We start from the raw sequence: 144,179 nt of genomic DNA, 5'->3' as shown, positions 1-144,179 counted from the left end.
GTGCAGTGCCAAGTTTGACATTGTTTGGATGAGAAATGCAAAAGATATCGTTAAATATATCATTTTTAGAAGGTTGTGGTTTAAAAATAAACATTCTGACATTAGAGAGTTGTATCGGTCAAAGAAGCCCCAAGAAGGCTGTGGTTTAAAAATAAACATTCTGACATAAACACTCAGTCAGCTACACTGTTTACTTCTGAATATTATAGTTTGGTTCCCGAACGTGATAAATCCATCTATCTATAAATTACAGAAACGTCCGTCTGTCTGTCTGTGTGTTATTCGCATATCTCTCAAATGTGAGATAACCACTAAATGTGTGAAAACCACTATTTTCTGTTTCAAACTTTCACATAGCATCTTTAGGTTATAACAACATTGAAAATCAAAATCTGGATTTGAATTTTTTTAAGATTTATTATAAAAACGGATTATTTTTTCCCAAAAATGCAATAAATTCATGACTTTTTTTTTTCAAAATGCTATTAATCCATTGAATCAATATAAAGTTATTTTTGATCATATTGCCATCGCAAGAAATATCTCCTGAACTTTTTTGACGGCGATCAGCTCACAAAAACTGATTTTGCACGGGCACTTTGCACTGCTCCCTGAATCGAGGTGCTTATTCATTTGTGGATGTAAACTGAATCTGTAAGTCAGCTATGCTGTTAGTGTTTACTTCTGAATATTATATTTCATTCTGGTGCGCTTAACGTTGTCGCTACTGTGTAATAGTAGCCTATGCTATTCACCAACTAAACATATCCTATTCAATGCGTTCACAGTCTCTTTCACGGGCATCATTTGTAGTTGCCTATTCACAAACTGTTTGCTCAAGCATAGCGTTTTCTCGGAGTTCACTGTGTGCTTTTTACCATGCACAAATAAAAATATCACTGAACTTTTGCTGTGTAATTGTAACAATGAGCACACACCAAACCAACAATTACTAAAAACACACACAAAAACTGATTTTGCACGGGCATTTTTTGCACTAGTTCACCCAATTTCGGCCTTTTGGTGATATATGCAGAGCCGGATTAACGCAAAGGCAAACTAGGCACGTGCCTAGGGCCCGATTGGCGGGATGGGGCCCAGACAGAGGGACAAAAAAAAAAAAAAAAAAAAAAAAAATTAAATGTCCTATCTACAATTTATTTCAAAATGTAGCCTATTAATCAACTAAAAATAGTGACGATGTTTATCTTAACTATAGACTGTTACATTACGTCACATTAACGCCAGCCCATGACTGTAGAGGCGCCAGCCAGTTTAGTCCGAGGGGACGTCAGAGGCGATCAGAGGCGGTCAACGAACGCATCCATCAGGTGCTGAGTGCGAAGCAAAAGCAGAAATAGGCACGCAAAGAAGCACAGCTCGTAATGCAGGTCATCGATTTTGGTGTGATTGCAATGTATTTTAAATATAAACTTGTGGGCTACTGTAGATCAGCGTCATTTCTGGAAAAACCATTCACCGCTTTATGAGTTTAAAAGAGCGCGCGAGCGTCATTAACGTGCCCAGACGCGACGCTTTGAATTTGCGCGTACAATCAATGAATAACATCGCGTCCAGAGCTGACTAGTAAAAAAGCTACAAAAGTAAAAGACAAGACGTTTGTATTCAAAGTTAAAAAACCAACACACTGCAACATTTTTAAATGTTTCAAATAAAGGATCTCATATCTATGGGTCTATCTTCTATATTCTGATGCTGATGATTAGATAATACCCTGACATCATAGCCTATAGGAATATTAGTTTAGATTTTTTTTCCTGCTCAGTAGCGATCGTGTCTTTCTCTTCCACTTGATTTGTGTATAGCATATTTAAGGTAGCAATGCAATACATAATAACATATTACTGATATTAATAATATGACAATATCTGCAGTCAATATTGATTAAATGGGAGGGAAAAATCCTGCCCATAACGCAGAAAAATGATAAAAGCACGTTCATGATGTTCATCTACTGAAGTGGTATTCTGGAACTGTGAATAAACTGAATAAAACAGCAAAATAACAACAATAACAATAACATCTTCATTAAACAAAAAAAGAGATTAGCTTAGATAAAGTTTGATAGGCTACCAGTAAAAAGTCTGGACCCATTACTATTTTTAATGTTTTTGAAAGAAGTTTATTATTATGCTACAAGCCTGCATTTATTTGATCAAAAATACAGAAAAAAAAACAGGAATATTCAGCAAGGATGTGTTAAATTTATAAAAGTGATATTGAAGACTTTTTTAAAACAACTTTTTAATAATCAAAGAATCATGAAAAAAGTATCACATGTTATAAAATAAATATTAAGCACCATTTCTAACATTTGATAATAAATCAGAATATTATAAAGTTTTCTGAAGGATCACGTGACACTAAATTCAGCTTTGCATCACAGAAATATATTTTAAAGTATAGCCTAGTAAAATAGAAAACCATTATTTTAAATTGTAATAATATTTCACTATATTATTTTTCTGTATTTTTGATCAAATAAATCCAGGCTTGATGAGCATAAGAGACTTCTTTCAAAAACATTACAAATAGTAATTTGTCCAAACTTATGTACTGTGTAAGTAAAAATATACTAAATTTAAAATTAAATGTTGTATAAATAAAAAGGTTAGGAATCATATTTGTTTCAAGTGTGTTTTATTGGGGGTGGGGGGCCTCCAACATGAATTTTGCCTAGGGCCTCCAAATGTCTAGATCCGGCCCTGGATATATGCATGATCAGATAAGTTCAATATTAATGTTGCTTGCAGTTCTGATGTTGCTAGGCAACCACAGACAGCCTGCAGTAACTCAGGCATACAATTTTCAATCTGCCCCAAACTTCACATGTTTGATAAGAGTCCTGTCCTGAACACATGCCAATGCTCATTATGATTATAGCAATAGCGCCACCTGCTGGTAGCAGGAAGTGTGGCAAATACAAAACGTGCTCGAAAAATCATGAAACTTTGCACACGCTTCAGAAGTGGTGACAATTTACGTGTGATGTGGTTTTAAAAATTGGATGGGGCAAAATGGCTTACTTATTGCCCCTACATTTTACCCCGGCTCAACGTTTCACGTACAGGTATGAAATTTGGTACACACATGTAAGGACCCAATACCTACAAAAAAGTCTCTTGGAGCATAGCCCTAAACACAACAGGAAGTCAGTTATTTTGAACTTCCTGTCAGATTTTGGGCAGTTTTTGCCATTTCCTGATGTTGTACTTTAACAAACTCCTCCTACAGTTTTGATCTGATCCTCTTCAAATTTGGTGAGTGTAATCTTAAGGCCTTTCCTAAAGGTGCCGGGTGGCGGTGGCAGGGGTGCGAGGGCCCTTTTCATCGCTGCTTGCAGCTTTAATTCTTCTTCTTCTTCTTCTCCAAAGTGAATCGCTTTTTAGAGGGCCTAAACACGCTCGAAAACTCATGAAACTTTGCACACGCTTCAGAAGTGGTGAAAATTTACGTGTGATATGGTTTTCAGAATTGGGGGTGGCAAATTCGTTAAATTATTGCCCCCACATTTTGCCCCGGCTCCTGGTTTCACGTACAGGTATGAAATTTGGTACATACATGTAATGACCCAATACCTACAGAAAAGTCTCTTGGAGCATAGCCCTAAACACAACAGGAAGTCAACTATTTTGAACTTCCTCCTGGATTTTGGGCATTTTTCGTAATTTCCTGATGTTGTACTTTAACGAACTCCTCCTACAGATTTGATCTGATCCTCTTCAAATTTGGTGAGTGTAATCTTAAGGCCTTTGTGACGTTAAATTGCGAAGATCTAGAGTTTTCGTCGAAGGGTGTGCCCTCGGCGGCCTGACAAACATCTATCTATAAATTACAGGAACGTCTGTCTGTCTGTCTGTCTGTGTGTGTGTGTGTCTGTTCCTCGCATATCTCTCGAACCGTTAGTCCGATTAATTTCAAACTCGACAGGTGTCTTGCCACGGGCACGAGTAAGTGCAGTGCCAAGTTTGACATTGTTTGGATGAGAAATGCAAAAGATATCGTTAAATATATCATTTTTAGAAGGTTGTGGTTTAAAAATAAACATTCTGACATTATAGAGTTGTATCGGTCAAAGAAGCCCCAAGAAGGTTGTGGTTTAAAAATAAACATTCTGACATAAACACTCAGTCAGCTACACTGTTTACTTCTGAATATTATAGTTTGGTTCCCGAACGTGATAAATCCATCTATCTATAAATTACAGAAACGTCCGTCTGTCTGTCTGTGTGTTATTCGCATATCTCTCAAATGTGAGATAACCACTAAATGTGTGAAAACCACTATTTTCTGTTTCAAACTTTCACATAGCATCTTTAGGTTATAACAACATTGAAAATCAAAATCTGGATTTGAATTTTTTTAAGATTTATTATAAAAACGGATTATTTTTTCCCAAAAATGCAATAAATTCATGACTTTTTTTTTTTCAAAATGCTATTAATCCATTGAATCAATATAAAGTTATTTTTGATCATATTGCCATCGCAAGAAATATCTCCTGAACTTTTTTGACGGCGATCAGCTCACAAAAACTGATTTTGCACGGGCACTTTGCACTGCTCCCTGAATCGAGGTGCTTATTCATTTGTGGATGTAAACTGAATCTGTAAGTCAGCTATGCTGTTAGTGTTTACTTCTGAATATTATATTTCATTCTGGTGCGCTTAACGTTGTCGCTACTGTGTAATAGTAGCCTATGCTATTCACCAACTAAACATATCCTATTCAATGCGTTCACAGTCTCTTTCACGGGCATCATTTGTAGTTGCCTATTCACAAACTGTTTGCTCAAGCATAGCGTTTTCTCGGAGTTCACTGTGTGCTTTTTACCATGCACAAATAAAAATATCACTGAACTTTTGCTGTGTAATTGTAACAATGAGCACACACCAAACCAACAATTACTAAAAACACACACAAAAACTGATTTTGCACGGGCATTTTTTGCACTAGTTCACCCAATTTCGGCCTTTTGGTGATATATGCATGATCAGATAAGTTCAATATTAATGTTGCTTGCAGTTCTGATGTTGCTAGGCAACCACAGACAGCCTGCAGTAACTCAGGCATACAATTTTCAATCTGCCCCAAACTTCACATGTTTGATAAGAGTCCTGTCCTGAACACATGCCAATGCTCATTATGATTATAGCAATAGCGCCACCTGCTGGTAGCAGGAAGTGTGGCAAATACAAAACGTGCTCGAAAAATCATGAAACTTTGCACACGCTTCAGAACTGGTGACAATTTACGTGTGATGTGGTTTTAAAAATTGGATGGGGCAAAATGGCTTACTTATTGCCCCTACATTTTACCCCGGCTCGACGTTTCACGTACAGGTATGAAATTTGGTACACACATGTAAGGACCCAATACCTACAAAAAAGTCTCTTGGAGCATAGCCCTAAACACAACAGGAAGTCAGCTATTTTGAACTTCCTGTCAGATTTTGGGCAGTTTTTGCCATTTCCTGATGTTGTACTTTAACAAACTCCTCCTACAGTTTTGATCTGATCCTCTTCAAATTTGGTGAGTGTAATCTTAAGGCCTTTCCTAAAGGTGCCGGGTGGCGGTGGCAGGGGTGCGAGGGCCCTTTTCATCGCTGCTTGCAGCTTTAATTGTATATTATATTTCATGTCATAAACCAGTATACATTTAATTAAAATATCAGTTTTTGTTCTCAATATTGTGTATGTATGGTTGATGATCTAACATGCCCATGACTTTTTTTGAATCAGTATTTTAAAATAAAAATGGATATATCTGTGTGAGATGAGCGTGTCTGGGGTCCTGTAACTGGTCACAAACAGATGTTTTTATTTTTCTTGCTATTTTTTATTAGCATTTTGTCTTCACTAATTAATTTCAGACGAACCTGTGGTGTGACAAGTGAATGAAAGTATACATAGATATTAGAAAGATATTATTTTGTATGAATCTGTTCGTTCTAAAGTACTTATCTTTGTTTGGGTGCAACCCCCTGCTTTTATTTTCTTGCATCCCAATATGGGTCAACCCCCTTGGATAAAAAAAATTGGTCAAATTTTGATTACAAATATTGTAAAATCTAGGATTCCCTTTGATGAATGAAGGGATGTGAGACTACATGGTTTTAAGCTGATTATCAAGCCCCATGACAATAATTTATTAGGGAGTTGTTTGTACTTTAGACTAGTAGGTTTACAATTAGCTACCTTCATTGCTAAACTGACTGCAAAAAGAACCAAACAAGCCATTGTAGTAAAACAGACCATTTTAATTTGGCAAAAAGGGTATGCACTGCCAAGTCATTTGACACTATTAAAATGCATTCAGTATGAACAGTGCAACAGAAATGTGCTTAACTGAATCTTTCTGTGCTCCCGAATGTGATGTGCTATTATCTATCATACATTCAAAAAGTGTGTTCTCTCTTCTCTGCTAGGTGTGCACACTCACTGAAGAGATGGGGGAAAAAATCATGGCAAAGCCTTTTAGAATAACCTTTTCTAGTGGCTTCCTGACAAATCAAGTTGCAAATCAAGCATTTCAGGCCCATTTACGTCTGTTAATAAAAAAAAAAAATAAATAAAAAAAAAATCACACGAACCTAGCTTTAATAATTCTTCAAGTATGGTTCATCTCTTTAAAAAACAATGTTGAATATAAATATGTCATTATGTACATAACTTATAGGCTTAGATTTAAAACGGGTCAATTTCAGATGGAGATTATATAGGATATGTTAATATATATAACATAAATACGACCCACAGCTTGTTTTTCTTTTAAAATAAAACAAACACAGCAGTGATAATGGGCATTTTACAGATAAAACCTTCACATTTTACCTGTACATTTGTCATTCACTCTATTGCATTATGATTGCATTTTCAAGGGTCTCTGATGATAATGAAATAAGTGTTTAAAAACAGTAAAGTGCTCCATGCAGTCAATACAAAGTGTTTCTTTAAGAGTAGAGCTATATTTTCATCAGACACTCAAGTAAACAAACCTTGCGACTGAATGATTCTACTTTGTACTCACAGACAGAATATATCCGCTTCATGACCGCTGCGAGTGTTATTACATGTACAAATGTATAACAAAGTTAGCTGGAATTGAATCTGAACTCCACAAACCCCTGCACGGTATTATCTGCTATTATTATAAACTAGGCACACCCAAAATTACATTGAATATATCAGAATGTAGACAAAGCACAAACATGCATGGTATACAAATACTGCCTAGTTGTTCCAGTTAACTTGCCATTGCAGTTTAAGATCAGTTTGCAAAGTCTCTAACCGTATTCAATGTGAATAAAAATACATAAACCCTAAATTATCTCAACTTCACAGACAAAATTAGTAAATAAAAAAACATTAAAAAAATTTGTGAGGGAGATGAATACTTGGTTCTGTTGCATTAAAATGGCAAGGAAATACAAATATTAACGGCACCACTTGAAATGAACAAAGCATTAAAAAAAATATGTCAAGAGCTCACTGTACTGTTACTGTACACATCGCTATCCTAAAGTCACATTAAGCTTGAAATAGCTATACTCTAGATTCACCGTCGTCTCCAGTCACTCTATTGCACTGCCTGTGTTTTATCTCTCTCCAGTGAAATATTTATTGCTTCTTATTTTTTAGGAGCATTGTGAGCAGGTTATGCCCCACTCTCTCTCGACGTTCTGCAGTTTGCGTTTCCCTTTACAAATTCAAAGATACGGATGTTTGGTAACTTTTTTGAAAATGGCTTTACTTTTTCACGCTTGCCTTAACCTAATCTATTGAAATATTGAACTCTTTTCCACCTCGTAGATGTTTGAAAGTTGTTTCCGCATGGCCTGTTCCTCTACGGCCCGCTCAAGGCATTGGAACCCATCCCAGTGGCCCCTTGCATACTAAAATACTCGGTGAAGTGGGACGTTAATCTAGGAGGAGGGGGAGAGTGTGCAGAGCTGCGTGGTGGTATTGGAGGAGGAAGAGGGGAGAATGTAGACGACAGGTCTGCCGTTGTGGTGATGATCTTGTGCTCGCAGTTCCTTGGCACTTCCTGTCCTTTCCGAGCCACCGTCTCATCTATCGTCTTTACAGGGTCCTAAATAGAGAAACATGGAATATAAGAAATAGCACGACTGAACACTCCGAAACATAAAGGTTCTTTATTGGCATCTATGGTTCCATTAAGAACCTTTAACCTTTATTTCACAAAAGGTTCTTTATAGTGGAAAAAAGTTCTTTAGATTTAAAAAAAAAAAAATAAATTTCCTTGAGAAATTAAATTTGCCTTGATCTCTTGACATTTAAAGGGATAGTTCACCCAAAATTGAAAATTAGCCCATGATTTACTCACCCTGAAGCCATCCTAGGTGTATATGACATTCTTCTTTCAGACGAATACAATCGGAGTTATATTAAAAAGAATTCTTGGCTCTTACAAGCTTCATAATGTAAGTGAATGGCTGTTTGACTTTGGAAGTACATTAAAGCGCATCTATTCATGATTAAAGTGCTCGACACGGATCTGCGGGGGTTAATAAAGGTCTTCTGAAGTGAATCGATGCGTTCGTGTCAGAAAAATATCCATATTTAAAACTATCGACTAAAATAACTAGCTTCCGGCAGATGGCTGTACGCATCGATTTATGCCAAAAGAGTAACCCTTGACCTTGACGTAAATCATGGGCTAATTTAAATTTTTAGGTGAACTATTAACATTAAACATCCTGCAAGTTTCATAGCTTAAGGGTTAGTTCAACCAAAAATTTTAATTCTGTCAATAGTTACTCACCCTCATGTTGTTCCAAATCTGTAAGACCTCCTTTGGAACACAAATTAAGATATTTTTTATTAAATCCGAGAGCTTTCTTAATTTGTGTTCTGAAGATAAACGGGTCTAACGGGTTTGAAACGACATGAGGGTGAGTAATGACAGAATTAAACATTTTGGGTGAACTAACTCTTTAACATGTCCTCCTGATTATAAACAAAGCATTTATTTAATCAAGCTCCAAAAATGGCTTGTTTGAATATTGTGAGATTTATGACATCATACACACAAATATAGGCCCCTCCCACTGGCATTCAATTGCTTATTGGCTGACATTTGCCTAAACTGGATGTGAGCGTTGCGTCGCGTCAAAAGCAAACAGAACCCATTATAATCACTGACGCTGTCTACACTGGATACAGTATACAGATGCACGTTAAAGGGACAATAAGTAACTTTTTAGGTATTTTATTATCTAAAATCAATATTTTTATTCATAAATATGTCCTCAATGGTGTCCAAATACCTCTGCCAATGATCTGACTTATCCTCGTAAACGAAGAATTTATTATCTTTATATACATGGGACGGGTAGGTCCACGGAGGCTTCCATGTAGTTCCGCCATCTTGAAAAACTATAATAGCAGAGAGGGACAAAAAGTACTAGGCCAACGCGTTTCCACAACGCGTTTTCGTTCAGAGCCCGCGTCAAGTGACTGAAACCAGCAGAAACGGAGCAGAGCAGTGAGAGGCGCTTTTGTCACTGCCCCGGCAAGTTCAAAAGGCTGCACTGCACGGTTAAGTCACAGGATAACGAGTCCTCTTAGTCGAAAAACTCCACAATAAGACCGTAAAGGGAAACGTGATCGGAGATTACAAAAACAAGGGTTATTGGCTATAATGTCGGGATAGCTAATGCAGGAGAAAGCTTTCAAAAGAGACGCTGAAGTTTCCTGCTTTCTTCTCGACAGGTAAGTCAATGTTAAGGTCTTAATTACAGGCTTTTTATTTTTATTTTTTTATTAGCCTATATAGACCAGCGTTTCCCATCGGGGTGACGCGGCACCCTGGGGTGCTTCTGGCGAGAGCAGGGGTGCTGTGTAAAAAAAAAAAACTAATTTTTACCATCAATCTCGGATCGTCGGAAGTCTCTAATAACAACAAATAATGCGCACAAATTTATTATACAAATGCAAATCATAAGTTTTCGGCGTTGAATTGCGGAGGTTGCGCTTGCATGTGATATATTCCCGTGCCTTATTCCCAGTGCGTCCACATAAAGCTGCCTATTTTTGATTGATGCGCTTACAGTCAAATACACACGAAAACATTGTCACAACGTCCGTCTTGCCGCGTATTCACATAAACACATCGGTTATGTCCGTGCTGCTGTCAACTATTTTTCAGTTTAACACGTTAAAAATATTTAACGCAATTAAAGCAGCATTTTTTTTCTGTCATCCTTTGGCTAGCGTTACATTATATAATCACGTTCTTCTTCATGCAAATGCTTCTAACCATGCAAGCGAGAAAATACAAAAGAGAATCCGGTTGCGCTGTCCTGTGATGCTGACACGACGCGCGCCAGACTCGACTTTTCTTTCGCGCTTTCGCTTTGAGTATCCTCATGAGAGCAGTCTTAAATTAGTTAAATAAAGTCTTAAATGAACGTTAAGAGTTGTGAGAAAATGGGACGCGTGTGGGATCCACATGTGACAGTGCAGCAGTGACATCAGAATCAAATAACACTTCATTCATAAAAAGATGCCATTAAACAATTATTTGATATATACTGTCTTTATGATGTTTCTACATTAATTTGGAGATTTACTGTGAAATTATTAGGCTACATAAAATATACTAAAAACAAGCTATCTTGTGCAATTATAACAAAATTATATATTATATAAAATTAAAAATGTTTAATTCATTCATTCATTTGTAACATGCATGAACGAAGAAAAAAAAAAGGAACAGGAAGAAGAAAATCTTATGGTACTGGTAGCCTACCTGTCATTTATTTGTGCACATCAAAAATAAAAAAATAAAAAACCCAGCACATTTCAAAGTATAGTATCAAAGTAGTATCGTGACAACACTAGTGTAGGGTGCCACACATTTTTTTTAAAAAATTTCAAAGGGTGCCTTGACTGAAAAAAAGGTTGGGAAACACTGATAAAGACAGTAGAACATAGTTAAAGTTAAACAGGCTCTTTGATGAATAGCAGCTATTGAGTAAAGTAGAGAAGGTCCTATAAACAAGGTTGTAAGTTTTGTTTGTTCAAAACTGTAACATTCGTTTGTTCGTTGTGTCAAGTTGTAGTTTGTTTGAAATAACAAAGAAGGAAATCTCGACGAGGCGCTATTAGAAGACATCCTGTCAAAGCTTTTTGGTACATATCGCTTACCGTAGATGCAACGCGCATTTGAAAACGCTAGGCGCTGGAAAGCAAAATTAGTTTGATTGCAAAATACAAATTCACCACTAGATGGGAGTAATTCCTACTTACTGCCCCTTTAAGTTTTCCATTTGTCCTGTTGTCGACAGACAAGAGTGAGAGTGAAAGAATGTTCGCTTCAACGCATCCAGTTTAAACAGCACGTTTGTGTCTCTGTAGCATCAGAAACAAGTGGATGGTTTATTTGAATGCCTTGCCAGATTGCATCAAAGGATTATGTTTAGTCAGAGCATTTTGTTTTGTAAAGAGGCAGTTATGTAATGGAGAGTTCGCTAAGAAACTTTGAGATTTATTATTAGTGAACCTCAAGGAACATAATAAAAGAACAAATAAATCCATGTCATGATCCATTTAAGAGTGTAGCTTAATCATTTGAAAAGCTGCCCAGCCTGATTATATTACCATCAAAATAAGTTCATTTATATTCAACTCATATTTAAATCATCTACAACATCCAATACTCACTGAGTGGATGGAGAAGAGCTCTGTGAAGTTTGGCTGAGAGTCTCCTAGGAAGGAGCTATTCCCATAAGCATGATGAGGGAAGCATTCTGCCCCCTTGCCTTTAGGACTGGAGAGAAGGATTCCTATCTGTGACGTCCGCACGTGGTAAGGAAAGTTCTTATTGGCTGCTGACGGACGTGTGATGGCCTAGAATGACAGGATTAGTCACAAGCAGGGGTGTTTTATCATATTATTCGCTTAAATAAAGCAAGCAATAAACAACAATAACATCATACCAGGAAGACGATATGGGCGTAGAGATGGATGCCAAGTTGGATGCCGTTCACAATCTTTTCCCTGGCCCAGCGAGAGATGCCAAAGTTGGCAATTAGAGCCATGACTGGCACAGCAAAAAACCTATGGGTGAAAAAGTAATGGATGAAAAGAGGAACAACAGCTTTTTACTTTCAATCTTCTTCTACAGCTTTACAAAGGCAGTGGAGAATTATAACCCACTAGATTTTGGAGTCAAAATAGAGATGAACAGTTTCAGCCTGGTTCCATGAATATGTATACATTCTTGCAAATGTTGATGTGCTACATTTTACTGTGATTTACATGTGAAATGTCCACTGGGTGACACCAAAAACTATTCAAACTAACGCATTTTATTGCTATTAGGAGTGCTACAGTCAAACAAGAGGTGCGTCCCAATTTGCATACTTGTGCACTATTCTATGCAGTTTTTAGCATCAATAGTGTGAGTAGGGCGTTTATACTGAAAATTCCAAAAATTAAAAGTGCACTTTAAATACCCGGATGATGCACTTAATTAACCGAAAATGAAGCGTGGAATGTTGGACACTACATGCACTTAACTGTCGCAGCTTTCCTTACATAGCAGAGGGGGAGGGGCTATCAGACTGTGATGTTGGATAACAAAATAATCATATAAAATTCATACACTTGATGGTTGTATACATTCCCAGTGTACATAATGTATTTTGGGACACAGCTAAGACTTGAACAAAATATTTTGATTGGAACGGTTCACACCAAAACCAAGATCAGGTTGATGTTTTCGACTGTCGTCAATTTAACTGTATTTCATGTAATGAAAATACTGTACAATAAATTATGTTTAAGACACTATTAAAGTCACAAATAAAACATATATCGAAAAAAAAATGTGTAGGGTGGAACTTGGTTCGATCTATCAGTTGTTGATTGGAAGGAGGCAAACCTGAATGCAAAATTGCAGTGGATTGTAAGAAAGGGACAGTTTAAGTAACTACATGACTGGATAATTTCAGCAAACATGACTAGAGAAGTCTGTCATTTCACCTGAAGATCAAATTTTGACTGAAAATTATGAAATAATAAATAAATAAAACACTGCACAGATAAATCGTTCACAATAAGATCAATAACATAATAGAAAACATATAGGGTAAATTCCCAATCATGTAAAAATAGGAGTGAAATTATTTTTAAAGCCATTGGACGTTGCACTGAAAACTGGGTTAAACAATATCAAATGTTGTTGGTATGTTTGTAACAATTTATGTTTCTTCATCGAGTATATTAAGCACCCCACTGAAAAACTATAATAAAAGGAGCTTCAGGTATATCTACATACACTATATTTTATTCTAATTTATGGCATCTTTATTGCAGAACTCACCACAGAGTGTACGCAGTGAAGAAGGGGATGTAGAAAGGTTGTTTTTCAGGGTAGCGTTTGAGGGACACCAGCACAGCGTAGCAGAACCATACGTACGCAAGCAGCTGCAGCCCCATTAGACCGTACCCTGCAGGGCTGTCATAAGCATACAGCACCTCGCCTGGATCAAAGAACTACAAACACACACGCAGTGGGAGTGGGAACAGGGAAATCACTGCCCCTTGGCATCCCATCTGTATGACTGATGGTGTTAAATCCAACCATGGCACAATCTATAGGCTGCATAAGTGGAAACTGCCGGAACGTTCCTCAAATCCAAACATCTAAAGCTGCATTAGAGCAAAAGGTGACACTGACAGAGGATGCAACAGGAGCTCTTCCATGATACTGCAAGAGCTTATCTGGGTCATTCTCTTTACCTGTCTTTCCCTCGCTCTCTTTATCTGTCTATCTGCCGGGTTCCATTACACCACGCTACAGCAGAACGACATGCTCGTGCTGAGTAACTTCATCTCACAGCTTTACATTATGTATAGAGCAGAGTAGCTCTCGGGTGCAGCATGAGAAACTGCAGTTGATAGTGCTCAAAGATAATGTGTTTTACACATTAGGTAATATGGAAATTAATAGACATTTTGAATACATTTCTGGAATGGCTATTTACAGTATATTATTTGCATGTAACTACAATATATATAATTGTATATATATATATAAATATATCTTGATAAACCTAAATTGTTTTAGCATTAGTTTGATATATACATATTTAAAATGTAAATGAACATTAATATTTTAACAAATTAATTTTCCAATTATAGAGTCATTTAAACTAAATACAAATAGTCATTGAATCGAATTACATTCCACAAATTTTATGCAAAAACTAAAATAGAATAAAAAAAAAACAAGGCATGCTTTCCACACTTTTCTTTCAATAATGAACAAAAATATAAAATTAATTTAATCATCAGAAATACTCTACCGTTCAAAAGTTTGGGGTCAATAGTATTTTTTAACTGGTTTGAAGTTGTTTTATGATCAAAATACAGTAAAACATTTTATTATTACAATTTAAAATAATGGTTTTCTAATTTAATATATTTTAAAATGTAATTTCTTCCTGTGATGACAAAGCTGAATTTTCAGCATAATTACTACAGTCTTCAGTGTCACATGACCCGTCAGAAATGATTCTAATATGATGATTTGCTGTTCAAGAGACATTTCTTCTTATTATCAATGTTGAACACAGTTGTGCTGCTTAATATTTTTTGGAAACCATGATACTTTTTCAGCATTCTTTGATGAATAGACTTTTATTTAAATATAAATCTTTTTTAACGTCGTAATGTTTTTACTGTCACTTGATCAATTTAATGCATCCCTGATGAATAAAATACATTTCTTAAAAAAATAAAAATAAAATGTACTGACCCCAAACTCTTGAACGGTAGTGAACTGTATATTATGAATATCCAGCATATTGACCAGCCTCAGCATATGAAAAAAGAAAAAGATAAAAGGCAAGCAGATCTTACCTCTGCTTCATATATAAAGAGAATGATGTAGGTGATGGTGTACACTGTCATATAAATGGACAGTTTCACAGAGCCACTGTGACTTATTCTTGCCCTGGAAAACAAAAAAAGAAAGAAAGAAAGAAAGAAAGAAAGAAAGAAAGAAAGAAAGAAAGAAAGAAAGAAAGAAAGAAAGAAAGAAAGAAAGAAAGAAAGAAAGAAAGAAAGAAAGAAAGAAAGAAAGAAAGAAAGAAAGAAAGAAAGATCACTACTGCATGTCATTTTCTTTGAAAACATGGCTCAAAAGACCCATTGACAGATATAGCATCACCTCACCTGCATATAAAAAACATCTGTATAAACAGTTAAGAATTACGTTCATCACTTAATTCAGTACATACTCTGAATGGAAATTTGGATACAATATGGGAATTTGGATACAAAATTGTCTTGACATCTGGGTCAAATTTGCATGATTAGCCTTGTAAGTCATTACCTACATTATGTGAGAAGTAAGGCCTCCTACCTTGTGACTGTGAATCCCTTCCCCAAGAGAATCAGCATGAGCAAGAAAATCAGGAAGCTCACAGAAAAGAGTAATTTCCCTGGTGAGAGGGAGAGAGCCACGAAGAGTTGACCACAAGTAGGTTAATAATCAGGTCAGGATTTAAGAATGAATCCAGTCACACGCACACAAATGTGTCATGCTAAAACCAAGTATGTTTTGTTTAGATATTGTATTGTAATCTTGTTTAGCACATTATTTATCTGGAATACTTCATTCTGATTGGTCATTCATGGTTTGATCAAATATTTGTACAAAACCATGTTCCTTAAAACAGGCTTAAATGACTAGACATTCTACTAACTATAAGCAACTTTGCAACTACATCAACTAACAGTAATTAGAATATTAGCAGACTATCTGCTTAATATCTCTACTAATACTCTAATGAGAGTTAGTTGACATAATGACAATAAAATTATGCGTGGAAACGGCTCAAGGGCTGATCATTCAGTACAACAAAACTTATGCCACAATGTGTTTTAGGAGACAGCAAATTTTCCAAACGTTGTTTTGCGCATCAATTTTTCAAGAACAAAACAGTGCAAAAATTGGATGGAAAGTTGGCTAATTAAAACAGCACATTAATATAGAGCGGTGATTAAACTGACCTGAAACTACCTGTGCATTAAATGTTTTTATTGAAAACTTTCCAGCCAATCAGAATCGAGTATTCAGAAAGACCATGGTATAATTTGCGATGATGAGCATGTGTATCATCCTTTACATACAGTGCTTTTCTCACCTAATATCTTGAGGCTGCCATTCCCGACACCATCCCTGGCATAAAGGCCCCAGTAAAAGCAAAAGAAGAGCAGGCTTAAGACTGAGAGGAAGGAATCAGAAAGTGAAAGAAAGGATGCCAGAGATAAGAGATAAGAGATAGAGAGAGAGAGAGAGAGAGAGAGAGAGAGAGAGAGAGAGAGAGAGAGAGAGAGAGAGAGAGAGAGAGAGAGAGAGAGAGAGAGAGAGAGAGAGAGAGAGAGAGAGAGAGAGAGAGAGAGAGAGAGAGAGAGAGAGAGAGAGAGAGAGAGAGAGAGAGAGGTTACAGTAGCAGCAGTGAGAGCGCAGAGGAAGTGGGGAGGAGATAAGGATAAAAGAAATAAGGGATGACACAAGAGATATTGTTATGCATCCAGTGTTGCAAAGCCCAGTGTCATAAAAAAGTGTGTGCTAGTGTTTATCTATATGAGTGTGTTCAGAGGCCTTTCTCACCCTCCACTCCAGCCGCAGTCATAAACATCTTATAGGTCGTATGGAGCAGCTGTCTTCCCTTTAAATGATCTTAAAGGATTACACAGAGGGAGAGAGATTCAAATGAAACTAATTACTTAAACAGAGGGACTAAACAAATAGAAGAACCAATAGTATCTGTATGTTTGTTTATCTGGAAGATGGAGGATTGACTTAAGCATATGTAATTTAAACATATGCACTGAGACCAATGCGTTTGAGATATTTTATACCTCAAGGACATGGAAACTCACAAGCAAAATAACAAGACAGCATAAACACAGTGGCGAATATAACCAAGAACGTGATGTCTGTCTCCAGGATGCCTGAAACAGAACAAAACAAGAATAGCTTTTAGTCACAGTGTAAGTATGATGAATGTCTTAAAGAGATAGTTCACAAAATAACTCATTTTCAGTGTCTTTCAATTTCAGGCTTGGGACACAAAAGGAGAAGTTTAGCAGAATTTTAACACTGCTCTTTTCCAACAACACATATTATTATTATTATGTATTAATTAATGTTTAATTTATTAATTAAGCAAAAAAAAAAAGAAAGGTGTCTTTACACAAAGATGTCATATCACTTCAGAAGACTTGGAATATAGTGCAACATTGTATGGATTAACATTATGGTGCTGTTTTGCACTTTCCTTATAGAAGAAAAATTACACTGGTTTGGAAAGATGATATGTAAATAATATCCTATTCCTTTAAGTCTAAATCTAAGATCACATTTCAGTGATAACTGAACTGGTATTATTCATATTTTCAAGAAATCTATATTGTTTTTCATTCTATCCATCTATCCATCTATCCATCTATCTATCTATCTATCTATCTATCTATCTATCTATCTATCTATCTATCTATCTATCTATCTATCTATCTATCTATCTATCCATCTATCTATCCATCTATCCATCCATCCATCCATCCATCCATCCATCCATCCATCCATCTATACAGCCAATCTTTCACATAATACAAAATAAATCCCTCTCTCTTTCAGCTGTCTCTCACCAAATTCATCTGCAGAGAAATGCTCGGTCCAGAAGGACTGTCCATTGGTTAATGTCATTTCATATTCCAGCTGCAGCCCATCTCCCTGTGTTTCACAGCAAAAGAGAAAAAAGGGGAATTCAGAGGAGGAAAAAGCAGGAGGTGTGTAACTGAGAAAAAAAAAAAAGTGAGCGGGGAGCCATATAAACACTGAGTGCACAAATAGATCTTTGGTCTAGAAAATACTTCAAAGCCGCACAGTTTCTAGCTGTTGAGAGGTTTTCGGCCAGGCTTAATAAAAGAGAAACACTTTGATTTCACTTGGCAGGAAAAACCAATTCCCTTTCCCTCACTCCAAAAAGGTGAGGTGCATATCAAGCTTGCCCTGTCACCAAATCAATGTGGCCAGAGATGGAGAGGCGAGAGAGACTGGGACAAAAATACAGAGCTAGAGAGGGACAGATAAAAGACTGTTATATACAAAGTGAATGAGCATGAAAGAATGAAGTGAGTAATCAAAAACTGTAACAGAAGTTACGAGGTACAGTGGTATTCGGCTGGCCAATGAGAAGGGAAGTATGAGGGAGATGAGAAGAGAAATTGGCAGCAGGCACGGAGAATCTCCCTAAGGGACAGAGCTGAGAGCTTGCTGCTCGGAGATGGTGCTTTACTTCAGTCCAACAGGATTTAGCATTGTGTCCTTCAGCCTGCCTACATCCATGAAACAACCCTTTACATTTTGCCCCATGTGTTTTAATCCGTGTCTTTTATCCACTTTCAACCACTTCTGTCCTGATTTCTTTGAGGGGAGGGCCTATGGCCGGGTAAATGTATGGGCTTTTTCAGATCTTTCTATCTAATGGACGAAACAAGCTCACAAAATTGACATATGAACGCAAAAAGAGACGACAAAAATTATACAGTTTTAAAGGATTATACAGTAAATTCATATTCATAATAAAATTGGAACCTGTAGAAAAAGCATATATTGTAGATTTATCATATAATTTTTCTTCAAGCAAATATTTTAGTAGTAAGAGCCATGTGTCTATCTGTAACTGTTGCAATGTCAAAATGATCTGTTTCTGTATTCAGATGGAATCAAATGTGGTCGGGGCTTCAACTGGAAGTGTGTGAAAACTTTAGAAATAATTCTACTCCATTTGGAGTTTCCATTTAGCAAATAAACCTTCAATAAAAACCTAAAAACCCAAATTTAAAACCTTTGTCTAAAACCCAATTTAGATCCAACTGACTTGACTCATTTCAGACCGGTCTCTCATCTCTCATTTATGTCAACATTTTGTAGAAAAAGTGGTGTTTAATCAACTACATGTTTACTTGGAACAGAATAAGACTGGTGAAGTTTACCAGTCTGGTTTTAAGAAGCATCATTCCACAGAGACTGCCCTTGTAAAAGTGTTTAATGATTTACTGATGACAGTGGATGCTGGTGATTCAGCAGTGTTAGTTTTATTAGACCTAACTGCAGCTTTTGATACAATAGATCACACGGTACTGCTTTTGCGGCTAGAGGAGTATGTGATTCAGGGGAAGGCCTTAAATTGGCTTAAGTCATACCTGACTGCTAGAAGCATGGCAGTAAGATTTGATACATCGAGATCGACATCACTTATATGTGGTGTGCCACAAGGCTCTAACCTGGTCCCAATGCTATTTTCGCTTTATATGCTCCCTTTGGGAGACATTATCAAGAAGTATGACATTGCATTTCATTGCTATGCAGATGACTTGCAAATATATTTACCGTTAATAAACAGAAATAGCTTGGAACCTCTAATGTCCTGCTGTCTGATCTTAAATCATGGCTGGCTTCTAACTTTTTATATCTCAATGAAAATAAGACAGAGGCTGTAGTGTTCGGCCCCAGAGGAACCAGGGGCACAGCAGAGTTACATTTCAGCCCACTGTCATTATATGTTAAAGAACGTGTTAAAAACTTGGGTGTTATACTGATAGCTTCATGAAGTTGAATGCACAGATAAATCATGTGGTAAAGTCAAAATTTTTCATATGAGAAATCTGGCTAAGATGAAATTGTGTCTGACGTATAAGAGTCCTGAAATTGCAATCCATGCTCTTATATCATCAATACTTAATTATTGTCATTTTTTATTAGTGTATTAAGGGTACACTATTCAGGGTAAGGGTATTAGTCAAGCATCTATTCTACGGCTGCAAAAGGTTCAAAACGCTGCAGCAGGATTATCAACAAATATTAAAAAACGTGAACACATCACTCCGTCCTTGGTCTCTTTACATTGGCTCCCTGTACAATATAGGATTGATTTTAATCTTCTTTTATTGGTGAATAAATCTCTTCAAGGTCACCGACTTATTTATCAGATCTGCTAATGGAGTATCAGACAGGAAGACCTTTGAGATCATCAACTCAAAGTTTTGCTGAAAATTCCAAGGACCAAGTTAAGCCAGAAAGGGGATTGTGCATTTGGGGTAGAAGCGCCAAGACTTTGGAATAGCTTACCATTACATGTTAGGGACACTGACTCTGTACATGTCTTTAAAGTACAACTTAAAGGGTTAGTTCACCCAAAAATGAAAATGATGTCATTAATGACTCACCCTCATGTCGTTCCAAGCCCGTAAGACCTCCGTTCATTTTCGGAACACAGTTTAAGATATTTTAGATTTAGTCCGAGAGCTTTCTGTTCCTCCATTGAAAGTCAATGGACAGCATACTGTCCATGTCCAGAAAGGCAATACAGACATCATCAAAGTAGTCCATGTGACATCAATGGCTCAATCTTAAGTATATCAAGCGGCAAGAATACTTTTTGTGCGCAAAAAGTAAACAAAAATAACAACTTTATTCCACTATTCATTTCCTGATGTCACATGGACTACTTTGATGATGTCTGCATTGCCTTTCTGGACATGGACAGTATGCTGTCCATTGACTTTCAATGGAGGAACAGAAAGCTCTCGGACTAAATCTAAAATATCTTAAACTGTGTTCCGAAGATGAACGGAGGTCTTGCGGGCTTGGAACGACATGAGTCATTAATGACATAATTTTCATTTTTGGGTGAACTAACCCTTTAAGACACATTTGTTTGCCATGGCCTATTCATCCTTTTGATAATAATTTTTATTCTTTTTATTCTATTACTATTGTACTATTTTGTCTATCTTACTGAGATGATGTAAAGCACATTGGTCAATACGTGTTGTTTTAATAGTGCTATACAAATAAAAGTGACATTGACATAGTTTGCATTTATCAAATATACCTTCTATAATTCAGAAAATTACTAATTCTTTTTTTATTAAAGCCTTTATGTAAAATAAATAAATGATCAAACTAAAATAAATAGATTGTAACCCCCAAAGTCTTTTTTCAGAGTCTCGCAGTAAAAGGAGACAGCAACACAGCCATCTGTGTTCAGACAATTTCACACCATTCTCCTTTTCATTCACAGGATACCACTTTAGCTATACTGGCTTCACAGACAAATCATTATGTTTTTTTGATATGTTCATTAAAAATATTGCTTTGCCCTTGTTGCATAATCAGTCTAACGTATTATTCAGTATAATTACTTATTCATTGTGAAGTCAGTTATCATGCCTCTGCGAATAAGGTAGTCTGTTCTTAGTCACTACATACTGTTTATTGTATCAGCACTCACCCCACACTTGCTGAGCGCAATGTACCACCATCTTTCTCTGACAGAACGAAAACTTCGACCTCCTACACAACTCAGCATCTCTTCATTACCTTCGCCTTCCACCTGATAGAGGCAGATATAAAGACATAAGATTACAAAAAGAAGCAGTGCTTCACTGCATAATTGTACATCACTGATTTAACAGAGAATGCTTATAATTTGATGCATGTCATTTCTTTCTTGCTCCTATCCAAGTTTACTATGAGACATACTGTAATTAAGACATAAAAAATGTGAAAACACAAATCACTAATGCGTGCATTATGTTTGTTTGAGTTGGCTCAGCCATTGGCAAACAGGCAGTGTGTTTGGGAAACCATTTTTAAAACATTTTTAATTTTCGCAATAGTGTTTGGTTGTGCACACAGACTATGTAAGATTAGCTTTTGTCTTACCATACAGCCAGACCAGGTGTAGTGGGTGGTCAGGTTGATGACTTGGTTATTTTCAGGCCTCAGTACTGACTCTTTCAGGTAGCAATCCTGCAGAGCACATAAACCCTCCATTAACAAACGTGGGATTTAAGACACCCTATAACAACATCAAGAGCTGAAGTACTAAGTAGCAGATTATGACTGATGAAGAGCAGGGACTTCCTACGAGCACTTTTTCAAAGAGTCCCGCAATGCAGATCCTGCCACAGGGAGGGAGAAAATGTGCTGTATTTAAATACGCACATGCACTGACACTCATGTCTTTTTGGAGACTGGATTTGGACTCCTAATCCACAGAGCACTGCTGACATTTCCCCTTTAATTCTCATATACTTCTACTTCTGATGTGTATCACACACATTCAGACTTATGCTCTCTGCTTCTTTACGCACACACATGCAGTCTTGTCATTTCATTCAATATTTTCACACAAACAAACACAAAGTCTGTCAGTGTGTGTCTCACCTTGTCCGGCCTCTTGTACACAGCTGGCCACTGAGAGCTTTCATCAAAGTAGAGCAATATGTTCTGACAGCATCGGGACTTTCAGTGAGCAACAAACATAGAGAGAGGAACAGGAAGACAGGATCGATGGATAGACAGAGAGAGGGGGAGAGTTTATTACTTGGACTGTTTACGCCACCTAGAAACTTAAAAGGATGTAAATGACTGACATATACAGAAAGAAGAAAGGCGCAGCCTGAAAACATAATTTAATGGTTAGGTTTCTCAACTGAAGCCATTCTTTTGTAGATAGTATTAGCATGAAACCAAGTTAAGTAGCATTAAACCCAAAATGATTTCAGAAAAATCTTATAAGAACAGATTTATTTGGAGTCACTTTATGTGAAAACAGGTGTGTACCATTTTAAATAAGCTTTTATTTTTTATTTATAAGCTTTTATTATCTGAAATGTGTCACTTCTGTATTCCGTGGCATTGCATAGGTTGTAATTTTTACATGAAAGGTCTAAAAGTTCTGATATGATGGATCTTTGTTTGCTTTTCTACATCAGAAAAAACAGCTGTTTTAGGAGTGTGTAGACTTTCTCTCCACTGCATCATGCATTTGTGACAGTATTGGAGATTTAGTACAACATCAGTCATGAGTAAAAATTCTAATATAGGTCTTTAATCCTACCTTGGGGTATCGGAACTTAAAGTTCAATCGGCCAAAATCAGTCAGGAAGCAAAACCTTGTGAGGAAAACCCAGTCCTGTGGAGAAGAGGGGAGGGTAAGTATAGGGAAGCAAGTAGTAGCGGCCCTTGTCTGGATGGTAACCCTCATTTTGAGGAGTCTCATAGGATTCACTTCGGGTACTGTTTATTCAGAGTCCCGCAGAAACCGTACCCCTGCTAGAAGCAAACGCGGATCTTGTGAGGCTCACAAAATGGCGTCACCATCTAGACATGACATCATTTAGCAGACAAAGCACCTTACAGTACATTTATTAGAAGGATATTTTCCCTGAAGCTTGCAATGCTCAACAACACATAGTGATTTTGAGGGATCAAACCAGCAATCTTCTTCTGCTTCCAAGCCCTGAGCTTTACACCACATACAGTAAATTCACAAGTTCAATCTTATCTAACAGAAGTCTGATCTAATCCACTGATAACAGTTGAAAGACCTTCATATCACATTATATGGTAATAGTTGAAGGGTTAATTAAGTTCCTGCAGTGTTCAAGACTTTAGTTGGGCTTCATCTCACACTCTCTCGACACGCAGGCAGTCAGTGAAGTGTAAAATGGCACTAAGTGCGCTCTAGCTTTCAGCCCCTTGTCCATATTAACTTCCTCTTCAGTGTCTGCAGTTGGTGGTTTCTATAACAACAGGTTTCCTTGACAATACAGACAGCAGCCCTAAGACTCTCTGACCCAGAACTGAGCCCCAAACAACCATTAAGATCCAGGCATCACATGACCGAGCTTCTGAAAGACCACCTTGTCTCTCTAAAACAGAAGTACACGTAAAAGAGCACCTATGGTCAGTCAGACAGTTAAACAAACACCCACTCAAAAAAAAAAGCCCTCACTAAAACAAATATCAGTACTATTGTCATGGCAACAGACACATACTGCACTTTGCAGCTTCTATAGAAACCGGTAGAGGCCCGACTCTGTCTAAACCCCCTTATAGCAAGAACGACCGTCCTCCAATCCTGGTTTTTAAAACCAAAAGACTTCACAACATTGATTTTCTTTCCTTCTGTCCTTGTTCACATTCCCATCTGTTACATTTCCTATGTGATTGCACAGCCAGAAGCATTCATGCATGTGAGAAATCCTCTTCTGTACCTCATGCGGTAGAGCAATATTCAGGGTTGAGTACAAGATAAGTTCAACTGAGAGAATTTGTGCTGTATTGTTGGTGACCACAAAAAAATATTTTTACTCATTCCTCGTTTTATTGAATTACAGTGAGTAATTGCCATTTAAACTAAATCGATGGATGAGTTCATACTTTTGTGTGAGATTAACATAATGCCACACATGCTTTTGCCGGAGCTTAACTTGTGTTTGAGAAGATTGAGATGATTGTGTATCTGTTTATGTAAACTCACACTTGTATAATGGCTGGCTGCACGACATAATGTGTGTGTTGTGATGCAGAATAGGCAATAAAGTGTCACTAATAATCCCTGCTATCCGTCTTATCCCCCACAGACACTGCATTGTAATACAAAGTCATTGAATCAGGCAAAGGGAGGATGAGAGACACAGCACACAGACCCTACATTAATCAAGCACTATACGCAGATGCAGTATCCGGTCACTTCACCGAATCAGTGGTGGCCTCACCTCTCACTGTCTTTCCGGATCTCTGTCCGACCGCTAAGCCTCATTAACAATTAATTACCAATCAACTAGTCATGTCACCCCGGGTCCACTGGGCTTTTAAATGATTCATTACTTTAGTTACACAACGGAGCAACACATAAATACACTCACATGTGCTGACACACATATACAATAACACACACAAGACGTCGACCTGAGTGCCCCTGAGTCTTATATGCCTGTGGCAGTGGTAGTTACCCATAGGCAGTTAACGTTACCTGCACAACTCTCTGGCCACACTCAATTCAGAGCAAGGAGCTTTGCTGGAATCTATTAGTACTACACACACACATATATATAATAAAAACAAAGAAAGGACAATGCTGTTTTTTCTCTGTCTCAAATTATGTTTTAATTTAAAGGGGCAAATGCCTTACACAACCAAACAACTTTATAGGGATAGTTTACCCAAAAACGACATTGATCAGCGAACATAAACAGAAGTTCAACTGTACTTGCTTGATGCGCAAGAACAAACCTCATTGGTTCTAGCGGAAGCTTAAATGTGCAGCGTAACACACGAGGATGAACCTCTTTGGTTCTCGCACGTCAAGCAAACATGCCTGAGCTTCCATTTACAACAACTGATGTGTGAGTTGATGAATGTATGTGAATAAAAGCCTATCTGTTTATCATATAAAGCGATTATGTCTCTTCAGAAATTTTTGGACTAAACCGCTCAATTCATTCTGTATGGATTAGTTTTACAATCTCTTTATGAACTTTTTGAAGCATCAAAGTGGTAGTTGATGAACAAACTTCTTATGGGTTTGGAATGACATGAGAGTGAGTAATTAATGAAAGAATTTAAATTTTGGGGTGAACTATCCCTTTAAGGTGATAAAACTTTCCAGTAATTTATGTGTGAGTGTGTGCATGGCAGTGTAAATGAACGACCTTGTAAGGTAATAAACAGAAGTGAGATTAATGGACTGTTTAACAATCTCATACAGAGACCAAAAACAGAGCAGGATCAGCACTTGGATACAGCCAGGTTGTTGTTAAATTACCAGCAGAAAAACCTACTTAATCATGATTTAACTTGCCCGTATATTTACATGTGTAAAAATTGTTTAGCAGTTTAGTAATGTTAAGCAGTTTTTTCTATGCTATAGGTTGTATTATGGATTTTGAAAGGAAATAAATATAATTGCTCCCTCATTTCTCCGTATTTTCTTCATTTATGTTCATTAAATCAATGTGATGAAATAAGTGAGGCAATTACTTTTTGAAGCACTTCAGTCTCACTGTTTGCTTCAGGCCAACATTTTCTTTTTGCACCATGTGTCTATCAGATAATAATAGCCAGTGTTTCCCACAAGGCACACTGCAATCAAATAATTCACCCAACAGCTATTAAAATTAAGAAAATGACGTACGGAAAATATGGACACACTTCCAACAGCAATGACTCAAATCGTCTGTGCCTTATTTCCACATTTGCAGAGTTGTTGTTTGAATTGTGTCTCACAATGCATATCACACGCCTTTATAAGCACAGCTAAGCAACCTAATCAGTTTGGACACAAATATCAGCATGCGATAAATACAATCTAACAATGCTGTAATGACAGACACACACCTGTAAAAGCGGATGGGAGGGTGTAAGTTGGTTGTCGGCAATACGCCGTTTAAAATGTGTTTTTCGTGTCTGAAGGAGGAATTAAGCTTTTATCGGCTCAATAGCGGCGGGTGTAATGATCTTGGCAACGCACAGGCTATTAAAGCTTCACGCTTCCAGATGCGCGCAAATACAGAGGCGTCAACACACACTTGCTATAAGAGCCCATTACTAACAGCAGTCAGGAGATGCGCAGCTGAAGAACGCAGGAAAACTCAGAACCATTACCAGTACAATAGTGATAAAATGTAAACACTATAACGTTACTCACCTCTTTTGTGTTGACGATACCTCTGACATATTTCCCAAAAACCGAGCCGACACATAACATACTGGATACCACGGCGAGTCCTAATACTTTCTCCATCTTCACCTGTCCACCGTAGCGTTTCTGCGCTCTCCTTCCTATATTGTGTGAGCAGATCTGCCTAGTGAGGCTGCCAGACGCGCGTCCACGTTCTTCGCCTCAAATGCATGTATCCCCCAGAATTTTCGCCGGGAGCGCGCCTAAGTATCGCACGCGCTTTGCCAGGGAAGCGTGAAACGCGCGCTGCCGATATTTTATTGCGACATAGCATTACACAAATAGCTATTCCTTATGGGTAATTTTTTATCGTTTTAACCTATTTTCTTACATAATTATTAACCATGTTTTGCGTTCTCTATCCCGTCACAAGATAAACACAGAGATGCAGAGACAATTATTTATTCAAATATAAATCGACACAGGGAAAATACATAGGCTACTGCAGAAAAATAGCTACTCTCATTTATCATCGTAAAATTCCTACAGTCCGCACAAGTCTCAAAATACTCTGTCAAAAAAAAAAAAAAACACTAAAGAGTATAATTAGTCTCTCTATACAATAAATGTCATCTATGCATATACAGTACATTCCAAATACACAGGTTTGCACTTATGGTGTCTTTACATAAGGAAATAATAATAACAAATATTATTGTTATAAATAATATTATTATTAATAGTTATAATAATTAAGAACATATAACAAATCATATAATCATAAAGAAGCTAGCTCTCAGTTCCTGAATGGCTGTGAGGGCACCTGAAAGCTCGCTCACACGCCACCTCAGATGCTGCTATAAACTGAACTATAAAGTTCTTATTAGCTGAGATTGTCCTGAAAACATCAGGTCTGACTGAATGCGAGAAAGTTTGCCTGGGACATACACAGTGCAGTTTGTATCACTCATTGGATTTTACATCCCAGTGAAAACGAGGAGAGAATAGACATCAGCACCCTCGCAAACGATACTGCAGTGGTCATTAGAGCCTGCACTTAAAGTGAGCGACATCATCGTTGGTGGATTTCAAGAGGACAGGAGCTCAAAACACAACGAAACAATGAAACATCCTACTGATTAAAACTCTAAGTCAGAGACAGATTGACTATAAGTCATGAGAGTAGATGTAAAATGCGATGGCACGACTCATGCCTCTGAGGGGAGATGATGCAGCACGGTTTTGGCTGCTTACACCTCAGTGATAAGTGCAGGTATGGTCATTTAAACAGAGGAGTAAATTAACCTGGTGTTTTATATAACACCCTTGAGATGAATGAGTAATCTCTCTCTGAGGGAGGCAGTTTGAGAGTCACACACACAAGGTGGAAATGCTCAAGTGCATTCAAGGTTACATCGTCCTACCAAAAAAAAGAAAAGAAAAAAAGCTTACAGAGACAACTCAACTGGAACGGATAACCAGAGGGCGTCAGAGTGTCTTATCGTTCCTCTCCCAGTTCTGGTTGTTTTAGTCATGGTTCCAAGAAGGGACTACAGACAACGTAGAATCTAAAAGCACAATCTATTGAGAAGCTTTTCCATGCAGAGCGGACACAACTATAACACAAAGTGTGACAAACAAACACAACTTGCATGCACATACAGAACCAAGCTGACCAAAACGGACATCATCTGACAAAAATACCCAGAACAACAATTGACGAGACAAGTTTTACATAAGAACCATAACAAAAAACTGCAGAGTAACCAAGACTTAGTGTTTCAAATCCGTCACTAGAAAGGAGCAGCTTTGACACGGTGAAAAGAGCAAGCAAGCAAATCTTTTTATATATCGTGCCACTCTTGGAAACTGACTCTCAAATGCTGCAATCAGCAGTAGATGGAGCATTGTTTTCTCTCAGCAGATAAAGCCTGACTTCAGCTCTGGCTTAATCCAATCATAGACACACCGATAAAGACCAGGCCTTTGCCGAAGATATATACACAGTCCCAAAAGAAATGTCATGCTGTGCCGCTTGAGCAGAGCGAATCATAAAATGACAGCAACGACCACCGTTGTTTCAATAATAAGGTTGACAATACTTTAAACATGTGCGCTATATAAACACACTGTGGGAGGTCAGGCCACGCTGTGCACACAAAGGTCCAAACCTCCCATACAGCACTAATACATTTTATGGAGTGCCAAAATGTTGGAGAGTTTCTTTCGGAGAGTCAATAGAGTCAATTAGTGCCAGAGAGAGAGGAGACCCGATTCAAATAGAGACACGCTATCACAGCGGTATGTATCACACATGTGCAGGCTAAAAGATTTCATTGGCTCAAGGTTGCTGGGTGTAAAGGGAGTCTGCTTAAAATACCTCTAGGACGGGCTGGGTGAGAATTGAAAAGAGTGCTCAAAATGGGTCAGCATGCACGGGGACAGATGACACGACTGTGAACAAGAGGGAAACAAACTGACTGAAGGAACGAGGGAGATAGAAAAATAATGGAAGCTTGCGCTGACATGCTGACTAAGAGGGAAAGGCAGTGATGAAGAGGTACAGCACATGTTTTTTTTTCTCTCTAAGCTCTTGTCCGGTTTTCAAACCAGTATATATATATTCTTGTCTTTTGACAAGTAATCTAATCTAACAGATAAATAATGTGATTATTATATGATTATAATAAACAAATTATATATGCCATTTCCAAATATAAACGAGTCAAAATCTGCCATTACTTGATGTAATTCATCCAAAAAAAAAGAAGAAAATTCTGGCATCATTTACTCACATTGTGTTGTTCCAAACCTGTATGACATGTATTGTTTTGTTAAGTTAAAAACAGAAGATATTTTGAAAAATGTTTGTGTTTTTTTTCTCGCTCATACAATGAAAGTCAGTTGGGTCCCATGTTGGTTTGTTTTGGACCCCAGTGGCTTTCATTGTTTGAGCAAAAATAGCTGAAACGGTCTCCAAGAAACATTCATACAGGTTTGAAACAACATAAGGGTGAGAAGATGATGACAGAATTTTTATTTTTGGGTGAACTAGCAATTTTAAGTAAACATTTACATACAATAAACACAATTATCTATGCCATTACGAGGATAATACATGACAGTAGCAAAATAGACTATTATCTTCACTATAACAAGACTGGACACTACAGAACACAAGTAACACTATCACAAACTGGGTGAAACTTGAGCTTTCCTTCCACAGAACGCTTGTGGAAATTCAATCATGATTAATTGAATTTAATAATCACTGAACTCTGAGGACAAAGCAGCATCAGAAATCCCATTCAAGCGCTAGTCACACAGGACATCCTCTAGGTGCCAAAAGGCAGGTAGATTAATAAAGGGTGATTAACATACACAGTAATACCATATTATAATTCAGTGTCATAAATATTTCAAAAGCTACTATAAAGAAAAAAATTAAACCATTAATAAATGCTTTCGTCAGTTACCCCCAGGATGCCTAGCAGCAACACGTTCTACGGAGAATAAATTGTAACACACAGGTATAATATTGAATCACAGTTTGTAGACATTTCATTATTGTATAAGAACATTTAGTGCTATAAGGAGTGAGGTTTGGGTTAATACATCCGTTTGTAATAATGACGTTATGTGCTGGGATGTTTTTTTAGAACAAGGCAGGATATTAGTTTTTGTGCTGGTATAACGCACCAAAAGGCAAAGTGGTAATATAGATGTAAAGGGAGTGCATGTGTACGCCATTAGATTTGAATAATAAAGCTAGAGGTGTATTAATTAATTAACTAAATAAATTAATTAAATACTTAAAGGGTAAGTTCGGTATTTTACACTTAAAGCCCTGTTTACAGATCGTTTCTGATGAAATAGAACGGTTAAGATTAAAATTTGGACACATGCTGCTGTCCCAAGAATTTTAGGTTTCTTTCGCTTTCCCCAAAACCTCTAGAATGGGTGTATAGGTGCACTGGAACAATACTTCATAAAACGCATTAAACTTTCGTTTACAAAGACCTGAAACTCACCGAGTGGTCAGGGGTGTCCACTGATATGCTCACACAAAAATCGCTGCAAAAGATGCTTTCCAACAGGTGTTTTACCATTCGTTGTAAAACTGTGGATCTATTTTTCCAAACGTCTCACACCCGTAGATTCTTCCGTTGAGAGCTTGAATAATAGACACTCCAGCCCAGTTGGTGGCGATAATGCACCTTTGCCAATTGCAAGCAAACCGCTGGCATTTCACTGAATACACAAAAGAAGCAGAAGAAGAAGCGGCGGAGTAATACCGTACCTCACACAGCTCACCCAATACAATGAAGTTGGACAAAAACTACGATAAAACCTGTTGGAAAGCATCTTTTGCAGCGATTTTTGTGTGAGCATATCAGTGGACACCTCTGACCACTCGGTGAGTTTCACGTCTTTGTAAACGAAAGTTTAATGCGTTTTATGAAGGATTGTTCCAGTGCACCATTCTAGAGGTTTTGGGGAAAGCGAAATAAACCTAAAATTCTCGGGACAGCAGCATGTGTCCAAATTTTAATCTTAACCGTTCTATTTCATCAGAAACGATCTGTAAACAGAGCTTTAAGTGTAAAATACCGAACTTGTCCTTTAATGTTCTCTTATTTAAGTTATCATTTAATAATTGCTTAATTACTTTATTTTTCTCTATATACTCTTATCCATTATAATCATTCACATAATGTGTTATTCACATAACATGACCTTACTCTGGCCTACGTATCTCTCTTTTGGTATCATTCAGAATGAAACCAGCCCAAAATTCTAAGCTGGAATCTTTTCAGATCCAGATTTAGTGGGAGGGTAAAAGCCAGCAAGTCCCTCCTCATCCACAACAGAAGCTTCTCCCCCAACAGATACCCCCTCCTCCTCCAGCACGGTCACTTGCGAAAGTTGAATGTGATCTATTTTGGCAGAAGAAGTCTTCTGAATGGTCCGTTCCAATTTGCGGTGTTTGCGCATCTCTGGCGGAGGGTCTTTCATGGTGAAGACATCCTTGATTCGCTCCATGCATACATTAGCAGCTTCTCGTGTCTCCCTAGAGAGCTGTGACAGGCTGAGGAAGCCATGAGGAAGGTCATCCACGACACATAGGGTCACTGGCTGACCGACATCTCGCAGCCTTTTGGCAAACATTACAGAGTCGTCTAGCATGGGGTCCAGATGACAGGCCTGAGAAATGGGGGATGAAGAAGAGTCTCAGACATAGGCAAACGGAATAAAAATATCTACAATGTGCTTATGAGGGGAGTGAAAGCATTTAAAATCATTTTCTCATCCTAAAATGAAGTACCAAGCACATCTTCTTAAACTCAGCAATTGTAAAAAGTCTTTGGTCACTCTTACCACTATGTGTATGGGAGGTAGTCCCTTTAGCATGCTGTCTGGAGCCAGAAGGGGGGACATGTAAGGGTTTCTGACGATGGGAGAGCTCTGTACGTTCATTTCTGCTAATTGCTCTGAGCGCAGAGGCTCAAAGCCGTCTGGAAACTCCCGGGGTGTCTCAGAGTCCTCCTCACCAGCAGGGGGCGGAATGGCCACAGCAGAAAAGGATTCTGACACAGAGGGATCCACTTCTTTGCAAAGGAAGAAACTCACATCCTCGGGCTAGGAGAGAGGTGGAGGTAAACGGAGGTCAATAAAATATGAAAGTGAGGCGACAAGGTTCATCCAGGACAGATGAACAAAGTGAAACATCTCCATTATGGCCATACTTGTTTTTTTCCTTTTTCTTTTGTAAAATTATGTTTAAAATGTGGGGTCGGTAAAACTTTTTTATTTGATTACACATACAGAAACAGTAATGTTGTGATATACTATTACAATTTAAAACATTTTTTTCAATTTACATTTGTAATTTATTCTTGTGATGGCAAAGCTGAATTTTCAGCATCATTACTCCAGTCTTCAGTGTCACATGATCCTTCAGAAATCATTCTATGCTGATTTGGTGCTCAAGAAACATTTCTTATTTAGCCTGGCAAGCCAGACCTACATCAAGATGTTAGGTCTGGCAACTCACCATTGGCACAGCTCAATCCGAGGGGCGGGATAAACGGTTGTCTCTCAAAATCCCTCTGCACGCAATAGGACAGCGCTACAACCAATCAGAGCAACGAAGAAGGCTAGTTGGTATAACTAAAACTTTTGCCGTATCCAGTCGGCAAAACTCCGAACACATTTTCCTTTTTTAAAAATGACTTAAGTGCCGTTCTTTGCTCTTTTCTCAAAGAAAAGCTTAACTCCAAGTCCTCCAGAGTCGCAGCCAAAGCCGATTCGAAAGACCGCTGTTCGCCAGCAGCAGCAGCCATTCTTTGTTTTTAAGTAGCAGGGAACCGTTGCAACTCTGTCGTCATTATGTTAAGCCCGCCCCGCCTACTCTATACACGATGTGATTGGCCTGACCTGAGTTTGTTATTTCTAGCTCGAAAGTCAACGGAGAGATGCTAGACCAAACTGGCTGCAAAATAAATTTTGCTGCCGCTAGGGTGCGCCTAGATTTCTAGGCTATTTCTTATTATCATCAATGTTGAAAACAGTCGTGCTGTTTTTATTTGTTGAAACTGTGATGCATTTTTTAAATCTTTTCTTATATAGGTCAGTGGAAATTTATAAGAAACATAGAGGAACAGAGATGGGGAATGGGTTCAAGAGAGGCTGAGATGATTCATTTGAACCAGGCAGTAAAAAATAGCGTTTCAAATCCAGCAATTGACGTCATCGTATCATGGGATTCTCTGTGGGATTTTAACACATGCTTTAACAATGGCATCCAAAAATCCAAGTGACATCATTGCAGCATAATCCTTTGCACTTTCTCAGAGTTGCACAACTACTTAACTCTCAGCACTACCCTTTCTCACTCCACTAAGCCGGACAGAGTGGAATACAGTGAAAGAATTGTGCAGAATCAAAAAAAGCTAAGCGATTTATTTGCACACAGTGTACCAGACTAAAATAACCAGATCAACAATTCACTGCAAGCAATTACAAAACAGGCAGTGTTAAGAGGCCAGTTAATTCTGTGCATTAGACAGCCTGTGTTCTGCCACAGCTCTGACTCTGATGCTAATTGTGGCATAACAAACTCCTGTTTTTCTGCCACCAATGGCAATTTGATACTGTGTGCGAACATCTGTGCTGCACTCCAGCAAACATACCAGATTCTTCCAAATAATGGACTGTCTGTTATTTAAATGTTATGTTTGACTATGATATAAGCAACACTGTTTAATTGTTGAAGGCTAGGTCATTCTCACTCTAGCGCAAATTAATCAGCGCAAATATTGGCATATGTTTCACATACTCATAAAGCCATGAAAAACAGCCTGATGGATGCTGTGTAGCAGAGATTGGCACCCTAGTAGAATGCAAATCAGCTGGATGATTAATATGACTCACTGTTGCAATCTGTAAAAGAGAGACCTTCGACACCACGGGAGCTTTAGGAACACGGTGAAAACAGACATTTTATTAAGCCACTTTAAAGCACAAGATGAGGAACTGTACCTTGCTCTCGGGTGTCAGCGTGATGTCAAGGATGGAGCTGTGGTTGGCTGTAGTGGTGCTAAGGTGGTTGGTGGTCTCGCTGACATTTTTCTGCACGTTGCTGTTAGCATGGGTGCCCAAGTCCTGGCAAGTCTGGCTCTTCATAGACCCTTTCCCATGGGAGCGCTCAGACAGCTTGGCAGACACTGGAGGGTCTGTGTGAGGAGAGGTCAGAGAAGCTTCTGAAACGCTCTTTCTCACAGAGTCTGAAAAGAAAAAAGGAGAGATATTTAGGTTGTTTTTAGAGGTAATAGTAACAATGAATGTCATTTCAAGGACACCCTGGTGATGTGGATGTTTTAAAGTCACATATATTGACTGATGTTGCACATCCCAAATGTGATGGTGGAACAACAAAACTAAGGTAAATCCTGAATTCCCAATGTAATTTCTAAGCTGGAAAAGAGGAAATTCCTCTTCGAAATCTTATAGAGCACATATGCTTCCAGAAACATGTCTCAATGCAAATATGTAGAAAGGCAAAATGAAAAAGTAAATAAATATGTAAAAGGAGTACAAATGGGCAGAGTAGGAATTTTAAGCAACAGGGGTGGGGGATTACAAAGACCCTCATTGGACATTGGTGGAGGCTGTTGGCGAGGAAACAGTTGCCAGGGAGAGAGGTAAGGCATGTGACTGTCTGAAGTGAAGTGCATGTGTGTGGCATTAAACAGACATCCAGGAAAATATTAAGGCCCTCAAACTGCCATACAAACAGACATTAACACACACAACTGACCAGCCACAACACAGCTGTATTGCCCATAGCCATAATCTTGTGGAAAAACTATTCTCAGCTATGCTGGTATAGTGAATAATGAATTCATGGCCATCATGAGGCAATTAGAATGCTTTGTGTTGTGTGTGACACCACACTAATTATGCCTTTTAGCCACACCGCATTGACATCCTGCACAGCCCTACTCTTTCTCTCTCTGTGAGAGCTAATGAACTCAAATGATATGAGATCTAGGGTTGATAGTAGCCCATTTTCAGTTCAGCTGTTTGGCTATGCAATCAAAACCACAATAAAAATAAGACTACAAATGCAGATACAGTCAGAGGTGAGCATTTGGACATAATTTAATTGGAAATGCAAAACATCAGTACCATATCTATTATTGGCAAATATTATCAATATTGCATATTTAACTGTGCTCGCTCATTTAGTGAACCTTTGCTGTTATCTAATAACATCTTCAGCAAATATAAAACATTTTTCATTTTGTAATATTGTGATGCCCAAATTCACCTTTAGCATTTAAAAATACTTTTAGTGCTTAGTGTTTTATTTTTCATTCTCATAGACAAAAAAAGTATAGGATTCTAATATAATAATAACAATTTTAAAATAATTGGTAGCAACCAACTGAAGCAGGGGAGGTGGGGCTGAACTACTGTTGTTGCAATATCATGGGGAAGATCACTGAGGCCAAAGGGGTGCCGAGTAAAACATAATACTGCTGTAGAGAGAAGAGGAAGGAAGGTCCCACTTTATATTAAGTGGCTTAAAGGGATACTCCACCGTTTTTTCATATTAAACTATGTTATTCCCTTAACTAAGACGAGTTGATACATACCTCTCTCGTCTCAGTGCGTGCACTAAATCGCTCTGTCTTGTGGCGAAACTTTGTTAGCACTTAGCTTAGCCCAGTTCATTCAATATGGGCCAAGCAGAGAAGCTACCAAACACCTCTAGGGAAAAACGTTTTCCCTATTTAAATACAGTTACTCGCGTAGTGTAACTCGACCTAGGACGGTGACACAAAACAAAACGTTGCGCTTTTCTAAGCGTGTAAAATGGATAACTATATTGTATGACGGAATACCATAGCAAGTGCTTGGAAGCACTTCGACTTCTGCGCAGTAATATCTTCACTAGAGGGAGTGGGGGCCGGTGAGAGGATTTTTCACGAGTGAAGATATTACTGCGCTGAAGTCGAAGTGCTTCCAAGCACTTGCTATGGTATTCCTTGCTATTGTTTTGTGTCACCGTCCTAGGTCGAGTTACACTACGCGAGTAACTGTATTTAAATAGGGAAAACGTGGAGGTGTTTGGTAGCTTCTCTGCTTGGCCCATATTGAATGAACTGGGCTAAGCTAAGTGCTAACAAAGTTTCGCCGCAAGACAGAGCGATTTAGTGCACGCACTGAGACGAGAGAGGTATGTATCAACTCGTCTTAGTTAAGGGAATAACAGTTTAATATGAAAAAACGGTGGAGTATCCCTTTAAGTACTATGTACTTACATTGAAATTAATAATTTGATACAGTGTACTTATTGTGTAACTACATGTTTTTACACTGTACTTACATTTTAAAAATTCCTGCATGCAATTACAGCTGTAATTAATTTATGTAATTACATTTGTAATTACACAGTTGACCCTTCCCTTACACCTTAACTCACCCTTAAACCTACCCAATCCACCACACCTGTCCCTAACCTTACCTGTATCACACCTCATTAGCAGCAAAGGTGTTTTACAATACAACATGAACACAATAAGTACATTGTACTTATTTTTTGATGTAAGTACATAGTACTTAACGCCACTTAATATAAAATGGGAACCGAAGGAATTGTGGAGTTCTAACACAAAATACAATTGGGTTGTGGGACCATGCATACATTAGCCTTCCAGGTATGCTTTAACAACAGATGACAGATACAGACTGAATCAGGGCCTCCATTCAGCACATGCTCAGAAGGACCACTTTCCACAAAACCATCTGTGGGTCACGCACCACAAGCTGGAGAATGAGTTCAGAAGCTACCACATATAGCTCTGAACAAATGGCTATTATCACCATGGAGCCAATTATGTCAAGCAAAGCAGAGTGCTACGAGGGATTTGTGTGCCTTAATTTAAACCTAATTAAAGCAGATCAAATAATTAGCCAGCTGCACTATTACAAAGGCATCATCATCAGTGTGTGTAGGGATTATTATCATAAAAAGACATATATATAATACAGTTTAGACACACTAGGCACAATGAGTACACTCTAAAACAGAATACGCTCCATTTCAGCCCTATACATGTACCTGCACTTCCTCTATCCAGCAGAGAATGGATCCAGTTGGAGGCCCCCTGTTTGAAGTCTCGGAGCAGCAAGGCAGTATCTCTCCTCACCATGCTCAAAGTGCTCACCTTCTCCACCTGCTTCTCCACCTGTGGATCTGTGCCTACACACACCAGAGGAGGACAAAGGGGGGAAAGCAAATAACATACAGTAGGGATGGAAAAATCAAAATTGAATGTGTAGGATTCAATCAACATATAAACAAACAAATAAACAAAAAAATGTAAATGTAATTTAAAACAATATTAATATACAATATTACATTTTATAATAAAAATATCTCAAAATAAGTCACAAATATCTTGTGGAGCGTTCATAAAAGCAAAAAGGCAAGAAACCAAATGCTAAGACATTCTTATATTATAATCTGTAAAAAAAGGGGTGTAACAATATATCGCAATACAAAAATACAACAATATGTAGAGTGGGTAGTGACAATATGTACTGTGTAAAAAAAATCACACAAAATTAAAATTACTGTGCATGAAAAAATTCAAGTTTTCAGAGTTTTAGTGTCAGTACTACATTAACTACCAATAATGCAATGGGGGAATATGTCCTGATAGTGCCAAATGTCTTATATTACCAGCAAAAAGTGGCTTTAAATATATCTAGTCAGTGAAAGAGTGCAAGCATATTAATCTAAAATAATTTGTTTTTCAGCTCCAGAATCATGAATTTTTATTCTGGTGTCACCATTGTCCAAGCCTATTCATTTACACCCCCAATGTAATTCCAAATTTTGCATTTTAATCAACAGTACATTTTTTGTTAACCTTTTACCATAAATCTTGGAGTATTGCAATATCGTATTGTGAGTTCACTCAGTATCATAATATGTATCGAATCGTGACATGAGAGTATCGTTACACCCCTAGTATCCAGTACTACTATAACAGAAAGAAAACATTGCTACACTTAACCTGCAGAGAAAAGACAATACAAGCCTTGGGCCATTGATTTGACTTTATCATTACTATGATTGAAAACACTACTAATCAAATCATTTATAACAAAATACAAACCTATTAATCATTTCCTGATGTGTGTGGCTTCACTTAACTTTACTTGTTGAAATCATTCATCATCATTAAGGTGTCTGCACTCCCTAAATTGTGAATATGCTACATTTTTACCAGTGATAAATTATGCATCAGCCCTGACCATTCCAGCTTGCTAATAACCCGAGTCACAACACAGCACTATTTGCCATAAAAACCTATTACGGTTCCAGACTGACCTGCGTAAGCACTGAGGCAGCGTGAGAGCACACTGAGGGGTAGCAGAGGGTCAATGAGGGTGAGCAGGCGGGATGGCGAGGCGTACACGGTGAGCAGGGTAGCGGGGTAAGCAGCGACGATGCCATCCGGCATGCGCACGCCGTGAGCAGCGGCCCGCATCGACACGGTCACACACAGGTTTCCTCCTGCGCTGTCACCGGCCAAACACACACGCTCACCGGTCCAACCTGAGAAAGAGAGGGGCACAGAGGATAATTAGAAAGGGGGCGCAAAGCAGAAAATGAAGCAACAAGCAATAGATCAAATAAAATAGATTATTTAGAGAATCAAGAAGATAAATACGCTCCATAATTCTAAAATTAGGTCATATTTTTATCACTGATGTGGTGTGGTTTTCACACCAAAAGAGAATTATTAGAAGTGCAAGACCTGCGTCATGATCCTAAGATACATAGCGGAGGTGAGAAAACACTGAATGATGAATATGTTTACGCTGCTGTTATCAGACCGAGTGTGAGCTGAGTTTCAATAGGCATCTTTATTCCCTGTAGGATCTCGACACCATCACAGTACAACAGTATGACAGATCGTCAAGTCGGCCAATTTCACGTGTCTTGTACCTTAATCAGTTTTCCTAAGGACTAATCAAGTGACTGAATCATACAATGTCAAAAAAAGTTCACATTTAAAAAAAATAAATAAAAAAAAAAATGTAAAAAGCAGTCTGGTAGATGGATGATTCAATTACTATAAATGTTGTATTCAGTTTCATTAAAGTGTTAAATGATTAAAATAAAATATTTCTCTGCAAAATGTGTTCTGACATTCTATAAGAAACAAATTTTTCGCATGTGGGTTGGAATGCAGGTTTTGTACTCATAAAAGCTGAAGGACCACGTAAAAGCTAAATGCCGTTTTATTGGTCGTGAATAAAATCACCTCCGATTGATGTCAACCATGAAAAGACAAAATCATGCTTGACTTGTGCCATCAGCAGTCTGGTGTAATTAAGATTTTTGGGACAAAAAAGGTCGACTGCCGAGTGCCGACTCCACTGAAAATGAACCAGCAACAAATTGTGTACCATAGAAAGGAGGCTTAAAGTGGGCATGCAATGAAAATTCACCCCATCAATTTTCATCATGCACGTTTTGTTTAAAAAAAATGTTTTGACCTCTTAATGTTTAATCAAAATGTCATAAACAGACCTTCTGGTGAAAACAAAAGACTTCTCTCTGCTGACATGTGCAGGACTTCTCTAATCGTTTAGTTTGCTTAAACCCCACTCCTGCAAGCTCACGTTCATCTGCCTCCACTTATCAATGCAACACCGACATCCCAAAATCCAATCAACAAACGATGGATAAAACCAAGTCCCTGTCCAATATTTTTTCATTTTTGATAAGCTCTGTACACTCAGATGTACATTACAAAATGGAAAAAATATCTGTCGCTACTTCCGTTTCATCACAACTTTAAGAAACAAATATGAATCACAATATCATGTGATAAGGAAGTATAAAGAAGGCGCTATTCCTCTTACCTAGCAGGTTGTGGTTCTTGATGGCCCAGCAGTAGGCATAGAAACATTCCTCTAGAGCCCGAGGAAATGGTGCCTCAGGGGCCAGAGAATAGTCCACTGAAAGGATGGGGGCATTCAGGTCTTGAGACCAGCTCCTCAGATATGGCTGGAAAGAAAAAGAGAAAAAAAGAATAAAAAACTGCCACATTTTTAAGGATTAGAAATCATAAACTATGTCGAAAAATTCACACCAGGATTTTCAGGTTTAGTTATTTCTTCCTTTTGTTCTTCGCACTTTACAGGGAATATGGTATTTGTTTGGTTTAATGTAAAAATTGACAATTCTTATTTTTTATGGAATGTTGCAGCATTAATATTAATGATTTTTTCAGTGCACGTTGCTTTAATTCATGTTAACGTTTTTTAAATCAAAAACGTGGTTTCAATCCCTCCCCTCCAGCAACATGTCATTCCACAACAGGTTGCAAACTTGCATTCAGACCTGCCTCCATTTAGTTTGTAACTCCCACTTTCTACAATCCAACCAATCCTGCCCTGCATGTTTCTCATTTCACTCAGAAATACACCAAATCCTCAATACTATACTCACTTATCCGGAGTCTGAATATGGCTACCTACTTACTAGATAGTATGTGAAACGCAACACATCAAATGTGCAGCACGTCTAAATATGCAGGATTCAGTAGGCATACAGTATGTAAAAATATCCAGATTACCTAAATTTTCCACTAAGATTTTAAAGTGTGTATCCAATGGACACAATTATCCCATGAGGCCACATGAGGTGGGTTGTCATATTCATATATATAGCAGGGAACAGTGTCACGGCTGTAATTGATGATAATGCCACTGTCAACATGTCAGATGTAGTATGTTCAAACTGTAATAGAAGCGTACATTATTAATGAACGAGAAGTATGTTTTATTCTGAAATGTAGTACATATGACTATTTATATTATGTCTTTATTTATTTCACTTCTGTCTCAATTAAGTAGTTCTAAATCCTAAACTGCTTACCTAGCTCACACTTCTAATTCCTCTCTGAATCCGGACCTCCTGTAGTTTCCAGCTTTAAGAAAGTGGTTTCAGTGTGACATAACTGCTGAAAAGAGCCTGAAATAGGGTCCTCAACACTAAATGTTCATTTCAAGTAGCTTCTGTCACCCTGAATATCCGTCTAAATATGCCTCACCAAGCATTAAGAGAAAACACTTAGGGAAAGAGCATATTTCTTCTCAGATACTTAGATACAGATACTCAGATACAGATGCTCACACTAAGATTTGTTTAGTAGTTTAAAGGAATGATGCGTGCTGACAGGCGTCACAACATGTTGCTCTGACTGCCAGTTACATTTCATATCAACGTGTCCATTGTTGAGTGGAGCTCGTTCAAGCAGCTAATGCAATGTGTCAAGAATGCAGGCTGCCGATGGTGAGATATTTGTGTGAATTTTGCATGAGTGCAGTGATAATTTGATACTTGATACTTAGTCTTATACTTTTCATGAGACACGGGACACAATCAAATGCAAATTACCAATATCTTAAGTTATACTGCTTGCCAAGTAGCTGCTCTGCATAAAAGAAGAGGCACTATTAAAACCACTAAATGAGTAATCAGACATAGAAGTGGCTACAGTCAATGTCTAAAGACAATAAAATATTCAAAATTCAAATAAATATGCCATGAACAAGTAAGATCACTTAGGATAAATCTAACAGTAAAATATGCTCTGTAGAATCTTGGTATTTCTTTAACTATGGGCACATCTGTGAAAATAAACTTTCTTAAAAACAATTGAATTTGTCCACTAACAATGTCCAACAGTGGACGTACATGAATCACAGGAAAAAATTTAATTCTCACCACAGTGTCATTTCCACAACATCTTAAGTGAAGCTTTGTTTAATTAAATTCTGTGTTGGAAATGGCACTTTAAATAAAACCCTTTTACACTTTTAAACACTTTTATTTTGCTACTGTTAATTTCACAGCTAACATTTTATGCATCCTAAATATTTGTATATTTTTTAATCCTAAATATCATTTGACAAAATTATAGCTTGAAATGACACACAAATATTCTGCTAAGTGACTTTACCTTTGATTTTTCTTCACACATCACTGGTCTCATTTTTCATATCAAAACATTGTCACATTAGTAAATAAAAATTATTAGGGGAAAATTGTTGTGGTGGAAATGACATCAAAACTGGGACTGTCCAATTATTTATTTTAAATCTAATAAGAAATATTGCAATGAGTTATGTTTATTTCATTGTTTATTCCCACCCCAAGGCTCTATGATATTCTGCTTCCTAGATTTAAAGTAAGTCTTTACGATTTTCAGGTGTAAATCATATGCCTGATAACTTAAAAGTAACAGGTCTGCATGATTTAAGGTAGGATGAAAAAGGGGGCATATAGGATGTGTAAGGACAGAAGAGGCGAAGAGATACCTCATGTGATTTGGAAGTCTGAGCCACAAAGCCTCCTCCGTGGAAGTGCAACACCAGCCATGGGGAAGGGGGGTGGCGCTTCGGCTTTAAGCCCAAAGAAAGAGATATCTGGCCCCCTTCCGAGCGACACAGTGCTAGTAATTTCTCACTGTCCTGAAGACAGAAAATAAAAATATAAAATGGACTAGAAGCACCAGAACAATAAAGAGCAACCTATGGAACATCTGAATCTCTTTGAAGCTCTGTGCCCCACACAAAGACAAAAACTCTCATTTAGACAAGAGACGTGTAATTAAATGCATGGTTCTTAAACAAGTTTACGCCTCAGCTGGATCAATAAGAGTTCAAAGGGTGTGAAGAGAAGGCAAGTAGGCTTTTTAAACACCATCACATCTTACTCATCTACATTGCAACCAATTCAAGTCCTCCCATGACACAGAGAGGTATATCAGGAATTATAGGGCTTTAAGTAAAGGATAAAAGGAGATAAAAGGATAAAAGCTTAACCGCTTTATTTAGCTAAGCACACCTCATTATTCATTCCTTGCTTTCTGTCCATAGTTATTTTTTTATTTATTGACAAGAGAAGAGCATGTATAGTGGAAAAATGACTCTCTTTGAAGAACAAAGTAGTCAAATTATGGTTCGAATGAAAAGTTCATGCTTTAGCTTCTGTGAGGAGGAGGAAGAAAAAAATTGAGATGATTATCATTCAAGACTAATTAAGATGGTCAATGACATCAATATGAACTGTATGTACCTGTCCTTCTCTCAGCTCATATGAGATCAACCTCATCTGCACAGGTCCCAGGCCGATATGAGCTGCTGGAGGAGACACGGTCACCGTGTGGGTGGGATCCGCCACCAACGGCAGGTCAAAGGGCATAGGGGGCACAGAAAGAGCTCGATTTACTTTCACGGTTGTGGCCGTTATAGACATCAGACCCTTGAGAGAGAGAGAAAGCGAGATAGAGAGATGAGAGAAAGCTTTTTCTACTATGTGAATTGAACTCTGCATTATGAGAACTTGGACTGGTCATAATCTGATCTGAACAGTTGTAGCAAAAGATTTGAGTATATTAAAAAGACACTGGTGCAAGGAGTTTTATAACTCAAGGGAATATTTGACAAATATTGTCAAAGCAATTTGAACTGTTTGAACAATTGGTATCTCATATTTCTACTGAAAGAGCCAAGATATCAAAACTGAAATGTTTTACCCACAATCTGCTGTCAGTATCCTTTAAATGCGTTTAAAATGTAGAAAGTTTTACATTTCACATTTAGCTGGGGCCCAGTGTTAATTTGCACTCACTTTTTTAACCCCAGTTCAAATATATAATGTAATGTAATATAATTAATATATAATTAGTAATAGCAATACTGAATTATCATTATTATTTTGAAGATTACAATTTTATTATTACAGTGGTAATATGCTTCAGGCAAAATTTCTTTCATTTCAAGCAGCATTTTCAATTTCAATTTCTCTCAATTAATTGTGATGACCTAACTGAAACACACATATGTTTAATACTAACTGATAAAAGTTCAGTCTCTGTAACGTTCCAGAATGTCTTCCAAAAATGAACATCCAGGTTCTGAGTGATGCGTTCATACTCCCGACCTCTCAGTTCAGGGTCAATGGCATACTTCCCAGAGGTGAGGAAAGAACTGGCTGCTACACCTGAGAGAAACACAGACAAATAGACAGTTAGATGAATGCCTGTCTACATAACTAGCATATCACACCAGGGGCATCCTACTTGGACAGTAAAACAGGGGGGAAGAAATGAAAGTGGGTTTTCCGACAAACAGAAACACACAAATAATAGTGACCTCAATCATCTTACCTTGACAAACATGCATGAGCAATTAGTTTAATATTTACAAACATCAATAGACACTTAAAGTGAGAACTGATCTGTAACCACCAGTCTTGCTCTCATGCTGAAGCACAGCATAGGAACTAGGGGTGGGAGGAAAAACTAAGATTATCAGATGCATCACGGTTCTCTTCTCAAACTTCAGAATCGATCCAGAGTTTAGTTTTTCCCCCTGCATATTTATAATGGCACTTGTGAGCGCTAGAGCAGGGATTCTCAACTCTGGCCCTCGAGATCCTCTTTCCTGCAGAGTTTTGCTCCAACCCGAATCAACCACACCTGAACAAGCTATCTAAGCTCCTTAGGATTACTAGTAAGATACAGACAGGTGAGTTTGATCAAGGTTGGAGCTAAACTCTGCAGGAAAGTAGACCTCGAGGGCAAGAGTTGAGAACCCCTGCACAAGAGAGAGCCATATTCTGTTTGCTACCAATCACACACACACACAAAAACATCGAACAATTCTATAAACTTGCATTAAGGTTCATGAGCGAAATACAAGGGGTTGAAGAGAAACACAAGGGCAAACACGGACTTCGTTGCACAGGATATGCGCTGTGAGAAACGCATTTCGGTACACGTATTTTAGGGTTTTCTTTTCCAAATGCTCTACGAAAACATAATATATGCCGTCTAGAATGCAGTATATTCATATATACAAAACCCATTTACCAACAGACAGCTCGTTTTTTAAATACACTTGCATTTCAAAATGTACAAGTACTTGTAATTATATAAGTAATCTGAATATCAAATTTACTTGTGAATTTTTCTTAAAGTCGGTAAAATCAGATTGTGATTCCCAGAATCAGAACCAGACAGGATCGGGAGGTGTCTAAAGATTCCCACCCCTAGTAGGCACAGGCGCTAATCATCTCTAAAGAGGAAAAAGGTAATATACTAGCAGAATAGATGACAGGTTTGGGAAGGACAGAAATTTCTCTCATCCATTCCACCCTCTGTGAGAGCTACTCACCATGTGGTGCAATATCTCCTGCCTCCACTAGAGTGCAGCATTCAGCACAAGAAACAATATTAGAATGCCTCTGCAGGTCAGTGTATACAACTGCACTTTTGTGTCCTAAATTAACACAAGAGGGAAACCTGCTGTGCAGACACTGGCAAAGAGTAGTGTAAAATAGTGACCTGTACCCATAAATCAGGAGGCACATAAAAGAAGGTTTATTAGACTAGGCTGAATGTGACAGCAATACTGACCTATTCCCGACTGATGCTTCTTGTAATTGTCTCCAAAGGCAACCAGGCTAATAGCAATTGACTGCAGGAATGGACGAATGGCAGGAGTAAACTAAAGGAAAGAAAACAAGATATTCATCTTAAAACATGAAAAATATGGCAGAAGAAAATATATATAAAAATAATAATAATACTTGATAGACCAAAGCTGCAATGCACTAAAAATGGTATTGTGAAATATTATTAAAATTAGTGTCATGATCCTTCAGAAATCCCTCTAATATGCTGATGTGGTGCTCAAGAAGCATTTCTTAATAATATCAATGTTGAAAATAGCGGTGCTGCTAAATAATTTTGTGGAAATCTCTTAATTGTGGATTTTTTTCCCCCAGGATCAATAGAAAGTAAAAAAAAAAAACCACCATTTATTTGAAATATAAATCTTTTGTAACATTGTAAATGTCTTTACTGTCACTGTTGATCAATCTAATGCATCCTTTAACGCATCCATTAATTGACTTAAATTTACTGAACCCAAACTTTTGAAAGCCAGTGAACCTTTTTGTGTATGTGTGTATGTGTGTGTGTGTGTGTGTGTGTGTGTGTGTAGTGTAAATATTAAAATGCAAAAGGTAAACAATGTAAAAATGGCTATTTATGATTTTGCTGTTATATTATAGAAACATTTATGGGAAAACCCATCTTAATCATCTTTAAACCGATTTTTTGGTTTTAGTTCTTCCATTAAACTGAATCTTTTTAGCAACAATGGTTTTGTTGAAATTACTTGAGATTCCAACCTTACATTACAGTAGAAACTGTAGAAACGTGATAATCATTTGCCAACGGAATCCTGTGAGTCACAAGCTTATGCGCTCTTGAACAAACACACCTGAAATCCAACACAGCGGCCGTAGAAGCAGCCCTTATGCATGGAGGCGTACTCTCTCAGGAAGCTCTGACTGAGGCCACTTTCCTCCTGGAAGAAGAGGTTGCCGTGACTGTTGTCATGAAGCAGTCTCTGAGCTAGATAGAGAAGTGCCCTGAGCTGACACAGAGCGCTACAGTATGCTTCCATCTCTGCCGCGTTGTGGCTGGCACGGAAAAAGATGCTTCGCCTGTTGGATGTGATATAGCGCCCTTTGTGGATGATGTGGAGGAGGCAACAGCGCACCACCTGAGGAAGAGGATGACAGAGTGAGATGAATTGAGGTGTATGCTGGGAAAAATTCACAAATGCATCATGCAGGAGAAAGGAGGTGCAATGTAAACCTGCTTATTGAGAGAAACAAAGTCATAGAAAAGACAAGCGTGGAAGGACTAAGGAAACATGCCTTTGGCAGAAATGAGCTTAACAAAAGCAGAATATGTAAACAGTTACCTGTGATGACTAACTTCTGATAATGATGCACTTGATGTTGCTATTTACAGCAGGGAGAGGAAAGAGGCAGGTAGGAAAGACTTCTCTTGCCCTTAAGCTAACTCATTAAAATCATTAAACACACAGTCAGAAATGCACCTTAACAAGGGAGCGATATCCATTGGCTGGGATATGAGGGTCAAAGTCAAAATGGTGGTAGATGGCAGCGAATCCAGTGATGACAGGCTCCAGGCACCGGGCATGTTCCTGGATGGTGGTCATGGCGTCCACCAGGCGCTGAGCTGCATCCCCAGCTTGGCCCTTTGTGGCCCCAGAGAAAAAGGCGGCATTTTCTTCACAAACGTCAAACAAGGCAGTGAAAACTGCCTTGGTGTCCATCACTAAAGGGGATCGGATGAGTTGAGGACACAAGAATTACTTCAAATTAGCACACACACTGAAATACTTTAAAGCCAATAAAGAGTGGTTAAGCTCAAGACAAAAGCCAAGAATTTGTGCAGACTGTGGTTATAAACATTTTATAGAGCAAAATGATAAGGTTAAATGGCCTGAGATGGTTGTTTTGTGTGTGTGTGTGTGTGTGTGTGTGTGTGTGTGTGTGTGTGTGTGTGTGTGTGTGTGTGTGTGTGTGTGTGTGTGTGTGCAATTTTTTAAAGTACATTTATTGTTTTAGAGATGTTAAAATGTTTTTACTGTAAAATAATGTTTAAAAAAATAATTTCACTGTCTAGTGTCTATGAAAACATACTTATAGCTTATAGGTCCTACCACTATCACACATACAACAACACGACTAATAGCCTCTATTCAAACATATTACAATACAACACACTCATCTTGAAGACACTACTGTTGCTTGTTTTCTCAACAGGAAAATAAGAAACAGTAAGGGCAGCAAGCTACAGGAAACAGAAGCTGTGGACAAGATCACATGACATAATACTGAGTAACCAGTGACGGATGGCCGTCAGCCAGCCACTGTATACACTCATGCACATTTATCTGATCAAGATTGACATGCCAGATACAGAGACAATACAGGTGACTAGGTCAATCTGTTGCACTCAGCAACCTGACAACCGAGAGAATCACAAGCAACTTCACAACAGCAGGCAATGCAGGAAAAGCAGAACCATAAACAAACCTTCAGCTTTTTATGATTTAATAAAAAACCACAAATGCAAGCAAATGCATCTTGTATTTAAGCAATACATTCATATGTTTTACAATTAAAGATCATATACAGGTGCTGGTCATAAAATTAGAATATCATCAAAAAGTTTATTTATTTCAAGAATTCAACTTAAAGGGATAGTTCACTTTGAAATTCATTTTTGATATGCACACATGTCATTTCATGTTTTTTGAAAACAGCACACGTCCAAATGGTCTGACGGCGCGGGCGAGTATAGATGTATACATAGATGTCGCCTTGGCTACTGCAGTTCATTGGAACGAAACCGTAGCAAAGCGACATCTAGTGTATATATCTATGCGGGTATAGATGTATACACTAGATGTCGCCTTCGCTACTGCAGTTCATTGGAACGAAACCGTAGCCAAGGCGACATCTATGTATACATCTATACTCGCCCGCGCCGTCAGACCATTTGGACGTGTGCTGTTTTCAAGAGCTAAAAACTATATAAATACTGTTCGTTTTCTCACACAAACCGCTCGTTTCGTGTCTTAGGCCATCAATGTGTACTTATGATGGGGAATTGTTTCATTTGGACGATGGGGAATTGTTTTAATTTGGACTCTGTGCTTGTGTTTTGAGACAGTGACCATAGACCTGCATTATATGACTGACAGACAAGAACGGTTTGACCTAAAAATATCAAAATTGAAACTACTGCGGAAACAAAGACACCTACATCTTGGATGCCCTTGAGGTAAGCTAAAACATATCAAAAATTAATGTCAAAGTGAACTATCCCTTTAACAGGTTAAACTAATATAGACTCATTACATGCAAAGTGAGATATTTCAAGCCTTTATTTGTTATAATTTTGATGATTATGGCTTACAGCTTATGAAACCCACGAAATCAAAATCCCAGAAAATTAGAATATTACATGAAATCACACAGTAATTACACAGTGATACCATGGTCATTGAACCAGGTTTTGGTTCTTTTGGCAGTGTGGGCAGGTGCAAATCCTGCTGGGAAATGAAGGAAGCATGAAGTGCTCTCAACATGTCCTGGTAGACGGCTGCGTTGACTCTGGATTTAATAAAGCACAGTGGACCAAAGTCCTCTTTTCTGATGAGAGCAAATTTTGCATCTCATTTGGAAACCAAGGTCCCAGAGTCTGGAGGAAGAATGGAGAGGCACACAAGCCAAGATGCTTGAAGTCCAGTGTGAAGTTTCCACAGTCTGTGTTGGTTTGGGGAGCCATGTCATCGGCTGGTGTTGGTCCACTGTGTTGTCCACTCAACGCAGCCGTCTACCAGGACATGTTCAGAGCACTTCATGCTTCCTTCAGCAGACAAGCTTCATGGAGATGCTGACTTCATTTTCCAGCAGGATTTGCACCGGCCCACACTGCCAAAAGAACCAAAACCTGGTTCAATGACCATGGTATCACTGTGTAATTACTGTGTGATTTCATGTAATATTCACATTTTCTGGGATTTTGATTTCATGGGTTTCATAAGCTGTAAACCATAATCATCAAAATTATAACAAATAAAGACTTAAAATATCTCTCTTTGCATGTAATGAGTCTATATAATATATTAGTTTCACCTGTTAAGTTGAATTCTTGAAATATATCAACTTTTTGATGATATTCTAATTTTATGACCAGCACCTGTATATAATCGTTTATATAATCCAAGATAGGGCATTGCCCCACAACTAAGGGTAATCATAACCTAGGCAACGTTAAAGACAAACGTACAAAAGCTTGTATTAGTTTACTGTACATTGTGGTTGCAAGATATTTTTACAAACCGCAAAAACTATTAGAACTTTGAATGTCTGAATACAAAGTGCTTACTTTGTCAATGCAAAAATAGTTCAGACAATATTTTCTTACATGCATTACATGTCCAGTGTTATTTAGAGCTGAATTCCCAAGATATCCTCTTATCTGCTGCACATATGGGTTTAAAACAGCCTTGGCCCTTTCCTTTCTGCCCTTTACCCCAGATAACCCCACCCATCACATGTCCAGTCATTCTCTTCTCTGACTTTCCAAACTCTCCCTTTTTCAACTGACAAAGTATCCCATGGTGCCTCTTTAACTGGCAGTGATCTCTTCCCTTCATTGTTAAAAACAAACAATAGCCTACATCTTCCTCTCTCAAAAAGGATTGTCGTTTCTTCTCTTCCATTTCTGTACCCTGTCCTTATTCTAAAGGCTGTAGCCAGACCTGAGAGATTAGTGTCCTAATCTGCATGGGAAACCAAGCATGTTACTGTGTCACTGCTCAAACTGCTTCCATTGAGATATAATCAAACAACTATTGTAAAACTAGTTTGGCTCATGTAGTAATGACTTTCACAGCTGTGATGGGTTTCAGTTCAGAAGCTATTAGAGCCCTGACTAAATGAACCTCATGCCCATAGATTATCTACGTTTTTCATTATGGAAACATGTGCAACAAGAGAACCTACCACCCAATCCCTTTAGTCAATGAAAGACTTCCCAGCACCAGTTTACCACAGCAAAGGACACCTAAAAACACGCGACAGAATTCAAGGCTATTGACCCATTTATAAAGGAAAAAGGCAGACAAATCTATAAAAACTCTATTTAATTTAAATTAATCTAATTTGTAAAACAAACCACAAAAGAGTTATTAAAAAAAATCCCCTAACAATGGAAGTCTAAGGGCAATATAGGGTGTGTTGCTCTCATAGAATTTATTTCATGATTCTCTGATGAAAGAACCGCATTTTTTTGAAATATAAATATTTCATAAATGCACTGTCACTTCTGATCAATGAAACTAGCTGAATACAAGTATTAATTTATTTTGCATTGACAATGAATGGCATTTTTTTTCTCCTGAAATGGCTGCAAAAAGTGCAAATATCTGAAAATTTAGTATATTTGCTACTAGTGATGCGTGAGACTAGTCGATTAAACAATATGCTGCTGCTAGACTACTTTTTTGCACATTTAGTCCTAATGTTTCCCTTTATATTTTTACGACGACTACGTTTAAATTACAGTCATGTTATAGTTACATTTTAAAATTAATAAATTATTTTCTTTAAATTGTATCATCCCAACGAAGAGAATACGCTCAAATTATGTATAGTTGTCAGTACACGTCAAGCTTTTCTTGCGATTCTTTTCTTGATTTCCCGGACACTCGAGTGGTTGCAGTGGTAAGAAACAGTTAGACTAGTCGGTTGCAAAATGTCTTTATTTTATGTATTTTTATTTAATTTAAATTAAATGAGTCGTTGAACACGTCCCTATTTGCTACTGCTGGCTAATTCAATTGTTGGACAGAAGATGGTAAGTAGAACATTTATCAATCAACACCGTTCATTCCAATTAGTACCGCAATCCCAATGGATCAATCAATCAAAGCACAAAGAAAGAAAACAGCTGCATCCAGAAAAACAAAGCCTACCCAAAGTTGTCTTTCTCTGAATGAGAGTATTTCTCAATTCATCCAAACATATCTACAGCCAAAGCCTGGCCTAGCCAGCTATGCCAAACTACTGCAAGGACACCTGCTTTTTAAGTGACACTGCGCTAAAATACATGAATACAATTTACCCATAAAACATACAACACAACCCACAGCAGAGGAGCAACAAGACACTTGTAAGGGATACAAGGGAGCAAAGCGGAGCTTAAGTGTGACAGTCTACAACCTAAAAAAACACACACAAAAACATGCAGGGACTGATCCCTGGAGAATCTGAACGTTACCCTCTTCTGAACTCATGCTGGAGTCCTTGTGCGTCCTGTCCCCTCAATACCAGCACAGCCATGGAGCCAGGGAAATAGAGACATGGGAAGGGGGAGGTAAACAAAAGGGGAAGACAGTAAGATAGAGTGTTTCGATTGGACGCTTGCAATCGCCCTCCCTCCCACCTGTTTGTCCCCTCAGATCACGGCATGACATTCTGTCACTTTCTATTTCATCCCCTCTTCTTTTTTGTGAACTCCTCCTTCCTTTACAGCTTTGTTATTTTCTCCCATACCAACTGTCCCTCTGTTATGGTGAGATGGCTTTTCACCCAGTGTACAATGAAAACAAATTACTCACTGCCCCACAGACAGACACACACACACACACACACACACACACACACACACACACACACACACACACACACACACACACACACACACACACACACACACACACACACACACACACACACACACACACACACACACACACACACACACACACACACACACACACACACACACACACACACACACACACACACACACACAGAGAATTTGCTGTTTAAAAGGATCCAGGCCAACTGTGTCCTAAGACCAACTAGACTCTACCTGATGAAAACCCACAATTGCCTATGCCTAAGTAACCTTTGTTTCTATTGGTTGTATCAGCAGGGGATGGACACTGGCCAGTGACCTTCAGCCTAACTGGACGATTCAAATCTGGTACAGACAGACACAAACAATGACCTCTAAAAATGTTATTTTTTTGGTCATTGCTACACCAAAAGTTGTGGGTTACATACCGACATCTATTATTTGGCAATGGTTGTATTAGCCTACGTCATATGGCGAAACAGTAATATGCATGTCACACTGTATAATACATTAATTACTAAAATGTATTTCTGACTAAATAAAAAACTACACATAGTAAACAATGTTGGCATTAGTTTCATTAGATTACATTTAATAACTAGGGACTCACTGAAATGAATACAGATAACTATTAGCCAATACAGAAAACTATTTGTTATAGCTGATATTAAAAATAATAAGAAGAAATACTTTTTTATTTTATTTTTTTATTTGGGACAGTGCACATTAATGAACAATCTAACATTTCTGTACAGACTGTAAATGAGCCAGGTTATAGCATAAATGCTAATTTTCACCTGTAGTCCCATTTAGTAACCTGTAGTTACTAAAAATAATTATAAAAACATCAATGCCACAACGGAATTTAACGATCACAGTGCATTTTAAATGAAGAAAAAGGGATTTATAACAAAAATTCATTTAACAGAGTTAGAAAATTAAATTAAATTAAATTAAATTAGTGTAATATGAAAAAAAAACATTCTATTATTATACTGATACGCATCCCTATCAATTACATTTTTCCAAGCAAAATCAAAAACTGAATAAACAATATGCAATATTATTCCTTAGAATATATTAACTGTCTAATGAACATTTCACAAACCATAAATGCACTTCAATACACCAAGTTTAATTGCATGGCAGCAATAACACAGGTGAGTATGTTAAAGACCCAATCTTATATCAATTCTTAAGGAAAAATTACTTCTTTATACTTCAAAAGGCAAACTGTTTGTTGGAATTAAAAGAAAAAACTAAAATAGCTTGGGATGTTCTCTGTCTGTTTAAATTATGTCTGACCTAGCTAGAAATGAGAAGTACATTTAAATGCTACACAAAAAAATTGAAGCATGGGCCTACTTTTGATATAAATAATAGACCATTTGAAATTTACCTAATTATTGTTTAATACAATACACATACAACACAGTTTTGTCACATCACTCATGTAATGCACTATTTTTGTTATAAAAGTACATTACTGGAGATTAGTTTCTGTCAAATCGGAATTTTTCAGCTTATTTTTTAGCATAAGCTACAATAGCCGCAAGGAATCATGGAAGGATCGAAGCTGACCTTTGTCCCAGATTATGTTGTCATTTTAGTCAAATCATCTCAACAGTTTCCTCTCACTCTCATCCAAACACAACAACAGCAAGTGACACAACTTACTTATACCGAACATACATAATGTGAACAGCCTGATATGTTCAATATATGAATGTACAAGACTACAAATCTTTTCATACTGTTCTTCTGCACATGCAAAAACTCAGTTAAAATGGCTTAGTGTGTTTAGATGGCAAATCCTCACACTGATCCTCTGGGCAAGACAGGGGTCTATGGTGAAAACCTGAAACCAAACAGCCAGTGACGCTCTGCCGTTGCAACAGAGAGAACATGGGAACTTCAACTCCTTGCACCATTTCAACAATAGTGTGGTTAAATAAAAGGTTATTTCAAAGCCCACAGTGGTTTTTTAATAACAGTCAAACAGGTTGCCTTTAATTGAGGTCAAAACATATCTTCACAACCATCTTAAAGAGAAAATGTTTAAGAACATCTAGGCAACACTTACTACATACACAGTGATTATAAGCTTAAATCCACACCACAGTCTCGATCATTCATGAGTCAAGCATACCCTGATGAACTACAGCAAAGTTAAGGCAAGTACTCACATGTCATTCAAACGTATAGTCTCTCCTGTCTAAGAACAGTGAAAGCAAAGTTTATATCAATGTATTACAATGTAATCAATTTACGTGGAAATGTCATCAATGCATACACTACACTAGCTACAGTTTTACAGTTAGCGTAGACGATGTAACTTAGCCTATTGCATTACACTAAATAGTTCAAACGTGATTAAAGCCTGTTGGTTTAGAGCTACAGCCTCTTGAGAGATTTCAAAATGACTGTTTACATATTAGTAAGGAAATACCAGTAACGTTACTCATACGGTGTGGTACATTTGGTCCTGCATTACTGTACACAGTAAACGTTCGGATTTTAATCTTCTTTTTGACACTTCTGGAACTATCTAACCGGGAGCGCGGGTGTCATCTACAAGCGACAGCTCCCCCCTCCCCTTTAAACGCGGTTATGTTTATTAAAAGAGAATATACCTATTGGAACTTCTTTGTGCTTTGCCGAGCGCCTCCTGTTTACTGTTTTTTCAAGAACACCGCTCCCAGACTTCTTTGAAGACGCCATCTTCCTCACACACGAATCATTACCTCCCACCTCTGTTCTGTCTGGATATACCCAGCCCGTCTACCTTACTGACGGCCACGCCCACATTCAAATCTATAGCCAATAACGCGCCAGAGAATCCGCAAAGCACCTATCACATAGTTCTTTCTTCCTAGTACCGCCCATCACATGCTGCCCATTTTTAGCCAAGTGACGTTCCTACAACATGCGTGACGTCAAAAAGAAAAAATAAGAAAATAATGTCTCTCCCCCAGTTAGTCTAATGTATTACTATTTAATTATCACTTTAAGTATCTAGTGGATTCGTTATTTTTTAATAATAATAATAATAATAATGTATTATTTACTTTTATATTATTATTACATTAATCTTCATTAGGACACCCTTAAAATGAGACATACATCAAAATCCACACAAAGCAACACAAATGTTTTATACAATTTATTCAAATCGTTAGCAGATATGTTTGATTTACCACTGCAAGCTTATCTTCAAACTATTAGACGATGCAAAGACAGTGACAGCAGGCTCATGAAATGATGAAATGACCAATTAAGCAATTTATCACAAATAATACACAGAGTTCACACTTTCATCTATCATGTTTCAAATGGTCCCTTTCCCTGTTTCTTCAGATCCAGCTACGGCTTCTCCAACTGAATGTCTTCTGCACAGTTGGCCACATCCTGATATGGGCCTTGCTGATTGTTGGAGCGCTGAATTTGATGGTAAGCTGAGTTGCAGTCATCCAGGTTTAGACCCTATAGGTGGATATGTGAAGGTCTCTTTCATAAATATGCAGCGTGTTAGTAATAAGAAAAAGAAAATGGAAATGGACATACCTCATAGATATTCTCCTCCTCCCGTCCTTTCTTCTTATTCAGTTCATTCAACGTCTTTGACTAGAGAAAATAAGTTACCCACCTTTAATCTTCATGGAATCACTTTATTTGATTGTTTACTGTTGTGTGTGGTGCAGATGTGTTTTCGTATGGAACACGTTTAATATGTTGAATCAACATTAAATCTGCATATCTGACCTTACAGAGCAGCATAGTGCCAGGGATCAAGACACACAGCAGCAGCAACACCCCTTCTGCTGTAATGATGCTGTTCTTCACACTCTCGCTGAGGTTCAAGGTCTTCTGCAAAGGTTCTAATAAAAAAAGCATTATTTTTTCTTAGGATTGACAAGAGCACTTCATTGCAAGTAGATCAACCTGACCATGGACTATTGTCCTGAGAAGATTTCAGGAAAAAAATTCAACTGGAAAAAAAAAGGAGCTGACACGTTTACTTCACCTGACAGTAAATCTTGCCTGTGTAAGGAGAGTTAAGTAACATAAACTTAGCATGAATGAATAGAATTTGGGTTTATGTCTTTGAATGGGCTATTTGTATTTGCCTAACTCAGCCAATTAAATGATTTGTGGGGATTATTGCACAATGCAGCCTCTTAAGAGAGCTTGAGTGCTTGCATTGTTAAGTTTATGACTTTCACATCATATTTATGTAATGAAGAATAAATAGTGGGCCTACTGCAAATTATGTACATTGCATGCATAATCTAAAATGATATACAGTATGTATTATTCACTATTGTTCAAAATTTGAGAGCAGTACATTTTTTAAGATATTAGTACTTTTGTTCAGCAAGGATGCATTCAATTAATCAAAATTGACTTTTACATTGTTACAGAACAATTCTAGTTCAAATAAAAGATATTTTGAACCTCCCTGAAAAGAATGCTGAAAAAAATGTATCACTGTTTCCACAAAAATATTAAGAAGCACAACATTGATAATAATAAGAGCACCAGATCATCATATTAGATCGACTTCTGAAAGATCATGTGACACTTAAGACTCGAGTAATGATGCTGAAAATGAAACTTTTCATCACTGGAATTATATTTTTAAATATATTATTAAAAATAATAATTTCACAATATTACTGTTTTACTGTATTTTGGATCAAATAAATGCAGCCTGGCTGAGCATAAGAGACTAAAAATGTTACCGATCCCAAACTTTTGAACGGTTGTGTATATTTAATTTATATATAATAAAACTAAAACTAAATTAAAATAAAATAAAATATATATATTTTTTTACTATAGTTAATAATAATGGGATCTTGGTAAGCCTGAGACTTCTTTCTAAAACATTAAAAACATCTTACAGATACCAAACTTTTCAACAGTAGTGTTATTAGCTGAAATGGTTTCTGTGATGATTACAAGAAATAATATTGAGATATAACTATGATCTTACTCACTGTACACTAGAAGGAAGGTACCATGGGTAAAGGCGTGAATTGAATCATAATGCAATTTACACTGGTAAAGCCCGGTATAATTGAGTTGGACGCTCTTGAAATCCAGCGAATGGCATTTGACTCCATCCATTTCCTTCATTGTCTTAGGTGTCACATTCTCAGACTGATTTACTAATCTGGGCACTATGGTGCCATTGATGGGTGGATCATTCAAGATCCAGGTGATGTTGGGGTTCTTTTTCCAACGGTAGCAGCAGCGGACTGTAGCATTATGGTCGACGGCCACGCGCAGATACGGCTGATCCGCCTCCAGTTTCAGCTCTTCTTCTTCTACTTCAGCTTTGGCAACAGCTTATGCAAAGGACAACAATAAAGCAAAAAGCCACATAACAGTAGTTAAAAATGATATGGCCTTATTAAGGATGGAAGACACCAGAACAAAGCAGTGTTTAAAACAGTCAGTGACTTGTTGCACAGTGGGGATTTCTTTAAGATACGGTCATAAGTGATTAAAAACCTCTTATATCAAAGCAGCTTAATATGGGCTACAGCTTTACTCCCCCAATGGGCATTCACTTCAGTCCACATGATATCAGTATGCTTAAATCTATTAACTAAACCGTACACTTCCCACCCACAAAATGCTTTATAGACAAGACTTAAATTCATACAGTCAAAAGCTACACATTACAGTGTAAAATTAAATTAGACCTTTAAAATCGAAAGTCACACTGAATAAAAAAAAAAAAAAAAAAAAACACTGCTAGCACTAAGATACAAATTGTAACAGCTGCTCTGAGAGGAAATCAGCTTCACTGAAGCAGAACGCAGACGTGCAGATGGAAATGGTACACTTTGTTCTTTTGTAGAAGATAAAAAGTTTAATAATCAATTTGAAATGGTATGCTTTCTAAAAACTAAATTTTGATTTACATTTTTTTTTTTTTGGTGCTCAAATAGAGCTTGGATTACTTTAAAACCAGTTAGTTATAATTGAATGTTCAACAAATATTAACATTCCACATTAAAATCAACACTACATAAACACATTAGATGTATGTTAAACACCCACCTTCCCAGAAACACAAAAAAATGACCAGTCTGAACTCCATTTTCTCCAATAAACCGGACAAACTAAAGAAACCTACTGCTGCTCGCAAGTAAATGTACTGTTTGAGTGTCTGTCCGCTTTTCCTGTTTCATCTACACCCACCCATTCTTCTATTTCAGTTTGTGGTATACACACACAAATATGTATTACGCTTGCATATATAATTCTCTTTTTTGGATAATGGGGTAATCTGTTTATATCAAGCGAATGCTTTGAAATTGAAGACAATAAAAGCTTGTAGTTTTTGATCATTTATTTAAAAAAAGAAAAAGAAAATTATAATTAAAAAAAAACGTACCTACATTGTTCTGAAGTAACTTACATATAAAATCAAAGCCCAAATACACAGAATAGTCCTTGCATAATCAATTATATAGACACACAGCAATGGAATGCCTGTATCAAGTGGACTCCTGTACACAATTACATAAAAGACAATCATAGACTCAGAGGGTTTAAAATACCTAACAAAGAGCACTCAGTACTGAGCACTCAGCCATTTTAAAGAACAAGGGGTTTGCATTTAAAACTAAAAATCGCTAAATGAAGAGATTGCAAGTCAACCAACCCAATTTGCACAAGGCACCCTATAAATAGATGTAAACATACAGATATATCACTATGTATACGTATATGTGACAGATACACATGAAAAGTTTAAGGGATGAGAGAGAAATGACCGCACCCAAAACCCAGTCTTACGCATTATAAAGAGTTAATAGGGATATCAAAGGTTCAGTCCGAAAATGACTTGAGTTTAAATTGTGGTACATTCCACATATGGCTCCTGTCATAAAAGTGAAATTCAGTGAAGCCTTTTATTGTTAGTATGGTCAAGGGTGTACTTTATGTCTCTCTCTCAGTCCCTTATTTATAATAGGCAATGCATAGTACTGTAATTACATAGTTTGCAAAGAAAATCAAAACAACAGAATCAAAGAGAATGAATGAACTGCTTATTCAAGCAATCGCGAATGAAAAAAATTGTGTAAAAGGTCTATAGGAAAGTCAAGTGGGTAGAACAGATCTTGCTAGTTTCATTACCAAACTTTAAGTATTAAGTATTATCATTTGCTACTTCTAAAAGGAAAAAAAGAAAGAAAAAGTTGTGATTGATGTGTACTAGAAACAACACTGGCCAGTAAGCAAGACTTCTGGTAATCCACTTTGTGTAAGTCCTACAGTATGTCTTTTGACTTATGAAGGTAAACAGCTGAGGAAAAAGAGGGAAAAGGAAACAAGGCCTTACCATTTATCAAAATAAACAACATAATTACAACTTAAACGTGAATATAAATCACACTATGTAACAAATAAGGTAAAATAATAATTTGAAAGTTGACCGGGGGCAGAAAAACCTGTTGCAGTAGCTTCATGAATAGATGAAAATAATTCCAGTACTGGTGTGAAAACCTACTGTTTGTGTCCCTGTCTCCGAACTCTGAGATATAACACTTTTAAGCCCCTGCAAGTGCCTGATCCTCTGTGGCTTGATTTCCTAGTAAGATAAGGAGAGCAGGAGAGAACAAGCTGGTCCCTAAAGCTGAAAAACATGGACTGATAATGAAATCCAGGATACTGCTCTATAATTGATACAGCAATTCAGTTCTGACTTATAATTCCATCTGTCTTAAACAGGAGTCTGAGCCATCACACTTACAAGCCAATCCATCCACTTGGACGTTGATCCAGCAGAAATTAGATCCCCCTTTCAACTCAGTAATTCATTCCAATTTACAGCTGACCTCCCTATGCAAAACTAAGATGTTTTCATATCTAAACTTTGTTTCCGCTATCATCTCTTTGGTCCTGCTTATATAGTTAAGAATGAAATAAAGTTATTCCAGAAAAAAGTTATATTTTTTTTGCGAACAAGTACTATATATTCATTGCATCCAACGTGTAAGAACATGAAACTGAATTAAACGAAATTACTGAAGCCTGCCTGTTACAGCCACACCACATGAATTTGCATAGAGGCTCACAAAATTGGCAACATGTGATGATTATCATCAGTCCTGTGTAGAATTATCACAGTACTATTGGCAACACCCTGGTCAGAGAATGTTATATATTGTGCATGCTTCATATGTTGTAACAACTCCGAAGTGTGGATGTACCAACAAGCTGGTCTGTATGCATTAGTTACATTCAAACTTCTACGTAATATCCACATATTTCCTCAAACCCTGATGACATCTCTCAACATCGAACCTTTGCCACGTCAAATCTTCCATCTCTCAACATTTGAACTTGCCTGGTTTTACTGCAGAGGGGTTAGACTTAACTTAAAGCAAGCCAAGCATCCCCAAACCTCCTCTCTACTTCCCCTTCCTCATCCATGTATTGATCTCTCCTACTTAGCATTTCTTTACTCGTTCATAGAGCAATAACAGGATTTCTGATGTGTAAAAAAATAAAATAAAAAAACAAGGGTTTTCCGTGCTTTTACTCTCCATTTACAACAGTTTGGCCAATGCAAGTTACAAAAGGCTCAATACTCTGCAAAAAAAAAGAAAAAAAGAACAACCTATATTTCAATATATATATATATATATATATATATATATATATATATATATATATATATATATATATATATATATATATATATATATATATATATATATATATATATATATCCATTTCAAAATCTGTAATTTTTGAAAATGCATGTAATGGTGTATGGTAATAAATATTAAGATGAGTGAACATTATCTTAAAAAAATGGCAAAAAGAAATATGAAAGGGCACATTATCTGTTTGAATTAACTTACTGAAAACCTTATTGAACTACAGTCTGAGCAGTAGGCTTCATATGTGTCAGACTGCATTCACTATACTTTTCTATGAATATAGATAGTCTTTTGGTACTAAATTACTTTTGACATGCTTAGACAGGTTAATCTTTGTGTGTGCGTGCATGTTATAATGCTTCCACATGCACACTTAGCGTTTCGCTCTGATATCTCTCTAGTTGTTGCACATTTCTTTGGCATTTTTTGGAAAGACTCTCTCTCACACCTCTCAACAGAATCACATACACACTCATTCATACACAATGATCACTATAATTTCTCAACACCCACTTCATTTCATTTCTCAGTGGTATGGAAACTGCCTGCTGTCTATCTTCTGAAAGAACAGTTGAGAAGAGAGATGAGATAAGAGCAGGAACATTCAGGCAGCATTAGTCAATCAGCGAATCCCCGAAAAGCAAGTCTCAAGTCCAGCACATACAGTGATCTGAGGACAAAAAGGACAGATGACAGAGACTGAGCTGCTATACTTACATAAAACAGAATGGCAAAAATATAAAGATTACAGTAAAAATAAAGATTACAGTATTTTATTTAGTATGTAGTCGTACCTTGTAACAGCAAGTTGTGATGTTTCTCAGTTGAAATGGCCACCCTGAAGTGAATATTTAGCAAGAGCTTCTTGCAACTTATAATGGTCCTCCTCAACAGCCTGGGAACAAACAGAACACCAGAGATACATATTAGTAAGGACACCTCTCTCAGCTTCCCCTAACTCGGATGGAGCCCTATTACTTCTCTCTTCCTCTTCAAGAACTGAAGAACTGACCGTTCGGTTTCACAAATGCAATTGATTCCTCCTCACCTGCAGTCTCTTCAGTTGCTCCTCGAGAACATGCAGTCTCCTCTGCACCTCCTCCATGCGTTCCTGAGAAAGTACAAGAGGAGCGCTGATCCCTCTTTCCCCTTCTCCTTTATTCCCTCCATCTCCCCCATCCTCTTCTCCTTCAGTTCTTCCTTCTGTGCTGGATTCCTCCACTGAGAGGGGAAAAAAGGCATCAGGAATTTCAAAATGTGTGTGTGTTTGTATTATATATATATATATATATATATATATATATATATATATATATATATATATATATATATATATAGAGAGAGAGAGAGAGAGAGAGAGAGAGAGAGAGAGAGAGAGAGAGAGAGAGAGAGAGAGAGAGAGAGAGAGAGAGAGAGAGAGAGAGAGAGAGAGAGAGAGAGAGAGAGAGAGAGAGAGAGAGAGAGAGAGAGAGAGAGAGAGAGAGAATACTTCTAAAGCATTTAATTCAACATTTACAAATACATTAATAAAATCAAAGTTGTGTCTACTCTGTAATATTATTCAATAGGCATGAGTTAACATGAACAAACAATGAACAGTTGTATTTGTATTAATTAAAGTTAAGATGAATAAATACAGTTACAAATGTATTGCTCATTGTAAGTTAGTGCATTAACTAATGTTAACTAATGGGACCTTATTATATGCGTATATCTATGTATATATACTTAAATACATCTAAAAGATTATTGTAATTTCTAAACATTATACACACCAAGCCCGTAGGCAGGGGGGGTTCGGGTGGTTCGAACGAACCCCCCTTCCTCACTGCCAAAGGTCCAGAATTTAAGTCATTTTTTTTTTCGTTTTTTTTTTCATGTGATTATTGTCATCATTGTTTTAATCAATGCTTGTGACAAATATTCTGGGTTGCTGTTTCAAATTAATATGATTATTGTAGCTGGACTAGTGTGTGCCGCGCATAGCTGTCAACCCTCCCGTTTTTCCCGGGTTTCTCCCGTTTTTAACACTATCTCCCGGACCCCTCCTGGTTTGTTATTTCTCCCGGGAAACTCCCGTAATTTGCATGGTCCAAACTCCTTTAATGAATAATCGGACCAATATGTTTGTCTAATGTTGACCAGTTGCCAGATCTTGTATTAAATGCATTGTATTCACACAATCCACACACCATATTCAATTTCAACCCGTTTGTCACCTCAACCTGGCAACCTATAACCCAGTTGAGCAGTCGCGGAAAGTAGAACCCGAAAGCGAACCGATAGACATGGCAGGTGAGGGCCGGATTAACCATTAGGGCAACTGGTCACCTGCCCAGGGGCACATGACATCTAAGGGGCACTGACAGGTAGGAAGAAATAGCCTACACAGAAATGTAATAAAGTTATCAAACACTTTACAGTCTTCACTGCATAAAGTGCATCTACGCGGGTTCACGCAGACTTTCCTCCCTCGGACTGATGCCAGCGATTATAATTCGTGAAATGCACTCCCGCTGGTTGAGCGCGGTAAATTCGTTTTAGGTTCGATATTAGCCGGACATTTGTTCTGTAGGGTCGGGTCTAACAATCAATAGCAAGATTAGTTTTAATATTATGTGAACATTGTATATCGACATGATGAAAATATTCATTCAAAATCATTCGTGCAATAATGCAGCATAATTATCCCTGAGAATGCTTTGACGCGTTTCCACAGCGCACGATGCTTAAGGGAACGTCTGCCAATTCCACCAACTGCGTTAAACGTAGACTATAATTTGTATGATTTAAAATTACTTTTAACATTTAAAAACAGACGTTTTCAAATTCCAAAGCTTCGAGAAGGTTCCTAATGTCAAGGCCTACTGAATTAGGCTACAGCTTTAGCATTGAGTAAATTAACTTGTCTAAGAAAATGATTCATAAAACATAGGCTATAAATATCAGTTGAGCCTATACTTTCGTCACTGACACAGATGAAAATGAAAAGACTATCAGTCAAAGTTCAGCTTTAGGAGAGGTAGAAATAGGCCAGTATAAGAATACTGAGACAATAAGAAATATGAAGATGAGGAGAGAGCAGGTATTGACAAATAATCTTATGACAAGGTTTTAAAGCTAGCCTATTTCTTATAATTTTTTGGCCTTCAAAAGTCCTAAATTGCACATATGTAGATCAGAGAAATCCAAATTTTCTCGGGGGAGCATGCCCCCGAACCCCCCTAACTACGCCGGGGCCTTACTCTTGATGCCCAGGGCACAGGGAATTGCTAATCCGGCTCTAAATACAAAAGGAGGAGAAAAACTGCAAAAAGGTCCACTTTTTGAAAAAAAGAACCCCCCCTTTCAATAGTCTGGCTACGGACCTGCACACACATAATAATAATCTTATACAGCAACATTTTTTACTAGGATTTATCACAGACTTGAATGAGGTTTGGTTAGGAGGGATCACAGCTGTACTTGATGATTAAGTGTGAGGCTGAACCTCTTCAGCTTAAAACCTAAAGCAATATGTGTGCTAGGGCTGACTTCTAATAGTCGAGGATTCAACGATTCGATTCGGAGAGGTCTGATTCGACTATGAACCTCATAGTCGAATACATGGGCGTCAGTTTGGTTTGAAATGCGCTGGGGACAGAGACGCATTCGCATTTTCAGAAGGGCTGGGTACCATTTTTATTTTATTTTTTCAGGTCATGTTTTAAAAGACGATGTCCTGTAGCTTACTAATGTAAATAAATAAAAATGTATTCAAAAATCTGCTTCACATTTTCAGCAGGGCTGCGGAGCGGCTGTGAGTTGACTCCACACGGTTCTCATGTGCGTTAAAAGCTTTACATGGTTTAATGTACCTAAACAATGATTACCAAATTCCCCTCTCATGTTGCTCCACATAACCACTTAAAATGATAAAAAAAAATCGAACCCAGAGTCCAATTATTATGGACGTTATCTGATATTAAGCGTTTCTGCTTCACATTTTCAGCAGGGCTGCGGAGCGGCTGTGAGTTGACTCCACACGGTTCTCATGTGCGTTAAAAAGCTGACTCCACACGGTTCTCATGTGCGTTAAAAAGCTTTACGTTGTTTAATGTACCTAAACAACAATTACCAAATTTCCCTCTCATATTGCTCCTCATAACCACTGAAAATGGTCAAAAATCGAACCCAGAGTCCAATTATTATGGACGTTATCTGATATTAAGCGTTTCTGCTTCACATTTTCAGCAGGGCTGCGGAGCGGCTGTGAGTTGACTCCACGCGGTTCTCATGGGCGTGAAAAAGCTTTACGTGATTTAATGTACCTAAACAACCATCACCAAATTTCTCTATCATATTGCTCCTCATGTTTATGAAATGTTATGATATATGTGTGATATATATGTGTTTTTTAGCTCTTTTGTTTGAAATGGAAAAAATCTAGCTGCTATCTAAAAAAAAAAAAGAAAAAAAAAAGGTTCGACTATCAGTCGACTACGGCAAAATCTAACGAATCAGATTCGACTATGAAAATCCTTAGTCGAAAACAGCCCTAATGTGTGCAGTACCTGACGAATGAACTCCATCTGCCTCCTGGCTTTCAGGTGCCATCCCTCCATTTTCCCCAAGAGTCTGAGAATCATCTGACAGGCTAATACTCCCAACAAATAGCCTCTTCAAATACATGACTGCGAGAGGTATACAAGCACGAAGATTAAGCATGGAATAAAATTGTAGGGGTGCAATGCAGCCTGTTAGAATTGTATAAAATTTCATAAATGCTGACCTTCGTCCAAAGCACCATTAGCGGACTTCTCTGGAGGGGTGTGGCTGTGGGTGAGCAGGTCAAAGCCATGGGCAGCTAGGTAGTCTATGAGTGAAGGATCAGTTTCTCTAACCTTTTCATCAGTAAGAGTGTCTTTAAATCGCCCTATGGTGAAATAAAGCACACAGTCACAATAAAACACCACAGTAAAATTACATGGATAGGCTTAATATCCAAGTTTCCAAGAGCCAAAAATCTCACCAATACTGCGACTTTTCAACAGGTCTCCTCCATTCTCAGTGGGGCTAAGAGGAGGATTAAAACTGGAGAAGAGAAATGGAAAGAGCTTTGATGACTGAAGTTGGCTTAGAGTAGGCAAGTGGTGGAACGCCATTCTAAAAGGATGCTTGTATTCTTTTATGGGGCCTTGTCATTTGCCAAAAAAAAACCCATCCAACAACAACAACAACAACAACAACCACAACCACACTCACGAGTTATATGCAGGTCCGATGGAGCTGCTGGGCGTGCTGCCACCTCTATTTCTTTCCAGCGGTTTCCCAACCTTCTTTTTCAACTCTTCAACCGTATTTTTGATCGCCTCTGTCCAACTGAAGCATTAAACAGACTGTGAGTGTCAGATCAAATTATATGCTTTGGATCTCAATTCATCAAAAGCAAAATTTCATATAATCTGCTTGTCAGTCATTCATGTAAACGTTCCATATAAGTGGCTTTATATGGTTCACATGCTCACTTTTTCCTCTCCCCTACGGTCTGAGCCACTAGTTCATAGATCTGTGCTCCGCTCTCCCAGGTGAAGATGACGTAGAGGGCCTTCGGGTCTGATGGAAAGAACGAAAGTAACTGCATATCAAACTTATGTTCTTCAGAATACATATATATATAGTTTAGTAGGGAGTCTGATGCTATTCGTTTTTTATTTATTGTTTATGCTTAAAGAGTCAGGTAAGTTAATTTTCTTTTCTTTTTTTCTGAATAAGGTTTAGTTAGAGAGAAACTGTTTAGCTTTTCTGTTTGATATTTTGGCCTTGTCGGTTCCTAAAGTTAAAATCCATTTTTCATTGCCATTAAAGCATTCAATTATTAAAAAAAAAAATCTTTATTGTTTCAAACTAAAGTCTTTTTACTTTTCATGTTGCGTCCTTTACCTTAGGCAGGGCATAACAACTATATAAAACATTTTCTTGAAAATCAATAATAAAAATTAGGTTAAAAAAAAAAAGAAAAAGAAAGAAAACAACAAGCTAACTCACTGAAACTCATTAAAAACGCTCACTCACCAGTGGCCACGTCTCTGAGAAAAACAGACTCCAGTTTGATGATTGGACTCAGCATCAGTTTGCCGTCTTGCGCAGCGATGTTGCTTTTGCTCTGACATTTCAAAACCATCTTATCATCCTGCTTCTGAAGCAAGACCAGCAGGTCTGACAGCAACACACAGTGCACATCTGCAAAGACACAAAAAATAGAGTGAGTAACAGGCCTGGTTCTTGATTACAGACTGATGACACTGAAAACCATCAAATTCGTCAATCTGCAAGATTACCGATCGCTTTCTCCTTGGTCACCCTCCATGTCAGAGATCCTTCATACAGCATCTTTCTGCTGGTCAGATCAATGTTCTGATGAATAGAGAAAAGAGTGGATATCATACCATTCTGAGAGTGCCTTCATTAGTAACGGGACTGATACATACATCAAGATATTTCTCACCTTGTACTCACTGTAGAGGTCATTACTGGGTTTCAATCCTGAGGTGTCTAGTCGGCGCTGGTAGTCTTTCAAAATCTGAGTTTAAAGAAGAGTGGAAATTTAGGAGAAAAAGAGTTGAGAGAAGTGGTGTGGAAAATGCATATTAGAAATTATGAATCAAGCTTAAACTATCCATATAGGGTGGGCGATATGACTTGACATTTTTTATCACCGTATGAGCAATTTTATATCACACTAAATATGTACATAACAACATACTGGAATGTAGTAATGCTACAGGCAATGCCAAACCACACAGTCTTAGTAGACCCTGTTTTTTTTAAAAGAACTTAAACTGAATGTTCTAACCAGCAGGTTCTCCATGAGTTTGACTTCTTCATTGACGTGGTTAAGGACCTTGCGGCAGGATTCAGCAGCTTGGTTAATGTTCTCTTTTTCTGCTTCATCCACTGTAAGAAATTGACACTGGCTATAAACTTGACTTTTTTTTGTGTAATATATTGCAGTATTGTTAGTGCTGTCTAACAGTAATTATATAATCAGATATGCTGATTAAGCAATCAAATTAAGGATAATTAATTGCATATACTGTCAATTGCTGAGAAAAATCCCAAAGGACAAGATTTTATGACATTACAATATTGGAGGCAGCACTATTTGCACAAAAGGTTTACTATAAATAAAGTATGAATAGAAATGAAACACACACCTGTGTCCTTTGCAATATTGGCCAGCAGAAGAGGGTACTTGGTTAGTCTTTGCATCTCTATGGGAATGATATCCTTCAGCTGTAGCCTCCGACACTGTGGCTTACTCTCTGCTTCCTACAACATAAACACAAAAGATTCAATTTCCCAAAAGACATTCTGAGACAGAATAGAATAAAACTGAATTTCCTATTTTGGGGAAATTCATTTTGGACTACAATAGCTATGTATCCATCCAAAGTTGCAAATTTAACTTCTGCACAAAATTGGAATTTCACATAAAACATCTGTGAATAATGCGAGCACCGTTTGCATCCAGTGAGCAGAGGAGAACAAAATTATCACTTCCTGATAAACTGCAGCTAAATATCACTAAGAAAAATGGAAGTTCCTGCAATAGGAGACGCAACTGTATTTAAACATTTCGTATATAATAAATTACTTGCGACCTCAGAGTGCACAGACGAAACGCAATAAAGTTATCTTGCTTTCGGAGGCGGATGCCTGCTGTTTGGGAACACAGCCGTGTAAGACAGTTCTGGCAGGTAATTATACCGGATCACTTTGACGAGGGACTTTGCGCAGGCATTTCAGAATGACTAGAGCAACATTTCAGATGCTGTGCAATGAGATTAGTCAGCTGGTTAGTCTAGTTATGCTGTCCCATTGCAAAGACATAATGTTTTTTCTGATGCACACTGAGGAATTTATTCTGTAAATGTGTTTCCATCGCAGTTTATGCACATGTCCTCTTATCGGATAAAAAGTTTATCTGACTCAATTGAGCACATGTGCATTTTTTGCATTTTGGCATTTCCATCCAGTGTTTTTTTATGTGAATGATGAAAATGTGCATAAAAATAGGTGGATGGAAATGTAGCTAATGACTACAAGATGGCAAGTCTCCAGAAAAAGTCAAGTTAACACTTTTACCCATGACAATCCATTTGTGTCTGTCGACTACTAGCAATAACAAGGACAACAGTGTTTTAAGTGTAAACGTACCAGTATGAAAAGATTAAAACGGGGGTCCTTCTTCTGTCTGCTCTTTATCAGCTCCAGAGCCCAGGACTGGTAGCTACAGAAGCGTGCGGTAAGCTTCTGAAACCATTCTCCTTCTGATCCACTGAACTACAGAGATAAAGACATGTCTGCTTGTATAACAGCAAATATACATTCAAGCATTCAAGATGAATGCTGAATGACCCAGTGTTAAAAAAACAAGGAAAAACTAGCGTTTAGCACACTCTAAGCCACTTACCCTGTTGAGAAGTGGCGTGCTTATGATTTTGACAATGTAATCATCTTCCTCGCGCAGTTTTTTCAGGTTCTCATAAAAAGCATCTAAAAAAAAGAATGAATTTTAGCTATATCAAGTCTGTCGTGACTATTTATGTACAACTTGAATGGCAATCAAAATATCTTATAACCATGCAGATTTCAGTGTATTAATGCATTTGAGGTAGTTACGTACAGTGCATCTCTATGATCTCATCCAGGCTGGGGAAGATGGTGGCCAGCTCAGGTACGCTCATAATCTCTTCCCTTTCCAGTGGTTTAGAAAACACAGTTTGCAATACGCTCAGCATACGAACATGAGCGTGCTCTGTCGCAAACAGCTCTGAGAGACACAGAAAGAAAAACATTTTCATCATTGCACCTTGCTACATAGCAGATCCAACAAAACATTAAGGCATTTTTATCATTTTTTTTTTATGTTCTTGCATTTATTACCATTGATGACTTCTTGTCTTTTGATTTCCTTCTTGCTCAGTTTTTTCAGGCTCTCACTGGGGGCAAGTTCCCTCCAGTTGGGGGGGTCCTGCTCAAGCTCTAGGAGGCGGGGCTCCATTTCCTCCTGCTGTGGGAAGGGGCCAAAAGCAGGACCAGTGAAGGGGCCATCGGTCAACAATCCACCTTCCACACTGTGAGAGACAAATAAAGGGAACAAAGTGAAAAGGGATACATGCATGTTAAGCAATGTGAAAATAGTTAAAGGGTTAGTTCACCCAAATTAATTAATTAATTAAAGAATTAACATTCTGTCATTAATTACTCACCCTCACGTCGTTCCAAAACCGTAAGACTTTCGTTCATCTTCGGAATACAAATGAAGATCTTTTTAATGAAATGCCCTCCATTGACAGCTACGCAACTACCACTTTGACACCTCAAAAAGTTCATGAAGAGATCGTAAAAACTAATCCATAAGAATTGAGCGGTTTAGTCCAAATTTTCTGAAGAGACTTGATTGCTTTATGTGATGAACAGATTGAATTTAGGCTTTTATTCACATTTAAACATTCATCAGCGAACATAAACAGAAGCTCAACCAAACCTGCTTGGTTCTTGCGGAAGCTCAAACGTGCTGCGTAACACACGAGAATGAACCTCATTGGTTGCTGTGTAACACACGCGAATGAACCTCATTGGTTATCGCACGTCAAGCGAACATGCTTGAGCTTCCGTTTACCACAACTGATGTGTGAGTTGATGAATGTTTATATGTGAATAAAAGCCTAAATTCAATCTGTTCATCATATAAAGCGATCCAAGTCTCTTCAGAAAATTTGGACTAAACCGCTCAATTAATATGGATTAGTTTTACGATCTCTTTATGAACTTTTTGCAGCGTCAAAGCGGTAGTTGCGTAGATGTCAATGGAGGGACAGAAATCTCTCCGATTTCTTTAAAAAGATCTTCATTTGTGTTGACATGAGAGCGAGTAAAATAATGACAGAATTTTCATTTTTGGGTGAACTATCCATTTAAGGTAGTGATGATCACAATCTCTGAACTCAGTATGAGTTACTGAGAAGCCTTTTGTGCTGCTGTCTCCTGTGGATGGTGTGTATATGAGTGTGCGTGACAATTAGTCTTTGCCTTACGGGACTGAATGCTGTGGGGAGGGTGAGAGGGGATGGGAAGTGGAAGTTGACTGCAGGTCCACGTCGCTACGGGAGCGAGACTGCTTGGCCCGGGTAGAGCCACCACGGCGAGAGTGACGCCGCTCCACACAAAGGCTCTCACTGCGCCGCACATTCCTGAACACCCAAGAGAGGGTGGGAGGTTGAAGAGAAGAAGAGGATGAGGAAGGAAAGGAAAGGAAAGGAAACAAAGGAAAAAAAGAAAAAAAGTAAAAGGTAGAGAAGCAAAAGGAAATAGAAGGGAAGGAAACGATAGGTAAGGAAAAAGGAAATGAAAGAAAAGGAAAAGAAAGAGGAGGGTGAAAGGAAAGGAAAAAGGAAGACAAAGATATAGGAAAGGAATAGGAAGGGAAAGCAAAGGAAAAGAAATGGAAATAGAAGAGGAAAGAAGTGAAAATAGAAACCAAAAGAAAGGGAAAGAGGAAAAGAAAGGGGAAGGAGAAAGAAAGGAGAAAAGAAAGAAAAGAAAAGAAAAGAAAAGAAAAGAAAAGAAAAGAAAAGAAAAGAAAAGAAAAGAAAGAAAAGATAGAGGAAGAAAAGAAAGGTAAAAGTAAGATGTAAGGGAACAGGAATGAACAAGGAGGATGAAAAGACAAGAAAAGGAAAATGAAGAATAAGAGAGGGGGGGAGAAAGGATAGGAAAATAAAGGAAATTGAAGGGTTCAAGAGTGGAAAGGGAAGGCGTAAAGTCGCAGAAATGTTTCAGTGCATGGAAATGTTTAAAAAAAAAAACAGTGGAAGGGACAGACAGATGTCAGTGAGGTTAGACACCACAGATCAAAGGTAACATGAATAGATGATAGAAGTAGAAAATGTAAAAAATTATGAAGTGAGAAACAGAGAGTGAAATGTGAAGACAACTGATGTTAAAACCACTATACTACATAACATGTTATTAACTAATTCATCAAGGAGATTCATTCAGCCCCAACAGTCTAAACCCTTCTAGAATCCACATTAGAAAAACATCTCCATTTCTTTCTAAAAGTATCATATACACCATCGCAATGCATTTGAACACCTAAAACACTATTGGCAAGTAATTGGGTTCCACTTGTGCAAAGCAATCCAAAAAAGCAGATACCTCTGCCCTGAATCCCTACAGCCCAGAAACCAGAGTAGAACCATACTTAGCCATGCAGTGAGTGTCTGTGTGAGTCTGTATGTGAATCTAAAGCATAAAAAACCATGCCACTAATTTTCCAAAATTTCTACGATATGAATTATATCACGTAATGTGATCTGTGTTTGGTAAGAGCATGTGTGGATCAGTAGCAGCTTGAGGCTGGCAGAAAATCCCAGAGACATTCGCGCAGACCCACCTTGTCTTCCTTCTGTAAAAACATAGGACAACGAACAGTTAACAGCATACCTGACAACAAACCGTTTATCAACATACACCAAACCAAAACTTCCGACCATAAACCAACTAACCTCGAAGAAAATCAAATCTGAAGGCCAACAACAAAGCGAGACAACAACAGACAACAGCAACAAACAATGCTTCCACATGAAGGACAGTTGCACGAGCAAAATAAAAATGCACAGCTAATTCAGTTATGCTAGTTTTATGCCATATACTATAAACAATAAGTAAAGCAGCTACATTTAAGTTTAAAATCTGATGACCTGAAGGTTCAAATCTCTCAAGTAACTATCGCTTTTGTACCATAGCGCATAACATCAGGTTGCTCCTGCTAAATTTTCCCTGTCAAACGTGCACCGTAAGTCACTTCGGATGACAGCTTCTGCTAAATAACAACCTTCTAACTGCAGAACCAAAAACATAACTCTCCAAATAGTTGAGTGGTCGTAATATTTGCCCAAATCTCACAATCTGCTTATTTTGATAGCTTTGTGCTTTGGCGCGACATTGCAGGACACAGTGTTGGATGGCTGCGAAGGAAGACTGCGGGACGCTCACAAAAACTGAAAGCTTACAAAAATGACTCACATTGCAGTACATCATGTGGGATGAGGAAGAAACAGACAACAAGAAACAAAAAAAATGAGGCAACAAAATGCAGAGAAAAAAGTGAGGAGTGGGAAAAAAGGGTGTTAGGATAAAAGGGGAAAGGGAGGGAGGTGGTATGCGCAGTAAGGGATCATCTTGGTCTTTGCTGTCCACAAGGAGGGTAGCGTATATTGCGGGCAGCAGCAGGAGCAGTAGCACAGGAGGGACACAGCACGCTCCCCAGGACAAAGCAGACAGGGAGTTTTACCACTCTCCCTTTGTTATACAGTAGAAGGTAAAACTGTAACTAATTCTGCACAGTTATAAAAGTATGCTAACAGTTTGTTTAGTTATTTCATTGTGAGTTTAGCATTTTTTATGAGTTGTCTCTATATACTCTCCTCATTCTTTTTCCAGCTTTCTTACCTGCCACTTTCCTGACTGTCCTCTGGAGGGATGTCAATGCCAGAGAGAGGTTCACAGATGGTGAGACCCCCACCAATGCTGACAGGAGATGCATCACCCCCCTCTGAGACTGGTTTGGGGTCTGACCGATTGTTATTGACACCTACACGAGGAAAGAGACATAATTTCTGCACATGAAACACTAGGGGGTCATTCAATATGATTAATGTCCAGGTTTTTTTTTTACCTTATCGTTAACTAAAACTATTAAAGGGTTAGTTCACCCAAAAATGAAAATTCTGTCAGTAATTACTCACCCTCATGTTGTTCCAACCCCGTAAGACTTTTGTTCATCTTCGGTACACAAATTAAGATATTTTTGATGAAATCTGAGTGCTGGATCACTCCTCCACAGACTTATGGACACTATAACTTGCTGGCCCAGAAAATGTATTAAAGACATTGTTAATATAGCCAAGTGACTCCAGTGGCTCAATCTTAAGTTTATAAAGCGACGAGAATACTTTTTGTGCGCAAAAACAAACAAAAATAATGACTTTATTCCACTTTTCATTTCCTTCTCTCTGGGCCTCGAGTCTTTTCACGTAGTGTTTTTGCGTAGCGCGTCTGTGTTGCACGTCACCACGTAGGCTCACTATTGGGCGACGCTGGTCATGTGTGTGATACGTGGTGACGTGAAACACAGACGCGCTACGCAGAAGGAAATGAAAAGTGGAATAAAGTCATTATTTTTGTTTGTTTTTGCGCACAAAAAGTATTCTTGTTGCTTTATAAACTTAAGATTGAGCCACTGGAGTCACTTGGACTATATTAACAATGTCTTTAATACATTTTCTGGGCCAGCAAGTTATAGTGTCCATAAGCCTGTGGAGGAGTGATCCAGCACTCAGATTTCATCAAAAATATCTTAATTTATGTTCCGAAGATGAACGAAAGTCTTACGGGGTTGGAACAACATGAGGGTGAGTAATTACTGACAGAATTTTCATTTTTGGGTGAACTAACCCTTTAACATTTTTAACATGTTTGATTATGTTAAAAGATGAAATAATATAAAATATAAATATTAGGACGAAAATCTTAAACTAAACGAAAATTAGAAATGTGGCCTTGGCAGCTAAATGAAGCACTAAAACAAACTGTAAAAAAACAAAATAAAAATAAAACCTAAATAGTAATATAAAAAATATATAAAACAGACAAAAGCACATAACAAAATGACCAAAAATGTACTTAAATTTAAAATTAGTGCTATCAATTGATTAAAAAATTAACTAGATTAAAAAAAAATGCTGAGATTAATCGCGATCAATCGCAATTAAAAACACTTATGTTTTTATACGTTTTTTTATACATTTCAGAATGTAATAATTTCACAGTTAATCTCCAAATTAAATTAAACAAAATAAAGACAGTATATTTTAAATACTTGTTAAATGGCATCTTTTTATGAATGAAGGCCAGTATCACCGATACTAATGCAGGTACTGATGTCTCAATGAAAATAATTTTAAACATTAATTATAGCCATTGAACATTACAGTGTAATTGAATGAAAGCTATCAATTTTTTTTAAACATTTATTAGGCTTCATAAAATAACAACCTCACATAAACCCATAATAAATGTCATATTTACCTGTTCCCCTTCATACCTGTCTAACAGGTAGAAAATATACAGAAATTGAATAAAGTTATCAAACAGTCTGAACTGCATAAATTATAAATTAAATATAGATTAAATCCTTATTAAAGCTACAAATGTTCTTTAGTCAAGAGCAGTGAGTGATTTTGTGCGCTGTCTGTGCACACAATACTGGTGCGTTTCTTTCTGTGCATTGTGTGTGTATGTGTCACAAAGACAGGATGTTCATAAACAGCGCGTTCTCTCTTGACTTGTCGTGCTTGAATGGTTTAAAAGCATTTGCATGAATAAAAACGTGATCATATAATGTAACGCTAGCCAAAGGATGGCAGAAAAAAACAGATGCTGCTGGAAAAATGTAATTGCATGCATTAACGTTGACAGCACTAATTAAAATATAAAAAAAAAAAGTATATATAGTAATTTTAATTATAATATACTTATTTTGTAGTAGTAGTAATCGCACGATGCAGGAGAATCCAAACAAACACTTCTTTATTAATCCAAAAAGGAACATACAGGAGATCGCCGGAGCAAACTAACACACAACCACATAAAAACATGGACGATACCGGACAATGAAACAAAGGAAACTGACTGAATGATCAGAAACACAGGCAAAACAGGAACAGGGAAAACAGAACCAAAACAGACATAGAACTACACGTTACAATACTATAATAGTATATAAATATTACTAAACTAACACTGAATTGCACATACTAATTTCCTTTATTTGTACATTTTGATTACTTTTGCCAGCATCTAATGCTCACTAAATGTTTAGAAAATAATCTAAAGGGGCTACATATAAGAATTTTCATGTATCAATCGCTTTTTTATTGCCAGTGTTTGAACAGCTTGTAATGAAACCTTCCCCAATGTCCTAGGTTGTCTATAAAGCCTGTAGACTGATTTTTATGTAAAGGACTCTTTGCCGAGAAAGTTAAAATGATGTGGCTTTTACGTGTGCTCCCTAGAGCAATGACACATGAATTGAATGCTTACAATGTTCAGGATAATGCCAAAAGAGATAGTCTGTACTGTAATGTTAATGTGTTGTGCAAAGAAAAGGGATTTATTAAAACTACAGTCTTAATCCTTATCCATCAGTTTGACTAAATCTGAATGAGCTGGAAAACGTCCTTCATTTTCTATTTTCAGACGTCAGAAGAATAACGTAACACTTGGTATTTTAATTTGACATGGTATAACAAGAATATCTATGGCAAGAGCTCTTTTCAGTCGGCGCATTTTTTTCTTCCTGTTTGTTTTCTTAGTTCCCTTTTTATTCCGCTGTAACACTAAAAAAAAAAAGACAACATTTTACTGCACATTTGTGGTCTGTTCTTCCCATTTAACTTATAATATACATCCCTTGAATGATTTACTGGAATGCACTAAGAATCTCTTGTTTTGTCCCCGAATCGTCACATCTCTTTCCAGGCTTGTTTTCACACAAGCTTTAAAATGTAACTGTCTCTCTTTTTTTACTTCTAATCCCTATTAGCAGTGTTTAATGAAATGTTTCTAAAGCAGTTAAATACAATGTTTGTTATCTGTCAAAATGACGGAAATCACTTTGAAATAATATCACTTAGTGTTACAATTATTGGTTATCAGTTACCAATTATCAGTTGTTCCAATGTATCCTATTTTTGGTATTTAACATTTCTGTAATATTGCTGGGGAAATAATTTTGAGATTATTCATGATTTGTTGTAGTAATTTGTTAATGTTTTTACACTTTTAAATGTCCTTTTAATGTTCAATGGTTGAGCAGAATAATATCTCATTATACCCAATTTTTGAAAATGTGTATTGTTGTGTTCAAAGAGCAAAACTGTTCTTGATTGTTTACGGTTTAACAGAAGTTAATCCCATAATCGTGCAAAGTGTCATGGGGTGTAGGAAAAAGATGGATAGGTGAAAATGTACTTCATAGTCAAACTATCATAACAGTGAAATTGTAATAACCTCATCTGTTGACATGATGCAGACGCAGAGCTGGTGCAAACACATCCACATCGCTATGATCAGATGCTTTCTTAACTGCTACTTTCTCACCGCTGTCATCTTTGTTGTGCGTTTATTTTGTTATTGAGAGGAAAGCACACAGAAAATATTTACATATTCATCTAAACATGCTGTCAGCAGCATGGATGGCGTTTGGGATGTTTTTTAACAGTATTTCACTGCAAAGGTATTTCCAACTTTTCTTTTTTCTAAGAGAAGAATGAGAAAGAAAAAAAAAATATATATATATACTGTATATATATATACTCGAGTATATGGGGCCATGAATCACGTTCAGTCATTTGTACATCACATGTGCATGAGTGCAAGCACAAGCAAAAAGTTGCTGGATGCAGTTCACTTAACGACCACCGGTGTCGCCAAAACACCTAAACTTATATTTTGAATTCTACATATAGCCTCTTTAATAACACACAATCTTAAAACAAATCTCAAAACAAAAACTTTTTTTTATACTGTATATTATAATGCTTATAAATTTGAATGTAGCATTTAAAATGTTTTTAGTTTGTGTTTTTTATTTTTTTATTTAGACAAAATAGTATAGAATATGAAAATAATTAAAGGTAAGGTAGGCAATTTGTTTTATAAACACTTTGTTATACTGGTTGAAACTCTTCACATCATGATAGCAATCAATAAAAAAAAAAAAGTGGTCTAAATATTAAAACATGTACATATCTACGCATGTTCCATCTACTGTGGAAGTCTCAGGACCAAAAAAATTGTCCAGTCCGAATGCAATGATTCAATGTCCTACCTGCCTGTCAACATATGTATTTCCATACCTTTGAACACCCTGTTCACGCAGACAGCACACGTCATCAGCACATTCCTTAAAGCTATGCAGAGTAGTATGCACAGTTACTGAGTACCACAAACAAACAGCAGTCGACTTTTACAGTTCCTCCTGAACCAAAACAATGAGCTTATGCTGCGTTCACGCCATGTAGTAACCGTTATTACAAGATGGAAACCTGTGATGTTCTACTCTGAGCTGTTGTCGGACTTATGCGTGTCTATGTCAACACTATCAACACTGAAATTAATCTGCAGCAGTCAGGTGGTAAATAAGAGCTCTGTAAGTTGTTTATGTTCATTATTATTGTAATGTTATGTGCTTTGAGACATGAGGTTATTTAACACCGTCTCCCATGACGCTTTGCAGAATCTGTTGTGTGCGTTCATGTGTTTTGAAGGAGGCGTGGCTTTGGAGACGCTCTGAAGGGAAGGTGGGATCTCATGCTTTCAAAGCTAACTTTCAATCGCTAGCCTCTCCACAATTGCCTAGCCTACCTTTAACAGCTTACCTGTATCAGCCACACTTTTAATACCTGTGCATCAATGAAAAAGTATGGTGGCAGCATAGATTTGTATGAATTGTTTTCATATACCTTTATATTCCCAGATGACTCAAACATACCATGTTTGTTGATTTCCCAGATGTCCAATGTGCATAAATCAAAAACATGCATGAGACATTTTCTGATCCTCACCTGTGTCACTTTGAGAGTCGGGGCTGGGAGTCACACTGACGCTGATGGCCGACTCTTCACTGCTCTCCGAGCCATGGGTGCTACCTGACCCTGCCACACCAGCTTTTCGCCCTGGAGTGGTGTTGCCATCACTTATGGACGGTCGATGAGGAGTGGCAACTGGTTTGACTGGCTTTACTAGACCAAGAGAAAGTGAGAGAGAGAAATGAGAGCAGCACATTAATCATGTGCGATTATAAACTATTATTAAACATGGACATGATCATTGTGTGGTTCTAACAAGAAAACATGACAACTAGATGAAGGGGAAGGGGGCAATCTGGAGTTTGATCCAACAGTGTTAGTCATTCATTGGGAAAAGCGGTTTTCAGGGTCCGCCAAGCCCAAAAATCACAAAAAGAATAGGAAAGAAATCAAAAGGAGAAACCAAACACAGACAAACATCACACATGAAAACAAAGTATAATCCATTGATGAATACATCACCCTTAGAATATTGTAATGGTAGGATCATGAAAAGATTTGTAAGCAAGCATTAAAGTGCCCCTATTATGCTTTTTCGAATATTGCCTTTCATGTAGTCAGTGTGTAATATAGCTGTCTGTGAATGTAAACGGTCTGCAAAGTCGAAAGTGCACGATAAATAAAGTTATTGTCTCCCAAAAGAAAGAATTGAAGATGTAAAGAGTCAGTGGTTGAAATTACCACAGCAGTATAACCTTTTGACGATTGCTTCTCAAATCTCTGTGAGGTCTAAATGGGATTTACAAAATGCTTATCCATTAAAGATGGGACAGTACCCACTTTATTTGGACCAAATTGCTCCTCAGAATCACAAACTGTAAGTATGATTGATTAACTAGTTCTTTCATAGATGTTTCATCATCTGCCTCGCGTTTGGATTGATATGGTAAAATCAACCCCATTTTTACTGTCCTTACAGTGTGAAAATCGCTGAGCTTTGGAAAGCCTACGTAGCTGAAATTCAGTTAAGGTAATGGACGTTTCATTTCAGATACACGCTGTAAGCGGTAGACCAATCACAACAGACTGTGCCATCTGGCCAATCAGAGCAGAGTAGGCTCGCGGAAAGGAGGGTTTTAGAGTGCCTGAATCTTCGGATGAGTCGTTTGAGAATCACGGAAAAATGTGGTGATGTGAAATGTATATTATGAGACAAATAAGTGTTTTTTGACCTTTGATGCCTGTTGTTGAAGACCTCCGAAACAAAATTAGGAACCTTTAAAATAGCATAATAGGGCCACTTTAAAGAACACTTTTTTCGATCAAACAAAGTCATCTCAACCAGAAAACCATATCAGATTTGCTACATGGATGGATAAAGAAACGGAAACTACAGACAAACCCATGTGTTTGAAGTGGAACATGCAAACATGCATTAGATTTGATTAGCAAGGGAATGTACCATCCGAGAATAGAGGATCTACACAAAGAGAACAGACCATAATACCTTCAAAGTCCAATCTAGTTTGCTTACCATCATCTGCAAGAGGAAAACATAGCAACACAAACAAGTTTCTTTAAATTTTACAAAAAATGTTGATATTGCAGGTATTTTAATCAATATATGCAGAATGTTTCTCATAATATAAACAACAGAAGTGTCTTGTTTTTGTGCACATTGATTTCAATTATCTTAGCAGGTGTCTGAGATGAAATGGGTAATTAGTGTAAATGGCAGAATGGAAATCGATGTGCGCAGTGAAATAATACAGGTTTGGTCAATGAGAGTGTGATGTAAGTAGGGCGTGTGTTCAAAGGAAGGGGAATGAAGGGATTCTGTGTAGTACATACGGGAGAATGTAGGTAGTTTCCCTAGGTTTCTGGTGGGTTTGCTGGTTCCCCATGGCTGTTCAACACAAACAGAAATAAATACAATTAGACATTCGATACAGATAAAACAAATACAGTCGATACAGTCACAAATATAGGAATTTATATTATGTTAATGAACTATTGAGTATGTAATCAAACCTTTAACACAGAAGGGACAGACGGTCGCCATCCTGACTTAGTCTTCTTGTTGTCAAGTGCTCTTGTCTTGACGCCAAGGTGCTTCATATAGAACGCCACTGCTCCAAAGATGGAGTTACTGAAGGAACATATTTTAAATGTAAATAATATTCAGAAACTGTATTTGAAACGAAATTAATTAGGATAAATAAATAAGTACCAATACAAAAAAACATAAGAAATGACATTTATTGATTATGACTGATTTTATTTGACATGCACAACAAAGACCAATGGGACAGATGCACACAGCGGCGCGCTGTAGGACGAGTTTGTGTTGATGAGCCGCTAACAAAGAAATCTATTCACATAATGTTCTCTTTCCTAAAATGTAAACGAGTGTAAATGTCAGAATTATCGTATATGTCTAAAGAATTGAAGTCTGTCAGGTAAAACAAGAACTTATTTATGCAGTTCAATCTGTCTGCTATTTTATTCCAACAATTCCTCCTGATCAGAGGCTTTATTTACATATGAACTAAAATTTAGTTTATATGTAAAGTTACGCTTCAACTAAGTTTAATAATGCAATGGAAAAATATTTAGTAGTGCGTAATTTGCAACTTAGTGCCCATTTACGTAAAAGCTGTAACCGGCCCCAGAAATGGTTATAGAGAGTCCTAAAATATTTAAAAAGTCGCTTTATAGTTTAATGTGTTGTAAGAACCACTTCAACAATGTAATTTTGGCACTATGACACTTATGGTTTTTGTCACCCTTTATGTTTCAGGTTGGTTCGCAAAATGTTGGTTTTCTAAAAAAACCAAGAACCATCTCAGACGTTTTTTCCTGTGATGGCAAAGCTAAGTTTTCAACAGCCATAACTCCAGTCTTGAGATTCACACATGATCCTTCACAAAACAAATCTAATATGCTGATTTGGTGCTAAAAAAAAAAAAATTATTCTTATCATCATATTTTTGTGGAAACCATAATATATATTTTTTCAGGACTCCTTAATGACTAGAACAATCAAAAGAGCAGCATTTATTTAAAATATTAACAGTAATAGTAAAATATGAATAGTAAGCCGCTGTATGTAGATCAAAGTATTTTCCCAAGTTTGACTGTTGCCATATATTGGCAAAGTGCAACTGAAATTATGTGATCAGTGACTTGTCAATGCAACCCCCGTAGCATACTATGAAGTTGTCCAAGTACCTCAGGGGAGATCTTTAATTGGCATCAAACCCTTTCCATCACTCTAAAAAAGCAGCAGAATCTCCAGTGAAGGGGGAGAAAGAGAAGAGGGAGGGGAAGGAGTGCTGAAAAGGGGAGGGGGACAGAAGTCTGGAGGTGGAGACTGTGCACATGAGAATGTCCATTGTCTCATGTACACATGGATTACGTGACACATCTGTGCATGACTAAATTGACCAATGGCATGACCAACAGCTGCTCTTATGGACACACTATGCGCTAACTTCAACCGTGTTATTTTTTTTTATTTATTTTTTTTAATAAATGCACCAATTTTTTTTTTTAAATAAACTCAAAACAACCAATCTACCTTAACTTCAAGAAATGACTAATATTTTCATGAAAACATTCCCTTAAAACAATTTTCAGTTGGACAAAATATGGATTACCTCTACAGAAAAGTGAATATAAACTTTTACAACCACATAAAAGAAATGACAAAACCTCAAACCAGTCAAACCATGCAAATGACTACTGCGGAAAAAAGAAGAAGAAAAAGACAACTCACCCTTTGTCCTTGTCGGCAACAATTGAAGGGCTGCAAAAAGCGAAACAGAAATAATTAGAGGGATATCAAAGGAAAAATGCAGCACAACGCTGGTTAAAAGAACTCACCGTTTAAAGTTAAGAAACATTTTTTCTTCCTCGTTCTCGACTGGATTTTAACTCTGTTTTAGGACGGTGGAATCTGAAGCGTTCACACTTTCCCTGACCCAAAATGACAGTAACTGTTGTATTGTTTGTAGAAATCAAACTAATGAACATATTCTGTCACTTGCAAATGAAATAAAAAGAAAACTAAAATAAAAAAAAAGATGTAAAAAAATAGTGCTGCATCAAAAATTGCAATCCAGGCAAATATTTGATAGACAAAATTATGCAAAAATAAAAAGTTCAGTGAAACAATCTCTTGCAAAACTAGATGTCTAGAAGTCTGAGCTACGCTATCTCCTTAAACTACAAGCACTACGATGGCACTCTCCTAAGGCACTGAGACTGTCCTACAGCAATGTCCACGAGCAATCTAAGTGCCCCATCCACGGAACTTACTATTTAACTGTGTTTTTGTCTGATGCAACAAGCATGCAAGAACATGGAAATCAGATCCTCGTGTTTTCCTATTATAATATAAAAGGAGGAGTGCGATAAGGAATCCCCAGCGTCTGGCCAATCAAAAACCTTGATCCGCCTCTCAGATTAAAAGTGCAGCCAATAAGAGCCTCTGTAAGTGAGGTCATTACTGTTATACTGACGGAGGAGAATGAATGAGGGATAAAAAAAAAGAAAAACTGTGCGAGAGGAAGCAGACAGTGTTTGAGAGAACAGAGGACGATTGTGTGAGTGAATATGAAGACTGAATAGCCATATTGAGACTAGACATTAAAATAATCTGTGTGAAGTCTCTGAGGACACATTATGTCTCTAATAATGCCACTGAATGAGTAAGAGACAATGTTTTACATACATTTTTTTCCCCAGTGCCTTTACAACATCACTTTACCCTGGTGGTTTTGGTATACATTAACTATTCTGTCTCTTTCGGTTCTGCAAACCGGCTTTTGTCCTTCGCAGTGTTTTCCTCCCTCTGCCGGCCTCAAACTTGACCCCTGTCTCATCCCTCTTTCTATATTTCTCTCTGGCAGAGAGCCAGAATGCAGAGACTTCCTGCCAGCGTGGCACTTCTGACACCATCATCTCTCTACCACTTCCTTTCTGTTTGCAACAGTTTCTTTTCTCTTTTTTGGGGGCAGAATCAGTAACATGTACAGTCAAATGGTGCATTTTTTTATAGAAATAAAGGGTGTGACTAGGCAGAGCATTCATACCACATTGCAGGATTCACAATTGCTGAGCAGTAAAATATTTTTTATTTTTACCAGAGTTGATTGGAGTCTGAATTGAACCTTAGGATATAAAGACTGCAAAATGTATGCAATATAATGTCAGGAAAATATGTCTTTCTGTCTATCTGCACTCAGAGAGCGACTAGTGTGGATTCATGACCAAAGAGAAATGACTCCTAAAAGTTATTTTAATGAGCCACCCAAAAAGATTCACAAATGTTCGCTTTGATTCAATTTGATGAATCCTTAAATGAGCAGTTACTGAATCATTATCTTACTCTCTAGTCTTTATATTCAGACATGCTTGAAACAAAATGAAGCCAGAAGTGTTTTGTGTCCTTGAGGTTTGTGTAATGATTTTAACTACAAGACACAATAAAAAGCTAAACTATGAATTAAATCTTATACACTACCGCTCAAAAGTTTGGGGTCAGTCTGGGGTTTATTCAGCAAGGATGCAGTTTAAGGTGAACTGTTCCTTTAAGCAAAGAAACTTGGGTGCTTTAATTGGCAGGGATCAAAGGGTCGATGAGTGCAGCAGATTCACATTAAAGGGAAAATGTGGGTTTGTAGGCATTAATATATTACACCCCACGGTAGTGAGGACCCCCATGCAGGAAGTGAGACAGGAGGAGACTGCTGAGCCTTTCGGCTCTGCTGCACACTCTGCCAATCTGAATTCCGATCATTATTTCTGCACAATAAAAGCCAGCAGGGAAAATCTGGCACTCACTGCACACTGTACAGTAAAAGAACCACAAAGATCCCTCTAATGAAAGGTTTATCCTGTGGAGCATGTGTACAATGTAGTCCCGAACTACATATATGAAAACAACAACATTGTACATACATTACCATTTGAAAGTTTGGGGTCACTGAGATTTATTTATTTGAAATAGTAATCATTTGTAACATTACATCGGTCACTTTTGATCCATTTAAATGTGTCATTGCTGAATACAAGTGTTAAAGGGGTCCTATTATGTCCTTTTACAAAGTCTTGATTTCGTTTTTGGGGTGTACTAGTATGCTTTCATGCTTGATCATTTAAAAAACACATTATTTTTCACATTATTACAGCACCTCTCTCCCCAGTCTGTCTCGAACGCACCGTTTAGTTATCAATGATTGGTTAGCTTGCCCTGTGTGTTGTGACTGGCACCGCTTGTAAGCGCATGTTCGGTAAATGTTTCATCTGCTGAAGTGTAAATATCAAGGATGGCGTCAATTTCAAAACCAATTCAAACGTGATTCAGACTTAAGAATGTTAACAAAGAAGAGGATCATCCAGAAAGGATTTCATGCATGGACTTTGCAAGCACGGATTTCACAGGATGTTTCAGAGTGGTATGTTTTTTTGTTGTTGTAATTTTCTTATACATTTTACATATGATGCTATACACCATTTAATCATGATATTTGTCGGAAAAGTATGATAATAGAAACAGTCATCGATCGCAAAACCAAGGTTAATTTTACTAAGGGGCGGTGAACAGCCTTGCAAAAGCGAGAGCTTACAAAAGCTTCAGTATACATCAACACTGATGTAAGGCAAAGCTTTGCCTTCTGTTTACAGCGTAGCAACAACCAGTGTTGGGGGTAACGAGTTACAAAGTAACGAATTACAGTAACGATATTACTTTTTTGGGTAACGAAATAAAGTAACGCATTACACTAAAAATATCGGTAACTACACTACTTTACTAGACTATAGGAACGCGCTTTCCTGCGTTACCCAAGCCATTTTTGCCTGCGTGTAAAGCTCTGATCTGTTTGTGCTGCGTGCATGTCTGTGTATGTGTGTGTGTGCGCGCGTGCACCGTTGTCATAGAGATCGATTTAAATGACGTAGCTGCTGGTGCGAAGGGGAGCGGGAAATGGAGACGGAGACAGGGGGGTTCGGCCAGTGGCAATATTCACATCACTTTCAGTTTATTGCTCGAAAGGACAAAAATATTCGCGTGAAATGCACTTTGTATGCCCAGGCAGCAAGTACTGGCTATCGGGACTACCGGGAGATTCCCAGTGGGCGGACGTGCCTTTTGGGTCGACTCTTCTTTTTTCTTCTTCTTCTTAACGGACCATAAAACTCGTACATCGGCGGCCCATTCGTTTTGCTTAATTGGTGGCGCTGGGTTAAGTAAGTGCGTGCCGGTGTAATGCATTAGTTAAAAAAGTCTGTGTCAGTTTTTTTTTTTCCTGATAGCTGACCGGTCCATGAAACACCGTGGCCCATTGGATCTTTTCTTGATTGACACTGGGCTGGTCCAATCACATCTTTAAACACCTCCCCCTTTGGGCTTTGATCGAGCGTGCACGTGTGTCAGTGTGTATCTGTCAAAATAGTCTGAGAGATGGAGAAGAAACGCAAGGAATGTGCAGAGAAATAGCGTGAAAAATAGACACAGGCCCTTCAAGCAGATGCTGTAAAATGTGTCAAAATGTTTTCTGCAGCAGCATGACCTTCATCAGCTCCTGTGGCTGATGATGAGGATAGTGAGGAGGATCAGGACAGAGATGAGAAAGTGTAGAGCCTGCGGTAAGCAGAACTAACAGTTACTTTCAAAACACTTAGGCTATCCCATACACAAAAGATAAATATATTTGAAATATATTTTCAGAGTATATTTTGGAATATATGCAAATATTTGAAATTGGCCCAATAAATATATTTCACACTTAACATCATATATTTTTGTTATATTTCGGAATATATTTCAATGTACTTTTTTTCTGTATGGATCCCCAAAAGTGTCAAAATATATGTGGCATATATTCCAAATACATTGAAATATATTCTGAAATACAACTAAAATATATGATGTTAAGTGTGAAATATATTTATTGGGCCACTTTGAAATATTTGAATATATTCTAAAATATACTCTGAAAATATATTTCAAATATATTTAACTTTTGTGTATGGAATGTCATGAGTGTAGGAACCCATTACCCAGTAACACATTATTTCCACATCTGCATAGTTGACGATTACCGTAATTTACTATAAATTTAATGAGACGCGTTTGTAAACCATGTTTTCCGTCAAAATAAAAGATTATGTGCTTATATCTCTTTCAAGTATAGAAATTAGTACAAAACTAATTATGAAAGTTTCCTTTATTTTTCAGTGCATTTGTTTTACAATATATGTCTATTAGTGTGCTATTATTATTATGGCCAAAATGCCGATTTTTTTTTTTTTGTCCCAGTCCAGCCCTGATTATGTGTCTACCACCGCAGACATTTGTCCTTTATCCTGTTGTTTGTGGATTTTACAGTGAGGCATATTTCTTTGTGCAGACATGGATATTATTCTTTCATATGGTTTTACATGCCATTTTGTATAGGCTACATTTATAAACACTATTTGGACAGGCTAAGTGATGATAGGACTATGATGTTTGTCCGTATCTACAGGGTAAATTAAGAAATGGGAAAGTAAAGTAATAAGTAGTGAAGTTACTTTTCAAATGCAGTAACTAGTAAAGTAATCTCATTACAATTTACAGAAGTAACTAGTAACTAATTACTTTTTTTGAGTAACTACCCCAACACTGGCAACAACATAACACTTATAATTGGAACTGTTAATAGAAAATGCAACTACAAATAATAAGACATATTTACAAGAGATTGTCCTGACAAAGTGGGAACTGCTCCATTTTAGGAGAAGCTTTTTTGCGTAGCCTGCATTGTGGTTCTGGAAACTGTTCTCCGTAAAATGTGCAGCGCACAAATACACGTTGGAATTATAAGGTTCAGGAACAGTGTTAAAAATAAATTTAAACCACTCGAAGTTCGTCAGCCTTAGGAAGGTCAAACAAATGAGTTGTGGCGTCTCTTTGACACAGCAGCTGCTCAACCAGGCCTCAACCCCTTTTTTGCGTATTCCGTGGGCAGAGATTATTTTTAATTAGTAACATTGCGACTTCACAAAGCCTGGAAAAAACGTGTTGTAGTCCAAACGAGTCATTTGTTATAGTTCTTGGAAAGTGAATTCTGTTAAATAAAATATTTCCCTTTGGAGTGGACTTTGAACATTTGTAACCTTGCAGATCTTTTTTATGCTCAAACAGCAACATTACACACTAACTAAAGTTGAAAAAGCACAATATGACCCCTTTAATTTCTTTTTAAAAAAAAACAAAATACTGACCCTAAACTTTTAAATGATAAAAAAAAATCTTTTTAAAAGTAAATTTAGGCATCAAAACATAATACAGTATAAAAAACAATAGGGAAACTGAGCACAGTTAATCCAATGTTGACCAAATACCAAATACATTTCTTTTTAAAAAATCTGCAATATCAGCAGATAAGCAATATGGTACCGATATACTGTGAATCTCTTTATGAAGACTAGAAATATAGTGCACAAATCATATATACTACACTTATTGTTCAGCACTTTTTTGGAAAAGAGCAGCCTGATCATTGTGCTAAATATCTCCTTTTATGTTCCACAAAAGGCAAAAAAAATCATATTGGTTTCAATCACGTTCATTTTAGGCAAGCATCCCTTTAACTTTTTGCCTTACATTTTCAAAAGGTGACTCAACTGCAAAGAAGAAAGGCCCTAACCCACAACAAAAGAACTATTTTAGAGCCGTGAATGAAACTTCAATGGATACGTCAGCTGGTCTTCTGAGTTAATTGAATTGCATATCTAGCACAACAGTGAGTGAAGTGAATTCTGATACGACTATTATAGAATTCACTGCAAGGGGTCAAACAGCCCAGCAGCAAGAAGATCCTGTGCAGTGCGACACATTCAATAGGCATCAGTTAGCAGCCGGTGAGTGAATATCGACAGAGACTCGGGGGTTCTGATCCGCCGTGAATGCAGATTTGACAATAGCTGTATTCTGTCAAAGCGAATCGAGAGAGAGAACTGTTTGTGGCAAATGATCCTCTTTCCCACTGCATAGATGGTGTTTGACTCAGCAGGGCAACATAAAAATCACACAGCAGACAGTCCGAAATTAGGATTGGATCATAGGTTAGGCACTACGGAGGGCAGCAAAAAGTAAAGGTCTGGCTCTGCGTTTCAGACAAGACCAAGAAAACAGACACTCTTGTAAACTGATCATAACATATGGGATAATTCCACCAAAACTAGGGATGCATAAATACAAATACTAGTAGGGCTGCACAATTAATGGAATAGATAATGACTAAGAAACTGAGTTTCTGTTTCATGGTATAACAATCTCACTGAAATCTATGGCTCAAAAATTCTACACTGGTCACAATTTAAGCACAACTATAAAACCATTTGTTGAATAAAATAAGATCATTATTATTATTATTGACAGCTCTTACTTGGCATCAACCATCTTTTCCAACAAGGATTCAGCTACAGCCTTCTCCTTCATCTCCATTGGGATGCGATCGGTGGGACGATGGGATTCCACGTCACTTAGTTCATGCTCATTGGGAGTCATTCCCATCATCCTCTTCTGCCTAATGATGGAAACAAAGACAAGTATGCTACTGGAGCAACAGGGATAGATGAACACTTGTTATCAGAGCCTGACTTTTTTTTTTGCTTTTTATCTTCTAGGTAAATATACTGTGCATCATGAATGCAAAGTGCTCCAGGTTCACTTTATTTTGAAATTCACTCACTGGTCACTGACTCACCTAAAGTCTTCCAGCTGCCGGTGTATCTCTATACTCTGCGTGAACTTCACTTCAAGAACATAACGTCTTTGTTGGTCTTCGCTGCAAATTTCTGGACGCAAGCGATCTGAAGGAAGAGACAGAGGGGCGAATGGATTTAATGAAACTACAGCAATAAAACAATATAAACATATAAACAAGTGCTTTTATTTTTACTGGTGAAGGCCTTACCCAGTTCAGATGCTAAGTTATTTGGCACTGATACTTTGAGAATCTGGAAGAGAGAAGGAATGAAAAGAGAGAAAATATGTTATTTCCAATCTAAATCCAATCGTAAGGATTTGTTATATTGGCAAGAGATTGCATTATATTAATTATAAAACTTAAAGTTGATGTTTTTGTCCTTCAGTGTAGACTGTAATTCAGCACAAAACCACCAGAGGTCACAACAATATAAATAACCAGATTCCACATGTCAACAGCCTTCATGTCAACTCAAAGAATTGTGCAAAGAGATTATATATGAATAGAAAAAAGGACAACTTAAAAATGAAACATGAAAAAAAAAAAACTAAAAAAACAAGTTCAACATTCATCAGAGGAGGTCATTCCCATGACCCAAACAGGAAGTTAGGGTAGGACAAACACTAAGATGAGACAGAAAAGGAGAACATGTCTAAAATAAGGATAAATAACACACAGAGAAAAATGTTACATTGGACAGAAGGGATATGCAGACAGAATGGGGAAACGGACAAAGACAAAAAATGAAGTCTAATCAAAGATGGATTTGGGGAGAAACAGATGAGCAGAGAAATGACCTGATATACAGTATCATAAGAAATTAAAAAAGAACTGGGTAACATACTCTAATATAGTCTATCTCTAATGACTTTATTAGAGGTATTCAAAATATAGTCATAAAGAACCATAAAAATTCACTTATACCATTGATGAAATTAAGAAGCACTCCAGACCAGTCATTTATTTATTTTACTGCAAAATAAAACCCACTTGAAAAAATAAATAAAATCACTCTAAATGCTTACTGCCAAGTTAGACAAAGATTTCAGTCACTTTAATGTAATACAAGCCATATGATGATACAAATTTAATAGCCAAAAATCATTTTAAACAGCTTTTTGTGAATAATTTTATAACTATGAATCATGCTGTTTTCTGACCTTATAATAATTAAAAGTTTATGGAGTTACAAAATAAAAAAAATAAAAAATAAATGACAAGGAATGACACGGACAAGTGATGGTTATGTGCAAACTACCATTCTGCATTTTTCTAATTTCATCAGAATTTTTTTTCCAATTTTCTTGTTTTTGCTCCACTTGTATTTTTTTTTATGTTCCATGTATAAGTTTATGTTAATCTGCCTATTTCAGAAAACAATGAGCAAAAACCATTTCTTCACTTTGAAAGACAACAAGCTCAAAGACAAGATTGACGAACAGCAGATCATCTGTGTGATAAATAAAATACCCCTTCAAAAATATTCCCCAGGTTTCCTTTAGGGAGTCTAACAAAAACAGAGACAGTAAAACGAGGGCAGACTGAAAATTGTGACAGAACAAAGAGGAAAACTTGTAAAGAGATAAACAAACTTGACAGCTGAATGTCTAGAACTCTTCTTGTTCACATACCGCTCCTTTTTCAAGGAAAGTGTTGTAGAATTCCCCAAAGTGCTTCTTTGTGTCTTTGGCACCGAAGTTCTTGAAGAGGTCAGCATGAAGGTAGCATAGCTAGAACAGGGGAAAAGAGAGAGAGAATGAAGGTGGGAGATTAAAGAAAAACAAGAATACCAAAACTGACAGATGTAGACACCAAAAAAAAGAGGGATAGTGATGTGTGCTATGTTAACCTATACGTGGACTATTGACTGGATGGAGAGGCAGTTGAGTTTTTTTAGAGCAGTGAGAAAAGAGTATCAGGAGGAATGACAGGGACAAATGGGCCAATCTAAAATTAATGAACACAACATAGTACCTGCTGGATTTGAAACCAAACATAACTGGTCTAACTCAATAATACATTATAGGTCCACAAAAGGAAAACAATATTGGGTAAGATGTCCATCTTACTCCTGCTCCAACTAATTTAGATTATTCGTCTGAACATTAGCATCTGTGAGATGTATCCTATCTGAACAGTTTTGAGGTTAAATGAAAAGATGAAGGATTTGGTTTTGGGAGACGGTACCTCGGGTAGATCACATTGGCTGCATGCCAAACAAAGGAAGAAATACTCATGCTTTAAATCACATGAAAAGGGCTTCTGAATACTAATACATACATGACACCCTCACCCCCTAAACACACACATCATTCATAGCTGAACAAGAGATAGTGTAAGAAACACACAGAGCCTCACATACTGTACTAAAGCAAGCGCATGCATGCGAACTGACCAAAATAAACTGGCACACATTCTGTAATTTCTCACCACAGGAGCACAGTCAAACTGTAGCATGACATGATGAATGAAGACCAGCAGGTGGGTGGGCCTGGACTTCAACAGTTCAATACTGTTAAAATGACTGCACTGATCATCCACCATCTGAGAAGAAAAGTGATTACATGCATATAAAAAAAAAGAAATTAAAAACAAACATGTATAAATAAATAAATAAATATACACTACAGTTTGGTAAGATTTTTTAAAGTTTTTGAAAGAAGTTTCTTATGCTCACAAAGGCTGCATTTATTTCTTCCAAAATAGAGTAAAATTAGTAATACTGTGAAATATCATTACAATTGAAAATAACTTTTCTATTTTAATACATTTTATTATGCGGTGTTGATCAATTTAATGCATTGATTAACCTCAAATATACTAAAAGAACTACTAGTTCTGAGCTAATGTTTCACTCACAGGTTGCTCATCATTCTCAAAGTCTTCATCCTCTGCTCCAATTATATTCATGGCTGGATTCGAACTCTGAGCACCTCCGCGCTGTGGAGAGAGAAAGATGAGATTTAACAGAAATAATCTTAAAAAAAAAAAAAAACAGCACAAAAAAAATCCTAAGGGGTGTTAATCTTTGTATGATTTATTTTAAATTTTTTAATATTAGTAGACTGAATTTTAACTACAGGACTCAAAAATAAAAGGATGGCCCGGTTAAAATATAGAACACTTTTAATAAAGAAGATGAAGTGTTGGTAAGGAAGTAAAATAATGTATTGTGGCCATCTACACAATACTAATATAGAACAGTTCCCTCCACACTATAAAAATGACTAAAAACAAAGCCCTTAACAAATGTTACATACTGTGTGTAACATTATACTGCCATTATGAGTTGATTTCTAATTAAAGGAGAAGAATTGAAAACACTATTCTTCTATGTGTAGTTTTTCTACTAAAACTAGATGTACCGCATCGCGGTACAAAATATGACCGCCGCTCAGGCCTGCACTGGCTTTCCACAAAAATATATGACGTGGAGTAATTTGGCTGTATTGTGTGTTTATGTACATTTATGTACATGCATACATGTGTGCGCGTGTGTGTTTGTGTGTGTGTGTGTGTGTGTGTCTGTGCATGTGGATTTGTATGTGTGTGTATGGGTGTGTGTCTGTGCGTATGGATGTCAGTGTGTGTGCATGCTTGCATTTGTTTGTATTCCTGCATGTGTGTGTGTGATAGTATCATCCTAAACCAGCAACCCTTCGCTCAACAGCACCATCTACAGGCCGATGAGTGTACAGTCACTAAATGTGCACATAAATGAATTTATTTTATACCCCCCCATGGATGAAATTCTACAAAGCTTAGCAGAGGATACCCCCAGAGGATGTCAAGTTAATCATACACATGAAATATGGTGCAGTTCTGAACATCTCCACTGAAGATAGGGGCGATAAAAGCAGAATAATATTGCATTTTCATTTTTTATGTGAGGGGCACAATTTTTTTGTTCGAAATTTCATGTTCCCCGGTGCTTCGGTGTCCCTGGTATCGTTGACGAAAAATTCAGTAAGGTGACGAAAAAAAAAAAAAAAAAAACTTTGACAATCCCTATATTACCGCTTTCGCTAGCTACGCTAGCGGCGGTCATAATTAATCCTTTTTTTTTTGCCTGTGTGTGAAGGGGTTGTTGTAATCTCACATTAAAATGATCCACTTGGCGGGTTTCGCTATCACCTTCCTATTTCTATGTGAAGGCTCTGGGTCGGATTTACCGCAAAATCCAGTGACGTGACTGAGACCTGCATGTGCGCTCCCGAGCCTCTCGCCTCGTCTACTGACTTTGCACTCAACAGCGACGACACTGCAACTTATGACATGGAGTCTGCTAACACTAAGAAACGACCTGCTCCCAGCACAACACAGACTCCAACACAAACTCCACATAATGATAAAAAACAAAAAAAAAGTTTTATCTGCTGAAGCTCGTCAGGCCAAACGTGAATCGGATCAACTTCGGACGAAAACAAGGATCAACATCGGCAGGGCTTTTGAATCAAAAACAGACCCGGAGTTGGCTTTCATCCTATGTTTATGTATATACCTAAAAAAAGTAATAGTATGTGCATGTCTGTCTGTGTGTGTGTGTGTGTGTGTGTGTGTGTATGTGTGTGTCTGTGTGTGTGTGTGTGTGCGTACATGTGTGCGCGTGTGTGTTTGTGTGTGTGTGTGTGTGTCTGTGCATGTGGATTTGTATGTGTGTGTATGGGTGTGTGTCTGTGCGTATGGATGTCAGTGTGTGTGCATGCTTGCGTTTGTTTGTATTCCTGCATGTGTGTGTGTGACAGTATCATCCTAAACCAGCAACCCTTCGCTCAACAGCACCATCTACAGGCCGATGAGTGTACAGTCACTAAATGTGCACATAAATGAATTTATTTTATACCCCCCCATGGATGAAATTCTACAAAGCTTAGCAGAGGATACCCCCAGAGGATGTCAAGTTAATCATACACATGAAATATGGTGCAGTTCTGAACATCTCCACTGAAGATAGGGGCGATAAAAGCAGAATAATATTGCATTTTCATTTTTTATGTGAGGGGCGCAAATCACAAATGAGTGATTATGGGCTAGGTTGATGTGGGCCCTTAAGAGCAACATACCATAAAAATTTCTTCATCCTCGGTGCCACGGTTCAGGTAGTTATTTAGGAAAAACTGCATTTTTTTGGGTTGGGGGGGGGGGGTGGCCCCCGGGGACCAAACGAAATTTTTCCGTAGAAGTCTAGTGGGGCTACATGCCCATCAAATATCATGTTCTCCGGTGTTTTCGGTGTCCCTGGTATCGTTGACGAAAAATTTACGGAGGCCCCAGCGCAGGGGGGGGGAAGTGGCCCCCGGGGACCAAACGAAATTTTTCCTTAAAAGTCTAGTAGACCTACAGACCATAAAAATTTCTTCATCCTCGGTGCCACGGTTCAGGTAGTTATTTAGGAAAAAATGCATTTTTTTGGGTTTGGGGGGGCCCAGCGCGGGGGGGGAGTGGCCCCCGGGGACCAAACGAAATTTTTCCGTAAAAGTCTAGTAGACCAACATACCATAAAAAAATTCTTCATCCTCAGTGCCACGGTTCAGGTAGTTATTTAGGAAAAACTGCATTTTTTTGGTACGGGGGCCCCAGCGCGGGGGGGGGGGGGGGAGTGGCCCCGGGGACCAAACAAATTTTTTTGTTCGAAATTTCATGTTCCCCGGTGCTTCGGTGTCCCTGGTATCGTTGACGAAAAATTCAGTAAGGTGACGAAAAAAAAAAAAAAAAACCTTTGACAATCCCTATATTACCGCTTTCGCTAGCTACGCTAGCGGCGGTCATAATTAATCCTTTTTTTTTTTTGCCTGTGTGTGAAGGGGTTGTTGTAATCTCACATTAAAATGATCCACTTGGCGGGTTTCGCTATCACCTTCCTATTTCTATGTGAAGGCTCTGGGTCGGATTTACCACAAAATCCAGTGACGTGACTGAGACCTGCATGTGCGCTCCCGAGCCTCTCGCCTCGTCTACTGACTTTGCACTCAACAGCGACGACACTGCAACTTATGACATGGAGTCTGCTAACACTAAGAAACGACCTGCTCCCAGCACAACACAGACTCCAACACAAACTCCACATAATGATAAAAAACAAAAAAAAAGTTTTATCTGCTGAAGCTCGTCAGGCCAAACGTGAATCGGATCAACTTCGGACGAAAACACGGATCAACATCGGCAGGGCTTTTGAATCAAAAACAGACCCGGAGTTGGCTTTCATCCTATTGGACAGGTAAGCTAACATTACTACAAAGCATTGTAAACGTATTGGTTGCAATCTGAAACATCACCGCTAGAGGCCGCTGAAAACTACATATAGCCCCTTTAAGTAGCTGCCACAAATATTCTGACTTAAGGCTAAATTAAAAGATTCATGTGGTGAACCAGAACTCAGGGAGCCAAGCAGAACATTTAAACATGGAAGAGAGTGAATTAATATTCATACTCTTACTCTACCACCTAAATGAAGCTCATTAATTCACAAAAGTAAAAAGAGGCTAAACTGTAATCATATTTCTATTTCCACCTGTTGATAAGAAACTAAATTGAATCAGGGGAATATTCCATAAATGGGACCAATGCATGTGGCCAATGGCTGTAAATGTAACAGTGTTCTACTGTGAGTTGTTAAGGACAAATTTCCTCTGTCGCTGTTGTGCAATAATAACTCAGTGGAAAGAGGCTGAAAATCCCTGTACAAGTCAAACTCCAGCAATTCAACAGACTAACAGTGTTTACTTCAGTAGAAACAAAAAAGCAATTGTGATACTGCAAGCACAAACAGAGCAAATGTTTTCTTTGTGTAAACATTTTAATCGCAGATAAAATGTGCATGCGTTGCCGTTTACTAAACATTTAAACGGATAGTTTCCCCAAAAAACATTCTGTCATCATTTACTCACCCATATGCCGTTCCAAACCTGCATGACCTGTATCAGAAGAAAGTCATACTGGTTTGGAACAATAATGATTACAGAATGTACATTTTCGGGTGAACTTCCCCTTTAAGCAGAGAGAGAGAGAGAGAGAGAGAGAGAGAGAGAGAGAGAGAGAGAGAGAGAGAGAGAGAGAGAGAGAGAGAGAGAGAGAGAGAGAGAGAGAGAGAGAGAGAGAGAGAGAGAGAGAGAGAGAGAGAGAGAGAGAGAGAGAGAGAGAGAGAGAGAGAGAGAGAGAGAGAGAGAGAGAGAGAGAGAGAGAGAATAAAAAAAATTAAAAAAATGCAGGATCAACATTTGCTCAAGTCAGAGCAACACCCCAGTAGTGTTTTTTTCGTTCCTGGATGAATCAGTGTTTTTGAACAAATCGGTTGAATGAATGATTCAGTGACTCAATCATAAAGCCGCCACTTGTTGCCCTCTACTGGTGTAGCAATGTAACCTTAAGTAAGATTTTGTATTGGTACCAAGTCAGTACTGACATTTTAAAAAAATGTGACGCTTTAAGCGCTGTTGAGCAGAATCGTAAACACCTCTGATTGCTCATTGTGCTCACACGCTTATCGGATATGTCTGTGATTGGCTAAAATGATCAGCGCTTCAAAAACATGTTGCACCGAGCGCTTACAAAAACGACTTGATACCGAAGTCGGTACTTTTTACAACACTAGTAAGCTTCACTACAGAGAGGGACTCCCTTATTTTTGCTAGACTGCTATGTTTAGGACTTTACCATTGTACTTCCCAGACTCTGCTAAACCCCCTCAGAAAGGTCAGACCCCCTTCAGGCTGGTAAGAATATGGAGGAGTATAACTCATTGCACAAGACACTCAGAGAAGAGTCAGCTGTGCCGCCCCACCTACTACAGCACATTCCTGATTTTATTAAGCATCCAGAAACATTTGCGTCTCGGCAGCTGTAATGTCAGACAGTGTATGCCTTTGTATTTGAGTGTATTCATTGTCCATAATCTGATGCAAATTAGATCTAATATCACAAATAAAAACTCTTTCACTGCCCCTTCAATGATATTCTTTTCATGTACAAATGGATCAATATCTGTGTAGTCAATCATGAGATGCATAGTCCATTGTTTCGGTAATAATGGTGGAAACTGATTATGCCATCTCTGTTATCAAATCAGATGCAGGCCACTTAAAAAACATCAGGAACGAATGGAAACGAACCCCATTTTGGGCGTCTTCATAATCCATGCTGTCGTAGTTTGCACCAACACTGGTAATCCGAGGTCCTGCAAAGACAAGACATCATGAAAGGCTAGAACGGCAAAGTACAACACAAAGTGGAGCACATACAAACATACTGCCACGTGCAAAGCAGATTTGGCCATCTGATACAACTATACAGGGTGAAGAACAACAGCATCAGGATCAGCCAATACATCAATAACAGATAGACTGATGTGGAAGAACTAGAGCTAGATACGGTCTATCAATGAGCAGGGTTTTGAATGAAAAACAGTGACTTCATTTTTCAGTGGTCAAAAGATCTATAGTTCAGTTTGCTGTGTTGCTTTCCTTATCCGCCTTCAGAATAATAGACACAAGATCTTGACTGCTGCTCAGTGTCCTGCCAATGTGTTTGTCTACTCATTCTCAAATATAAAACAAAGGCTTCTTATGATCTAATCTCAATGAGCATCAATACCGGCATTAGGCTACTGTACTGCATTGAGTTTCGCAGTGAAAGTGCACCAACTTTCAGACAAAAAAAAGCAGATAACAGGGGGAAGTCTTTGCATACCAGACTACCGTATACAGCTGTTGGGACAATGGCCTTGTCCTCTGCACTGAATCAGTGCGATAGCAAAAGCCTAAAATAACTGCTAATGGAGCGGTGTTTGTGTTTGGGTTTTATCAGCTGCTTTAATCAGCCAAGTCTCTGAGATCTTCAAAGCTTTCCAAAGCGCTGCGTCTACAGTGCAGGCAAGCATAAAGAGACGAGAGAGAGAGAGACTGAGAGAGAGAGAGAGGGAGGAAGTGGGTGTAATTTCCTCAGGAAACGATCAGAGACATTTTTTGTCAACCTGTCTGCAAAAGTCATGTTCAGAGTAACAGAGAGCATCAAACAAAGGAAAAAGACAAGGAGGGACAAACACAGACAAGTGTATGACACATAAAGGAGAAAAGTGAAAAGATTTATGGCACTTTTTTTCCCCCACAAATAGGGTATACTTTGGTGCCCCATTATTGTTTTAAAGCACAACTGTGTTTTCATTTATAGTGAGAACTATTAAAAATGTTAGATGAACTATTATCACATTTAAAATTAATCTAGTATGAAAAGTAGGTAGTGTGCAATACATCAAACGTCTGTGAACCCCAGCCAATTTTGGCCTGTCCCACATCAGGGGTTTTGACCTTTTCACTATCTACTATGTTGACCTATCTAACAATTAAAATAATACAAAATACATTAAAATAATACAAAAACAAAACCATTTTTGATCTATTCAACTGACATTCAAATTATTGTAGCAAAAAACTACAAATATTTTTTAAATCTAGGCTAATTAAGAGATTCTGTTCGTTTCATTTTGAAGCAAAGTGTTTATTGCTAAATGATTGCAAAAATTATAAATAAATGAAGCTATTTAGACTAAAATAAAAACTAAAATAACTAAAAACTATTTAGACATTTTGAATTTAGAAAATAAAATATTCCAAAAAAATGGTTTCAGGCTCTATTTTGTATCCAATTCATGGAAAGCGTATAAAGTGCGGCTAGTGAAGATGCTTTCTCTCTCTCTTCGTGACACTGCTTTCGTCTCTGTCACAAAGAGAAAACATCACAACATCAGCAGAATAAAGAAAAGAGCAGGAAAAACAACAATAAATGAAGTCATTCATGCATATATGTGGAAACAGAGCGGAAACAACATCTGTAACCAAAAACAAGTCAAGTGAGAACAATGATGGAGGACAAGAGAGGAAAGAGGAACTGACAGATAAAAAATAAGTGGGTACAAAAACGATAAAAGTCATAACTGTTCTAGACATCACATTGACAAGCTTTACTGAGAATAAAATTCATGAACTTTCAGTATGACTCGGATAACATGCTAAGATGTGATTTTGATAAATGACAACCTAAAAGACATTTAAATACACCCACAACTTTTAATAAATCATCTCAACAGCTGTCAAGATCAATCACCGAGCGTTAAACACAGACTTTCTTCAAGAAAGAGAGAAAGATCTGCATGGTGGTCACTGGTCAGAGACAGTGTGTGTCTTCCCAATTTAACTGAGAATGAGAGTGTGGAGCCACTGGGGTGTTACAGGTGGGGTTAATGAGGTCTATCGCTCGCTATCTCCTCAAAAGTATGTAATGACTGCACTCTTTCTCTTTGATTCTCTCTGGACTGTGTGGTATTTCAATACTGCAGGAGATTAGAGATCTCTGAGCTTCTCTCAGTCGTTCCAATAAGAGCAGAGGAAGGCTGGCTTACAGGCATGTGGCCTCACTGACCATGTGAGAGAGAGAGAGAGAGAGAGAGAGAGAGAGAGAGAGTTGTAATGTTATAATGTTTAGAGCAAAGGACTGTAAGGATGTGTGACTGAGGTGTTAACCTCTAATAATCATCACACACTCTCCACCCTTGACTTCTTTCTTTCTTGCCTACAGCGTTCCCATTTTTTCGTTTATCTAGCAATGTACATTTAAATGTAATTTATTCCTGTGATGGCAAAGCAGTTAATAAGATAAAAAAATAAGTTAGAAAGAAAGAATAGTAAGAAAGAAAGAAATATTAGTTAGTTAGAAAGAGGATAGATAGCTTAAAGCTTAAATGAGTATCAAGGGCTTCTGGCAGTTCAATTGAGTTCAAACTAGGGCTGCACAATATTGGAAAAAAAAATTACATTGCGATATTTTTTTCCCAACGATATATATTGCGATATTGCGTGCCATCAATCCAGGCTAAAGTCAATAATTAGCCTACCATTCCATGATATTAATAATTTCACTAAACTTCATTACAAGTGACAAAAAGGCCACTTAATATATTATTCCAAAATTAGACCATATTTCTGTTAGAATTCGAAAACAATATTTCTGTCAAAAAATCTTATTCTCTCTCTCTCTCTCTGTGTCTCAATGTTTTCGGTGCTGATGCAGTGACGCGTTCATGTAAACGGCAATTAAAAGCTGTCACAAAGAACCAGCAAAAGTAATGATTATGAATATGTAAAATATTACAATGAGACATTTTAATTGTTTATTAATGAACAAGTGTTTTCGGTAAAGATGAAGTTGACGATCTTCATCTTCGCAGTAGTGATCGCGTGGGAGAGAAATGCACTTTTCATACGGATTACATAGTTTTATTTTGTTTTGAATGGTTCTGTTTAAAAGTAGAGATTTCTGTAGATAATAGATATATTTATATATTTTTTTTTAGGTGTGTGAGGCGAGTAGGCTACCTTAATACGCTGAGTTTCGGTTCATGGATTCAGGCGCTGGCGCCTCCGTGTCGTGATTATGTCTGCTATATTTACTTTTTATTTATTAAATCCAGGAAATTGGATAATGAAACAATGATTAAAAATTAAGATACAATTAATACAAAATGAAATTCGCTTTAAAGAAAGGCTTTGTGCTTTCTGTTTGTGTCTTTGTGAAAGTTTTAAAGCAGTCTTTTAGTGCCGCTTTCATAACGGTCGCGTCCGTAATGGAGAACTGTCACGTAACATTGTTTTTTCCTCATAAATGCGAACACGAAAAATAAAATACTTTTTAAAAAAGACAACCATCCACAACTTTATAACACTCCAGCAAAGTACCTCTTTTTGGTCAACATCCTTTTTCAGCGGATCCTCTTCGTCGCCCATTTTTAGCTATAGGATGCCAGTGAATGTTGGCTGTGAGCGCGGTGAGCTGCGGCACAGCGAACCAATCACTGTGCAAGCACGCGGAAAGTGTAAGTCACCCCAGCAAAAAGCCATACAACAAACTCGTGTTTACTGTGTGCTAGTACAGTTCTCTTAATACACCATGGGTGCTACTACCCTTCACATCACATGTTCCGGCGATGTGACTATCCCTCATTCGCACATCGCAATGTCGATGTTAAAACAGAATATCGTTCAGCCCTAGTTCAAACAGTCTTGGATATTTGGTCAATGAAAGTCTATGGGATTTTTAATATTAATTTTTAAGAAAACTGTCAAATCAAAGTCAAATCAGTCTGAAAAGACATAGCACACTAAGTCAGAACAGTCTGAAGGTCTGACCCGAGTTTGGTGGTCGTAGCTTTAACGGTCTAGGAGGAGATACAGTCTAAAATTTGGCTGAGGAGGAGGAGGAGGAGGAGGAGGAGGAGGAGGAGGAGGAGGAGGAGGAGGAGGAGGAGGAGAAGGAGAAGGAGAAGGAGAAGGAGAAGGAGAAGGAGAAGGAGAAGGAGAAGGAGAAGGAGAAGGAGAAGGAGAAGGAGAAGGAGAAGGAGAAGAAGAAGAAGAAGAAGAAGAAGAAGAAGAAGAAGAAGAAGAAGAAGAAGAAGAAGAAGAGGAAGAAGAAGAAGAAGGTTTAAATACAATATCAGTAAGGTGGCTTTTCCAAGCCAACTTAATTAGGAATACTCAAAACACCATTCATTCTGAAAAAAGGAGAGGAAAAAAGCTTGTTATTCACCCTGCTGAGCACTTTTATCTCCACCTGTTTTATTTCTATAGCCTCAACTTCCCATCATTGTTAATAGACGTAAACGTTGCCTGGAATATCCCGGAGGCATGCGTTCTGAACACACTTAAAGGTAATCAAGACCCATTTCACTACATTTCTTAAAATGCCAATTCCTGGATATTTCATACAGTAGCCTGGGCATATAAAGGACACATTTCAAGTATTATCTATTACCGCTGCATTTTTTTTAAGCCATCTGTAATATTTGAGGCATCCACAGTATTAAAAGCACCTGAAAAAGGATAAAAAAACACTGATCCCTGGCAAAAAAAATGTTTCCCTTGTGATAATAAAGCAAAACACATTTTCAGTCTGTTGCGTGAGGTTGGCAAGCTTGTGAATTTTCCGATTGCTTCCCTCCTTTAAATCTACCGCTTTCCAGCTTCCTGTTCTCGTTGGTCCTCCATTTTGTGCTTTTTAACAATACTCAAAATGAAAAATGCAAGCCCGCAAGCTCTGCAGCAAACCTGATTACGTCACGAAAGTGTGGACTCGGAGGAAGATCGGGAGGGCTTTTAGGTTTCCATTTGGGACATTGTCATCATTGAGCAGACCCTCATGATTTTGTGTAAAGGTCAATAAGTCTCTTAAAATATTAGATCATTTTAACTTTTTATTACAAGGCATAAAAACATAACTTTCAAAAGTGAATTCATTACATTTTCTAAAATACATACTTTATACTTTTTTATTTTTAACTTTATAAAAACTAATTAAGATGTGGTTTAGAATTTTTTTATACCATTTTCAAGAATATTTTCAAATATTAAAAAACAATTATTTTAAAGATTCTTGAAAATTGGTATAAAACTTTTTTTTTTTTTATCACAGAGACTCTTGACCCTTTTGCAAACATCTGCCAAAGTTATCATCATATGATACTTTTAAGAGGTCACAATCAGAACGAGAATTACAAGCTTGTAAGGATAGGGTTTGGGGGCTAAGCGGGACACTATTGTCCAATGGGTGCAAAATGAAATGCTGCCAGGCGAGTGAACCAGTGCCGCAGCGCGGCGGGCATTGATTGGTAGAAGCCGTGGCAGCTTGCAGTCTCCCTCTAACTGTTTCCAAATGTGGGCTGCGAGTCCAGGGAGTAATCAGCCCGCTTCAAACACAGAGCCCTTTGACTGCACATAAACCTGGCCTGTCCGGCAGCCCAACAGACCTGCTCCACCACAGGCACGCCGACCGGGATTCAGCGAGTTTGTGTGTAAGAGTGAGTTAACGTCTGAGTATGCATCTGTTTCATACACGTGTCCATGTATGTTCTCACGTTGAACATCTCTGGTTGGAGAACAGTTATTCAGGAACTTTACATCATGTAGCGTTTGTGTCCAACAGGCTGAGTGCTGGAGGGGCAGGGAATGCCAGGAAGCTCCAGCACTGTGATCTGCAGCCAGGAATCAACCCACCCTCTTTACGGAGTCAACCACATTTAGACTATACGCCTAAAACACACTCCCAGAAACAACTATAAAGTCCTTTTAGCTGGTAGATCATCCAACTTTAACCTCCATTTTGAGTCAAGTCTGAGAGATGACTATATCTGTACCTCTTGAAAATGTGCCAGTAACAAAAGGAAAATGCTAGAATTCGGTCAAAACAAGTAGTCTCAATGGAGACAGGTGATCACTCCGTAGCTCAACTTCCAGATCTGAACACTGGCATCACCACATCAAATCATTTTCCTGCCCTCCGCCAGCCTCGCTCGCTTTCCCCTCCACAGTCCTGTCACCGCATCCATCATTCTGTCAGTTCATCACTCCACCCTGGGCGATCTGACTCAACCTGACTGCAACTCGTTTCTCTTCAGCGATACCCGCCTGCATCACGTCTCACCACCAAACATCTGAGGGAGGATCCTGGAACACCACATCATTTTCTGGCATATGCCCTTGCATCAAACATACAACACAGCTATGATAATGAATAATTCCACCGGTTTTAACTATTCATTTCGGCTTCTGAATCGTACCTAGTTCCAATTAAGGTTATTATCGTTAGCAAAAATATAAATGTGCACTACAATATGAATGAAAACAAAATGGAAATATAGAGAAAAAAAAGACTTGTTTTTGTATTTTCAATGCTGGACAACGAACAACATGTAAAGCAACCAACCCTTGCTGGCTTGTACGTGAAATTTAGGGGCAGGTACATCAGAAATCGACGACACCACTATAACAAACCAGCATGCAGCAAAGTTGTCACAGCAAACATATGGTGCACTGCACATGATTTCAGAGAAACAATGTAAAGACAATGCAAATTGTTTAGTTGATCCAAACAACCTCAAGCTAATCTCAAGGATTCTATGCCATTAACTTTGCAAAACTTGGCAAATCCACGATATAGCCGCTGTCCAGTTTAGGCAATCTGACAAGATCTGAGTGCCAGTGGATCTATCTAGTCCATATTGTGGAATCATGAATGTTCCGGAGTTGCAGAGAGTGATGATAGTAACTGCAGTAATGGCACATTTACTGCGTAATCACTGCCAGTAAGTACTGCAGTATGGGGTGTAGTTGCGATTTCCGACAAATAGAACTTTGATCACAGACTCTGATGCTATTATTTTGAGTATTGTGCAGTTTCTGATGAAATGCAGTAGGCTATGTATCACCACAAAGACATGGAACAAATTGTGGTGCTATGTAAAAAAAAAAGAGAGATTAATAGAATTACAAAATTAAAACTTCGACTATTAAAAAAGATCGACTATTTTTGACTGACAAAATGCCAGCGTACGGAATCAACAACAGCTACAGTGAGTTATTGAAAATCTTTCTTTTTAGTAAACTGTGTACACAAACAATGTTCTCAATGCTCGAGTTTATGTTGTGTAGAGCCCCTGGTGATACTTCGAGCAAAGTTTCATGTTGTGTCGAGCCTTCTTAGTGTTTTAAAAATAGCGATTTTTTATGCTATCATAGAAGTGCCCCAAGCACTCCCATTCAAAAGGCAATTTGACCGAAAACGAAAATACGGTCAAACTTAAAAGTGGCGTTTCCATTGTAATTATGCTTTTAAACGAAAGTTTGCCTCCGGTAGATTAACAAAAAGACCCTAGGTTGCATTTTGGTGAGAGTTACGCTTTAACTAAAATACCAAAACACTAGTGAAATTTTTTAAATGGTAATAAATCTAGTTCAAATGTCCTGTGACCACTATGAAAACTCAGCAATTCAAGCTTTAAGTACCACCATCATGTTTTTGTGAGATTAAATCATGTGCTGTTCATACAATCACTTAAATCCAACTGATCACCGTCTGCCTCTCCATGAATGAATGACTTCAGATCAGATCACTTTGAATTCATAGTCAGTGAGAATGCACCTGAAGCGAACTACAGGCAACTCCCTGTGAGCAGATGGATGAAGACAGATGAAATGCTGCAGAACAAAGGGATAGTGAGAGACATACTTTTTTTTTTTAAGTTGACAACTTTTAAGTTGACAAGGTATCTTAAAAAAACCATCACTCACAGCAAGAGACGACACAACAGCCAAGACACTTTTTTTCCTGCTGTCATTGACTACCAACTCAGAGGCTCCATTACAAAAAAATCCTTTAGTTTCTCTGCTCTGTAGTCAATTTAGTCAATCTCTCCTTCATTCTGTCTTCTTGAACTTTCCATTTCCTTGTTTCAATTGGCCTTTTCACATGAAGACATAACCAATTTTTTTGTACCTTCTCTTTTAGACTGCATCTCTGTCACTGTTACAAAATATATTTAGCTCACTTTAAGCTTTATATTTTCCAGTTATATATCTGGATAAGGTTAAAGCGTCCACATACACCTTTGCTTCCTAACAACTTACAACTACAATTCACACTGCGAACACATCCACTGCCAGCTTCCACAAACATACCTCCCACCCAGACATACGCCACTACTATTACTCATGACAAGACATAGGGTTCTTTGTTAATGGGTCAGAGAACACCAACAGTTTCTGTTGCCTCAGCAAAGCATGCCAAAAACATCACATTACACGTATACACACATCAACAGCACACTGAGAGAGCTTTGTCACTGCATAAACACACAAGCAGGAGACATTCTGCTGCTTTTTGCACTGATTGCCTTCTGATGTCTAATTTCAGTAGATATATTAGCAAACTTGACTTACCAGAAAACCGAATTAGCTAATTTAAAGCTCCATACAATAAAAAAATAACAGAACAACTTTTTATTTACTTGACTGTGATCTCATGTTCTCACCTGCTGCACAGTCATCCATGCATGCACACAAACTTACTACGATTTGTACAAGAATTTTTTTGCAACAGATCTTTTCATATTAAAATTAATTTTAAACAGCGTTATGTGAGGCCTTCAAGGACAGTTCACCTGAATTCTGTCGAAATTTAATCAACTACATGTTGTTTCCAAACATGTATGGAAAAAATGTGTATATACTGAAATTCAATGGGGTCCAATAAGGGTTGGCGATATGACCAAAGTCTAATATCTTGATACGAGTCATTTTATTTCACGATAATGGTATATATAGTACATATATAGCTTTTTCTGGAAATAAGGTTGTAAAGATGCAAACATCGTAGATGACATTCAAATTTCACAATTCTCAATTATTTCAATACCACAGCAAAAAATAATACTTAACCAAATATAAGTAAAACGTTATTAAGAATTAATTACAAGAATATAGTATACAATAGAACAAAGATACAACTAAAAAAAGTAGTTAAAGTTGTTTTTTGGGTACTTTAGGTCTAAAAGAAATATTAAAATGAAACTATCACATAATAGCCTACTAAAGAAACTGAATAAAGTAATAAAATGTAAAAAGTAAAACACTGCACAATCATCACTGGCACTGCATGAATTACAAATGGTTGCTTTTAAAGCTACAAAAGTTATTCAGTCAAGAGCAGTTAGTGATTTTCTCTTTTTCTTTATATTAAGCCAAATATAAAGAAAAAGGGAAAATCACTCACTGCTTAGAAGTTTAACCGAACCTGCTTGACGCGCGAGAACAAGCCTCATTGGTTCTTGCGGAAGCTCAAATATGCTGCGTAACACAAGAATGAAACACATTGGTTCTCGTACTTCAAGCAATCATGCTTGAGCTTCCGTTTACCACAACTGATGTGTGATGTGTTGATGAATGTTTATATGTAAATAAAAGACTAAATTAAATATTTTCAGCGTTGAGACAAATTGGACTAAACCACTCAAATATGGATTAGTTTTATGATCTCTTTATGAACTTTTTGAAGTGTCAAAGTGGTAGTTGCGTAGACTGTCAATGGAGAGTACAGAAATCGCTCAGATTTCATTAAAAAGATCTTCATTTGTGTTCCAAAGATGAACGAAAGTCTTACGGGTTTGGAATGACGTGGGTGAGTAAATGACAAAATATTGTTAAAAAGTACGGACTTCAGTACCAAGTCTGTACTGAAATTTTAAACGTGACACTTTGAGTGGAATCATAAACACCTCAGATTGCTCATTGTAGTCACGCGCTCATCAAATATGTTTGTGATTGGATACAATGATCAGCGCTTCAAAAACATGTTGTAAATACATCAATTACGCTATTCATCGAGCTCTCAAGCATCAATTACGCTATTCACCGAGCTCTTAAACATCAATTACGCTATTCACCGAGATAGATATATCCAATAATCGCGTGAACACAATGGGCAATCAGATATGTTTACAATTCCGCTCAAATCGTCAGATCCATCTATAAATTACAGGAACGTCTGTCTGTCTGTCTGTCTGTCTGTGAGCACAGCTGGCCACTACCCCTCTCACACTGCATACTGAGTGAGCACAGAGCAGGACCAGAGACGGAGAGGGTCGAAGAAAGCAGCGGAGCATAAGTAGTGTTTTTTCGGAGTTCACTGTGTAGCCTGCTCCCTGAATCGTCGCGCTTATTCATTTGTGGATGTTAACTGAATCTGTAAGTCAGCTACACTGTTTATTTCTGAATATTATATTTGATTCTGGTGCGCTTAACGTTATCGCTACTGTGTAATAGTAGCCTATGCTATTCACCAACTAAACATATCCTATCCTATGCGTTCACAGTCTCTTTCACGGGCATCATTTGTAGTAGCCTATTCACAAACTGTTTGCTCAAGCATAGCGCTTTCTCGGAGTTCACTGTGTAGCCTGCTCCCTCAATAGTGTAGTTCAATTTTCCATATTTATTGTATGTCATTATGTCAGTATCAGTATTTGCTTTCTACCATGCACAAATAAAAATTTCACTGAACTTTTGCTGTGTAATTGTAACAATGAGCACTTAAACACACCGAACCAACAATTAATAAAAACACACACAAAAACTGAATTTGCATGGGCACTTTGCACTAGTTTTTTAAATTTCAGTACCGACTTGGTTCCCGAAGTCGGCAATTTTGACAACACTATGGCAAAATTTAAATTTTTGGGTGAACAAGCCCAAAATACTGTGTTACTGTGCCACTTGTTATTACAAAATATGATTTCCCATAAGCAGCACATTATAATTCCTATGGTCTAATGGCATTATTCTCCATTCCAGGAGTAAACACAAAGCACTAACTGTCTATTGAAAAACAACACAGTGTATGAGAGGAAGTGAGACACAGTGAGAAAAAGGAAGGTAAAGGAGAGATACAAAATGAAATGGTCTGCATTCCTCATCATTCTTCATTCAAAAGAGAGAGTCAGTAGCATTTGTCTGGACAAGATTGTACTTGCCTCTCTGTATGAAAGTAAGAGAGAGAGAGAGACGAGCAATGTCAGAACAGGAAGAGGAAGTGGTAAGACACCCCCATTGTTTCAGTTATTATCCACCCAAATGACAAATCTGGGAGAAAAGCACTTCACCAACTTATACTGAGTAACTTATTGCTCGGTGTAGCCTACAGGTGATACAGTAGTAACGTGATGCCCAAGCCTTGAAATACCGGCAGTGCCACACACAGTATTTTCAAAAATGGTAGTACCGTGATGCACGGTAGAGTATATTCTCATACAACATACAGTATGCTTCAAGCAATACTCAAGCTAAACTCATTGGCATGTATTATTTAAGTCCAGTGTTTAAGGTGCCATTTACACTGTCCCCGTGACAAAGCACAACGGAATGAAACACAATGTGAGAATTTGACTGCATCTTTTTGACAGAAATTAAAACATATGTTCAGAACTGTACTATTTATGTATTATCACTGCAATAATTATGATAAAATTTCATGCAAACTGTAATACAACAGAATAGCCCATGCAATAACGACACATCCACACAATTAAAGAAGTATTACAATACTACTTGGTATTGACAACCCTAACTTGTACTAATCTAAACAGCTGAACCAACTTAAAGGTGCATTGCGCAAGTCTCTGAGTTTTTGCAGAACTATGCCCCCTCTGGCGACAAGCGAAACTGCAACACTGCAACTGAACGCGCATGACGTCACGCCCAGTCTCAAATTCCGTCCCGAATCCCTCTTATTTATTTTACTGTACAGGATTATAGAGGCAATCGCAGTGATCAGAGAAGGGCTCATTCAGCCCATCAGGCAATTGTTTAAGCATGTATGGGTTAGAAAAACGGGTATTTTTAACATGAAATGTTGCTTAATGCACCTTTAAAGGATCACTTCTAAAATACCTAAAAGTGTTTTTCATACATTAATGTTCAAAATTTTTATAAGTTTGGCAAGATTTTTAAGTAAGACTTTTTGGGGGAATTAAATTAATACTTTTATACAGTAAGGATGCATCAAATTGGTAAAATGTGACTGAGGACATTTACATTGTTACAAAACATTTCTATTTCAAATAAATGCTGTTCTTTCTATTCATCACAAAATCCTGAAAAAAAGGATGAAGGTTTCCACAAAAATATTAAGCAGCACAACAATTTTCAACATTGATAATAATAAGAAATGTTTATTGAGCAACAAATCATCATTTTAGAATGATTTCTGAAGGATCATGTGACACTGAAGACTGGAGGAATGATGCTGAAATTTCAGATTTGCCATCACAAAAAAAAATTACATTTTAAAATCTATAACAATAGAAAACATACATTTTACTTTATTTTTGATCAAATAAATGCAATCATAGTGAAAATAAGAGACATCTTTCAAAAACATTATAAAAATCTTACTGGCCGCATACAGTAGTGCATTCTAATAATTGATACTAAAGGATGATTGTACAGATTCTAGATAAGACGACTTACTTCGAGATTTTTAATACAAACTAATATGAATCTTGCAGACCGTGTACATAGCCAATCCAACTGGCTTTCGTGACATCCTAATCATTCCACCTTTTCCACGGAACTACAGTAATTAGGAACCTCTTTGTAATGGGTTGTACCATCTAGCCAAAAGGCCTGAAGCTCTTTAATGTTGACCTAAAACTTTTTGCAACTAAGTAACTATTGTTGTCTTCCTGTTTTTCCATTATGAAATACAGTAACGTAATACCACAAACGGCTACAACAACGCCGCTTGTGTTTGGCCATTCCATGTGTTAGTCCTATGACAAAATAATCTATATAACAAAATAATCTGAACTGAACTGACTTAAAGGATTATACATTATTCAGTGGTGCGTTTTCAGTCTAAAAAATTGAAATGCAACAACATAAAGGAAACAAGCAATGAGAATGTTTACATAAAACAACACTAGGATGAAACCCGAGTACTATCAGCTGATAAAGAAGTACAGGCAGGTTAACTGATGACTGCAATTTCTCTTCAAATGCATCCAATAAATATGAACAAGGCTCACTCCATGAAGGTTAAACTAATCTAATCCCAGTTCACTCTAGCTGTCAGACGGTCGTAGCTAGGAACTACATCAAGACTAACGATGCTTCTTAAGTGCTCCTCGCCCAAAAATGTAATGGACTACGGTGGTTTTCTACACAACAAATTACCTGGAAGACAAACATAAAATGTAAACAATGAACTACATCAATTTACCTTGACAAACTGTAAAAACAAACTGAGTCTGAAGTTAAAGATACTTTATGCATGGACAAGTACAAGGGCTAGAATTTGTACTCCGTTTATTAAAGTACATCAATAAAACTCATAATAAACCATATTTGTTTCTGCCAGGCAGGTCTTATTATAAACGTATCAAACATTATACAGCAAGCAATTTCTGGCTCAAATTTGATAGGTTGAGTGGTGTTTCAAGAGTGCAGTTAGGCCTATTTAATATAACAGCACAGGGATAAAGACCGGCGAATGTGAGTGGTGTGAAACTGAAACAAAGCTAGGAGCAAGTTTTCTGAAGTTACTGTTCTCTCACGAACAGAAGAGGAGCGGTGACATTTTGCTTGCGGCAATTAGTATTTTCTTCTCACCGGGGTTTCTCTCACCAGTGACATACAAAACACGGGGTGGAGCAACAGCCCAGTGATTTATAGAAGGCCTGGAGCAAGGAGTGCAAATCCACATAATGCTGATCCAGACCAGGCTTTCAGTTTGTTTGTTGGTTGGAGATCAGTAAAAGTTGTTGCACTGGTTTATTTTGGAACTATTTTATTTGGCGGAGAAGAAATGTATATTAGTTACTTGTGTATTTAACTGTTGTATAAATGCAATATGACAATCGCGCGGAATTACAGCCGTGATCATATGCAGTACAACATATCTCTTGCTATTTGTGTAATATTAATCCAATTCATAATTTTAAAAGAACTCAAGACTCGCGTTACCTGCATGCTATGAACTACAGTTAATCAGCTTATTATAAATGTATGAAATGAATTGCAATAGCGCTTAACGTCATTGCTGGTCAGGCTGAAATATCAATAACAACCCAAAAGGTGATTACACTGCTTTTGCATGTAGGCTACTGCAAACATTTTTCGAGACATTTTAAGTAAAACAGTTAAGCTGTCAAAGACTGAGAGCAATTGTATTTGCTTATTCAAAACATATCGATTCGATGAGAAGCTAGATTCAGATATTATCGCCGCTGTCTGTTTGTTGAAAATAGAGGCGCGGGTCGACGGAAATAATAGGAATGCTGGCAAAGGTTACATTGTAGCCAAACACAACATTCCTCTTGCTGTCTGAGCAGAGGCAAACTGGCCGGATCGGATCGCTCGCGGATCATGCTAGTAATCAAGCATGCGAATGCTCCCTCTGATGACAAATCAAATCATTGCGCACAAGAAAAATAATACAATCTAAACAGACCATAATCCATATCTTTAAGCTTAAAACTTACCTTCTAAAAGGTGAGACGAAGTGACAAGCGCCTCTGAAGGCTTCCTGTTCTAAAGTTGTCGTATGTCGGTGGAAAAAAACATTGTACGCGGAAGTGGAGACAAAATTTTCAAGCGCGCGACGTTTGACAGCAGATATTAAAGCAGGACTATATCATTATTCTTAATGTGCAGATGATCACTGAATATGTTCAATAACCACCAAGTGCACTCGACAGAAAGCTATGTGTATTTTGCGTTGGAAACGTAACTTTTCGTCGTCCACTGCCTCTTCCTGTGTGACTTGCGACCACCAGAGGCCGAAAGATGTCCAAAAAAATCTTTCATGTATGCCCGTATGGTTCCGTTCAGTGTTACATTAAATTTGTTCCCCCCCCATTTGAATGGCTCTCAGGGCTCTTGAACGTGTGTTCGGCTCCCCGTGGCATTACTATTGACATATTCACGATTTATGAATGTGAACCCGAGCTAAGTCTGTGTTTGGGGTGTATGATATAGACCTGTAGGTGAAACTCCATCATAGATTGCATTTTGTTTTATTTTTGAAATATACTGCATATAGATTTTTGTATGCGCAGGAAATATGGCAGGCCTCTTAGGTCTCTAGATGTTTATCCATCATTTCCATTTATCTATTTAATCTCAGAAATGCAGCGAGTTTGGAACCTGACAGGATGTTGACTACCTCATGAAACTTTTGACACAGACCGAAAACCGAGTATTTTTAATTGGGTCCATTTGATCTAAAATCACATAGGCTTACTGAACGCCAGATAAAAATCCATACTCTTACAATTGAATCTCAAGAATATTGTTTATTGCTTTTGAAGATTACTCTTTGCTCATTTTTTTTTGTTCTAGTCATCCTTTCTGTTTTAAATTTCACAATAAAACAAAGAAAAATCTTTACTGTTAGGTAAATGGTATTTTTTTCCTTTTCAATGTGTACACACAAATACACAAGGTTCTATGTACAGATGAAATCTCCTTTAGTAAGGGCAAGTCAAGGGCACCAACTGGCATGTAACAACTCTTTCAAATTCTTATCTAGAATCAGATAAGAACTTTCCAAAGAACTGTAAGAATATATCCGTGAATATTGTTGGCACAGTTTTGGCAAAACCTTACTTTTATTTTGCCTTTGTATTAAACTTGTTCTAGGTCTTGTCTGAATAGTTTTCAATGTTAAATCCATTCATCAATGCGTGTCATTCTGCTCCTATGCATTGTCTTTACATTCAGATTGGATGTTCATATATCAAACTTAAACATTAGAATGAACATTGGTTAAAGAAATGAGCAGATGCTGCAACTAATATTATTCACACTTGATTAATTATAGTACATCACCACTGGGTGAATGAATTATTGAAAGATGAGACTAGCAGCATAACTCAGTCCAGTAGGGTCATCTACGTTTCTGAGGTATCTGGAGAAAATTTCCACAGGGCACAATTAGAGGGAGCAGAATATTTTTTGCACACCTCCCTGTCTAAACTCTATTCTTATGAGCAATGTGAAAAACAATTGCTCCTTCTTGGTCAACTTTGGGTCACTACACATACTTATCCATTTCCCTGTCTCGTATATCACTCTTCAATTAGGTAGAGAGTAAAATGACACCAATACAACTATCCCATATAGTAATAGTAATTAAACAATGTACACAATAATAAAATATATACAATGAAATAGATACAAACTTTAAATATTCAATGACATGAGCAGTATTGACTCTGTCTCTCATTCTCAGGCTCATAAAGTTTTTGGACGTTTTAAAAAAAGACATGGACTGAACATGAAATTTAAAATAAATAAATAAATAAATAAAAGTTTCTCTGAAAAAAAAAACCATGAAGGCTTTGAAAAATATAACCACAAGATGGCAATGTTTGACCATATATTTTTCTGAATCTGCACAATAAAACAAAAGTGCTTTATTGCATCACTGAATCACCTTAAAATTACTATCAGTGTTGCCATTATTGCATTTTGCTTGTGTTACACTGTTCAGCTGAACACTGTATTGCAGAGCTTAGCATTAACTTATGGAAAAGTCTGTGAAATACACCAAGCAGAACAAACTTACTGCCTGTCTCAGCATGGCCAGAATGCAGTGCAATTCAGAAAGTGGTGATAAAAGATATGCATATTCCATTACTGTGCTGTCTTGGCTATAAAATAGCTCTGTTTGAGATTAGAGAATGAGAATTATTTAGATATTTAAACATTGTAATCTGAAAAGCTATTTGTTGTGTGTGTGTGTGTGTGTGTGTGTGTGTGTGTGTGTGTGTGTGTGTGTGTGTGTGTGTGTGTGTGTGTGTGTGTGTGTGTGTGTGTGTGTGTGTGTGTGTGTGTGTGCGCTGCGCTTCTACTCTCAAAATGACAAAAACTATGATTGCATTGAGAGTCTCATTGTACGATACAGAAATCGAAGAAAGCAGAAATTGAAAGCTCTGATATTGGAACTGCATGAGTGGCTTGGGAGGACACCGGAACAGAGGAAGGGGAAAAATGAAATGGGAATATACAGCATTATTTCACAAATGCAGGAATACACAGACAGAAAAAGAGAACCTGCAAGACATCAAAATTCACACAACAGAACATATTAACTGTGAGCAAGTTTAAGTGTCTCTGTTTCCCTTTGCCGGTCAACCATACTGAGGGAGGGAGAGAGGGATGGAGGCAGGGATGACGGTGGAGGAGTCAGGGTTCCCAGACTTTTGATGGGATGTGGAGACACAGGTGGAGGAAGAGAAGAGAGAGGGGGCAGGACTCCCCCGAGACCCCCGGATTTGGCCTCTAGAAGGTGTGAGCGACCACCCAGCCCTGGCTCCTTCCTTAGAGGGAAGTCCGGTTCGTTCTCATTCTCCGAGCTGCAGTCGCTCAGGTCTGTGATCTCCAGCTCAGAGTCAGACTCTGGATCCTGCTTCACACCCTTTCTCCGCTCGGAAGGGCTTTGACGGCCTCCTCCTCCGCTTCCGACGCCGAGCCCACCCAAACCCAATCCCAATCCTAGGCCTAACCCTAAACCAAGACCTCCACCTATAACACCGGTGTTGGTCTCCCCTCTTTCCCGGTCACCTACACCCGTACCCCCATTCCCCAGCTCAGTCCGACCCAGCGGCATGCTCCCTGGGTACGGTGGGATGCAGAGTCTGGGGGGCTGACCATTAGTTCCTCCCGTTTGACCACGTTCTGCCCCGGTCGTGTCTCCGGGGGGTAAGAGTGAAGAGAAGGGGTGTGGTAGCTGAGACAGGCTGGACTGGAGCGGGTTTGGGTAGAAATTTGAGGAGTAGAGGGAGCCTGGAGGCAATTTGGGACAGTTGTTTAGAGAAAAGGCCCCTGGGAGGTAGGGGTTGAAGCCCCAGGGGTAGTCAAAAGCCGGGTTCCGTGGGTAAGGACCCAACAGGGATGGAGGTTTGGAGTAACAAGGAGCCCCTGTGGGAGAAATTGAAAAACATGGAACGGAAATCATTGTTAATGTTTAAGATCGGATGTTAGAGACGTGACTGAATGCGAGGAAAAAACTAGAGGGACATTATGAATCTTATATTTCAAAAACGTTATATATCATCATATCAGCCATTACTCCAGTCTTCGGTGTCACCTGATCCTTTACAAATCATTCTAATATGATTATCAAAAACATTTCTTATTATTGTCAATGTTACAAAAAGTTGTGCTGAGGTTATATGTTTTTGTGGACACTGTGAAGGATTTTTTGTCTGGATTCTTCAATGATAGTTCAAGTGAACAGCATTTATTTGAAATAGAAATCCTTTGTAACTTTATAAATATCTTTACTGTCACTTTTGACTTAATAATTTGAGCAATAAAGTATTAATTGCATAATATATATGACAATGTAAAATAAAACGTACCAAGCAAGCTTATTTTTTCACAGATGAATTAATAATCCTAATATGACATGAGAGTTGATATGCCCGATTTCACACTCCTAATACTTTACATGCTTTTCACTTACATTAAAAATACCTTTATTCACAGTATACTTCCTCTCAGTCTTTCTTTCTTTCTTATTCCTCCCTACTTTATTTTCTCTCCCTCTCTTTTTATCTCCACAGCCACTCTCTGTGTTATTTGCTATGCAGGGCTAATTTGACAGTGCCAGAGAGTGTGTGTGTATGTAGGGCCAGGAGTAGCTGGCAGACACATGAATATTGAATCAGTCAGGCAGGCCTCACTTGCTTATGAAAACACAGTAATGGGTGCCCACAGGCCACAAACTGAAGCCTGCACCCTCAATTAGGGCCATCCTGCTTGGGAAGGGATTAGGACAGGGGGTACACATGGGAGGCAGAGAGGGGTAAGAAGAGGAGGAGGGCGGAAAAGGACCTCAGGACAAACAGAGTTGAAGGTGGGGGGTCTTTTGGGGTGGGGAGTCGCACTGACATACTCATGCCCTTGTACATTCTGATACACTGATATGTCAATGTACACTCAGAACATCCGAAAAAACAAGAGAATGTGTACATGATAACACTCACAGAGAAAGTGCTAGAGTGCAAAGCAAGTGCAAATGTCAAGAACATACTGATAACAGTGTGAACTAATCAGTTATATCTAAACTCAACACACTTTATTTCACTGCTCTAAAAAACTAAGAACATTCCCTAATTAACATGAATCTATAATTTTCTCTCTTTCTTTTGTTAAATTTGTGTCTCACCTGAGCCGAGGAAAGGAAAAGTGTCCAATCTCAGCTTGTCCCCATCAGGCCCTGGGGCTCCTGCACTGCGCTCAAACAGAGAGGGCCCTCGACCCGATTCAGGCAAACGAGGGAATAAAGACTGAAGGGCCTGGGAGAGATGGGATAGAGAAAAGACAGCGTGTGTGAATCATTAGACAGTGAGAAAAATCTGTTTAATAAATGACATGACAGGATAGCTTTTTAAAATTGGGGGACTATTGATAATATAAATACTAATTTTGTCCATTTAACAGTTATTATGAATTTTATTAAACATTTTATGGGATGTTTAATATGTACTGCTAAAAATTTGGATAGTCATAAAATATAAAAAATACGTGCACGAACAGACAAAGAATTCACTGCTGTAAATTTACATTCAAAGGATGATAAGAAATGTGAAACTATCATGACATTTTAAACACTGTCTTGGAAATCTTGAAGAAAAAAAACTTCTTGTCTTAAAGACTTCATAAGATGTCAGTAAGAGTACAGGCCACAAAGAGATCCAGGGCTTTTTACCTCACAAAATGTGGAACGGCTTTTGGGAGCAGATTAGAAAAGGGTGGTGGGGGATAAAGCTCAATAAAGAAAACCTGGAAGTCATTGCAGGAATCTTAGCAGATGAGCGGCATAAAGATTTTCTCTTTTTTTTATTATTATTAGTGACATGAAGGTGATCAATAATTTCTGTCACTCTTCTCTTTTCAGTGAGAAAGGCAGGACTACACTTCGAAGCTACGTAATCTGGATTGCTTAACAAAACCGCATTAATTACATGGCACTGATCTGACAGCCCCAACTTCTCTTTCATTTCTCACATGTCTTTCATTTTCAATCAATGGCAGTGATGAGTACGCCTCCAAGACTGGGATAAGAGGAAAGGGATAATGTCTTCTTTTGTTTTAAGGCTGCTTAACGCCATCTTTGACATTCTCTCTACTTTCTTCTTCACCTCTAGATCTTTCCCGTCTCCTTCAGTCTCCTCTAGTCAAGATGTACAGCAGATAACTTTCTCATAGAATGACCTGAGTAGATATACTTTGCGAAGCTAAAGTAAAATCAGGTTGATAATAAAAAAGAATATTAATAAATAATAATTTGTTATTGAATTTTATCAGACTACTTGTTTGAAGTTACCTCGTGTAGCAAATTTGCCACCATTTTATTCTTTTAACCCATTTATAATTTCAGATTTGACTAAACCTTTATTGATAAAACCTATTCTCAGACTATTTGTATTCAAGCAGGACATAAATTTATGCTTTGCCTCTAGTATTCAAATGATAACTATTTTAGTTAAAGTTTAACATTGACCGAAAACAAATAATTGCTGAACACCAATGCTAGAGTAGAGCAATTACAGAAAATACATACAATAAATACAAAAAAAGATACCTACATACTGATTGGCTCTGTACAATCAATAGCCTGATCCCTCACATCAAAGCTAATACAGAAAGCCTTATACAGTATGGATAGAAAAAAACATCAATCATTAAACACTGGCAATAGAGCTGTTATTATCACAGAGCACGTCAGCCCTTCGGGTTTTTGTCTGACTTCATTCTTCTGTTATACCTGGCGCTTCATTCCTGTCTCTCATTATATTGAGATTGTTTGCTCTGTTATCTGTAATCACACTCACTGCGATGCATTTATTCCCTCATACCTCGGGTGTGACAGGGCTGCAGTCCGGTGTGGCTGTTCCTCCATTGAAGTGGTTTTGGGCCAGCAGGAACGGAGAGCTGGCCATGTCCAGAAGCGGGTAATTCACCAGAACCACCTTACTGAAGTTGAACTTGTAGGTGAAGCGCTTGCCTTTAGTTTTGTGCAAAATGCGTTTGTTGTAGTAGTACCTGCAGGATGGAGAACAACAGAAAATACAATAAAATAAGCTGTAAATGTTTGTAAAAGAAAACACGATTGCATCTGTGCATACAAGAATGAATGCTTGAATTACAGGTTCACCACCAAATCCCCCAAAAAAAAGACAATTTTGTCATAATTTACCTTATGTCGTTCCATTTCTTTTGTGGAACAAAAAATAATGTCTCAGGGGTTTGTGTGCATACAAAAGGGTACAAAGTAGTTTTGTTCTTCAAGCCATACATATGGATGTATAAATCATGACACAGATTTCATTTTTAAGTGAACTATCGCTTTAAAGCGGGGAAAGGCTGCCTTCACCTCCACTGAAACATTTTCCAGGGTCATGGTCTTCATTTGGGAATGCCAGCCTTGTCAGCTGCCCGTTCTGCACGGTGATGACCGCTTAGATTTCCCTCAGCATCACAGGACGGCATATCAGTCAGTTGGAAATAAGAGATGGATCTATACAGAGTCTTTTCCGCTGCCCATCAGCCGTTTGCGCTCATCACAAGTGTCAGAATGCTTTGAGGATGCTCACCTGTGCATGAGAGCGAGGCTCTTTAATCTCAGCACACTTTATGCTTGACTTCACTTTACCCGGTCCGGCAGCCTACACGAGTTCCCGTGATGCAATCTGCCGGCGCTATAATTTGTAAGCTTTTATTTTATGTGGCAATTGTGCCCCTTAATTGAGCAATTAAGCAAGGCTAATCAACGAGGCTAATTATGGCCTGTGCCTATTCATAACAATTAGCAGCTAGCGACAGCATCTATTAAAGGGAGGCTGGGGGAGGGTAGGAGGGGAGCAGAGCAATAAAAAAGGCGGGATGAGAAATGGCTAAGCGAATGTGCATGAATAAGAGCAGAAGTACTTCAACCAGGGTCAAAGTTCAAACCTGAAAAGTTTTATGTTGGAGTTTGAAAAGAGATCTGATACATAGAATTTCGGTGAGGTGCGAATTAATTTTAGACTTCATTTCAAAATCCCCATCGACAAGTATTCTTTATATGAGCCTCTTGCCGGAGAACATCCAGAATCCATTTAGATGTTCAAAGATTCCACAAATTGGACTGTATTGATGTTCTTTGGAGGGAAGGCAGCACTTAAAATATCCACATACTATCAAGCATCAAGCATGGAGCGACCAAGGCTTTTATACAGGATATTTTGTGAGGAAAAAATAAATGATGTTTTTCCCCCATAAGATGCAAGATAAAAACACATTCCCACAAAAGAAACAGCCAAACACACTGTGTACTCAACAAAGCACATCATCTAGAATATACATATTGCATGAGAGAACAATAAAAGGCAGCAATTAAGCATTAACACAGAAAACAATCCTTTGAATATGAAACCCACACATGCTGTGCATACCTAAGTGCTCGACTGAGCTTGTCGTAGTTCATGTGAGGTTTGCACTTCCGAATGCCCCACAGTCTTGCCACCTCGTCTGGGTCTTTGATCACAAATTCACCATAGTCTCCCTGCCAGGCAATCACCCCCTGGTATTCCTCCTTCTGCAGCAGCTCCAGGATGAAGTGCCACAGCTGGATCTGCCTGGAGCCTGGGCTTGACTCTGGCTTATAGGCCCAGTCTGGGAAGGCGATGCCTGAGGAAAGGGAGGCAAGTAAGTGAAAGGATTTGGATAAGGCCTGTTGGTTTTGCTACTTGCTAGGAGCATTCCTGTCTAAATAACTGATGAAGCGATGGGTGGTTCAATAGGGCATTTTGAGCCTAGGGAGTAGTTAGCCTGTGTTTTAAACAAGTATAGGTGAGAGAACTTTCTCTCTTTTTTAATTGATTTTGATTAAATTTTGTGTACATGTACTAAATTATTGTTGAAAGCTCAGCCTGTGATGACAACCAGGAACAAAAAATGAATATCAATTCTACCTTTTGTTTGAAACTGAATTTATACAACAGTTATTTCTGGTCTTTGAATTTGATTGGCCGAGCTGCATTTTGGGACTTTTTACTGTTTGTCTCAAAGACTATCTATGCAAAATCAGTCTATACATTTAGTAGTTGAGATTTTTAAAGGACCTCTATGGTGAAAACCAAGTTTTTAATGTTGTTAATGTGTCTATGTGGTGTTGTTAAAATGCTATATGCTTTAAGACAAACCATGTGCAAATTCATGTCAACACCATAGTATTTTGTCCTTAAAACTCCAGTAAACCAAAGACAGTCTCAAAAATGCGGTTTGAAATTGCTGGTAGTCACAAACTACCTTGTAAGCAATCAAGTCAATGTGCGGGCGAGTTTTAGCATATCATTAACTATGTCTCAAGAGAAGCCAGGTTATTCCGGTATATTTTTTCTGTTGTTATGAAAAATTGGGTACTTTTAGCAAAATAGCGTGTGAATTATGTATATGATGTATATTACGATGTTAAGATGAAATATTTGCCTTTCTCCACTGACGATCTAAGTTGTTCAAAGCGTTTCTAAGGATGCTGATTTTTAGAAAACAGCTATCTGACTCTGGAGAATGGAGAATGGGAACATGATTTATGTAACATTAGCGACACATTATTAGCTGTTTGATATAGTCAAGCAATTACCGTTATGTGTCAGACATAGTAAAGAGCGATATCATTGTGCCGCATTTACTACAGTAACTTGAGTAAAGTTGAGTGCACCTCTGAGCTGGCGTGAGTGAGTGGAGGCGGGCTAATTTGCATATTCATGATCCGTGTATACTAAATGAAGCAAGAGTGTAGTTACATTTAAGCTATTTTGGCATGAATAAAAAAATTCACATGAATAAACGTTTAAATATGTCATTTTGGTGATCAAAGATGAGTTTTAAGGGATACAATTATTGACTACAGGGGGACTTTAAGGGATTCTTTCTGCAAGTTACATCATTATGCCAGTAGGTGGCGACAAGTGATTGTCTTTATGAGTGAGTCATTTTGAATCATTCATTCAACCAATTCATTCGAAACACTGATTTATTTAGGAACGAAACAAGTGACTGTCTTTGGCTGTATCTGAAAGCTTAAAAATGCAGAGGTAGGATGGCAACAAGGCATGTCCAAATCCAATGATTGTGTCACACCCTGTTCACTGAGATATCTACATCAGATGTCTGCCTTTATCATCCCACAATCGTGACAGTTGAGCTAAAAAATTGATATGGAATCTGGAAATTGCGGTTGGTTGTCAGTTTGTGTGTAAATGTACATTTTTTACCTATTTTCCCACTTTTCATCTAATTTCTAACGATTTCTATAGTAGTAATTAAGTATTTGCTTAGTTATCACCAGAGCTCTCTCTATTTTGTTGTAGATCATTAAACCGTTAAACACTGCTTCAGAAGTCTGTCCAAAATCAGTTTTGTGAGGCACCTTCATGCACAAACACTGCCTCCCTTTTGGACACAGCCTATTAAAGTAAGTCAGTGAATAATTAACTTAACCAATTCGTTCAAAACACTGTTTTATTCAGCAACAAAACACTATTACTGTGGGTTGTTAGGAGACGTATTGTCGATTCTGCCTTGGCTTCGTTTGGAACGATTTTCATTGCCGGAACAAAAAATAGACAACGAAGCTGGAAATATTGTGTCTAAAATGTAAGTTGCTTAATATTAAATATTAACTTCCTGTTGAGTAAACTGTTGTATGATAACATGTCATGCTGTTGGTTGGGACTCTTGTTAATAATAATTATAATAATAATAATAATAATAATAATAATAAGTATTGCTTGTAAGATCAATGTAACATCTATGCATTTGTTTCTACTGTCCAATGGAACCATGATAGTGAAGAAAAAGTCATTTAAGTTGGATAAAAAAAAAAAAATCATCTTCCGGTGTCTCACCTGGTGTCCAGAGGGTTGGGACGGGTGGCGTGAGCAGCAGGTCACTAACACAGTTACAGTCCATACCTCCACTACACCTGCATTCACACAAACCAACAAAATTTGAGTGTAAATCACAGAACATAAGGCTAAAGCATAATACTTTGACTCCACAAATTCTTGTGGACTCATTTCACCCACTACACACCAGTGTGTCAGAACATGCCGTTGTAAACCATGAGGGCATGTCATTCCGGTGGCCTCAGAAATCAATCAATGCCTTTTCATCTGAAGGGTTTCTTTAAATATGGTTGCCGAAGGCTGTCCCTTCAGCCATGCAGAAGATCACTAAGCATTTTTTCACAAAGAGCAACGTTCAAAAGACCCCATCTCATGTTGAACATCTATGACAGTATCTGAGGCCCTCAAGCAATTAGTCCAGGTTTTCATAGGTATCTGTTTGCACTTTAATGCCTTACATTTTCATTTTGTAATAATGATCAAAATACGAAAATGCACATGATATTTTATAATAATAATTTAAGCAATTTTTCAGTTTCCACACGTTATGCACTACAGCTGAACTTCATTTTCAACATCAAATGTTCACGTTGCAGCAAAAGGAAATAAACACGCCACGGTGGGCATGTGTTCATACAAATAACTTCAAAGCAGGATATCAAAAATCATTGAAGATTGCATCTGCTATCAGAACAACTGGGAGCATCAGTAAAGATCCATCTCTCCATGAAGCAATTCAGTATACATGGCTAGAGGAGTTCAATCCCTCCTCAGCCATCACAATTTCATAAAGGTTGTTTTACAAAGCTCTGGAAGAAGAAGGAGCCGGTACAAGGGTATCTTTAATGCTGGTCTCTCCCTCTCCCCCTCTCCCCCTCTCCTCTCTCACTCTATTTAATTATGCTCTGTGAATTTTGGATCTTCCCTCCAGCATTGAAATGGAACGTGAATTATTGAGGTGTGTTTGTATAAATTATTATTGCTAACTCCAGGCACTTCTCTCTCACACACAAGTACACACACACACACACCCCTTTGTTGCTTTTACTCTTTGGACTGTCCACTTGCTCTCCCCCACCCTCGCACCGTCTACTTCTCTCATCTCGCTCTTTTTTTTCTCGTAACATTCATCTGTTGTTATTTCTTTAGTACAATACATACTCAAGAAAACTGGTATATCAATTCACTTGGCTGTATTTTTACTTACCCGTTTCGAGAGCTTTGCGAGGGCATAGAAATGTAGATTCAGACTTTGTGCTCACCTTTAAGATTTGTCTTACTGGGTCGGTCTTATACGAGAACATCAACTTAAAAATAGATACTACTTTAACACTATTAAATGCAATTGAGCACAGTGCAACTGGTGCAGTCCAGATACACCTGTAAATGAATTCATTTGTCAAATCTGTATTCAGAGCATATCAGCCAGCCTATCCGATCAAAGGAACCCCAGCCTTACCTGCCCGTGCACCTAACTGCACTCTCTCTCTCTTTCTCTCCTCTGTATGTTTTTGCTCCCGCTCAGTAATTTTCCGTTTGATTTCGGAGGTAATGCATTTTTTACAAATCAAAGAGGAAGCCAGGACGCCCCCCACCCTCCCTTTCCCTCGATCTCTTTCTTTTGCCCTGTTCTTCCCCTCCAGGCCAGTGAAGAGATAAAGGAGCCCCCATCATTTCCTTGTTAGTTTTGATTTGGGCAGCACAGGGCTTTCAAGTTCTCCCCATCACCCCCAGAAACATTATAACTAGCAGCCAAGGGAATACATCTTCTCACAATCTCCTAGATATGAAGACACTGATTCAGGGAGTGTACAACCACCACACACACCAAACAAAAAAACTCAGCAAAAAAAAAAAAAAGATGCACATAAACAGGGCAACACAAAGTAACACCTTTGCCCAAGACAACATGCTCAAATGTACTCTTGAGAAAAGTAAAACTCTTCTGTGACAGGTGCACATAAAGGTCACAAACTAGAAGCTCACATTTATATCGTCTGTGAGCATACAAACACAAAATATGATGATCAAAGTAAATAAAAGTGGAAGAAAATGTTTTTATAGAAATTATATGTAAATAAATATATATAAATGTATCTATGTATGAGAAAAAGTTACATTTATATCACTTAAATAATTACTATATAGTCTCATCTGGATTATTTATTGTTAATATTTATGTAGAACAGATTTTATGGTTTAATATTAAATATTTTGACCGTATGTTAAATCATTTTAATAATTTAGTAAATCTATGTTTTGTAATGCTGTGGGGATTCAAAGAATTCAAGCTTAATGCCATGGAAAAAATTATTTACGCTAATCTTAAAGCACAAAAACACTAAGTATGAAATAATAAGTCTGCTTTTATAAACATTATTGCATTTAAACAGGCATTGATTACTCATTCATTATGGAATGGCCATTCCCTACAGATTTAACACGTTTACCCCTGTGACTAATTACATTTTGTGAAAAGCTCTGCTGATTGCACATTAATGCTTCGACAAAACAGGGCTGCTGGAAACAATTTTGTGTTATGGGTTGACCACAAAATAAAATGGTAATAATAATAGGTTCCGAGGTGGACTAAAGAGTAGAGGAAAAGAGAAAGAAGTGAGTAACAGATGGTAGACATTGTTTCTAGTTGAGAAAAAGATGGACAGCAAGTTTCTGAAACAGAGATGAGGGAATGTGATGAGTCTCGCCCCTCTCGCTCTCTGCTCCCAGGACATGAAACAAACCCTCCGTATCTGTGTCATCTTTCGGTTTCGGGCTGCCACTGAAAAGGGACTTACTGAACACCCTCGCCCCGCTCTCTCTTTCTCCCCCCACTGCTCCTTCCTCTTTCCCTCTTTTACTTTTTCTCCATCTCTCGATTTCTCTTGACTCTACTCTGACAGTCTGCACAGCCTCGGGGTCAAAGAACAGAAGGACTGGCTTGTGTGTGTTTGTTATGAAGAAGGAAGCAGGGGAAGAGAGGGGTAAGGGGAAATATGGTCAAGATGGAGAACTTGAGATGGGGCGCATCTGACAAATTGTGCACACGATACAAAAAATGATGTAAACACATAAACATGGAAATATTTTCAGGTGGCTCATAAAATTCTATGAGACCATTATTTAACAAATGTGTACATATTTATTCAAATTTCATAATAACTCTTAACAATATAGGGGAGAAATCTTTGTCTCTCGGCTTGAGCATGCTAAGATCTGATCTCATTAATTTCTCTACAAAAGTTTTGGATGCTTCTTGTAAGGGATTTCAATAAAGGCAGTGTAATAAATGTAGGTTTCATTTCATGTTCCATTTGAATTTGCAATTTTTGTTAGAACACCTGTGTGTTTTATTGCACTGCATGTGTGTCTCAAACATTGACATCATATTTTCATCTGTTTCACATCCATGTACTTTAGAGTTTATTCTTAAACTGCATGTGTAAATCAATGTTAAGTAGGCTACAATTAATCTACCATTCATTTATTGTGGTGATCAAATGTAGGCCTACAGTAAATGGTTTCATTTTAAACATTTTATTTCAGAATTCAGTATGGAAACAAAATAAATATCAGCCCAAATGTAGCATGTAATTGAAAATATTTTGTAAATATTCAAAATCAATTCAAAGTCGTATATTATATTATATTTTATATTATAGCCTATATATATATTATATTTTTTTATACATATACAGACTTTCTATTGTCACCTCAGGAGGGTGGTCATGCACTATAGTGATTTCACCCTTGTAGCTAATTTCTAGTTGGTTACGTGACGTGGGTAAGACGTCATTTACGTCTCTCCCCCGTGTTACACCACTCCAGCGATCATCTTCCCTAACACTGCAAAGTTTAGATACGAAACCCTTAATTGAGATAATACGGTCTCCTGTGAAAGCGAAATTTCGGCGGTGCTTGGCATTTGCGGATGAGAAAACTGAGGAAACTTGTTAAAAAAGAGAGAGATGGAACAGTACTTCAACTTCAACAGTGCTCAACTTTAGGAGAGATGATAGGAGCGAGCGTGCGATATGGTAGCCTATCAGTTTCTTATAGAACATCGGACTTAAGATACAAGGAAAAAAGGGGGAAAGACGGAGAAAAAGTATCAATCGATAGGGTTAAATTATTCATCGTCATTAATTATCGATCGCTCTCCGTTGCCGGCTCGTCCGCCTCGCGCGAGAGTTGAAAGGAGGGAAAGCGCGCTTTATTAAAACCGGCTCGAGCCTCATTGTTTCATGTCCCGCGGCAAAGAAAAAGCTCGAGCTTGGTTCTGCCCGCGCCAGTGAGAAATACACACACACACACACACACACACACATCGCCCCCCTTAAAGCTCTTTTTCTCTCCTCGCTCGCTTTCCCTCCCGATGCGCGGGAGAGCTTTGGGGAGCCTCGTACGGTGTTCACGGGGCGGCTGTGTCTCGCGTGGATCGATGTGGGATCAATGGCTCTCGCTGACTAATAGCCAGAGAGCGCCTTTGATCTCGCGGCTGAGAGATCAAAACCTGCGCGAGAGGGAAGAGAGAAGGAAAGAGAAAGAGGAAAATGCGCGGGAGACCGAGCGGACCTTAAACTTCACACAGACACGCGCGCCGCTTGTAGCCTACTTCGATACATCTGCCGTCGTCTTGTGAGGTGACATCATAACGTATTGTCAACGATTGTTTACTTTCCTTCAATGAGCACTGAGCAGGTAGGCTATAACGCCCTGTCATACAAAACAAGATAAACAAGCTAATTTAGCGAGTTCAGCATATGACGCTGTTTAGGCAAGTCAGCCTATGCACCATATATGAACACTGTGGTAGGCCTAACTCCCAAACAAAATAAAATATTTAAAAGAAACTTCTCTCAGTCTTCATCTTCACTAATTTCCCCCAGTAGACCAAAAAGTTACACAAGTGAGTAAAGCTCGCGTCATAATTGAAATCTTCATGTTTGTCTATCCCTTTGTGCATTTTTAAAAATCAATTTTACGCGGAAACCCAAGACACATTCATTCTGATTCAAATTATTGTTTAAATGGTGCACCAGGGAACTTTTTGGCTCTGGCTCTGCTTGATGTTAATTTAAAATGTGTGGAAAGCTAATTAATACAAGTATCTGGAGAAAGAGAGTGGTGAAGAAGTGAAGTGCAGACTGCTCAAGGTCTTGAGATCACAGCGTGTGCATTTGAACACCAGATGATTCTGCATTAAATCACTAAAAAGAAAAAAAGAAAGAAAAAGAAGCAACCACGCAGTTAGGCAAATGAATCCAGCTCTTTTATGTGTCCTTCATATACATGTAGCCTATTCTACAGGACAGACGCCACAAATGTATAGGCCTATTGCGCATTCTCCCTACTTGCTATCCCCCTCTCTTTATCCCTCCTCCCTCTGGTCAGTGAGTTACTCTCTCTATCGCTCTCACTTCCCGAATTAACCACTCAAGAAGTCACCACCGACTCAATCAATAGCTCATACATAAACCCTGCTATAATCGCTCCACATGCCTGTCTGTCTGCCCCCTCATCCCTCGTTACCCTTTCATTCTCTCTCTTACACACACCTTCTGTCCCCTTAACTTCTATTTATGTTGGCTTGACAAACTACTACTAATTACTACTAACAACTTATTGTTCACTTTCTTATTCTTTCTAATAACTGCTTCATTTTCATCCATAGGCACTGTGCAAAAACTGTAATTAATCTAATATTGTGTTGCTATATCAGAAAATGTATGTGATACCTCATTTAGAATCAGTTGCATGGCATTTTTGCTTTCTGTCTTGTGCTTCCTCTGAACAGTGTCGTCTGTGATAGACTGTCTTCCTGCAATCTTTGACTATTGCTATCAACATTTAGATATAAGTACATTCAGTTTTACAAAAATAATATCTACCAGTGCAGCAATTTTCAGATTGTTTTTTCAACATTAAAATTTTCAAAATCTGCTTTGTGTGGTAACATAAATGAACTGGTTTAAGTTAAAAATATTATTTGATATAACCGAATCAACCATTATAGATCACACACACACAAATAATTAGGGGTTATATAAAGTAGAAAAAGATCCTTATGGGAACAATTGCACTTTACCACTTTTTGCAGTGCATTTAGTAGGCGTTAATATGGCTGTCAGAATAGATAAAATTGTGCTGACAAAGAAAAGTCAATCAATATTTAATGCTTTGCTTAGGTGCATGCTAATAAAAAAGTTTTTTTTTTTTTTTTTTTTTTAGATACCTACGATTCATTTGTTTTTGCCAAAGCAAGTAAATATCCAAGTTGGACACATACCCTCACACAGAAACCAACACACATAGGCTACACACGAACTCAAACAGGCTCACACACAAAACACATAGAGAATTTAAAGATTACACACGAACGGGCCCCTGCTCATATTCCCTGTGCTCCAGCCTCTCTTTCCCTCTGTCTCTGTTTCAAACTCTTTGATTCGATGGAGCGGTTTGATCTGTGCTAGAGCGAGTTTTGTAAACACATTTTTGCGATCATATAGCCATAGGCAAGGCGCGTATAAATGAGGGAGAGAGAGAGAGAGAGGGGGAGTATGGCGAAGCAGAGAGAGAGAGAGAGAGAGAGAGAGAGAGAGAGAGAGAGAGAGAGAGAGAGAGAGAGAGAGAGAGAGAGAGAGAGAGAGAGAGAGAGAGAGAGAGAGAGAGAGAGAGAGAGAGAGAGCGACGTTTAATGAGAGGCTCAAGTGGAAAGGCACACGGACTGATTCAAACTTGAACACGAGAAATGTAGAGAAATCAGCCTTCCTCACCGGATAGGTTGATGAAATATAATGTAATAGTGGATGGCTGGCTCTGCTTTTAAACAAACAACTCTAGTGAAAAGTGTTATATACTAGGCTATCTAAATTGACATTTCCCCACGGAGAAAGAGAGAGAGAGAGACCAATTTTGCAAAAAGGACATTGCAATCACAAGTCAGGACAGACACAAACACATTAAGGTGGGAGCAAATAAAGAGAAAACCTTGGCGTAAAACGGATTCGGTGCGAGCTAAACTAATAAATGTGCGCGGTCCTATTCTTTTCTCTGTTTCTTTTCTCCACATCGGCGTCGTGAGCTGCTAATTCGTTTAACTTCGATTGCCAGCGCAATAATAGCGCTAACCCGTCGCCTCCGTCTTCTGGATCGCAGAGACAGATCACATCTCATTGGGAGGGGAAGAAGCTATGACCCCATGTCACTGATGATGACTATAATATATACAAAACGAAATAATTCGCACTTAAATCAATGCGTAGCCTATTATTGTGAATAACAAAAATTAATTGATCTATAGGCCTATAGCTAAATATAGGCTAGCCTAATTATTTATTGTAAATACTAATAGGCTTACATGTTTTTAGTAGCCTAAGTAGTAGGCCTAATCGTTTTATGAGTTTTGAAACGGAAACGGGACTAAAAAATGCGAGGACATTAATTTCAAGTGTGAAACGCATTAAAGGCTAAGTTATGGTAAGTTCTTTAAATGAAATGCATTATTAAAATTACATAATTTCCACTGTCCCCTTAGTCCATCTGTGTGTATTAATTGGTACAGATGAGATTTATAGCCTCTATGATGCAACTTCTCATTATCAAGCCCCGTATCGTTGTTTGCATAAAAATCCCAGCTGCACATGCCTCAGTCCCTTGCGCAGAAAAGGGAAGCTCTTCTTTTCTGTCCTTGTTTAGTGTGTGCTTTTCCAGCTTTTTAAAAAACGAATAGCTCGAAGCCGTAAGTGTGTCTCAGTTCGGCAGTGTATGTGTGAGTGCCCGCGCGCGCTTTCTTTTCTTCCTCTTCTATCTACCTCTGTCCAGGGAATTCTCAACATTCACAAACACATCGCAAATACCCGCCGGCTTCACAGTATCGATTTCTAATTAGACGGCAGGATAATCGTTGGAGAGAGAGAGAGAGATGAAAAAGGGAAGAGGGTGGCAAGAATAAATAAATAAATAAAAAGGTCTCGTGATTAACTGAATTAACAAGAGAAGTACACAAACAAGAGAGCGATGCAACATAATGGCCTTTCTTTGCATTCTTACAGTAAAACGCCAATGTGCCTCAATGTTTGCCTCTTGTTTTTTTAACAAGAGCATCGTCCTGTTTAACATCTTTTCTGTTCCAACGCTAAACAATTTGTTTAATCGTGGATTTTTCTGCCTTCATTTCCTGAAACTTTTCTCGCTGTCGTTTCTCTCTTTTTGATCCAGTCAGGATCTTCACACTCTGAACTTTACTCTATGCCCTCCATCCTTCTCCTCCTCCTCCACCTGTCCCCCATCCTTCTCTGTCCTTCTTGGCAGTTGGCAGTGTGCGTCACAGAGGTTAGTCCAGGGCTCAGGTAGCTCGTTTACTTTAATCAAGCTTTCATCAACAGGCCTATACGCCTGTCTTTGACGCGCGCACATTCACGACGTTCTTCCCTCGTCCCCTTTCCTCCTTTACTTTTTCGTAGAACGTCTCTCTCTCTCTCTCTCTCTCTCTCTCTCTCTCTCTCTCTCTCTCTCTCTCTCTCTCTCTCTCTCTCTCTCTCTCTCTCTCTCTCTCTCTCTCTCTCTTTTCCCCTCGCTCTCTCCTCAAGCATATGCTAATAACTCGGGTGAATACACACCTACTTAACCCTTCTCTCCTTTGTGCTCTCCTCCCTCTTTGGCGCTCTCTGTCATTAAGATGGTGATAAAGTGTCGGATTACTCCGAGGGCTAAAACAGTGACTGCCCTGCCCCGAACTCAGCGCACACTATCAATCTCCCGGTGTGCTACTGGAGTCCTACTTCTGTCTCTGCACTTTTGCTGTTTTTATCTATCGCCCTTTCATTCACACAACTCTTTATTCTAATGTGCAGTGTAAGGTTAGTAGGCTAGTGTTTGAAGTAATTTATAATTTGACTTGTGGCTTCAATTGTTTTTTGCATGTCAAATCTGCGATTAAGTCGCTTTTAATATGGATATTTGCACACACAAAAAAAGATGCATTCAGTAAACACTTTGATTTGTTCTCTCCCTCGCTTGTATCAGAGATCCGCAAGGATTTCTCTTTTTCCGTTTGTTTGAAGTTCTCGGCACGTCTCATTACCGACACGCAAGAATCTGTCAATAAAGGAAGGACGTCGTATAGGCAGGTTTTACTCCTTCCAGGTGTTGTTTCTGCATAGCACACACACAAAAACAATATTAATATTAATATTATTATATTTATAGTAGGCCTAATAATAATAGCCTACGATTTTTGTAGGTTTGTAGCTTCAGACTGATACTTCTGAACATTTCCTTCCGAAAATCTTAAATTAATCAGCACATAAATCATGATGTAATTGCAACGCAATCCTCTACTAGTAATGTCTCTGATGAGAAGGTCCATCAGACGCGCATGGCTGTGCGTGTGTCATTTGTGACGCGATCTGAACTAAGCTGGGTTCAGGTTTTCCCAGACTAGCGGGTTGAAGTAAATTGTTCCAGGAGCTGCCAGGTTCAAAGGGGCCGAACAAAACCTTCACCAATACTGTATTTTTGTCTCCTTTACATAACAGCACGAAAATACTACTAAGATTAAAATTTGTCGAGGTTTTAGCGAACATAAAATAAATGTGACTATTGGTAAAGTTTCAGGAATGTTCATCTTCAACTGCATATATAAATTTGGCTTAAAATAAACAAATGTAATGTGATTAGATGAGATGTAGATGATTATTGTCGATTGGCTCGACAATTCGCCAAAATAACCTGATAAACCTGACTGACTGGAGCAGATCTGAACTTCCCATTGAAAGAAGAGGATGGCATGCGTAACACACGTTAACTTCATTTATTTATGAGGAGAGTCACTGGTAAAAGTAATATCTTAATTAAGAATAATTATAAATAAAAAGACTGCAACTAGTTAGGTTTGTTTAACAAGTGATACATGTTTAACTTATTGTCTGTCACATTAAAGCAGGTCTATTACGTGATATGCAGAGATGTGATATATTACAAGTTTTATTCTCGGATATCATTTTGTGTAGCTACAAATATTTTGCAATAATCAAAATGTAGGCTATTAATATCGTTTATGTTTTGACAGTTCTGTTCCATCTCTCTCTGTTAAACTGATGAAGAAACGAAAAAGCTCAGCGCAAGTAATATATTTATGAGTTATCCGTGGCTGTCGTTAATTTATGCACGTTTTTATGTCTTCTTCTTCTTCTTCTTTTTTTTACTGCTTTGGGAAACTGAACCCTGAACATATTTAAGAACCTTAGATCTTGCTATAACAGACATGAACTTTTTTTAAACAGAGGAATTGTGGGTGCAAATTGAGGATTATTATAAACTGTTATCCATGTTCAACATGCATGATTTCCTGAAAATTTTGCAAATTAGAGTCCTAAAGAAATAATTCATAAAAAAAAATTATATTTATGTTGGCCCAATTTTTTACTTAGCCTGTGTCTTTTGAAACGGATGTTTATTCTGTGGAGTCAGGTGTTGAACACCAGTGTGATGGTTAACTGATTGTTTTACAAACCAACACATAGATCAATCTTAACTAGAATTTGAGTGCATTTCAGGTCATAATCTGTTGAACTAGGCTAAAAATTCCACCAATATGTTCAGAAAGTTGTATCACACTAAAATTAATGAAATCTCAGAGTGTGTAATGACTTTGAAATGATCAATATGTATTAAGATATGCATAAAGTGTCCCTTTTTGTCTCTGATAAACGGTAAAGAGAAAGATGATTTGAGCACTCATTCATTTTGCATTGACAAATCAACCAGATATCATGATCCAAGGATCAAAATCCTTGCTTATGTAACCTTGCACTCTGAGTTAGCTGGTTCAAACTCCTTAAACTAACTGGTGTAGAGGTATTTTGTAGGCTTGAGAATGACAAATCTGTGGATCCCAAAAGGAGCTGGCAGATGTGACTTACCAAATTTGCTGATGGCAAAGCAATGGAGGCACAGGAAATAAATCATCACTAACTGCAACTAAAACTGCAACATCACAACTTTAACAAAACTCCAGGATGGAGCAGGTGTTCCCAACATGAATTTAAACAACATAGCATCTTCTTTACCATCTAAATCTTAATCCCTGCATTGGGCATTTTAGACCTTTTGGAACACTGGAAAGTTCTCTAATTTCTAATCCTCAAATGTCTTATGTGTGTCCCTATGAACATATATCATCACCATGGCTGCACTGAGAGCAGAAGACTGCAATGCTCTTGAAAATTTTAGCTGGACTGTAGACTTGGAGAGTTACTGCTGCATTTATTATCTTTACTGTACACTCTAAAAAATACTTGGTTGTTTCAACCCATGTTTGGGTCAATCATTGACAAACTCAACTGTTGGTTTAAATTACCCTTGGCTCTGCAGTTGGGTTTGTCCATATTTTCTGCAAAAGTGTAAAAAGTGTATATAAAATTTTTCATTATTTACTTTCCCTAATGATACTCCAAACACTTTGTTCCATGGAACACAAAAATGAACTTTGAATTCTTTAAAGGTTTCGCAGTCAGCTGTGTGAAGATCGAAAAATCCCTTAAGACCAGAGTAGAAGTAAAAGTTTTTTTCAGTATTTTTCATTATTTTAAAGAACACTGCTGCTAACTCCAATACTCATTAAATTGTCAGGGATGGAGTGTGTCCATTTTAAATTAAGAAAGCCTTGGTGAGCAAGTACAGCACCACTGAAGGGAGATAATATTGGAAACACTGTAATGTTGATTTTGGCTTAATCAACTGATAAATTGTTATAACTTTTACTTCTAATCTGGTCTTTTCGATCTTCGCACAGCTAGATGCAAAACCTTTAAAGGATTAAAAAATAACTTTTTGTGTTCCATGGAAGAGTCATGTTTAGAGTGACATTAGGGAAAGTAAATAATGAAAAACATTTTGGGGGAAATTTTTTATATACACTTTTTACACTTTTGCACATATGGACTCAAACGTTGGTTTAAATTAACCTAGAATTTAGAACCCAACCGGTTTGACCATATTTACCAAACATGGATTGAAACAACCCAGGATTTTTTAAATCTGAGGATCTTTTATACTTTTGCACTGTGAAAAAAAAAGAAAAGAAAAAAACTATTAAAAAAATATTTATTTCATGTTCTCACCACAGGTGACGTTTAGAGCCCAATGGCTCTTTAACAGAAGTGGGAAAAGTTGGCAATAAACCAATAACCCATGAATGGGACACTTAAAAAAAAAGAACTATGACCCTAACAAAATCAACCTAAATGCAAATAATTATTCAAAATTATTTACCTAAATAAATACAAACTAAACTAAACTTAAAACAAAAAACCTTTCTACATTGTTTTGGTTGAGATAGAACAAACTGAAAAGGAGAGTGTGAATTTAAGTTCTATTATCTTGAGCCAGTTGAATGTGAATATTGATATGTTTTGAAACATGCTGCAACGAAACGATGTGTACTGTGAAAAGCGCAACACAAATAAATGTGAATTGAATTGAATATGTTACATTTGAATATAGCTAATTATTGCAATAACCACAAAGCAGGAATCTATCCTATTTACTTTCAGAAACAGAAAGTGCCTTATTCGCCAAGTTTTAACACACTTAAGGAATTAGATTGGGTTTACAGGAGCATTAGAACCAAAAAAAAGAAATTTGTCACCATTTTTTTAACTCTTTTTGTTCATACAATGAAAGTTAATGGGATCCAAAACAACAGTGGCCCCCACTGACTTTCATAGTATGAACAAAAATCGACAACTGAGATATTTTTCAAAATATATGTTCCACAGAAGAAAGAAAGTCAAACATTGGTGCATTTCCCAAAAGCATTGTTATCAACTATGGTTGCAAGTTCTGTCATTACCAACATACAGTAGTTCAATGATTTGGTTTAATTGGCTGCAACTATAGTTCCAATGAACATTTACAAACAACATCGCAACCTTGTCTGGTTGAAACTACCCTCGACCTGTGGTTAGAACCATGTTAATATGAACATGCTCTTGGACACAATAAGCAAGCTAACATTCAGTGCATTCTATATCGTTTATCCCATTTAAATATATACATTTCAATCAATATATTTTAGTGTATCAACAACCAGCACCGTTTTTGAAGAGTGTGCATGTGCATAAATACGTAAGGGAACCCCTAAGCAAGACGTAGAGCTAGGGAACCCACGATGAATCAAACATCAAATAAAACAAAACAACGAGAACAAAAAAGTAATTAATTGCAATCTGAAATCGATTAATTAGCAGAAGATATTACTCCACCACCTGCATGTGAAGTCATTAGTCCTAAATTGTTGAACCAACATGGTTCAAACGATGGAGGTGCGACCATGTTACTGGTTTGGGGAATCAGTTGTGACTAGTTCATTTCTCCAACGATACATCATACTATGGTAGTCAAGCAGCGAGTTATGTTGTTGTATGGCAAACGCACCCCAGGTTTGGAATGCCAAAAGGGTAAATGCTGACAGGATTTAAATTTCTGGGTGAACTATCTCTTTAAGTTAAAATTCTCTCATAAAATAAGAGACATAGTTCTTTTTTAAACTATAGGGCCACCAACAACCTCTTTCACACATAACTCTTACTACCCTTTGTTTTCAGTCAAACTCGGGACCTTATTTCCACTCTTGTACCCCCCCCCCCTCCCCCTCAACCAAACAGCCCACCTCTGCGCGTGTCAAATTGAATCTCCACCGCAGCGCCTACTACGCCCGCTGTGTCCATGTATAATACGTCATACACACAGGGAGTGTGCGATGACGGATTACTGAATTAGACGAATAATGACACCTGACACTTCTGTTACCGCTCCCTGAGCTGCCACAGCCAGCGCCGCAGCGCCGGTAAATAAAGACCAGAGATGAGGAAATACAAGAGAGAGATGAACAAGGAAGGGGAACAGCAGGGAGATGAATGGAGAGAGCAAATGGAGGTGCGTAGGCCTATATACAAAGAGAGATGGAAGGGAAACCGAAGACAAAGAGAAAAAGAAACTCGACAAGTCAGCTAGATGAATGTACGAGGGCATTTTTGTTTGCAATCTGCTTTGTTTCACAATACTTCTCAATGGCGTACCTCTGTTTTCAAAACCAATTAACCCACGAAAAGAGAGGCTGTGTATTGGCATCAACACAACTTGAGTTGCATGTGATGTTAGTGTGTGGCCTGACCTATAGTGAGTGCACCGAGACCTTGGACTGAAGTTGCTTAGATATGAATGAAACTATCTGCAAGGAATATAATATTCATATTATTAAAGGGACAGTTCCACGCAAAACTTAAAATATAGTTTTTTCTGTGGAACATAGAAGAAGATATTTTGAAAAATGTGTCCTGTTTTTGTCCATATAATGAAAGTCAAAGGGGTCATAAACAACACTGAACCCCATTGACTTACATTGTACAGAGAGCGAAAAAAACACTAACACATTTATCAAAATATCATCTTAAGTGTTTTTGGAACATTATAAATGGTGACAGAATTTTCATTATTGGGTGAATTGCCCCTATAATGCTATATCAGAATAATATAGAAAAATAGATGTTGTAAGATACATTTAAAACACTTGCGGCCAACAAAAATAATTACACCATCATACAAACAGTTTTAACAGTCTGTCACTGTCATACAATTATGTGTATGAAAATTACAACAGAAGTCTTCCATGGATTCTACATGTTTAGGGCAAGGTGACACCCACATAACATCTAGAGTATGTGTTTGAGAGAGAGACAGAAACAGAGAAAGTGGGGAGCCAGAAAGAAATATTGACAAAGCCTAGATATACACATAAGTCATTGAGTGTGGCCTGCCTGGCTCTTGTATTTTATAGCTACGCTCTGTGCTGGCGGAACAAGATGACAGCTGAGTTCCTTCAACGGAAAATATGGTGCCTCTCTTGTTTTCTCCGTCTCCCTTCATCGTTCCTGTTTTCTGTCTATCCCTCTTTATATTACTCTGTCATCTCACAATTTTGTTATCTCCCCCTCCTCCTTGTTTTTTTGCTTTCTCTTCATGGTTGCCCTCTGTTCTCTTGCCATGCATGTTATCTTTGTCATCCTTATTGATGCTCATTCTTCTTTCTCTTTACCTCATGCGTCTATTTTTTGCTCTCTGCCATTTCCTCTATTTGTTCTTCAGGTTCCTCTGTTTTACGTTTGTCTCATTTATCTCTTCTGATCACTGAACATGTAATATATATACAAAAAAGTTTGGGGTCGGTAATATTTGTTTTATGTTTTAGAAAGATGTCTCTTATGCTTACCAAGACTGCATTTATTTGATCAAATATACAGTAGAAAAGGCAGTTTTTGCCTTTTATTAGGAAAGGACAGTTGCGAAAGTGAGATAGAAAGTGTTTCATCTGCCATCTTGTAACTTGTATAGGCTATAATGGGAGGTGGAACTTGTAGCTTCACATCTCTTAATATTCTGTGTACCCCTACCTGTCTAACATTTGATATGAAATATATATATATATAAGCAACAAAATATTCAAATACTTCAAATGCATATGAATAAACTCGTACCTTTATGCCTTATTTTATTCACCCTCATTTCTTTTGCCTGTTCCTCACCACTTCCCTCTCACACTCTCTACATTCCAGCCACCCCTCCCTCCTTCTTCCGCAGCCCGAGCACAGAGCCCCAAGTGTCGGAATCAATTAAGAGAGAGCGCCGTCGCGCCCGTTCCTTCACGGAGGTAAATATTAAACTGCAAGGAACGGCAGGCAGAGAGAGGGAGAGAAAAAGAGAGATAGAGGAGGGGAGAGCGAGCCCTCCGTCCCTAATCCGCCGCATCGATCAGCCGGGGATGAGGGTAATATATTATTTTGACAAGATACGATCCTCCGACGCGCACCGCTATCCCCGGCGATCGATTTCTTTTTCTCTCTCCCTTTTTTCTTTTTCTTTTTTCCCTTCAGCAGTAGGGACACTGCACGCGCACCTCTGTTTTGTTGTTAGTCGCTGTGTGTGCAAGTGTGACTGAGCGAAACAGTGTGAAGCCAACAATGGTTGAGGAAACGCCTGGAGAAAACTTCTCATCTGAGCGGCACAATCTCAGCGCCTCAACAAAACGATAGCAGACGTGAAGTCTTAATAATGTCGTTACGGTGTCGTCTAAGGAACGTACATTTCAAAGTGATCACCCAGTTTAAAACAGTTCATAAAAAGGCAAAGCCATTCACTTGTGATATAAGCAGAAGAGTATTAAATGACAAAACTTCCAAAATAAAGGAGCTTTTCCCACCAGAGATTTCCATATTTTGGAGCCGAGTCGCCTGGGTGATGCTGACCAATTGTAAAGTTAAGTGTCTGGCCCCTCCGGTCCCCTGTGCTCTTTTGCCTTCCCTCCATATCGCTTTGTAAACTGTGTCTAAATGCTAAATTCCCAGATCAATTTTTTTCATTCAACCTCTCCCCCCATCCCTTTGTGCCCGCTGCCCCCTGCCTCCGCCTCCGAAGTGTATTGAAGTTCACTGTCTCTTTGCAAACGCAGTCTGCAGCGTTCTCGCGAGTGTGTGTGTGTGAACAAGCACACTGAGATTTATAAATCTGTAAAGGCAGGTAAATGCAGAAATATCTTAGAAATCAGCTTGTTTCATAATTTCAACCACTGCTCGGCAGCTGCCGCTCTGCCTCACAGAGAACTCAGGCACCAGTCTCAATCTTTCGTTCACTCTCTCCCGTTTTTATTGTACCATTTTCTGCCACTTCGGCTGCTGTGAGGGAGTCAGTAATGCAGTCACTGTCCCTCTGCAGCCCCCTGCTGTGTGTGCAAGTGACTTGGCCTGTAAGGAGAGGGGGGAGACGCGGGGTCAAGGTGAGCTCTAATACACTATTGATCCGCCCCAATTGAAAACCTGATGGAAATTTTACCCCCCTCCCCACCTTTTCTCCTTCCCATCTGTGTATCTCTGTCTTCCCTTGTCTTTCTTTTTTTTTCTGTCTCCCTGGTGAACAACTTCTTCTGTGCTTCCTCCTTTTTTGCAAATTAGATCCTACCCAGAGGCTGTCTTTGTGGCATCTTTTTCTCTCATGTTGTCCCCCTTCTTCTTCTTTGTCCCCTTTTACATTTTACATTTTAGAGACATCTAACCCAGTTCCTTGTTTTTTTTTTTTTTTCTCATTCAAAAAGAGACTCTCACAAAGAGACCTTCTTGTTTGTCTTTTTGAAGAATTGCATGTAGTCTTTGAATGCCTTTAAACTTGAGTGAGTATATATGTTGAGTCTATAAGAGCACACACACACACACACACACATTGACACACCGTGAGCAGTGTGGCAGTATGGTCACCAGTGCAGTGTATTAAATGCCACTGTGGGTTTGGCCTCAGGGCTGCACAGCGATCCCTCAGCAGGAAGAGCCAGTCGATAGCACTCCATCCTGGTCAACAATGAACAACGCTCCACAAAATCTATGTCAACACTTTTGTATTTTCACTTTGGGTAAAGTGGAAAATGAGTCGGACTTCATCCGTCACGTTTTAAAATTATCTCTCTCTTTCTTTGTCTAATGTAACTAATGTGGACCACAGATGCAAATCACTGTAAAAAAGAAAATTGTTCCATCTTAAAAAAGTAAGTGTTTGTGCTGCCTTAAAATTTTTAGGTTTAGTCAACTTAAATATCCAAGTTGTCATTGAGTACATCAAGCTGACTAAACTTAAATTTTTAAGGCAGCACAAATACTTACTTTTTTTAAAGATGAAACAACAATTTAGCTAACTCTGGCACAACATCTGTGTTGTGCATGGTCCCTGTTAAATAAATGAAATAAAATGCAACTATTAATATGGTGCAACCAATAAGACATGTGTCAGGGTTGGGCAATATTCAGAATTGAAGAACTGGCTCCCTTTCAATTAACGAGTGTGAATTTGACTGAATTGGTCACAAACAGGAAGTTGAATCGAAAATGACAGGAAGAGGTCTATCTATCTATCATCTATATATATCTAGGCTTATAAACCTTCAAAGCTTTTTTCAAAACTTTCAAATGAGGCCATGTCAAGTCAACATTTAAAGTTTGCCTTAATAAAACTTGATTTTCAAGTTAAAAATTAGTTCTTTGAATTTCAGTTCACTTGAATTCGGATGCAATTCTGCATCCTGTTTGCTGCATCAACTCAAATTCAGTTTGATTCAATTCAATTTTGAATGGCGCATAATCCTGACATATGTAAATGAGCCTTAAAGTCACAGAAAGACTTAATGATTCTGTTCCCCAACAATGGGTGGTCAATTTAAAGACTAAATTAGATCTGAACATGTTTATATATTTATATATTTTTTTTTAAATCATAGGACTCTGAATCTGAATTTCACTCTTCATTCAGCATCTCTCTGCTTTGACCTTTCCCTGCTTGCATAGTTGTTCATTACTTTGTAGAACAGACTTGTGTGATAAAACTGTCTCTTTGAGTGCATGCAAGAGCTTCCAGGTGTGATTTATGTTCTGTTGTGTATCTGTCAGGTGGTAGCGCTATCTGTACCACAATCTCCCCATGGACGCAGAAACATTACACATGTGGTGAGGCCCTGTGTCGACCTGCAGCCCGTGATACACATCTGTAACATCAATGACAATGATGCACACTAAGGATGAGGAATGAGACAATGCTGGACAGAAAGACTGAAGCATTGGGGACAATAATCAAGGTTGTTCTGTGTCTTATTCCTTACTTCTTACACAGGTTGTATGTGCTAAAGATCCAAATAAACCCAAAATAATCACATTTTCTCTTTCTCTTTTTATCTCGCTCTCTCTTTCTCAGTCTCTCTCTCTCACAGAGTCTTAGCTTAATTGCTTTTAAACCGGATTAATGACTGACCGGGGACATGTTGCCTTAATCTCCTCTCTTGTAAAGCTGCTGTTTCTCAGCTGTGCCTTCTCCCTTTCCTGTCCTCATCCATCCTCTCAACCCACTTACTCTTCGTCTCCCTCTCCCGCACTTTACCTCAGTCACCATCAGTCTCCCCGTCCGTCTATTGCTCCGTCTTTCCCAAGCACAGTTTCTGATTCTTCTGTACATTATAACTCAATCCTGTTATGCCATTAGTCTCTCTGTCTCGCTTATTGTCTTCGCTGATACATTCTTATCTTTTCCTTTCATCTCTAGCTCTGTCCGAGTTATGAGCTCACTTACTCATAAGTGCACACACACTCAAACCCCTCTGCTGTGTGTGTACGCTGTAGTCGTGATGCATGGCCAGCCGTGGAGTCTTGTATTAGCACATGTCGATGGGAGACTGTCATTGCCTCCTAAGTGTTTTGGCAATACGGGATCTGCTGTCATGCCAGTGCAACTAATCTCAATCGAATTACATTGAGCTGGTATTGAGATGGTGAGAGAGGACAAGAGTAGGAGGCTGTGTACTTGACTAAGCTCCTCTCATGGCCAACAAGTGTTAGGGTGTGTGTTTTCTAGAGTCCTTCATATGAAAAATAATAAAAAGCCTTTTCTCTAAAGTGAGGTTCATTTAAATTGCCGTATTCTCACGCACGTCATTTCAAACCTTTGACTGTCTTCTACAGAACACAACATAAGATATATTGAAGGATGTTTCAACTGAATTATCCCTGAAGGGTGATCGTGCTTTCTCTGTCTCTGGTCCTAGATTGTGGAATAATCTGCCACTGGATTTTAGATCTTCCTTGACTCTTAATGTTTTTAAGGACCGCTTAAAATCTTATCTGTACTCTTTGGTATTTTAGTACATTAGTACATGGATGCTTTTATGTTTTGTCTTATTGTTCTGTTGCTTTTCATTGCAATGTACAGCACTTTGAAACTACGGTGGTAGTCTGTAAGGTGCTAGGCTATATAAATAAATAAACGAAACGAAACAAACTGATTTTGTCCATATATTGAAAGTCAGTGGGGTCCAAAACAACATTGGACCACAATGACTTATTATATGGGCCAATGATTGATTATATGGACCAAAAACATTTTTCACAATGTCTTTTTTTTGTGCAGGTTTAGAAATGAGTAAATCATGACACAATTTTCATTTCATGGTGAATTATCCCTTTAAATAACCAAGACTTTCATTTGAAGTATTGATAAAATGTATTTAGATAAAATGGCTTTGTTTCTCTCTACACTCTCCTATCTGTTCCAAAAGCCTAAAATGTCTAACTTCTGAACCCTTTTATTTAACCTACACCCTCTCGTCTACATTAGTCTCTGCAACTTTCTCTCAAGCCTACTGTCTCTTTCTCTCTCACAGACATTTCTATCTCCTCTTCTCCCCTGGCAGTTGCCGTCAGGATTAAACAGTTATCTCGTAGGCCCTCTATCGCCCCTAAATACTGCGGATGATAAGACTCACTTGGATTTGTCAAATTGGGCATCATCGATTAAATGACCTTTCCTTACTCTCAGGCTCCCAGGCACTCTCCACACCGTAGACAAGCCAGATATAGAGATAGATGGATATATATATCGCTGTTATTATTGTGTACACGTTTGTAGCAACCAGGGGTGCACGGGAGGTGGACGAGATAGGAGGGAAGGACACAGTGGGGAGGGAGAAGGGACAGAGCAGGAACTGGGAGGGAAGGAGAGAAATGCCTTTGCTTTTCAAAGTAGTATAAAAACTAAAAAAGTGTTAGCCTAAAGAACACAAAACGTGTATCTGAATTAACTGTAAATTAATAAATGTGTCTTTACAATATGTTATACAATAGTTATAAAATACTGCATAACCAATTCAGCATTTAACTTGTGAGACACATATTTTAAACTATTTTTTAAATGACTTTCACTGCAGGTGACAATATATTTCAGTGCTTACAAATGGAATAACAGGTGCTTCGAAATAAGCGTGCTTACCAAAGCCTTATGTTTGGCAACCTGTTGTGAACAAATTCACGATGCGAGTGAATATGAATGATGTGTTTCTCACCGCAGTAGGGTTGGCTAATCAGCGCGTCGCTCGAGCAACATTTATGAAGCAGAATATGTGCGAGATGCAAAGTGATGCGAGAGCAGCGAGACCCGTGTGTGTTTGTTTTCGGAGCTGAACTTACCGGCACTCCCAAGTGGCCTCGCCTCAGACGGAAACCAAGGGCCGGAGCCGGCACCGTGGCTGCTGGCTGTAAGATGGACCGAAAATCTCTGGGCTTTATCTGATCCACTTCGAAGAGCAAAGATTGTGTCGTTCTGCAGTAGGCTATAATTGATGCGCTGAAACGGAAAAATAATTTGTTGATAAAAAATAAAAAAGTTTACAAAACGTGTTTTTACTCATTTTTTACTCTTCTTTTATTGATAAATTAGGCTATTCTTCTTAAACAAGCATTGTGGGTAGCTAAAATTGTAATAGAAGGATATGTTAAACAGCGTCATTACATTAATCACTAGTGTAGCAGGCTATGTGCCAGAAAAGAGCTGGAAAGCTTTCCTTCCGAGAATTTCCTACGAGTAAGATGTCTGTGTAATTTTGTTCTGCAAATTTTATTCAATTCGTACGGTATAGCTACATTTCTTTACACCTTAAAACACGTTATCGAACATTTCGGATAAAAAAAAAAAAAAGCTGTCGGGTAATATGCAGGGTAAAATTGTGAATAGGCAAACGAGTAAAAAGTAATTATGCTACATG

At 38.0% G+C, this 144,179-nt stretch overlaps 5 protein-coding genes across 16 annotated transcripts; all 5 read right to left on the bottom strand.

Moving 5' to 3' along the window:
* Positions 1-6,261: 6,261 nt before the first annotated feature.
* On the bottom strand, positions 6,262-26,831 carry tmem145 (transmembrane protein 145). Its single transcript, XM_081388764.1, has 15 exons — positions 26,570-26,831; positions 22,976-23,050; positions 22,300-22,377; positions 21,796-21,882; positions 21,362-21,463; positions 17,712-17,796; positions 16,944-17,015; positions 16,672-16,740; positions 16,202-16,282; positions 15,418-15,496; positions 14,913-15,006; positions 13,372-13,544; positions 11,984-12,104; positions 11,709-11,894; positions 6,262-8,112 (listed from the first exon to the last, which is right to left on the bottom strand). Exons 1-15 carry the CDS (start codon positions 26,663-26,665, stop codon positions 7,867-7,869), a joined length of 1,644 nt encoding a protein of 547 aa, XP_081244890.1. The 5' UTR covers positions 26,666-26,831; the 3' UTR covers positions 6,262-7,866.
* A 4,358-nt stretch (positions 26,832-31,189) lies between these two features.
* On the bottom strand, positions 31,190-54,958 carry lipeb (lipase, hormone-sensitive b). Of its 4 annotated transcripts, none has more exons than XM_081388757.1 (15): positions 54,819-54,920; positions 54,372-54,400; positions 51,823-51,857; positions 47,060-47,301; positions 46,433-46,717; positions 45,562-45,652; positions 43,999-44,144; positions 43,218-43,403; positions 42,458-42,610; positions 39,995-40,139; positions 38,451-38,678; positions 37,173-37,313; positions 34,085-34,329; positions 31,922-32,182; positions 31,190-31,747 (listed from the first exon to the last, which is right to left on the bottom strand). In XM_081388757.1, coding segments are annotated over exons 2-15 (2,568 nt in total). In that variant the 5' UTR covers positions 54,374-54,400; positions 54,819-54,920; the 3' UTR covers positions 31,190-31,339. The 4 variants fall into 4 exon arrangements, with proteins under 4 accessions (XP_081244883.1, XP_081244884.1, XP_081244885.1 ...); XM_081388758.1 differs by lacking the exon at positions 54,819-54,920 and adding an exon at positions 54,635-54,698; XM_081388759.1 differs by lacking the exon at positions 54,372-54,400 and having other exon boundaries at positions 54,819-54,958.
* Positions 54,959-55,333: 375 nt separating this feature from the next.
* cd79a (CD79a molecule, immunoglobulin-associated alpha) lies at positions 55,334-58,396 on the bottom strand. 2 transcript variants are annotated; one of them, XM_081388782.1, is made up of 5 exons: positions 58,258-58,396; positions 57,186-57,536; positions 55,948-56,063; positions 55,750-55,809; positions 55,334-55,668 (listed from the first exon to the last, which is right to left on the bottom strand). In XM_081388782.1, the coding sequence occupies exons 1-5, from the start codon at positions 58,295-58,297 to the stop codon at positions 55,549-55,551; spliced, it is 687 nt and encodes a 228-aa protein (XP_081244908.1). In that variant the 5' UTR covers positions 58,298-58,396; the 3' UTR covers positions 55,334-55,548. The 2 variants fall into 2 exon arrangements, with proteins under 2 accessions (XP_081244908.1, XP_081244909.1); XM_081388783.1 differs by having other exon boundaries at positions 55,340-55,668; positions 57,186-57,515; positions 58,258-58,375.
* Positions 58,397-60,961: 2,565 nt separating this feature from the next.
* arhgef1 (Rho guanine nucleotide exchange factor (GEF) 1) lies at positions 60,962-112,464 on the bottom strand. 8 transcript variants are annotated; one of them, XM_081388748.1, is made up of 33 exons: positions 112,130-112,464; positions 97,386-97,450; positions 92,137-92,217; positions 91,708-91,821; positions 90,909-91,007; positions 89,485-89,527; positions 89,275-89,380; positions 88,954-89,094; positions 82,293-82,322; positions 80,546-80,663; positions 80,366-80,420; positions 80,022-80,054; positions 78,551-78,727; positions 73,374-73,515; positions 72,316-72,327; positions 70,955-71,110; positions 69,801-69,991; positions 69,541-69,687; positions 69,328-69,410; positions 69,072-69,197; positions 68,069-68,183; positions 67,708-67,808; positions 67,360-67,434; positions 67,193-67,268; positions 66,927-67,094; positions 66,380-66,467; positions 66,117-66,233; positions 65,884-65,945; positions 65,644-65,787; positions 65,426-65,545; positions 61,921-62,093; positions 61,667-61,767; positions 60,962-61,542 (listed from the first exon to the last, which is right to left on the bottom strand). In XM_081388748.1, the coding sequence occupies exons 2-32, from the start codon at positions 97,410-97,412 to the stop codon at positions 61,693-61,695; spliced, it is 3,195 nt and encodes a 1,064-aa protein (XP_081244874.1). In that variant the 5' UTR covers positions 97,413-97,450; positions 112,130-112,464; the 3' UTR covers positions 60,962-61,542; positions 61,667-61,692. The 8 variants fall into 8 exon arrangements, with proteins under 8 accessions (XP_081244874.1, XP_081244875.1, XP_081244876.1 ...); XM_081388749.1 differs by lacking the exon at positions 72,316-72,327; XM_081388750.1 differs by lacking the exon at positions 80,022-80,054.
* A 2,274-nt stretch (positions 112,465-114,738) lies between these two features.
* Positions 114,739-122,615, bottom strand: erfl1 (Ets2 repressor factor like 1; the record flags this gene model as incomplete). The annotated part of the gene is made up of 5 exons (XM_081387932.1): positions 114,739-115,571; positions 116,824-116,953; positions 118,517-118,703; positions 120,095-120,329; positions 122,552-122,615. The coding sequence occupies 5 exons, from the start codon at positions 122,613-122,615 to the stop codon at positions 114,739-114,741; spliced, it is 1,449 nt and encodes a 482-aa protein (XP_081244058.1).
* Between the last annotated feature and the right edge of the window lie 21,564 nt (positions 122,616-144,179).

This window comes from Scardinius erythrophthalmus (assembly GCF_964197995.2).
Source record: "Scardinius erythrophthalmus genome assembly, chromosome: 16".
Taxonomy (NCBI): domain Eukaryota; kingdom Metazoa; phylum Chordata; class Actinopteri; order Cypriniformes; family Leuciscidae; genus Scardinius; species Scardinius erythrophthalmus.
The sequence above is the reverse complement of the archived record's forward strand: the minus strand, read 5'-3'. Positions and strand labels throughout refer to the sequence as shown.

What these genes read in the sequence shown, in the direction of transcription:
- tmem145 (XM_081388764.1), bottom strand. Translation starts at nt 26,665, where the DNA reads ATGGAGAAAGTATTAGGACTCGCCGTGGTATCCAGTATGTTATGTGTC. An exon ending in GTATCGTCAACACAAAAGAG is followed by an intron (nt 23,051 to 26,569) that starts GTGAGTAACGTT and finishes TCTTCTCCACAG; the next exon opens with GACTGGGTTTTCCTCACAAG. An exon ending in AAGGGATTCACAGTCACAAG is followed by an intron (nt 15,007 to 15,417) that starts GTAGGAGGCCTT and finishes TTTGTTTTCCAG; the next exon opens with GGCAAGAATAAGTCACAGTG.
- lipeb (XM_081388756.1), bottom strand. Translation starts at nt 54,906, where the DNA reads ATGGCGTCTTCAAAGAAGTCTGGGAGCGGTGTTCTTGAAAAAACAGTA. An exon ending in ATGAGCTGAGAGAAGGACAG is followed by an intron (nt 42,611 to 43,217) that starts GTACATACAGTT and finishes TTCTGTCTTCAG; the next exon opens with GACAGTGAGAAATTACTAGC. An exon ending in CAAGAACCACAACCTGCTAG is followed by an intron (nt 38,679 to 39,994) that starts GTAAGAGGAATA and finishes TCTCTTTCTCAG; the next exon opens with GTTGGACCGGTGAGCGTGTG.
- cd79a (XM_081388782.1), bottom strand. Translation starts at nt 58,297, where the DNA reads ATGGAGTTCAGACTGGTCATTTTTTTGTGTTTCTGGGAAG. An exon ending in TACCTTCCTTCTAGTGTACA is followed by an intron (nt 56,064 to 57,185) that starts GTGAGTAAGATC and finishes TTTTTTTATTAG; the next exon opens with AACCTTTGCAGAAGACCTTG. An exon ending in AGGAGGAGAATATCTATGAG is followed by an intron (nt 55,669 to 55,749) that starts GTATGTCCATTT and finishes ATCCACCTATAG; the next exon opens with GGTCTAAACCTGGATGACTG.
- arhgef1 (XM_081388748.1), bottom strand. Translation starts at nt 97,412, where the DNA reads ATGGATTATGAAGACGCCCAAAATGGG. An exon ending in AACTAGATTGGACTTTGAAG is followed by an intron (nt 78,728 to 80,021) that starts GTATTATGGTCT and finishes CTCTTGGTCTAG; the next exon opens with TAAAGCCAGTCAAACCAGTT. An exon ending in AAGACAAGAAGTCATCAATG is followed by an intron (nt 69,688 to 69,800) that starts GTAATAAATGCA and finishes TGTGTCTCTCAG; the next exon opens with AGCTGTTTGCGACAGAGCAC.